The sequence below is a fragment of the Dipodomys spectabilis genome, unplaced genomic scaffold (genome assembly GCF_019054845.1).
Source record: "Dipodomys spectabilis isolate Male_0828 unplaced genomic scaffold, ASM1905484v1 ptg000002l, whole genome shotgun sequence".
In the NCBI taxonomy this organism is placed as follows: Eukaryota; Metazoa; Chordata; class Mammalia; order Rodentia; family Heteromyidae; genus Dipodomys; species Dipodomys spectabilis.
In genome coordinates, this window is record NW_024870679.1 from 20,767,147 (window position 1) to 20,885,579 (window position 118,433).

General features: G+C 38.9%; 2 protein-coding genes and 1 pseudogene across 2 annotated transcripts; 1 reads left to right on the forward strand and 2 right to left on the reverse strand.

The window, feature by feature from the left end:
* The first annotated feature begins 587 nt into the window (after nt 1–587).
* Syde2 (synapse defective Rho GTPase homolog 2) lies at nt 588–33,223 on the forward strand. Its single transcript, XM_042681719.1, has 7 exons — nt 588–1,433; nt 12,247–12,927; nt 18,197–19,299; nt 21,762–21,888; nt 22,949–23,130; nt 24,249–24,480; nt 31,131–33,223. Exons 1-7 carry the CDS (start codon nt 701–703, stop codon nt 31,616–31,618), a joined length of 3,546 nt encoding a protein of 1,181 aa, XP_042537653.1. The 5' UTR covers nt 588–700; the 3' UTR covers nt 31,619–33,223.
* Nucleotides 33,224–34,874: 1,651 nt separating this feature from the next.
* Nucleotides 34,875–41,130, reverse strand: LOC122112460 (annotated as a pseudogene).
* Nucleotides 41,131–49,473: 8,343 nt separating this feature from the next.
* Nucleotides 49,474–98,699, reverse strand: Dnai3 (dynein axonemal intermediate chain 3). Its single transcript, XM_042681335.1, has 21 exons — nt 98,682–98,699; nt 98,295–98,333; nt 95,853–96,034; nt 95,163–95,267; nt 91,747–91,896; nt 90,606–90,805; nt 82,708–82,824; nt 80,951–81,141; nt 79,763–79,887; nt 78,707–78,796; nt 74,675–74,803; nt 73,301–73,374; nt 69,125–69,272; nt 67,798–67,885; nt 63,850–63,980; nt 60,986–61,049; nt 58,769–58,899; nt 55,877–56,081; nt 53,847–53,938; nt 53,104–53,226; nt 49,474–49,739 (listed from the first exon to the last, which is right to left on the reverse strand). The coding sequence occupies exons 2-21, from the start codon at nt 98,305–98,307 to the stop codon at nt 49,599–49,601; spliced, it is 2,499 nt and encodes an 832-aa protein (XP_042537269.1). The 5' UTR covers nt 98,308–98,333; nt 98,682–98,699; the 3' UTR covers nt 49,474–49,598.
* Nucleotides 98,700–118,433: the final 19,734 nt, after the last annotated feature.

Here is a 118,433-nt window from a genome sequence, read left to right on the forward strand (position 1 = left end):
AGTATGTGAGGAGCCGGCGAGGGCCAGCACCGGTCATGGGGAGCCGCCGCCGCCGCCGCCGCCGCCGTCGCCGCCGCCGCCGCCGCCGCCAGCGCCGCTCTTTCCGCGGCGGGGCTCCGATCTCTCCCTGCGTCGGGGCCCAGCTTAGGTGCTGAGGGCGATGGCGGACCCTCTGAGGAGGACGCTGTCCAAACTCCGGGAGAAGCGGGGTCTCCGCGGCGCTGGGGAGCTCGGGCTCCCGGCAGCCGCTGCAACCACGGCGGCGGCAGCCTCCTGCGGGGCCGAGGGAGACCCTCGGGGCGCCCCGCACTCGCCGCCGCGTGAGGTCGCGGGCGGAGCGACGCCGAGCCGGCCGCGGGCGACGCCGTCACCTGGGGCGCCGGGCCGCGGAGGGCGCGCCGCCCGGCCGGGGGCGCTGGGGCCTGCGCCGCGCGGCGGCGGGACGGAGGCCGCCCCGCCGGGCTCCGAGGGCAGCGGGGAGGAGGACGACGACGACCGCGACGACGCGGACTACTACGAGAACCTGCCCGGCGGCGGCGGCGGCTCCCGGCGGGCGGCCGAGGCTGAGGGGGCGGAGGCGGGGCGGCGGCCCCCGCCCTCCCCGGACGCGGGCTCCTCCCCGGGGGCGGAGGGCGGCCGCCGCGAGACCGGCAGGCTGCAGACCCAGTTGCGGGAGGCCTATTATCTGCTGATCCAGGCCATGCAGGACCTGCCCCCGGACGCGGGCGCGCGGCGGGGTGGCGGGGGCTCGGCGCTGCGCAGCTGCCCCGCGGGGGCCCCGGCGCGCGGCCAGGCCCCGTCACCCCGCCGCGCGGCCGCCCGCCGAGCCTGCCCGGGAGGCTGGGAGCGAGGCGGCAGCGACCGCCCTTCGCAGCAGGTGTCCCCGCCCTGGACCCCTCCTCGGGAGTCCGGGAGAGGCGGTCAGCGGACTTCTCGGAGGCAGCTACCCTGCAGCCGAAGCCTCGAGAGTCTTCAGGGGGGCGTCCAGCGGCCTCCGCTCCAGCGGTGGCCGAGCGACAGCTGGATCAGCAGCGCGCGCGGGGACCCGGACGAGCCCCCGCCACGTGGAGGCGGGATGGACGGCTGCGGCCGCGCCGCCGCGGCCCCCGGCCGCCTGCCTGGCGACCCCAAGGACCCCGTCCGCTCCTCGGGGAGCCGCTTCGGGAATCCGGCGGGGCCGTCCTCGGCACGGCTCGGCGGCAGAGATGGCCCGGAGGACCCCCGCTTCCTCAAACCCCCGGCGGTGACCGTGAAGAAGCTGCAGAAGTGGATGTACAAAGGGCGACTGCTGTCCCTCGGAACGAAGGGTCGCGCCCGTGGGGCAGCCCCCGAAGTCCCGGGAGCGCAGGCAACCCCGCCAAACGTGGGCGCTTGGAAAATGCGCGAAAGCCACGTCCTGTCGGTGCCTCCGGACCAGAGGATCACACTGACAGGTAGGTGGGTTTGGGGGGCAACGTGCTCTCCCGCCATCCCCGGGGTTTACCAGCCGTTTCTGCGGATAATGCGACGGGACCAAAGGGTCAGGTCCCTGGCAGTTGAAAACGATTTCTTGGTACCGTACACTCGCATTCAGTCGTTTTCCTTTTTCTTTGTTAGGATCATGGCTTGAAGAATTGTTTTGTTCTCTGTTTTTATGTTTATTTTTCACTTAGCACGGACGTGCCAGCCACCCTCGCACAGACGTGGGTAAAGGTTAAGTTCACGGCGATGTTTTGGTGAGGTTTGAGATGGGCGGTGCCACCCTTGATGAGTTTTTGTAGCTTTAGGCAAATCCGGAGACTTTTTGTGGAGTTTGTGAATTTGAATTTGATCCAAGATAGATTTTTACAGGCTTCATAAACTGTCATTTACTCATTATACCTCTTTTTCTTCTCTTTCCCGGGCGCTCACACACACAGATGCTCACTCACATAGGCACACAACAAAAACAAATCAAAGTTGTAATTTTTTTTTTCTTGTGGAAAATCAAAGGTTAGTGGGGTTATAATCAAAAGAAACGTCCCTCGTGTGCTTCCTTAAAAAGTACAGCTCCCTAAAGTCATTTGTAAACTTGAAATTATTTTAGTAGAACTAAATTAAATTAGATTTTTTAAAAGTTTATTTACAATGATTCTTAATCATTGGAGGTTTAGGTTCTCGATTTTAGAAATCTCTTGATTGTGTTTCTTTGTCAAAGAAACTGAGCCGAAACAATGCTTAAATATAAAATCTTTTGGTGAATATAAAGACTTCCATGTTAGTAGTTTAAAAAATATTAAATGATAAAATGTAAAAAGCATTTGCTGGCATCTCTGGCCAGAATTACAAATCTCACTGGACCTGGTTAATACTAACTTCACTTAGCTAATAGATACACAACAGTTTGGAGAAACAAAGTTCACAAAACTTCTGATCAAATGATGAAGATAAATCAATGATTCATATAAAGCATATGCAAAGTATTTTGAAAAGTTTCAAAGCATAGGAAAAGTTTTTTTTTGGATCTGTAAATCTCTAATATATACTTGCCAAATTTTGTCCTCACGTTCATTCTGTTTCTCTTGAGAAGAAGAAAGTAAAATGTCTATATGAAGAGGATTGTATCTTAAGATGATCTTAAAGATAGGTGTTTTTAAGAATAAAGTGTTTGTAATCCTTTACTGTATTTATTGTTACAATATTTTATTTTGAGCTAGGTAAATTTAACTCTTTGAAGATAGCTGAATTTCAGCCATAATAAACTACTGTATACAACTTTCCCATTTACCATCTAATGGCTTTTAATGACCTCGGTAATGGTGTAAATGTTCAAGGATTTAACATGTAATAATATTTCTCTAAGGGTGAAATGATTAATTTTCCATTAAGACATCAACTATGAAACTTCTAACATCTTTAAAAGAAATTAAAATTAGGCATTACAGTTACTATGTGGTAGTTTATTTTATAAGACATTTAGGCAAAAGCTATCATATCTTTGATCTAAACAACATTTCCCCATATTACTTCCTTTTATATCATGAATTCATCTTTCCAAAAAGAATTTGTGGAGTGTTTATATATTTCGTGTGTAAACTTGGAGAATATGTTAAAATATGTTAACATATAGTTGGTCTGAAAAGACCATTCTGAAATTTTATGTGTTTCTTAAGGGGTAATTATCCTCCCCTATGTGACAACTGTAATTTAACAACAAAAGGACATAGGTCTTAAATACTTTGTGTGGATTCACACTACTGTATAGATTTAACCTTAGGTCTCATGATTCCCAAATCCCTACTCATGTAAGTAAGAGAGACTCCAAAGTTCTTTAGAGGTTTGATCCAAGTACCTTTATTTAAATGGTTAGACTGAGATAGAGTTTCAACAAGATTGTGTGTGTGTGTGTGTGTGTGTGTGTGTATGTGTATGTGTGCGCTGGTCCTGGGGCTTGAACTCGGGTTCAAGGTCCTGTCCCTGAGCTTTATGCTGAAATCTAGCACTCTACTACTTGAGCCACAGCTATATTTCTGGCTTTTTAGGTAGTTAATTGGAGATAAGGTCTCATGAACTTTCCTACCCAGGCAATCTTCAAATCTTCAGATCTCGGCCTCCTGAGTAGCTATGATTACAGGTATGTGCCACTGGTGCCCAGCTCAACCAAGTTTTGAGAGGTAAAAAACTTCCTTAAAGCTAAAAGACAAAGAAAGGGCAAATCCTGGGTTAGGGTTGAACATTTAATAAAATTAATTGCTGTGCTTATTTATTTATTTATTTTGGGTCCGGTCGTGGGGCCTGAACTCGGGGCCTGGGCACTGTCCCTCTTGCTGTGCTTATTTTAGATTTAAGTGTTTAGTTCTAATTATTACTTTATGTGAGGAGAGGCAGTACTGGGTTTGAACTCAGGATCTTACATTTGCTGGAATACACTTTACTATTTGAGCCACATCACTAGTCCTCTCCTTTTGATTTTTGCTCTGGGTTGCTCGTGTAGTACGGTGATAGAGTGTATAATAGCATACTCAAGGCTCTGAGTTTATCCTAGTATTGAAAAAAAATTATTGGAAAGAATGAAACAGTTCATTCTTGGTTGTGAAAAAGTTTAATATTCTAAAAAAGATTTATATCACACTTTGTGAATTACATTATTCTCTCAAAGTAAAAATTTTATTTGGAATTTATTGTATAAAATACCTATAGAATGATGAGATAGAGATACCTACTAAAGTAGGAATTAAAAAAGAATTTGAGACCATATGACAAAAGAAATCCAAAATGATTTTCTATTTTGATTTCTGGCTCCCATTAAGAACAATTAAAACTCTTGATGGCAGTGATTTGATGTATTTAAGTACTTCATGTTCACAGATTGGCCAATTTGTTCTTAATTGAGATGGTTATTTAAGAAATCTAAAGTCATTACCATAGTAAATATTATCAAGTTTCTGCAAGCCTTAAGATTATGAAGGAATCATAATTTATTTGCCAACTATACTTCATTATAAATCTTTATAAATAAGTTTTAATTAGCATATAATTATCAAAAATATATTTAATACTTCAGGTTGAGCCATTTAAGCGTTTTTTATTGCTTTAAAACATAACCTTCTTTGACCTAATATTTTCTTGTATGTGACCTATGTAAGAAAAAATTAGGTTGTGTAATGTTTTTATCTAAAATTTAGACAATTTTATCTAAAATTTAGACAATTCTTTTAAGGTAGTACTAATTAGATAGTATGATCTTTAACCTTCTTAAATGAAGAGGACAGTCATGGAGATTGGCCCTCTACTTTTCTAAGTATTTGAAGCTTGGATTTCTTTAAGAGGTGCATTATCTTTTCTGGATTGGCCCCCTTCAAGAGTAAAAGCAATAGGCAAACTCTCAGAGAGTTTGAGTTTGCTATTCTAGAAGCAAACAGCTACTTTTATTTTTGAAAAGTGCTATGGAAAATTGCAGTGGTTGGTAGCTGGAAAAACTTTGAAAATTTTAAGTTCAGCAGAAAGTTGTCTGTTGATTTAGAAGTGCTGTTCTAGATCAGTGATTCCCAAAAGATGTCTATTTTTTTTTGGGGGGGGACCCGGGCGTCCACTGTGGGGCCTGAACTCTGGGCCTGGGCACTGCCCCTCAGCTTACGTGGTGCTCAGGAATCAAATGCAGGGCCTCATGCATGCAAGGCAAGCACTCTACCACTGAGCCACCTTCCCAGCTTCTCCTTCAGTCTTCAATGTATGGATTATTTGATGAGTTTGAGCAGTTCCCATCATATTTGTTTTAACTTGTACCAACAAATATTAGTGAAATTTTAGAATCTGCAAGAGAGGAGGCTATGTAGTTTCTGGTGGTGAATAGAATAGAGATTCTGGGTTTCTGGTCAGACTACCACTTATCTGTGACCCATTCTGGACAAGTTACTCAACCTTATGTGCCTCAAGCCTCAGGTTATTGTAGGGATAAAAAAAAAAAAGATAATCAGTTTGCTTCCCAGCCTGGTGTTTAGCTGAATACTGCCTTACCCAGGCTATTAGAATTCGGTATGGGAATGAGAAGACCTGGAAGTTGAGGAGTGCTGCTTTGTGGAGCCTTGGGGGTTGAGCTAGAGAACCCTGCTTTAGGGTACTTATGTATTCTGCTCATCTTTTGTGCTTCTTTCGCTTCTCCTTCCAGTCACTTTTGTGGAATTGAAAACAGACTCAAAGTTTTCTTTCTACATTCCTGTCTCAAAAGCAAGCACAGAGCTTGCTTAAGAGTTTTTATTGATAGTCACAATGGAAGAAAAAGAAAAGAGAAAAAAAGTGCTTCTTTTCATTCTATTGTACCACATCCTTTTAGATTTATCTGGGAGATAAATATATATGTGTGTGTATATATATGTAATACATGTATAATTGTTATATAATTTAATTATATGCAATATGAAACTAAAAATTAAAACAAAATATCTAATATTCATTAGAATATTGAGACTTCAAAAGAGAGATAGGAAAAGCAACAGCTTATTTCTGCAATAGCAGGGTTTTTTTGTTTTTTTGTTCTTGTTTTTTTGTTTTATTTTGGTCAGTCATGGGGCTTGAACTCTGGGCTTAGGCACTGTCCCTGTGCTCTTCAGCTCAAGGCGAGTGCTCTACTTGAGCCACAGCGCCACTTCTGGTTTTCTTGTGGTTTATTGGAGATAAGAGTCTCCCGGACTGCCCAGGCTGGCTTTGAACCTCGATCCTCAGATCTTAGCCTCCTGAGTAGCTAGGATTACAGGCGTGAGCCACCGGCAGCTGGCTGCAATAGCAGTGTTTAAATCATGAAAAGTGTGGATGATGTATACGTTCAATAAATTTGCTAATGTTTTTTAGCTGAAGGCAGTAGTTAAGTGTTCAGTAATAGGTAAGTCATCTAGACCTATGATAAAATAGTGGTGGAAAAAACAAAATTGGCTATGTAGAATATTTTGTTCAGTGAAAATTCTTGCAGAAATGGCTGCTTCTGCCTTTTTTTTTTTTTTGTGAAAATACTGTACAGAGGGGTTACAATTACTTGGGCAAGATAATGAGTACATTTCTTATCAAGCATTGTAGCCTCCTCCTTTGTTTCCCCTTCCCATCCCATCCTCCCCCCAGTTCTGCCATTTTTATAGATTTTCAAAATATATGACTGATTAGAATCCAAAAATTATAACATGTATAACTACAGGAGAATAAGGACTTTCTTGCCTTGCAGCTTTGCGTATTTATTTTTTTGCATTATGGTACTGGTGTTTGTACGTAGGGAACTTATAAGGCAAGTGTTCTATTTCAGCCATGTATTCATTCTTTTTTTTTTTTTTGGTGCTGGTCCTGGGGCTTGAATTCAGGGCCTAGTATACTGTCCATGAGTTTTTGTATTAAATCCTAGTACTCTGCCACGTGAGCCACATCTCTATTTTCAGCTTTTTGGTGCTTAATTGGAGATAAGAGTCTCATAGGCTTTCTTGCCTGGGCTGGCTTGGAACCTAAGTCCTTGGATCTCAGCTGCCTGAGTAGCTAGGATTACAGGTGTGAGCCAGTACCTGGCTTGCTTGATTTTTTTTTTTTTTTTGGGGGGGGGGGGGAGAGGGTAGAGTTTCACTTTTTTGCCTATGCCAGTCCAGACCACAATCTTGGTTTTTGTGTTTCTTGCCTTAGCTAGGATGACAGAGTAGTGCCACTTTGCTCAACCTTTTCTTTATAAACATGGAACCTTGTGACTTTTTTCCTAGGATTTGGCTTTCAACAGATTTTCCTGATCACAACCTCCTGAGTAGCTAGGATTACAGATATGAGCCACTACGCTTGCCTTATTTTTGTATTACTTGTGTCTTCAAAAAGAAATACACACACAGAGGAAAGGTTACTCCTAAGTTTATGTAAAATGATATAAGTAAGATGAGTATTAATTTCAGCATAAAAAGAAAAGATTTGAAGATAGTTGTCCATTTATGTGACTTTATAGAATTTACATTTGTATCTATCAGGTTAGCTGAGATAAAAATGCAACAATTTATAAGTAATTATTTCCAGTAAAGTTTACTGCATTGAATAATGTTTTGTTTAATTATATTTCAGTAATAATTTGGCCTTTATACTATCAGAAATGATAGTATAGCAATTTATAAGTTTAAACTTCAACATCATATATCTTGAAATACGGCAGTAGTAATCAGAATATATGGTTTGAAGCTTTTACAGTTTTATTAAACCACTTCCTTGAAATGTAAAATAGTAGAAACATGTTTCAAGAGTCATTCATATATTGTGCAGTATGTCAGAAATACTGATAGGACCCCAAAAAAGATGATTACCTAGGTACATAAAATTTGAGTTCTGTGGTTCAAAGTGGTAGAGCACTAGCCTTGAGCAAAGAGCTCAGGAATAGTACCTAGGCTCCAGAGTTCAAGCACCATGACTGACCAGTCGCCCACACACACACAAAAAAAAGCTCATGTTTTAAGAGCTGGATGTTAGTGGTCATGACTTAATCCTAGCAACTCAGGAGGCTGAGAGCTTGTGAAACCTGAGGGGCATGAAGGCGCCACACTGATGTCATCACCACTCATGCCAGGCCACTGGGGGGCGGGGTGTCAAAGGGCGTCTTGGGAGGGGTGTGGACCACCGGATGTAGAGAAGAGGGAGTTCAGGGGAGGAGATAGAGAAGGGGACATGCTGCAAGAGACACACAGGAAGAGCATCCTGGAGCAGAGCAGTTCTCTGGTTCTCCTCAGGCTTGAAGAGAGCCTGGGCCGGCCTGAAGGACGACCTTTGGTTTTTGTGTTTTTTGCCCTAGCTAGGATGACAGAGTAGTACCACTACTCTTTGCTCAAGGCTAGTGCTCTCTGCCACTTTGAGCCACAGAACCCAAATATTATGTACCTAGGTAATCATCTTTTTTGGGGTCCTATCAGTATTTCTGACGTACTACACTATATATAAATGACTCTTGAAACATGTTTCTACTATTTTACATTTCAAGGAAGTGGTTTAATAAAACTGCAAAAGCTTCAAACCATATATTCTGATTACTACTAACAGGCCTGAGGAGGCCCTGACTGGTGGAGAGGCCTGCGCAGAGCTGAGAGGGCTGTGGAAAGGCCTGTGAAGAGCCAAGAGGCCTGCTGAGATGGGAGAGGCCCCTGGAGAGGTACAGAAGCCTGTGGAGAGGCTTGTGGAGAGCAGAGAGGCCCTCAGACAGCCCAGGTGCCTGTATAGAGTAGAGAGGCCTGCAGAGAGCAGATAAGCCTGTGGGAAGGAGGAAAAAGGAAAAAAAAAAAAACCAAACTTCCCCCACTTGGAGATGGCAGCTGTTCCTAGTTCTGAGGTAACCCAGGACAGGATTGCAGACCAACTAATAAAACTCCTTTGTCACCTTTAACTGTGCCTCCGGTTTTTCTTGCTTGCAGGTTATTACAATCTGGGCATCATGTTTTGAAGCCAGCCGGGCAAGAAAGTTCCTGAGACCCATGTCTAGTTAACCACCAGAAAACTGGAAGTGGCACTGTGGCTCAAAGTGGTAGAGTGCTAGCCTTGAGTAAAAGACTCAGGGCCAGCACCCAGGCCATGAGTTGAAGCTCTCACAACCTGCAAAAACATCAATAAATTTTGGGTGTTCTGAGAGATATAAGAATAAGATACAACATGGCTCAGATAGCCATCATGAATTACATAATTTTATACTTTGCTTCACACTTATAATTGTCTTAATTCTATGTGTGTCTGAAATGCTGTTAAATAATATGAGAGTTGGAATCAAATGTGAAATGGGAGTTTCAGTTTGCTTAGCAAAAGCTTGTCACAGAGTCCAGAAGTCCTAGTGATTGCTGAGCATGTGGTTGATGATTTTCAGTTGTTAACTTTAAATGTAGAAGAGATACTCTTGAATCTTTAGGTTTTCTTTAGTTAAATGAAATAAATGCAAGATATTTATAAAGTATTTATTACGTGCTTGCATGGTAAATCCTGGAGGGAAGTTTGGAGTTGGAAGAGTTTGAGTCCTGCCTCTCCCAGTTACCAATAAGGTGTCTTAGGTAAATTATTTTACTTTTCTGTGTACAACTTCACAGTTTCCAATGTATCAGCAGTTTCCTTATAGGATAAAATGGGATGATCTTATTCTAAATTCAGAGGGGGTTGCCTATTCCCTGCTCTTAATGGTAGCATCGTCTGGGATAGTGCTAAGTGTGTATTTTATGATCAGACAAGCTTAATTTTGAATACTAAAGCCTTGACCACATTTCCCATACTCTGTGCCTCATGATAATAATCATAAAGAGTTAAAGAGTTGAAATGAAATTAGGGCTTCCTTACTGCTTTGTCTCTCCTGATTGAAGTTTGTTAAGAAAATAAATAGCTGACATACTGGGAGTTCATGAATGTTTCATTCTCTCTTGAACTAATTAAACACGAACTCTAATCTATGTTTAAGATATATGCTTTTCTCAATACTGTGGTTAAAAGTCAGGGCCTCATGCTTGCTCTGAGCCATGCCTTCAGCCTGGCTTTTTGCTGTTATTTTGGGAATAAAGTCTTAATGAATGTGTCTGCTGGGTTTGAATTGGTATCCTCTAGATCTCAGTCTCCAGAGTAGTTACAGTTGCAAGGCATGATCCATATGCTTCAGCTGATTGTTTTGTTTTTACTAATTTGCTTGGTGTAGGGTACATGTTTTATTTTTATTTTATTTTTTATTTTTTGTCGGTAGTGGGGCTTGAACTCAGGGCCTGTGTACTGTCCCTGAGCTCTGTCTTTCAGGGCTAGCACTCTAAACACTTTGAGCCACACCACTACTTCCAGTTTTCTGGTGGTTAATTGAAGATAAGAATATCATAGGATTTCCTACCTGCGCTGACTTTGAACCATGATCCTCAGATCGCAGCCCCCTGAGTAGCTAGGATTACAGGTGTGAGCCACTGCTGCCCAGTTTTTAAAAAAGGATTTAAAAACCCCAAATTTACATGTGTCAAAGTGTTTTGTTTTTTAGTACAAGGGAGGTTATGGAAAAGCTTAATTATATATGAACCTAATGGTTTGTTTGACATTAAACTTCACATAGCTTAATATGTTCTATCATTCCATATTATATCGCTTTTTATTTGCTGTAACATTAAGATGAATCAACCCCCCCCCACTCAAAGTGGTATCTTAATTTATAGACATGACATGATTTCTATAAATGTGGTTTAATTATGTATGATAGTGAGTTATTATTATAATAGATACACGTGTAGCTTATTCACTGCCATTGAAGCCTGCTTAATTCACCTCTTTGGAAGCATAAAACTTTCCTATTTAGATGAAGTAATGTTATATGTACATTCTTAAGAATTTTATCACATTAACAAATACATTTATGGTCTTCCATTGGACTTTGAATTTATGATAGTTATTTTATACTTAACTGTGAAATAGAATGTTGTTATAATGTGGGACCTGCTTAGGAGATTTTTTTTTTTTTTTTTTTTTTTTTTTTTGGGTCCGGTTGTGGGGCCTGAACTCTGGGCCTGAGCGCTGTCCCTCAGCTCTTCAGCTCAAGGCTAGCGCTCTACCACTTGAGCCACAGCGCCACTTCCGGCTTTTTTCTTATGTGGTGCTGAGGAATCGAACCCAGGGCCTCAGGCATGCAAAGCAAGCGCTCTACCACTGAGCCAACTTCCCAGCCCTGCTTAGGAGATTTTTTACATTTGTGTATGTCTTAGATATTTAGAGCTCAAATTCTGTATAAGTTACTATACTGTATGATTAGAAAACCAATGTTATCATGAAATTTTATTAATCACTAGGAAGTGATATTTTTGTTACATTGTTAAAAATATATTTGAAAAGACTGGAATATTTATGTTTTCTAATGACTTCTGGTCCTTTTTTTGCAAGAGGGAGCTGTGTCTGGGCTTCAGCTTTTTTTGCTCAAGTCTAGCTCTCTTGCCACTTGAGCCTTAACTCCACTTCTGGCTTTTGGGTGCTTAATTGGAGATAAGAGTCTTGCAGATTTGATTTTCTCACTTGGACTAGCTTTGAACCACAGTTCTCAGATCTCAACCACCTGAGTAATTAGGGTTACAGATGGGAGCCACCAGCATATGGCATGGTCCCTTTCAATAGTGAATTGAAAACAAAATTAAGGGCAGACTATATACAAAGCATTCTTTTGGCTTTTTGTAAGGCCTGTTTTGCTTACAGTTTTTTTCTTCCTTTTTTTGTTGGTTGTAGGGCTTGAACTCTGAGCCTGAGCACTATCTCTTAGCTCTTCAGCTCAAGGGGAGCAGCGCTCTACCATTTGAGACACAGCGCCACTTCCAGTTTTCTGAGTGGTTTATTGGAGATAGTCTTACAGACTTTCCTTGCATGGGCTGGCTTTGAACTGTGATCCTCAGATCTCAGCCTCCTGAGTAGCTAGAATTACAGGTGTGAGCCATGGATGCCCGGCTGTTTTTTCTTTTTTAAAACAGTGTTTATATATTCTTTTTAGAATTCTGTGACAAATTAGCAGTCTGATTGCTTACTAATGAGAATCATAATCACATGGAAACTCCAGAATTTTTTCTGGTTAGAGTTTGGTCTCCAAATATGATGAATATTATTTTTATTTTTAGACATAATAACTGGTGTAAAGTGACAGGATTTTTCTGTTATGTTAGGCATTATATTCCATGTTCTTTTGGTCTCGAAATGTGATGAATATTACTTTCCTTTTTCTTTTTTTTTTAGGCATTTTAATAACTGGTGTGAAGTGACATGGTTTTCCTGTTATATCAGACATTATATCTTTTCTTTTCTTCTTTGAAGCAGATTTATTTGAAAATGTCTATGGGTCATCAATGAAGAGAAGAGAACTTGAAGACCTGAAGGATAATATTGAGTTCAGGGATCCTAGGCCACTTAACAGCATCACTGTTTCAAAGAAACGCAATTGGCTGTATCAGAGTACTCTGAGGACTCTTAATCTAGAAGAAAATAAGAAATTCCAAGATAGAAGTCCTTTTTCCATCCCTCCTGTGTCACTTTCTAAACCTCAGCTATCGCAGCCTTCCTTCAAGTCATCTGAGGAGTACTATTCATACCTGGTTTGTGATACTACAAACTCTTCATTATCAAGAAACTGTTCTTTTGACTCTAATGAGGAAAATGATGCAGATGATGAAGGAGAAATCTGGTACAACCCCATTCCTGAGGATGATGATGCCAGTGCCTTGAGTTTCCATGAGGCAAATCCTCCTGTCCTGAAGCTTCCTGCTCTCAGTTTGAGTATATTGTCTGACAGTGAATCAGTGAAAGCAGAACAGCATACTGAAGACTTGGTATGCGCTGCGGAACACACAGGTGATATTCAGAGCTTGCAGTCAAATGGAATGAGTTCCAGAAATTCCACCCATTCTACAGAATTTATGCAGCAGTACAAGCAAAGGCTAGGATACAAAACCCAAGAAAGTATAATGGAGAACAGTCTCATGTTGAAATCTGCTTTTTCAGGTAAAAGAATTCTAGGCCTGATTTTTCCCCTTCCTTCTCTATCTTCTTCCCTCCTCTCTTTCCTCCCTTCCCCTTTTGTGCTCCTATAGATTGAACCCAGTGCTTTGTACATGTTAGGCAAGCACTTAAGTTTCCTTTTTTTTTTTTTTTTTCTGTCGGTCGTGGGGCTTGAACTCTGGGCTTGGGTGCTGTCTGTGTACTCTTCAGCTCAAGGTGAGCGCTCTACTGCTTGAGCCACAGCACCACTTCTGGTTTTCTAGTGGTTTACTGGAGATAAGAATCTCACGGAGTTTCCTGCCCAGGCTGGCTTTGAACTGAGATCCTCAGATCTCAGCCTCCTGAGTAGCTAGGATTACAGGCGTGAGCCACCAGTGCTTGGCTTAAGTTTCCTTTTGAGCAAAGTAAAGGGAGAAAAAGAAATATGTAGTAGAAGTAAAAAAAAAAAAACCCAAAACTTTGCTAATGGTAAATACTACATTAGTTACAAAACCATAAAGGAAATATCTGAAGTTTGATCATTTAGGTTGAACCATGTGAAACTGCTGATAGTGAAGATTTTTTTTTTTTCCTCCTCCTCTTTTATTTTTCTTTGTTGAAGCAGGGTTTTGCTATGTAGCCTAACAAGCTAACCTGAAACTTTTCTTCCTCCTACCTCAGCCCTCTGAGTATTTGGATTGCAGATACGCTCTAGGCCTGGGTGCTGTCCCTCAGCTCTTCAGCTCAAGGCTAATGCTCTACCACTTGAGCCACAGCACCATCTGTGGCTTTTTCTGTTTATGTGGTGCTGAGGAATCAAAACCAGGGCCTCATGCATCTGAGGCAAGCACTCTATTACTGAGCCACCTTCCCAGCCCTTGTTGTTATTTTTAATTTTTAGTTTTTAGACTCAGAGTCTAGGCACTGTCCCTTAGCTTTTTTGCTCAAGGCTGGTGTTCTGCTGTAACTTGAGCTACAGCTCCATTCCTGGCTTTTTGGTAGTTAATTGGAGATAAAAAGTCTTATGGACTTTCCTGCTCTGGCTGGCTTTGTACCATTATCCTTATATGTCCATCTTCTGAGTAGCTAGGATTACAGACATTGGCCAGCAACAGTTTTGTTTTTTTTTTTTCTGTTAAGGTAAAAACAACAACAACAGAAAAAACCTCCAAAAAGAACAATTTGTATGCTTTTATTTTTCCTTGTTTTCAGTTTTCTGATACGCTTCTGTTAGACCCAGGAAACAGAAAAAGGCGCGTCTGATAGTACAAATCACATGTAGAATAGGAATCAGTTCTGTTTTATAGCATTTTAATTTATAGAACTTTGAATGATGTGGAATATTCAAAGATGTGAGGTGTAGCAGATGCTGTCAATGTCTTCACCCTCTGTCTCGGTTTTATTACTTACTGCTTAAATGTAGGAGGGAGGAAGTCCATTTCTACACTTTAGTATCAGCATCTCTGCTGAAGACTGTCTCTGAAGTCAGGGAATCTCTGCAAGGCAGCCTAGGTATTCCCCTTAATCAGTTACTTGCAGGAGCTGGTAGTGTATGACTATCTTTTGCATTGTTTTTGAGAATTTTCTCTTGAGTTAAGCTACAGTTTTTCATAATTGGGAGCAGGTTTTATAGTCACCTTGAATTTTCTCCTGAAGTTTTGTAATTTGTTGTTGATATTTCTATACTTTGCAAATAAATAATGTGAATTTAAATCTATTTATTAGAGATATTGGCAAATAGAGTAAGTATTAGATGAAGAGAAATAGTATCAGGCTTAGTGATGTACAGGCATGTATGCCTATAGTCCCAGAACTGAGGAAACTGAGGCAGTAGGATTTCAAGTTTGAGGGCAGCTTGTGTTACCTAACCTGAATTAAGGAAAAAAAAAAAACAAAAACCAAACAAGTGCTGGGGCTCACTGGTAGGACACTTGTCTGGTATGTTTAAGGCCTTAGATTCAGTACCATCACCTGAAAGTTTGTACTATATGATGCCAATTTTGAAAGAAATGCTGATAACTGTGTTTTTATTTTCTTGGGACTGAAAGTAATCAAAATACTTTTCTTTGTGCAGTTTAATTGTAGACATATATTTCTCTTATAATCTGGATAGGGAGAAGCATACTGTATAAAATGGTGGTTTGGCTGGGCACCTGTGGCTCATGCCTTGTAATCCTAGTTACTCAAGATGCTGAGATCTGAGGATGATGGTTCAAAGCCAGCCTGAGGAGGAAAATCTGTGAGACTGTTATCTCTAATTAACCACCAGAAAACCAGAAGTGGCATTGTAGCTCGAAGTGGTAGAGAGCTAGCCTTGAGCGGAAAAAGCTCAGGGTCAGCCAGCAGGCCCTGAGTTCAAGTCCCACAATTGACAAAAAACAAAACAACTCCCCAGACTCCCATAGTTTATAGGTGGTAATCAGGAGAAGAAGCCATCACAAATAGGGATGAATATGGAATGGAACAGAGAAAGTAGGAATATAAAGATGAGCTAAGTTAGTAAAACAAGCATCTCCAAGTAACACTTGGATTTAAGTTATTTTAATTAAACTTAATGTTTTTTATTTGTGGTCACTCAGTAGTGAATCTAATAAGACTGACAAACATTTTTTTTTTTCAAAGTATAGAATAACTGCTATATCTCTGACCCTCCCCTCTCTCATTTGGAGACAGGATTTGTTATGTAGCTCAAGCTGGCCTCAAACTCAGGATACTCCTGCTTTAACCTGCCTAGGTTTAACCTCCCAGGATTACTGCAGTGTACCACCAGGCCCTCCTTTTGTCTTCTTTCTCATTCTCTTAATAAGTATAATCCTAAGTATAATCCTGAATTGCCCAAAGGAAATACACAGTTAATTTATATGTCCTTTTGTGTTATTTATTGCTTTTCATTTCTTTGTTTCAGTAGTTTTTTTGGTAGAAAGTAATTGGTAATTCCTATACTATATTTTCTAAAAGGCCTACCAATTTATAGAGCAACTAACAATTGTTTGTTAGTTTGCTCATTTGTGTGATAAATGTCAGGGTCCTGTAAATGTGGTATTTACTATTCCACATGTTACAGGGATATACTAGTTTTATTTGACTCTAACCTAGTGCATTCATAAATTCATATTTATAAAGATTTTTGTTTTGTACTTGGCTTCTTACAGTTACATAATTTGATTAGTGTATTATAGTTACTTTTAAGTGATTGTGGAATTTGGTAATATTTCAGTTATTGCATCTGATAGAAACAAACATTTTTATTTGAATAAATTCACTCTTGTCTGCATTAGCATTTTAAACATACAATATTTAATTTTAACAGTTGAAGACTTCAGTGGGGATTATTTACTTATAGCGTATAAAAATTAGTCATCATGTGAAACTTGTTAATGATTTAATGAAACTAAGAACAGTTTAATATATTGGGTAGCTTTTTCTAGGCTGTGGCAAAATAGATCATTTGTAGACTAAAGCAGTCCGTGGTATAAAATGCTTTTGACTAGTAAGCTAGTAGAATTGTACTGTGATTTGCAAGACAAGGCGATGCTTTGTCCACTTTATCCAACATTCCATTACTCATTAGTTGTTTCCAAGAAAAGCCTAGTATACATACTCCCTCTATAAAATAAATACTTCTTTGTCATTAGGACACACAGAAATGGGTAGAGGGAGAATAGTGTAGTAATACTTTAAAGAAAAGTCATTTAATCTACTGATTTCAGAATGAATACAAACGTTTTTTCATTTAAATTATGAGATGTAGTTTTACATAGACTGGTTTCTGTATTTTTTCCTTTCTTTAAACTATTTATATTCTTGTGAGAACTGTTCAGTTCACTCACCCTTTTATTGATTGGATTATTTGTTCTCTTGCTGTTTATTTATTTATTTATTTATTTTTATTTTTTTGGGTCCGGTCGTGGGGCCTGAACTCGGCCTGGGCACTGTCCTTCAGCTCTTCAGCTCAAGGCAAGCGCTCTACCACTGAGCCACCTTCCCAGCCTGCTGTTTAATATTTTGAGCTCTTTCTAAATATTAATCCTTCATCTGTTGAATAGTTAGCTAAGATTTTCTCTCTTTCTACGAGTTGTTTCTTTGTTCTGGTGATTGTTTTGGTGTGTAGAAACTCTTTACTTTGATAGAATTCTAGTTGTCACTTCTTGCTCCCAGTCTTCTGGGTAGCTGGGGTCCTAATAAAAAAAATTTACCTTTGTGGTAACTTCCAGGGTTTTTCCTACATTTTCCTATTGTAAATTATACATTTCAGGTCTTACTTTGGGCTCTTTGATTCAGCTTTTGTTGATTTTTGTTGAGGGTCAGATTTCAGTCTCTTGTAGGTAGATTCCCAGTTTTTCTGTACTATTTGTTCAAGAGGCTGTCTTTTGTCTAGTACATGTGCTTGGCTCCTTTGTCAAAAATTAGCTTAATTAACATTTGAAGTTCTGTATAACTGTTCTATACAAATTATAAAGGAAAGAAAATATGTTAACACCTTTGAACATTATCAGTTTGACTTACAATATTCACTTATTCTTTGTTTTTTTTTTTTTTTGCTGGTCATGGGACCTGAACTCTGGGCCTGGGCGCTGTCCCTCAGCTCTTCAGCTCAAGGCTAGCGCTCTACCACTTGAGCCGCAGCACCACTTTCAGCTTTTTCTGCTTATGTGGTGCTGAGGAATTGAACCCAGGCCTCATGCATGCGAGGCAAGCGCTCTACCACTGAGCCACCTTCCCAGCCCCAATATTCACTTATTCTTGATTGACTAGAATTCAGCCTGCTTTTGGAGATATTACAATAGAATTTTAGGGCAATGAGGAGCTCTTGGCTGCCCAAATATAAACAAGTTTGCTTTAAAACCAGCAGTTCTATACAATAAGAGGATGATAAGCATGGAAGAAACAGTCTTATAATTCGTGTTTTTAATTAGAATAAATATTAAGATGAAAGGCTTTCCTAGTTTTCTGGAGAGTAAACCACTGTTTGAAGGTTATAATATACTCACTGGAGTATATTGCTTTGATAAATGTTAAAGTGGAACCTTCATTACCCTGTTTCTTAGAATAGCACATAGAGATCTTTCTTATTATTATAAGTCTGCTGGAGATTTTTGATACTTTGTTTGAACATAGAAAGAGATTGGCCTTAACTTCTAGTTAAATCCCCCCACTTAAATGAAACAAGGAAACAATTTCTGCCTATTTAAGAAATGGATAGTTTATAAAATAGAAGTAAAAGAAGAAATCAATATGTATATATCATTTTATAATATCTTTCTTTCTCTTTTTTTCTTTTTTTTTTTTTAAGGTCCAGGGATGTTAGCTACTACAAATAGAACTGAACTTGGGATTGTAGAACCTTCCTCTCCAAGCCCTAGTCCTGTGAAAAAAGGCAGTTCAATTAATTGGTCTTTGCCAGATAAAATAAAATCTCCACGAACTGTGAGAAAACTCTCCATGAAAATGAAAAGGTTGCCAGAATTTAGCCGAAAGCTGGGTGTTAAAGGAACCTTCAATTATATAAATAGTCCAGATAATACCCCTTCCTTGTCTAAATGTAACTGTCGAGAAATTCATCACACTGTTATTCTACCTTCTGGGAGCACAACCACAGCTGCTAAGAGGAATGTTATAAGTCGATACCATCTTGATACCACAGTATCTTCTCAGCACAGCTACCGGAAGAAAGCCTCAGTGAGTCCAAAGTATTCCTGCAAAGGTGGTTACCTCAGTGATGGAGACTCACCTGAACTTGTAACTAAATCTACCAAACATGGATCTGAAAACAAATTTGGAAAAGCAAAAGAAATAATTCCCAACAGTTGTAGCAAAAATGAAATAGATATCGATGCTTTTAGACACTATAGCTTTTCTGATCAACCCAAATGTTCACAGTACATATCAGGGCTCATGAGTGTGCATTTCTATGGTGCAGAGGATTTAAAGCCACCCCGGATAGATTCAAAAGATGTTTTCTGTGCAATTCAGGTAGATTCAGTAAACAAAGCAAGAACAGCATTGCTTACATGTCGGACAACATTTTTAGATATGGATCATACTTTCAATATAGAAATTGAAAATGCACAACATCTGAAACTCGTAGTGTTCAGTTGGGAGCCCACTCCAAGAAAAAATCGAGTATGTTGTCATGGAACTGTTGTTCTCCCCACCTTATTCAGAGTGACGAAGACACACCAGTTGGCTGTCAAACTTGAACCTAGAGGTCTTATTTATGTAAAAGTGACTCTTATGGAACAGTGGGAGAATTCTCTCCATGGACTAGATAAGAATGAAGAACCAGTGATATTTGGTGTTGACATTCAAAAAGTTGTAGAAAAAGAAAATGTAGGCTTGATGGTGCCACTCCTGATACAGAAATGTATTATGGAAATTGAAAAGAGAGGCTGTCAGGTATTATTTCACTGTGTTTCTCTACTACCTCCTTTATTCATTGATTAATTGATTGATTGTAAGTCTTGGGAGAAAGAATTCAAGGTAAGGTAAAAATAACTTAGATATTTTTCCATTCCTACTGTTTTTAATGTATCCCTATTTAGGGTATGATTCATATATTAACCTATGTTGCTCAAGATTTGATCACATACTTGATAGTTTTACCATGTATGGGTTTTATAACTAGAGATCAAGCTTGCTTTACAATGTCATTCTTTAGAAAAACTGATCGAATAGGCAAAAGCTAATTAAGAAATGTTTCTGCATGGTTTGAAGTTCTAGGAAGTTCTAGTAGTGACTCCCATAGCTCTGCCTCACTTGCATAATAAATGCTCTCCTGTAATTTCCTACTCTTTCTCTGTCTCTCTGTCATGACCTTATCTGGCTCTACTCTGGGATAGCATGTTGAATGAGGAGAGGTCAAATAACAAATATAATAGTAACGCATCTCATTCCCTTTTAAATTAGAAGGTAAAGGCAACCCATTATAACAAACAAAAATCCTGGTGTTATTTGTAATAAGATGTGCTTGTTGACCAATCTTTAGACCTTATCTTTTTCATTATAATTAATACATGTGGATTATGATAGTGAGACACAACATATCACTGAGGAAAATACTGTATTCTGAGACATTTCTGTTTTATTGCTATTATATTTGCAACATTGATTAAAAAGACAAAAGAAAGAGTAACTATCACAACATGAAATAGTTGCTAATTTACAGTATCTCCCTTTGAATTTAATGCAGAAACAATAGAAAGCATAGGTTAATGGAATTTTACATTAAGATATGAAGCCTGGGCACTGATGTCTCCTCTTTTATTATCTGTGTGATGTTGGACAAATCTCTATGGGTCTTGACTGCTTACTCTATAAATATGTATAGTAGCTTCTTAAAGCTACAAGATAACATATCTAAACCACCAGCTCAGATATATGATTTGGTGCCTATGTTGCTTGTGTTGAGTGAGGCCTTTACTTCTAGTCCAACTTATTTGGCCAGTTATTTTTCTTTATTAAGTTTCTTCTTTTTTTGTGTGTGCTGGTTCTGGGGCTTAGACTGTGGCACTGTCCCATGGCTTTTATGCTCAAAGCTAGTACTCTACCACTTGAGCCATAGCTCCACTTATGGCATTTTGGGTAGTTGAAAATGAGAGTCTCACAGACTTTCCTGCTTATGCTGGCTTTGAATTAAAGTGAACTTATTAAGACATAATAATTTAGAACCTGTATGTACTAGTAATACTTAATCATTGTAGGTAGTTGGATACTTAATTTTGTTGTAGTAGCAGTGCATATGAACTTATTTAATTTTCAAATAGTCTTTATTTTACCTTTGATATAGTGTTTTAGTTTAAACTTTTATATAACTTTATAACTATTTGCTTTTATTTCTTCCTCAAAATATTTTTTCCCCTAAAGGACTTTATGTAAATCATATGCAGGACCCTTGTTTCCACTCTGCTTATTTAGTGGATAAAGTAATTGAGGGTTTTTTGTTGTTATTGTTGCTGCTGTTAGTCATGGGGCTTGAACTCAGGGCCTAGGAGTTGTCCCTGAGCTATTTTTGCTCAAACCTAGTGCTCTGCCACTTTGAGCCACAGCTACACTTCCACTTTTCTGGTGGTTAATGAAGATAAGAATCTCATGGATAGGATGGGAAAGTGGCTCAGTGGTAGAGTGCTTGCCTTGCATGCATGAGGCCCTGGGTTTGATTCCTCAGCACCACATAAGCAGAAAAAGCTGGAAGTGGCGCTGTGGCTCAAGTGGTAGAGCACTGTCCTTGAGCTGAAGAGCTGAGGGATAGCACCCAGGCCCAGAGTTCAGGCCCCACGACCGGCCAAAAAAAAAAAAAAAAAAGAATCTCATGGACTTTCCTGCCCTGACTAGCTTTGAGCCACCATCTTCAGATCTCAGTCTCTGGAATAGCTAGGATTACAGGTGTGAGCCACCAGTGCCTGGCAGTAATTGAGTTTTTTTAAAGAGATTAAAAAACTTGCTCAAATTTACCAAGTTTACCAAATTTACTCTCATAGACTGAGAGTTTATGACTCATGCTTGTTTAGTACTGTGACATACTACCTCTGAGAAATGTTAGGTTCAGTTTAAGAGAAAAGATGTAAAGGGTACAATCTTGGGGTATGGAGATACGAGTTAAGCATATAAAACTAAGGAGAAGGGATTCTATATTTTTCTTATGAGACTATAGAAATTGTATTGTTTGAACTGAAATGAAATATTAGGATGTTTCATTGAACTAATCAATTTAGTCTATAGTGAGACTTCAAAAGCTATGTTTGAAGTGTTATCATTAAATGCCATCAGAACATATTTGCCACGTTCATGTAATTTATATTGTATTCTTATGTTTTGTATTTGTCAAATTTATCATAATGTTCCCATAATTTTATTTTTAGGTAGTAGGCCTATATCGATTATGTGGTTCGGCTGCAGTAAAAAAAGAACTTCGAGAAGCTTTTGAAAAGGATAGCAAGACTGTTGGTCTGTGTGAAAACCAGTACCCAGATGTAAATGTAATAACAGGTGATAAATAGATATTATTTTATATATTTGTTTTGGAAAGGTTACATCTACAGACAGGAGAATTGAAACACTATTTTGTAACCAAGATTTAATGTGACTTGATTCTTGTCTAACTTTCCTTCCTTCAAAAAACTCCTTCGTTATTTTCTGTAGGAAAATGATTAGATATGGTTCCTGCCCTTAAACAGCTAACAAATGATGAGAGAAGTAAGACTTATACTAAATTAGCTATAGTAGCTAGCAGAGAGAGGGATTACTAAAATGCTATGAGAGTTCAATTTGTGTCTTAGGTTATGAAAAGGGCATTGACTGTTTGACTAGAGAATTTAGACTATTTACTAGGCAGAAGGACTCCATTAAAGATTTTTGATTAAGGAAGTAAAGCTATTAAAGATTGTTTTTAGGAATATTAATCTGGCAACTCTATGTGATGGACTTGAATAGAAGAGACCAGAGAAAGGAAATATATACATACATGTATATATATATATATATATATATATATGTAAATGTGTGTATGGATGTACATATATGTACACACACACACACACACACACACACACACACACACACACACACACACACACACACACACACACACACACACACACACACACACACACACACACACACACCATGCCTGGCCTGCTTTTTTGTTTTGTTGTTTCTTGAGCTATGGGCCTCTTACTCAGCTTTTTCACTCCCAGCTAGTATTCTATTTGAGCCACATCTTCAATTCTGGCTTTTTGCTGGTTAAGTGGAGATAAAGAATCTGTTGGACTTGTCTGTCCAGAGTGGTTTCAAACCTGTACACTCAGTTGTCCAGCCTCCTGAATAGCTTGAATTATAGGCTTGAGCCATCAGAGAATTTTTTACTTTTGCCAAAATGGTTTCAAACTGTGATCCCTTGTCTTTGCCTCCCTGTGATGATGCTTTTTAGGTTGTTGCTTTGTTGTTTTCAGATTACTGAAAATTGACTGTAATACTTACATTAAAAACATTTACTTTAGTTTATTTCACATTGAAGTGTGATCAACTTGTTTTGATTTGTTTTCTAAAGGTGTTCTTAAGGATTTTTTAAGAGAACTTCCTTCTCCTCTGATATCAAAACAGCTCTATAAGGCTGTGTTAGATACAATGATAAAAAGTCCTTTGAAAATGTCAGCAAGTGGTTGTGAGAATGACCCAAGTGATTCTAAGTACACTGTTGACCTGTTGAATTGTCTTCCAGATGTGGAGAAGGTAAGCACAATTGCTATACATTTCTGAAAGCCAATAAATGAAGTATATGCTTAGCTCCAGAGCTACAAACGATTCTTAGGTCTTTGTCATTTGTGGCACTAATGAGTTTAACTTCTGTCTTTATCACTTAAAAAATTATTATCTTCAAATAGGATTTTAACTGAGTATGTCCATTTATGTGTGCAATGTAGCTTGATCAGAGTCAGACAACTCATCAGTCTGGATCACTTCTTAAATAGCATAAATCTAGAAATCACCTGGCTGGTTTTAGTATGCAACTTTAACCTAGGTATAATTACCAATATCTAAAGGCAACTATAATGAACCCTTTGGTGTGGTTTCTTTTAATATATTGACAATTTTAAGATGTGTTTAATTTAAAATATGCTTAATATGTTTCAACTATGTCATAGTGTGTATGGCTTATTGAGCATTAAGATTTAAGCTCCAATTCTTAAATTGGTCCTCCTTGCCTCTTCCTCCTTGACTCCTCTCCCAAATTTAAGCTTGGCACCAGCATTCTTAGATATTCCTATGAGAGAAAAAAGCATGGCTGGCCTGTATAATCAGCCTTAGCTCTATTCTTAAAATTGAGGGGAAGGGGTTGGAGGCAGGGTTCACATGGCATTGCACCAGCCAGTGAGCCAAAGTATGGAGTTGAAGTTTCAGCCTCAAAGCCAAAAAAAAGAAGGTAAAATTAGAGAAAGAGTTGGTTAGGCTTGTCTTAAAGAAGCTAACTTTGCTAGCATTTATCATGATGTGGGGAACAAAGTGCAAGGATGAGTAGGAAGAAACTTTTGAGTTCAATAACATTAAGTAGTTAATGGCGGTCCCTACATGTCCTATGCCCTCTCCAATGAGATTTTCCTTTGGGTGGGGGAGGGGAATAGCAAAGGAGCAAAGAAGCACCTGATAGGTTGAGGTAGGGGAGGGGGACTGAGTAAGGAGATGAAAATGCCAACAATAGATAAAAGAAAATCTTTTGAAAAGTGATATCATGCCACTTATTTTTATTATTATGTGTGTATACACATATGTTCACATACATTTTTGCTGCAAATTGGGCCATTGTATTTGCCTTAGTATAAATGTACTAAGTAAGATTTCATTTTATGTAGGCAACTCTAAAGATGTTGTTGGATCATTTAAAATTGGTGGCTTCTTACCATGAAGTGAACAAGATGACCTGCCAGAATTTGGCAGTGTGTTTCGGACCAGTATTATTAAGTCAAAGGCAAGAGACTTCTACCCATAACAACAGAGTCTTCACTGATTCTGAAGAACTTGCAAATGCTTTGGATTTTAAAAAACATATTGAAGTTCTTCATTACTTGCTCCAGCTTTGGCCAGGTAAGTGATTCTATAGAAATAGTTTTCAATGATGAGGTGTCTGAATTAGCTTAATCACTAAATATGCCCATATATGATTGAAGAAAATCTTTTCTAGATTTTTGCCTTTTCAAATAGTTTTGAAATTGATACCTTCCCTTTGGATTTTTCCATTTGCATTTTCTGCCTTTGCTGGTGTGTGTGTCTGTGTGTGTGTGTGTGTGTGTGTGTGTGTGTGTGTGTGTGTGTGTGTGTGTGTGTGTGTGTGTGTGTGTGTGTGTGTGTGTGTGTGTGTACATACTTGAATTGAATCAGATCTGGGTCTCAATCCCAGTTATGCCACATATCAGCAATATGACCTTGGGTGAATTTCTTAACATTGTAGACAGGATTTTCTTTTGTCATATGAATTTAATAATGACCTTGTAGATGTTATATAAGGACTAAATACAAAATATGTAAACTTTCCTAGGTTAGGTGCTCAGGAGAGCTTTTTATTTTTTGGTGCCTGTATTGGAGCTTGAATTCAGGGCCTGGACACTGCTACCACTGGTACCACACAAGGCTACCACTCTACCACCTAAACCACAGCTCTGCTTCTGGCTTTTTGGTGGTTAATTGGAGATAAGAGTCTCATAGACTTGTCTGCCTTGGCTGGCTTTGAACCATGATCCTCAGATCTCAGCCTCCTGAGTAGCTTGGATTACAGGCGTGAGCCACTGGTGCCTGGCTCAGCACAGCTTTTAATTCTCAGTTAATATCAATTTCTTTACTCTTTGTGATTTAACTGCTATGAAATAATTCATTTTTCCCTTATATCCATTGTTCCTGATATACTGTGTTCATGGTTATTCAAATTACCCCAGTTTAAACATTTTTGAGTTTATGCTCTTTCTTTTCCATTCATTATTACAGTAAATGACCAAAGGTTGGCAGTTAGTTTCCCATTATATTTCTTACATATTTCAGAGCCCAAAGAAATGTATATTTAGTTAGGTGTTTTTTTAAAAAAAAATGGATCCTGTTTTTAAGTTCCAAATTGAAAAATAATTTCATCCCATACTGCACAGGCATTCATGGACAGTTCTTAGATGCTTAGAGTTGAGCACAGGGGTAAAAATTCTTTGACCCACAGTTAAATCAGATTTACATCTGGTCTATGGCACTTGCTAGCAGGGTGGTCTCAGGCAACTACTGTAATTTCTTTAAGCCTCCTTTTGCTTCTCTATAAATAGTAGTACTGACTTTGCATTTGTTAATTGTGAAGGTTGAGATAAAATGCCTAAGGCAGTAAGCAAAATGGATGGTAGTGTAAACTTAGCCCTCAGTAAATGTTCTTTAATTCTTTGTTACTCTTAATAAAATATTTATGTAGGAAAGATCAAAGTACAAAGGAGTGTTGGTCTAGTCTTTTTTGATAAATCTAATTTTGAAAATGAATTTAAAAATTAATAAAAATTTCAGTTTTTAAATTTGCAAAGTTAAAACTTTATACAGACTTAAAATTCTTTATAATTTATTTTTTTACTTACTATTGTATTGTTTTTAATTTGTATTTATAGTTTTTTTACTGTAAATTTGTATTTTAATAAATTGACTCAATTCTTTGATAAATGACCTAATTTCTGCAATTTGGAGCCCAAATTCATGTCAAAATTTTAAATGTGTTTCTTCATTTTTTTCTAGAACTTATTTAATTCTAATAAACACCAGTAATTAGAAGAGGAGCTTTCTTATCGTAATCACAAATGAAAATTTGCCTCCCTTGAAGCAATTTTAGTTCCTGAGTTTTTTGTTACTAAATATGTATCAGAAGTTAGTGTCATTTCATTATCTGAATATGAAAAGCAGATTCAAATTTCATATTGACTGTTTTAGTAATGACCTTAAATAACTTACTCATGTATAGCATCTAATTGCAAAGATTTCTGTTGTTGATTTAGAAAACAATTACATCTTCTGTAATCTGTTACTATTTTTTTTTTAAGTATCTCAGGTAAAGAACAGAAAAGGGCAAAAGATGAAAGGAAGCAATAGCTGTACCCTCTAACTTACCTACTGTTGGATTTAAGAAAAGGCAAATTCCAAATGTTCACAAACAAGCACCGCTATGTTTATTGCAGCATTATTTACCATAGCTAAGATATGGAACCAACCCAGATGCCCCTCAGTAGATGAATGGATCAAGAAAATGTGGTATATATACACAATGGAATTCTATACCTCCATCAGAAAGAATGACATTGCCCCATTTGTTAGGAAATGGAAAGACTTGGAAAAAATTATATTAAGTGAAGTAAACCAGGCCCAAAGAAACATAGGTCCCATGGTTTCCCTTATTTGCAATATCTAGTATATGTCTGAGTCAAGCAGAAAAGGTCAAATAAGTTGATGTTAGGGAAATGAACACTAAGATATGTATTCAAATGTTTTTTCTTTCATGCGATTGTTTTTAACACATTTATAAGATGATTTCTTTGATGCTTTGTATGTCCCTCCCCCACGGTATAACCCCTGCTTTCACTGTATTTGATGTCGGTATAATTTGTGGAGGGGAAGGGAAAAAACAAATAGTTTAAATAGGGATATAGGTGAACACATTGCAACAATGAGATGTACAAGTCGTTATGTCGAAAAATGAACTTTACAACTTTATTGGGGGGGGGGCGAAAGGGGGAGGATAGGAATGGATGGGAAGGGGAAACAAAGGAGGAGGCAACAATGCTTGATAAGAAATATACTCATTATCTTGCCCATGTAGTTGTAACCCCTCTGTATAGTATTTTCACAATAAAAAGAAAAAGAAAAGAAAAGGCAGAAATTGCCAGGTGCTGGTACATCAAATCTGTAATCCTAGCTACTCAAGAGAGCAAGATCTGAGGATCCAGGTTCAAAGCCTGTGAGACTGTTATCTACAATTAAGTACCAAAAAACCTGGAAGTGGAGCTGTAGCTCAAGTGGAAAAGTGCTAGCCTCCAGCAAAACACCTCAGGTCCTGAATGCAAGCCCCAGACTGGCACAAGAAAGAAAGAAAAGAAAAGGAAGAGGGAGAAAGAGCAAGGAAGAAGGAGGGAAAGAGGGAGGGAAAAAGGAAGGAAGGATGGAAGGAAGGAAGAAAATAAAGCAGTTACTAGATGAAAAAATTGATGGTGACTTGGAGAGAATATGGGAGAGGGCCATGTTGTGTTAGTGAATGCACATCCCATGTAGTCACAGGTTTCCTTTCTTACACATCTTTTTGTTTTTTTTTTTTTTTTGGTGTTTTTTTTTTTTTTTTTCCTCCAGAGTTGTAAAGAGGCATAATTTTCCCTCTTCCTTTCTACTGTCTAAATTTTCGTGTATTTTTTAAATTTTGGGCAAGAAGATATATCTGTTTTAAGATTTGTATTTGAAATATCATGCTGCTTTCAAAGTCAGAATCCTAGCATACCACCATTAGCAGGTCCTGCCAGCAGTTACTCAGATCACCAACCATCAAACAGTAAGGTGTCTGCAAGTAGCTTTGAGGATGATAGATTGAGGAACAATGTAAACACACTTCCCTTTTCATAAGAATAGTCTTCTGTATATATGTTTTATGTCTTGAGATTTCACAGAATTTTTCCGTTAAAAAGAGTTTGCTGTGTAAAGTAAAGTTACTTTATAGATGGGGAAGTAAGTGTAGAGAGAGTACAACTCCTAGTTTTTTGTTAAATAATGAGTGGATTTGAGGCGGGTTTGATTTTTTTATTCTCTACTTACCCCCCATACTTAGGATTGAACTCAGGACCCCCTAGTTTGCTAGGCAAGTGCTCTACACTTGAGCCATACCCTCAGCCCTTATGTCTTTTTTTTTTTTTTTTTTTTTTTTGTGGTGCTGGTACTGGTGCTTGAACTCAGCCTGGGCATTGTCCAGTGCTCAAGACTAGCACTCTAGCCTCCATCAGAAGGAATGACACCACCCAATTTGTTAGGAAATGGAAAGACTTGGAAAAAATTATATTAAGTGAAGTAAGCCAGGCCCAAAGAAACATAGGTCCTATGGTTTCTCTTATTTGCAATAACTAGTATATGTATAGGACAAGCTGAAAAAGTCAAAATCTATGTGTATATGAGCCTATAAACTGATGCTAAGCGAAATGAGCCACATGATAGGGACACAAGAGGTTTTATCTTTGTTGCTGTTGTTTTTAGTGTATTTATAATGTATTATGTAATTTTTTGTTTCTTTTGTATGTTCTTCCCCCATGGTATAACCTGTTTTCACTGTATTTGATTCGGATGCCATTTATCTTGTATATACATTTTTCTAATTTGGGGAGAGGAAGGGATGTAACAAAATGCTTAAATAAGGATACAGATTGACCCATTGTAACAATGAGATGAACAAGACACTATGTTGAAAAAGAACTTGACAACTTTTTTTAGGGGGGTAGGGGGAGGAAGAGTCCAGGAAGTGGGGAAGGAAGGAATGGTAGGGGAAAAACAAAGTGAAGAGGTAACAATGCTGGATAGGAAATGTACTAATTACCATACTCATGTAACTGTAACCCCTCTGTACAGTATCTTTACAATAAAAAAGATATACAAAAAAAGAAGCTCAAAAAAAGAAGAAAAAAAAAAGACTAGCACTCTACCAATTGAGCCACAGCTCCACTAATGGCTTTTTTGGTGCTTTTTTAGTTCAGTAAGTTGGGATCAAGACAAGGATAAGAATAAACTATTCGAACTATCAGATATTAATTAATACAGATTATAATAGAGACAACATTATGATCTTGTAAGCTATGTTCCTCAAATAGAAGGATCTCCTCTCCCCTATCTCTTTAGTTCTGGTACTAGGACTTGAACTCAAGTCCTGGGCACTGTCCCTTAGCTTTGTCACTGAAGGCTAGAACTCTACCACTTGAGCTACAGCTCCACTTCCAGCTTTTTTTGGTGCTTAAATAGTAATAAGAATCTCATGAACTTTGCTGCCTGGTGCTGGCTTTAAACCATGATCCTTAGATCTCAGCCTCCTAAGTGGAGCATTACAGATGTGAGCCTTTGGTACCTGGCAGCAACAGGATTTTATCTTCTGGTACTCTACCACTTGAGCCACAGCCCCACTTTTGACCTTTTGGTGGGAATTGGAGGTAAAAGTCTCACTGACTTTCCTTCTTGGTGCTGACTTCAAACCATGATCCTCAGATCTTAACCTTGCTGAGTAGCTTGGATTATAGGTGTGAGCTACTAATACCAGCTTCTAGTTTGTTTTTGAGAAAAGGCTTCACATTAACTTTACCCAGGCTGGCCGCAGACCTGATCCTCCTTTGGTCCCTTCCTGGGTAGCTGGAACTTCAGTGTGTGAAATATCTCTATGCAATAACTAAAACATGAAAATTAAGTTGAAAACATAAAATATATTGATGAATATAATGAATGTTGTTATTCACTGAATATCACTTTGATTATCTTCTTTTGTGAGAAAAACAGCATTCATTTTGTATTATAAAGTTTGCATGTTGTTACTGACTTTTTTATCTTAGTGAAGGAAGTATAAAAGGAGAGACATTAACAAAATAAACAATAGAGAAAGGAATTATGGATAATCTTTAATACCTCTGTCTCAGCATTTTAAACGAAGCCTATTTTATATACAGAAGGACCTTAGACAATATTTTTTTCGGAGTAAGCAGTAAAGCCTTGATCTGCTATGAATTTCTTTGGTAATTTTCTACATGATCTACCATAAGACATGGTATGTTTTATCTGAGAAGAATATAGCTGTCAGGCACTGGTGGCTCATACCTGTAATCCTAGCTACTTAGGAAGCTGAGATTTGAGGATTATGGTTCAAAGCCTGCCAGGGCAAGAAAGTCCATGTGACTCTAATTAACCACAGGAAAACCAGAAGTGGTACTCTGGCTCAAAGTGGTAGAGTGCTAGCCTTGAGTGCAAAAGCTCAGAAACAGCACCCAGGCCCTGAGTTCAAGCCCAATGACTGACCAAAAAAAGAATGTATGTAATATAAGGAATGTTACTGGGATTGGTAAATATCTAACCAGAATGGGAAAATAAAATGTCTGTACTATTTTCAGGCAAAAAATGAAGACTTAGTAGCTAATGCTGTATAATCAATCTCAGGTAACAACAAATGGTCAACTAGTATTTACGCATTTTATCAAAGTGAAATTTGGGCTGCTTAGTAAATTATGACACTGCTGCTAATTGCAAAAGCCCACTGAGATCAGAACTTTTAGAGTAATCCTTTTAGTTGTATTTGCTTCATTTAGATGTTTGCAGACAAATGAAACTTTTTGTTTTCTTTTGTTTGTATACAAACATGCCTTGCCTGCTTTTTGCTGTAGCCTTTAATTTAGGAGAAGCTACTAGCTTAGCTACTATTGAATTATAGCTAGGTAATAATTAACTTGCACAGAAAGTTAATCAACATTGAAATTTCTTTTTATTTGGGGATGTTATGATGCAGCATGAATTAGCACCACTGAACGTTCTTCTAGCTTCTATTCCTAATCTTAATTATGTCTGATGATAGAAAAAATAATTATGGAATGCTGACCTTTGATAGTGTGCATGTTCTTTTTAAATGCATGTTTGTAGTTGATTATTAAATGGCTTATCTTGAACTCTGTTTTCTTAAAGACCAGTTAGATCACTATCACTAAAGCCAATTTATTATTCATTTCTAGTGCAACGTTTAACTGTCCAAGAATCAACAGACAATTTTTTCACAGAGCACTTGTCCTCTCTGACTTATCTGAGGCGGAAGAAAGAACGACCTTACATGTTAAATTTTCATACTACTGATTCTCCAGGAATACTTAGACCAAAGCAGACCAAATTAGATAGTCCACTTAGCAATCGGTATGCAGGAGATTGGAGCAGCTGTGGAGAAAACTACTTTGTAACTACAAAAGAAAATTTAAATGATGATGTACCTTCAGAAGATACAGAAGATGGAGAAGATTATAACAAAATGGAGGCAGCAGAAATGATAATTGAACAGCCAGTTCCCATGTCCAAAGAGTGCACATTTCAGACGTATTTGACAGTGCAGACCATTGATTCTACAGTCAATCAAAAAGTTAATCTCAAAGATCTACAAGAAAGCATTGATACTTTGATTGGTAACCTGGAGCGGGAGCTCAACAAAAACAAGCTTAATATGACTGTTTGAGACTGAGTTTTCTTTGGTTTTTAATAATGTCAAAGTTTCAAATTAGTCATTTTCTTTCTCATACCTCTTAAAGTTGTTTTTTTCTTGAAGCCTTCATTTACTGTCTAATAAGTTCATATGATTCAATTTAAAATATTATTCATTAATATAATTTTGACTAATTTTGTTACCAGACTTCTAAGAGTGAAGGTAACTTGGACATTTGGGGAAGTTTTAAGGAACCTTGCCAGTTTTATGGTGGTGACTTTCACATGCACTTAGAAGGTTCAGGTAAGTAGGTCACTGGCTCCTCCAGGTTTTATACTCTATGAGTGCTCCTGTGTAGCTGGGGAAAGCTGTCCCTTTCAGAGGAACATTGAGCTGCTCAGATTGATTTGCAGTAGCAATCTTGTACACTACAACATTATTTGGTCATATTTCATTTGCAACGCAAATGCTGCTATAAGAGAACCTTTTTTATAAATAAAAAGTAAAATTATACAAATCTTAATCTATTCTGTATTAACATTCAGTAATTATTTAAACTTAAAAGTTAAATATTTTTATAATCCTGAAAATCTGTATATATTTATAAGTGCACATATGTATATGTATTAGAGTTGTGGGGAGGGTGATTGGATACAGAATCACACACATTTTCTAAGGTATATATGTCACCAGGCCAAAATGATTAGCTTGCAGATATCTTTTTCAGGGAAAGAACATTTGGGTTAAAGGAGAAGTTAAACAAAAACACTTGAATAGAAACACTGTAGAAATATCTGAGTAGAAATAATAGATTTTTCTTTTTGATTCATAGTCATGATATCCCCTGGGAAAATTTGCCAGTTAAATTGAAATCTTCTAACTCCATAAGGGATCAAGTGCCTTTTTCTGCACTAATGACTTGGATGTTTAAAATTTGGTCTATGCATCTTTTGTGTTTTGTGATGTATTTATTTGTAGTAGCACACTTAGTATATTGACCTTATAATGACTCCTACTTATTTTGAAAGACAGTATCTTGCCAGCATACTACATTGTTGATTTTTAAATATTAACTTATTTTGGCTAAGTATATCTATAATCTAGCTATTATAGCAATCATAGCGGTGTTTGAAAATGTAAATTTAGAAAGTTTTAAAAAATTAAATTGAATGTATTTTTTAAAAGTTTTATACCTGCAGAATGTATACTTTAAAAATTATATGAAAATTGATGTACCAACTTTTAGGTATGGCAGCCATTAAAAACTGGCTTAATACTTTTCTAATAAAATATTTCTATGCAATTATACATTGGTATACAGAACATTTAGTTATTTAATTTGAGAGCCCTCATAAAAAGGTAAGTGTTTTTATGTGAAACTTTTTTTAAGGCATTGTGTAATAATTTAGAATATCAAAAGAATGTGACAGGTGGTGTCTGTCACGGGTAAACAATGAGAACAAAAGTACTTTTAGGTGTTTTATAAGGAGGCTGTCTATTGTCTTCCTGTGGCTTTGTATGTCTTGCATACTGTATGTATTGAATGAACTGTTCCAGAAATGTAAAAATTGTATTAAAAATGATAACTTTTAGTGTCATGCTATTATAATGATTTTAGTTAGAGATCACTTATTTTAATATTCTTAATGTATTACCCATAAATATATGTAATAACATTTATCCCAAATTGAATTTTCTAGCATCCGAATTAAGGACCGTACGTATTTTATTTTGGATGAAAATTGTTTTAAAGTTCATCTGTGCTACCTTAAGCAGAGAATTCTATAATCCTATGTTGTCTAACGTACTGAATCATACCTACAAACTTTTTTGAGAGTGTTGAGGATGGAACTCGGGGCCTGGTCTTGTGCATGCTAGACAAATGCTCTACCACTAAGCTACATTTCCAGCCACTACACTTTTTATTGACTCATCTGCTTCCAGAAGTGCAGAATAAATTCAAATGCCTTTACTTTTAGTGGCCTGCTACTTCAAACCAATAATTAGAAGTGGTACTAGACAATTTAAAAGTATTCACAAGTAAGCCTAGGAGACTTGCTGCCTCTGCTTATCCACGTTACATCTTTAAAGGAAATATTCTAAGCAACAAAGAATGGATTCTATTTTTTCTCAAAGCTGTAATTTTCCAAATCATATAATATGCTATTTGCTTTGAAATTGGGTCCTAGCTTTTGCAGATTTTTATTTTGATTTTTCTTGTAATATGTAATTGCCTTAATATTTGACAGAAGATAATTTCTTACTATGGCTATTAAAAATCATACTTTTGAAATGTCACATTTATTTAGGGTACTTCGAGTTCTCATCCAAGGATTCTTAACATATATTCTTTGTTTTTCTTTGACAATAAAATATCTTCTTTATTATAACTCATCATTTTATATGTTTCTTTCTTTTTTTTTTTTTTGGTCAGTCGTGGGGCCCAAACTCTGGACTTGGGTGCTGTCCCTCAGCTCTTCAGCTCAAGGCTAGTGCTCTACCACTTGAGCCATAGAGTCACTTCCGGCTTTTTCTGTGTATGTGGTGCTGAGGAATTGAACCCAGGGCCTCATGCATGCAAGGCAAGCACTCTTTCACTGAGCCACTTTCCCAGCCCCTTTATATGTTTCTTAATCAGTTTTATCAAATTAGACAAAGAGTTTTAGCACTCATCTTGGGATGATAAGCCTGTCTTGTTTATGGATTTATTGTGTACAGTTTTGACTAAGGATAGTCCAAAGTAAATTAATAAATCAATTTTTCAAAAAGAAAAACATTTACATTCCTGCATCCACATCATGCAATTCCGTAGATACTAAGGTCTATTGTATATTTTTTTAAATAAAAAATTGTTATTGGAAGCATTCAAAATGTCAACGATTTTTGCAATTACAGTGTATTCTGATTTTTGCAATTACAGTGTATTCTGTTAACAGGACAATTATTTCATATAAGCTGTATCAGATGATGAAAAAACTACCATCCCCATATATAACTAATTTGTGCTGTGCACCAACCAGAACCTGCTTTACTTTCCATGCCAATTTATAATCCCCATACTGTACCAGGCAAGATTTATGGTTATTTGAAAATACTACCAGGACAGGGCTATCTAAAGACACATTCGGTAGTGTGTTAATTATACAAAAAAAAAACAAAAAACACTGTACAGCTTAAAAACAAATCCTACACAGCGTTACTTTTCAATTTTTTTTTCTCTAGAAGGAGTGAGTTATGTACAGAGGAGTTAAACGCTCTATAGACAAGGAAAAAAGCTGCTAGAACCAATTTATTCATCCTCCTCCTCTTCATCCTCATCCTCTTCTTCCTTGTCCTTTTCATCTTCCTCCTCTTCCTTCTTGCTCTTTTCAGCCTTCACAACTCCCTTTGTGGCCGTATCAGGTTTTCTTTTAGCTTGATAGGCAGCAATATCCTTTTCCTATTTTTCCTTCAGCTGAGCAGCCCTCTTTTCATAAGGCTTCTTGACTTCTTCAGCATCGTTGTTCCACATCTCTCCCAGTTGTTGTTGTTTGCAACATCACCAATAGACAGGCCAGGATGTTCCCTTTTGATTTTAGGGTGATATTTAGGTGCTTCTTGGATGCATTAGAATCCTTGAACTTTCTTGTTTCATCTTTAGGAGGGATGTAGGTTTTCATTTTTCATAATAAGCCTTGTCTGCCTTGGCCATGTCTTCAAATTTCCCTTCCTCTTTAGCATATATAGTCTTCCACATCTCTGCACTTCTTAGAAAACTCTGAGAAATTTACGGAAGCATCTGGGTGCAGCTTCTTGTGCTCTTCCTGGCAAGTTTGCATAAAGAATGCATATGACGACATTTTGCCTCTTGGCTTCTTAGGATTCCTTTGCCCATGTTTAGTTTTTCCTCTGGGAGGCACAGAGTCGCTCAGTGCCTGTCCGGCTCTCACTTGTCCCTGAGCTGTCTCTATGGATCTGAATGTACTCTATGGTATTTTTTTTAATATATCTATGTTCTAAATTTTTTGATCCTATTCTTTAATTTTGATAGTTGTCTCTTTGCTGAGGTTTATTTGCAAATGCTCCCCATTTACACTTTCTTCCTCAAAATAGTACATGTAGATAAACTTCAAGACCTTGGCAGGTCTGACCAGTTCTTCATTTTTTTCTTTAGTTGTATTGGGCCTGCAGTCCTATGTTAAAATCCATTATCCTTTAAAATTTGAAGACATTTCACTATTAGATAATAATGTTTATAGAAAGGTTTTCATTCAAATCAGAGAAGCAGTAAGAGGTGTGCAAACTAGTTGGATCCTGAAGTTGGAGTCAAAAGATTCCCAGTGGATTGAAAGGAGTTAGGCCTGATTAGTGCAAGGGAGTGACCATCAAATGAGACTGAAACGACTTCATGTTTTTAAAATGAATTCCTTGTATTTACTGCTGTTATTAACACAGCAGTTATCAATATGCTTTATGGTATTCTGTTCACTAGTAGTAGAAGTGCTCTGTAACAGGTGATGATATTTGTAGCATCACTGCTAAAGTCAGAAAGCAGAAAGACTTCATTACATTATCTGTCAAAGTAATACTACATACCAGATTACAACTCTGGGAAATTTCAGATGGCATGACTGAATTATGAACTCTAAAGAAACAATACAATGGTTCCAAAAAAGAATTTAATCTTGAGACCATAGGGTGACTTTGAAGGTTTAGAACTTTAGAACTTAAAATCCTTTTTAGGTACTTTGAAGTGATAGAGTTGTATTATGTTTCAGAATGCTTACCTGGTTACTCGGGTGTAAGGAGAAATGCTCCTTTATCCTTTTTCCTGTCCAATTTTGATTCCATTAAGGTTCATATTTGTGGAAAAATGAAGTAGTACAGTCAAGAGTTCTTGACCACATTCTGACAGTGAAACACTGGCTAACTTGGGCCGAAAATGATATCAGAGAGAAGACTATTTTAGGGTGCTTGCTTTTACATCTTGATCAGGGGGTGATTTCACATGCGATTATGTATCATGCTACATAGTTAAGATCTGTGACTTTTAAAAATAATGCCTCAGGGTTTTTGTTGTTGTTGTTTGTTTGTTTGTGTGTGTGTGTGTGTATTTTATATATTTTGAAAGTTGGCAAGCTGAAGAAGTAGACTTGGAAAACAGGTTAGGTGATCAGAATGGTAGCCAAAGTGACCTACAAAGACAGACCACATTATTTTTTAGGGTGTTTTTCTGTCCTCTGTTTTCTAGCAACCCTGGGATCTCCCATCTCAGGATCTTTGCCCTTAACCACCTGTTTGGAAAGCTCTTTATCCACATCTTACTGAAAGTATTGTTTTGTTTTTGTTTTTGTTTTGGTCCTTCACTTTTCTGCTTAAACATGACTTCTAAGAGGCTGCCATTAAAAAGCCAATTAGGAGCTTGCCCTGAGAATTGGAGAAAGGAGATGATTACTTTGTTGTTGTTTCTTATGTCAAGAACTAAATAGCTATAATACTATTTGACTAAGCTGCAGCCATAATTTTGGTAAATGTTTACATTTAAACTAGAATTAAGAACCTTAAAAACCATCTCCATACCCATTGTCACTATTTGTCAGCTTGCCTTGGCATATTTTCGCTGAGGTGTTTATATGATGTTACCTTGATTTTTGTTTATTACTTGAGTTTACGTATTTAGAATGTAAGCTCCAGGAGCTTTGTATATTTGGTTTGTTATATCTAGGTAACTATAACATAAAAGATATTCAATTAATTGCTTAAAAAAGTGACTGTTTTCCTTGGAAAATAGGAAGACTGAAGGCAATAAGATACAATATTTATGTAGTTTGCAAATAATCTTCCCTAAATAATAAATTATTTGTGGTTAAGAAAGTAATCTTTTAATTTTTTTGGGGGGGGGGTCCGGTCATGGGGCTTGAACTCTGGGTCTGGGCGCTGTACCTCAGCTCTTCAGCTCAAGGCTACCACTTGAGCCACAGCGCCACTTCCAGCCTTTTTTTTCTTTGCTTATGTAGTGCTGAGGAATTGAACCCAGGGCCTCATGCATGCAAGGCAAGTGCTCTACCACTGAGCCACCTTCCCAGCCTGAAAGTAATCTTTTTTTTTTTTGTTGGTCATGGGGCTTGAACTCTGGGCTTGGGCGCTGCCCTTGTGCTCTTCAGCTCAAGGCAAGTGCTGTACTGCTTGAGCCATAGCACCACTTCTGGTTTTTCTATCGGTTTATTGGAGATAAGAGTCTCATGAACTTTCCTGCCCGGGCTGGCTTTGAACCACGATCCTCAGATCTCAGCCTCCTGAGTAGCTAGGATTATAGGCATGAGCCACTGGCGCTCAGCTGAAAGTAATCTTAATGGTTTATCTTTCTTTTGGCACTAGAGTGGTCTTGTGGAAATTATTAACTTAAAGAGTTGGTGAGTTGGTAAGTTTGAGGTCAATTTTTTAGTAATTTTTTACTTTAGAAGTAATTATACAAATGATAATCAGGATGAGAAGTTATACTTTGCCATAAAAATGGAAGGTCTCAAGAAAGATTTTACTAAGATGCATTCTTTCTTTTTTTTATTATTGTGAAAATACTGTACAAAGGGGTTACAATTACATGGGCAAGATAATGAGTACATTTCTTATCAAGCATTGTTGCCTCCTCCTTTGTTTCCCCTTCAAATCCCTTCTCATCTCACCCCCCCCCTCCCACCAACTCCCCCATCCCCATGCTGGAGGGGATGTGGACAGAAGGGAACCTTAGTGCGTTGTTGGTGGGAGTGTAAACTTGTTCAACCACTTTGCAAAGTAGTATGGAGGTTCCTCAAAAGACTCCACATAGAGCTCCCCTATGACCCAGCAATTCCACTTTTGGGCATTTACCCAAATGATCACAAGACCACACTAAAGCTACCAACACAACTATGTTTATTGCAGCATTATTTACCGTAGCTAAGATATGGAACCAACCCAGATGCCCCTCAGTAGATGATGAATGTATCAAGAAAATGTAGTATATATACACAATGGAATTCTGTGCCTCCATCAGAAAGAATGACATTGCCCCATTTGTTAAGATGCATTATTTATTTCTTTACAGAAATTGTGAACAAAATATACCCTCTTAATTTAAACTTGATTCATTTCATTATCCATTTTTTCTAGGACTAGAACACTATTTTTCATTTTATTGAAAGAAATTAATTTCAAACACCTGAAAATGAACCCTAAAGTTTTCTTTGTTAGTTTCAGACAAGTGACATTGGGATAGGCACTGCATTTAAGTGTCTGCATTTTATCTCATTAAGTATTTGTTTTAAGCAAATGAGAAAAGAATGCTGAGATTGCTCCTGGGTTGGATTAAATTCATCCTTATTTGTTTGGTAAGGCTACTTGACATACTTTTAAGAAATTTGTGTTCATCTTCAAAGGTTTTGTTTTGTTTTCCTTGGCTGGGAAGGTGGCTCAGTGGTAGAGCGCTTGCCTTGCATGCCTGAGGCCCTGGGTTTGATTCCTCAGCACCACATAAGCAAAAGGAAAAAAGCCAGAAGTGGCACTGTGGCTCAAGTGGTAGAGCGCTAGCCTTGAGCTGAAGAGCTGAGGGACAGTGCCCAGGCCCAGAGTTCAGGCCCCATGACTGAACCCCCCCTCCAAAAAAAAAATGTGTGTGTGTGTGTTGTACCTATGAGGTTTCTGTAGGAGCATAATGTGGTAGATGGGAACATGTACTTGTGACACACAGCTTTCTTTGGCTTAGGTTCTGCTCTATCATTTAAAAGCACTACAGGGGGATGGGGGTTTAGCCCAGCGGAAGGGCGCCCGCCCGGCACACGCAAGGCCCTGGGTTCGGTCCTCAGCCCTGGGATAAATAAATAAATAAATAAATAAAAGCACTGCAGCCGGGTGCTGGAGGCTCATGCCTGTCATCCTAGCTACTCAGGAGGCTTAGATTGGAGGATCACGGTTCAAAGCCAATCAAGGCAGGAAAGTTTGTGAGACTCTTTTTATTTTTTTTTTTGGGTCCGGTGGTGGGGCCTGAACTCTGGATGTGGGCGCTATCCCTCAGCTCTTCAGCTCAAGGCTAGCGCTCTACCAGTTGAGCCACAGCGCCACTCCCGGCTTTTTCCTTTTTTTGCTTATGTGGTGCTGAGGAATTGAACCCAGGGTCATGCATGCAAGGCAAGCGCTCTACCACTGAGCCACCTTCCCAGCCCAAGAGACTCTTATCTCTGATAAACCACCAGAAAACCAGAAGTGGTGCTGTGGCTCAAGTGGTAGAGAACTCACCTTGAGCTGAAGAGCTGAGGGACAGCGCCCAAGCCCAGAGTTCAAGACCCATGACCGACAAAAAAAAAAAAAAAAGCATTGCAACTTGGGCATGTAACTTAATTTTTTTCTGTGCCTGAGTTTTCTTAAAGTAAGCTAGGGTTAATCACAGTACTTCAAAGAATTGTTAAGTTGGTTAATATATTTGAGATAGTGCCCAGTAAGTGCATATGAAATGTTAACTAATGCCATCTACTAATATCCAGCATGGAGCCCAGCATGGTGGTTCCAGCCTTTTATCCTAGCTTCTAGGGAGCTGAAGATCAGAGAATTTTTTTTTTTTAATCTGAGGCCAGCACTTTCTTCATTTTGGTTTCTCAGAAGAAACATAATTCACATGTTGATGGCTTCGCTACATATACAGAGAAATAAGAGTAGACATGAGTGAGCACACAATTTTATACAATTGAGGTCACAGCACACATACAGAAAAAGTGCATGATTTCTTTCCTGAATACATTATGGACTTGTCAGAATATACATTGCTTACCACAGTTCAAGAGTAGTTCCCTTTCAGAATGAACATAATATATTTTTCCCTTTCCTGTTAATGACCACACATTATGATTTTGTTCTGGATAATATTTCCTCTCTAGTACCAGAAGTCAGCCTTTCCCTCATACTCTACTCATTCCTTCCTTTGACACTCTGAAGACCAATGTGTCCTTTAAATCTGAGAATGACATGAGTGAAATAAAAGTTTCTCCTAGTATTATGTTTAACTTACTGTGCAAGCAGCTTTTACTTTCTTGAGCATAGATAGGTCAAGGAATACATTTACAAGTATGAAGTATGAACTTCAACACATAGATTCAATTTCCTCCCACTCTGTGTGCCTCCCCCCCCCCCCCCCCCCCAGCTTTCTAAGTCACTCTTCTTATTTCTTTAGAGGAAGACTTCTGACCTTTTACTTCTGGTTTAGCCTTTCTTTCAGATAGAGGATGTAGCAAATTAATACTTAAATTCTCTGTTGGAATTTCCCGCCAACTTTATAATCTCTTTATGAGTTTGAGTTAGGCCTAGTGATGGTTCTAAAGCTATCAAAACCCTAATCCCTGTTGCCTATGACTATTACTTTATTTGCCAAATAAAAATATTTAATAGATTTAATTAGGGACTTAGTGATGGAGAACTTTTCCTTATTTATCTGAACAGGCCTTACTTATAATTACAAGTGTCCATGTAAAAAGAGGCAGAGGAGGCTTGACGATGGAAGGCAAATATGGCATGGAGTTGGCAACAGAAGTCAGAGCCATGTTGCTTGAGCCAAGGAGCAGCAGCTGCCACTGCCCAGAATGGACTCTTTACTGGGGTAAAAAATTTAAAATGGCCTTTTGTGATATAAATAGGGACTTGGTTATCCCCTAAACTTACCCCCATGCTAGCTGTACCCTACTCCTAGGTCTTTGCTTGGCCATGGTTCTAGGTCTTTGCAGTGTGGCTCTCCCTCCCAGGGGACTCTATTCCAGCCCAATGGTTCTTGGAGGTGAGGGGATTAAATTTTGTCCCAATGATATCTGAAGGCTTTGCTGTAATAACTGAAGAAGTGCTTCTAGCCTGCAGCAAAGAGGCCACGGCAAAGAATTAGGCAGCTTCAAAGATCAAAAGTACAGAGGTTAAGGAACCATGGTTAGTCTTTATATCCAGCCCTGCTTCATCAGTCTGACTCCAGTCTCTAGCCTGAAGATTCCCTAAGAAAGCAGGTTAATAGCCACTTTGTAATTGCTTGTTCTCTCTGTCTCCCCCTTCAGACCAGTGATTCTTGACATGGGCTCTGCTATTTATTTCTAGGTCCCATTCTCACATGCACCAAAATCAAGGATTCTGCTCCAAGTGAAGCTTCTTTGAGGGTTGTTAATGGCCTAAATAAAGGAAACTAGGTGTTTTCAAGTTTAAGACACTGTTTTGCAAATGCTTTTTCATTTTCAGTCCTTGCCAGGAGACCTATACTTTAAAAAGAGTTTTGATATCACAAGATCAAATGTTTTTCTATTATCATTTAATTTTTGTTTGCATTATCTTAGCTGTCTCTAATGGTTTATTAGTAGTACAGAGTTTTAAACTCAGGACCTTATACCTGGTAGGCTGGTCTTCACCTCTTGAGCAACTCCCCCGCCTTGCCACTCCCCTCATTTTCTGCTTACTGTATGCTGTAGCTTTGACTACAGCATATGCAAGCATACCAGTCTTGTTTGTTGAGACAGTGTCATTAACTTGATGTGCAGGGTGGCTTTAGTCCCCAATCCCTCCCCTCTTTTTTATTTTTTTGATTTTGGTCTTGGAGCTTGAATACAGGGCCTGGGCACATTGAGCTTTTGTGCTCAAGGCTAGAGCTCTATCTAGCACTTTGAGCCACTTCCAGTTTTCTGGGGGTTAATTGGAAATAAGAGTCTCATGGACTTTCCTGCCCTGGCTGGCTTGGAACTATGATCCTCAGATCTCAGCCTCCTGAATAGCTAGGATTACAGGCATGAACCTTTAACACCCATCTACAGTCCCTGTTTTTTAACTAAGAGTTCTTCATATGTATTCCAATGAGGTAGGATTTTGTTTACTCTAGCTGAGATCATTAGGGTGGGATCAGCTATGATGTAACAAATAATAGATGGCTTAATATGATAAAGAGTACTTTCTACTTATGAAAAGTCTGATACAAGCTGAGAAACTTTTGTTTCTCTGTATTCTGTGGAGCACACAGTAGGGACATTAAAGTTTGAGGATTTCATGAAGTGTGGAGTGGCTTATGTCATTTCTACACTATCTAGGTGGCTAGAATCCATGACGAGGTTCTAGTGTAATTGCTGAAGAGGGCAAGAAAATGCAGAACCACAAAGGAATGGTTAATTTCTGCCACCTCTTTTTAAAAATGTTTTTTATTGTAAAAATAGGGTTACAGTGACATGCGTAAAGTAATGAGTACATCTCCTATCGAGTATTGTTACCTCCTCCTTTATCGCCTACCATCCCTTCCCTCCCTACCTCCCCAATTCCTCCCTCTCCCCTCAAGTTGTAAAGTTCATTTTCAACATAGTTTCTTGTACATCTCATTGTTACAATGAGTCAACCTGTATCCTTATTTCAGTATTTTGTTATTTCCCTTCCCCTCCCCAAATTAGAAAAATGTATATACAAGATGCAGGGCACTGACATCAAATTCAGTGCCACCTCACTTTTTACCCAATAAAACCAGGATTCTCATAATGAATGACCCTATGCAGAGATGAGGCTACTCACCAGTTTTTCCCCATTAAGTCTGGGTGTGGCTTTGCTTTTCCCTAGTCTATGCTAAGATGACTTCTTGGAGAAACACAAAATTTCAGTAGTTTCAGAAAATCAAATACAATCAAGTGACAGTTACATAGTTCCTTGTGGACAGCAAAATGTCTTCATACCTTTTAAATGAATGATTCTTTTTGTTGTTTAAATAAGATAATGTTTTCAGTTTATTCCCCTTTCTCTAAATTTCAGGCACTAGAATCTGAAATCCTTAGTAATCATTAGACTACTAACAGATGTTATGTATTTATTTGCCCAGTGGGATAAAAGATGGGAACATTTTGATAAATTCTCTATCAGGAATTTCACTATTGCATACTACAGCTAGATGTCAGTGGCTCATGCCTATAATTCTAACTACTCAAGAGGCTGACATCTGAGGATTTCAGCTCAAAGCCAGCCCAAGCAGACAAATCCATGCAATTGTTATTTCCAATTAACCACCAAAAAGCTGAAGCAGTAGAGTGCTAGAGCCTTGAGTAAAAATATAGCTCAGGGATAATGCCCAAGTCCTGAGTTCAAGCCCCAAAGGATTTTGTTGTTGTTGTTCACACACAATATATATAAAAGTCAACTTACTTTGATGATCTAAGTCCACTCAGAGTCCATAGTAGTTCAGTGTTTATTGTTATTATCCATGAATATATATTCTATGATTTGCTAGACTCACTGTGTATATTTTTCAAGTTGTGTTTGTCAACAACAACGACAAAAAAATCCTTTGAAAGCATTTTTTTTAAGAAACATCTTTTCCTCAAAACCTTCCATGATTGGTTGGTGTGTGGAATTTTTTTTTTCAGTTTCTTTATTACAAAGGTGATGTACAGAGGAGTTACAGTTAGGAATGGTACTTTGATGGTGTGCAATTGTTTTACACAAGCCTGTGACCCTCAAACAACTCATCAGCCAAGCAAGGAGTGAGTTCATCAGACAGGCTTTAATCTGCCTTTCACTGAGAGATTTAATTTCCTGGTGGGGACCTAGCTGTTACATAGTGTCTGGCCTGCCAATGGCAGCCTAGCAACGAGGCAGATCTGCTTGCCCTGGGCAGTGCTCTGGGGTACAAGGGCACTGGGAGATGTTAATTATTTATAGTGTTGGGGAAGAGCCCATGGGCCCCAGTCCTAGGGAGTGAATTGCTTCCCTGCTCAAGTGCCCACAGAGGATGTGTTTATCTGATGACTTGAAAATATGCTGGTTTAATTATGCATTTCTTGGTGAGTCAAAAGCAATTTGTAGAGCTGGATGAGTGATCATTAAATTTATCCAAATAGGCAAACATTACTAGAACTTTTTGAGTTCTGCAAACAAGAGAGCACCAATTCAAATTTTAAATACTACATCCGACATTTGTAGATTAAAACAAAGCCTTAATACTAAGCCAGGTAGGGGCTGGGAAGGAGGCTCAGTTGGTAGAGTCCTTGCCTTGCATGCATGAGGCCCTGGGTTCGATTCCTCAGCACCACATAAGCAGAAAAAGCTGGAAGTGGTGCTGTGGCTCAAGTGGTAGAGCACTAGCCTTGAGCTGAAGAGCTGAGGGACAGTGCCCAGGCCCAGGGTTCAGGCACCGTGACTGGCAAAAAAAAAAATACTAAGCCAGGTATGCAAAGTCTTTTTGTTAATGGCTAAAAAAAAAGTTAAAAATCACTGATGACTACCATAGGACAGAGGAAATGCTGTGGATTCTCTGGTTGAGTGTATATGTATCTGAAAAAGAAATGGAGGCAGCATTTAATAAGTGCCAACTTTGCCAGGTATTCACACTGTATTGGTATGAGTTTGGATAGATGTAATTGGCCCCATTTTCCAGACCAAGTAACAGAGAGGACAGTGCAGCTTGCCCAAAGTGATGAACTTTGAACTTTGGACTCAGGTCTACTAGGATCTATAATAGCTCCTTTACTTTTCACTAGTCTGGTTGTAGGCCAGACTAAAGAACTGACAGTAACAGCTGGAATTGACTCACCGTACAGCTGGAAAGGAATGGGCAGTAGGGAGAAGGGGCAGAGCTTTGGGGATCAGGAGGCGGCATACTAGCTAATTCCATTTTTCTTCTTGTTCGGTGCCTATATTTTAGTAGTAGTGGTTCACTTTCTAGCTTAGTAAACTCCTTGTACATCCAGTCTTGCTTGGTAATTGCTTCTTATTAGACTTGAACCCAGAGCATCAAGCCAGCACCATTCTCCTATGATAAGCAGCTCTAGCACTTGGGTGCTTGGTAGTCATCAGCTTGCTTTTGAGCATAGCCAACTACTTTTATCCCAGGTAGTCCTGGACTACCTAAAGGCACTTTGACAAGTCTGAAATACCTAATAAGCAAGTGAGGCTAGATCTCAACATAACAGGCTCTGGGGACGCCAGCAGTGGCTGGCCACAGGCTGGTGAGATGATGAGATCTGGTAAGATTAAGGTTATAAGGACGCAAGGAAAAATGTATTATCCCTTGACAATTAGTACATCAGAAACAGGACAGGCCCTGTGTTTAATTTCTACAGCAAGGATGTTATAATCATTTTGTATTTGTAAATTAGGTAAGATAATAATACGTATTTACTGCTTGCTCTATGGCAGTCACTATACTAAGCTCTTTTCTTAGTAACACCAAGCCAGACACTTAGCCAGTACCCATTGTTGTTAACAAAATCTTGCTATGGTTGAGGCGACAATGTGTTCAGCTGCAGGTAGTGTTCATGGTTCACAGTCACAACACACCTGTTCTCTTGTACTCCCCACCGCTGCACGAAAGGGTATGGGACTGGATAATGGAACACACTTCTAGAAAACTAGGAGGAATCCCTCACTCCCTTCAGCTCTTCACCCCAGTGTCACCTTCCCTGACCACCCCTAACACATAGCAGGTACAAAATATATTTCTGTGAGAAGACATACAATGGGAAAGCCCTACAGAATGTGCAGCACAGCAAGCACCAGTGCCCTTGACTGGGAGGCTGGCTGGCATGTTTGGTGAATAGGAAGCCAGCATGAATGGGCCAGCATGACAGGGAGAATGGATAACAAGACCAGGTGACGAGGGGGCCTGGGTACATGAGGATTTGCAGGGCACAGCAAAGCCTTAGGCTCAGACTGAGTGATCCTGGAAGGACTCTATGCAGAAGAATAGCAGCCTCTGATTCTGGTTAAAACAACTAGGTGGGAGGCCAGGCATCAAGTGGCTCACATCCTAGCTACTCAGGAGGCTAAGGTCTGAGGATTGTGGTTCAAAAGAGCCTGGACTGGAAAGTCTGTGAGACTTTTACCTCTCCAATCACCAAAAACTTGGAAAGTAGAACTGTGGATCAATTGATAGTGTGCTATTCTTGAGCACAAAAGCTCAGGGACAGTTCCTAGGCCCTGAGTTCAGGCCCCAGCATTGGCATCAAATAACCAAAAAACCCAAACAAACTACTAGATGGATGCTGTTGAGAGACATTGAAGAGAGAAACATAAAAGCACAGAGAACAGGAGGTGACTGCAGAACTCCAAGCTATTGATGGTGGTGCCTTGGTCCACAGCCTAGACTGGCAATGAGGGAGGAGAAAGGTGATCAGGTTCTGAATGCCTTACATGGTATAGCCGGGAGGATTTTCTGACAAATGATATTGATTGTGAGATAAAGAATGAGTGAAGGATGGATTTAAGATCTTTGCCTCTAGCAGATGGGAGCAGGATGGCTGGTAGGAGTGTGAAGGAATACATGCTGGGGATCAAGGCAGATATTCCATGTTGGACATGTTGGAAATGCCTGTTAAACATTCAAGTGAAAGGTCTGGTCAAATGGACACACACACACACACACACACACATCTATATTTTGAAATTATGGGAGAAGTCCAGGTTCGAGATATAGGTAGAACTTAAAGCCATAAGATATGAGTGTAGAAAATAGTAACAAAGAAAAAGATTCAATTACAGGGATAACAACAATAATATATCTGGGTATCAAATCTTATATGTAGGTGTTCATTTATCCCTTATATAAATACTGCATGGTCAGGTATAGTGATGTCTGCCTATAATCCCATACCACAAGCAGAAGTATGGGGATCAAGAGTTCAAGGCAAGCCCAGACAACATTAGCAATACCATGTCTCAAAACAAAAACAAAACCAACAACACAAGTGTTTCCATCCTGCTTCGATGCAGAAGAATCTGAAGTTGTTCTCTGGCCTACTGTACAGGTGTCTGACTGCAAGCATTTATTTCTTCCACAAACCTAATTTGCCTTCATCCCTTTTGTCTTCCCTTTTCATTTCTTTTTTTTCCACATAAAGTTTAATGTACACAACATTCTACTCTTTTCATCTCGAACTATTATCGCGGCCTCCTGATAAGATTTCTTTCCAGGGGACTCTTTGAACTAAAATCCATTTCTTTTTTGCTGGTCCTGGAGCTTGAACTCTGGGCCTGGGTACTATCTCTGAGCTTCTTTGGCTCAAAGCTAGGGCTCTATTACTTGGCCACAGCCCCATTTTCAGCCTTTTCTGAGTAGTTGCTTGGCGATAAGAGTCTTATGGCCTTTCCTACTGGAGCTGGCTTTGAACTGTGATCCTGAGATCTCAGCCTCCTGAGTAGCCAGGATTACAGGCATGAGCCACCCAGCTTGTACTCCATTTTTTAAAATCTTCCTACAAATAAAGCTGATTGGGTCACTTTCCTGCTTAGCTTTTCTAGGAATTCTCCATCCACTATAATCCAGCTTCTTTAGTGGGGTTTATGGAAGCTTTCACAATGTATCTCTGTTCTGCAACTCGGTTTCCTGTGTTGTTGCTTCATTTTTGTGCCTAAGTTGCTGGCACCTCCCATACTAATATATATATATATGTATATATATATACATATGCATATATACTATATATACTATAAATATATATTTTTAATTAATTCTTTCCTAGTATTGAGTTTGAACTCAAGGACTTAGAATTGCTGGGCTTGCTTGCTCATTTGGTGCTTTACCACTGGGGAACACATCCAGCCCCACTTTTTGTTTGTTATTTTGGAAATGGAGTTTCATGGACTTTATCTACTTGGGCTGACCCTGAACCTTGATCCTCTGGATCTCAGCTTCCTGAGCAGCTAGGATTACAGGTGTGAGCCACTGACACCCATTTGACTGACTTCAAGCAATATTGATTAGAAGATGTGATGGTGGGCACCAGATTCTCTGGCACATCTCAGAGGAAAGTTTTCTAAATATATATTTTTATTGTAAAGATACTGTACAGAGGGGTTACAGTTACATAAGTAAGGTAATAAGTACATTTTATATTGAACATTGTTACCCCTCCTTTGTTTTCCCCCTACCATCTCTTCCCTCCTTCCCTCCCCAACTCCTTCCTTCCCCCACCCCAAAGTTGTAAAGTTTGTTTTCAGCAAAGTGTCTTGTACATCTCAGTGTTACAATGGGTCAACCTGCATCCTTGTTTCAGCATTTTCTTGTTTATAAGTCAAGTCAGATAAAACAATTTCTCTTCTTTATGTAGTTGCTATGAATTTACTATTATATTAATGAATTTACTATTATATTGATTTACTATTATATTAATGAATTACTGTTATATTAATTAATATATATATTATCAAACATTTTCTGCATCTATCTGGAATCATAATTTCTCTTTTTAGCCAATCACTGGTTTATTTTCTTTATTTTAATTGTGACTGTTTTTAAATTTTTATTGCTTTTATAAAGGTGATATACAACTGGTTCATTTTTATTGCTAAATTAACTTTATATTTGTTAGTCTTTATGTTTTATTCTTTTACAAAATGTTTCTATCTGGCTGGTCACCTGTGATTAAAACAATAATCCTAGCAATTCCAGGAGGCTGAGATCTGAGGGTCACAGATCAAAACCCAGCCCTGGCAGACAACTCTGCTAGATTCTAATATCCAATTAACTACCAAGAAGCCAGAGTGGAACTGTGGCTCAAGTAGTAGAATGTTAGCCCTGAGCAAAAATGCTCAGTGACAGTGCCTAGGTCCAGAGTTCAAGCCCCAGGACTAACACCAAAGGGAAAAAAAAAGGCATCTATCTGGATTTGGCTCATTAATACTGTGTTTAGAACAAGGCTCTACAATTTTTGCAGCAGCTCTGGGAAGCACACTTTTTGATAGTTGGCTAAAAGCAACATGATGGTCAGAGTAAAGTTAGATTTCCACTTTGGTCTGGGATTAGGGTTTCTGCATGAATGACAAGGACCAGGGTGGAAGAGATGTCAAAATTTCTGTAGTACTGTAGGAAAATGAAATATTTTTATTAAAACTTTCATATTTGACACAAAATCCAGTACATATTCAGTATAAAACTGAAATATTAGTAGTGAAATAAACAACTACACTTACAAATAAACCTATATATGTTGTTTGATAGTTCACCTTACATGAAAAATAATGAATGAAAAGAGAGAAGACCTATGTAGTCCCCCAAATACCCCATTCAGAAACTTTGTTACACATCCATGTATGACACCTTTTCTGTGACTTTGATTAGGCCGAGATTGATGAGGACTGCCTTTTCCAATTCCAAATAATTCTCATAATCCAATTTCAATTCAGCTTCCATTTGTTCTTTTGACTTCTGATATATTTTCTATGAATAAATAAAGCAAGACATCCTTATAAATCACTGAAATCACTGATAACTGAGATGTGTGTGTGTGTGTGTGTGTGTATGTGTAGAGAGAAGGGGGGGCCAGAGAGACAGACAGAGAGAGAGAGGGAGAGGTTTGTGAGAGGCCAGGAATGTTAGGAGAGTAGTCTGTTGTACCTGGGAATGGCTATCTCTGATACTTCTCCCCAAGAGAAAGGAAAGAAAAAAGGGAAGGAGGGACGGAAAGAGGGATGGAAGATCCATTCTCTTTCAGTCTTCTTCCCCATAGCTTTGCCTTCCTTCTGTGGCCTGAAGGGTAAGTAACTGACTTGAGGCTGTAGAACTGTTTTGAAGCCCCTCTTTCCTTAGTCCATATAGAAGGGGAACTTGTGGGTTCATAAAGCAATGACTAGTTTCCCTAGCTTTAGTTTTCAGCTGTAATTCTAATTAGAAGGCTTTCTATCTTCTGTGCTGTTTAAGCTGTAATTACTGTTATCCTCTTATTAAGAGATGGAATGCATCTGGATTGGTTCCATATCTTGGCTATGATAAACAATTCTGCAGTGAACATGGTTGTGCTGGTGGCTTTAGTGTGGCCTTGTTTGTAGTCATTTGGGTAAAGGCCAATGGGATTGCTGGGTCCTAGGGGAGCTCTATGTTTAGTCTTTTGAGGAACCTCCATACTACTTTCCAGAGTGGCTGAACAAGTTTGCACTCCCACTAACAGTATAGTATCATTCTCTTTTGACCACATCCTTGCCATCATCTGTTGTTATTAGATTTCTCGATAATGGTCATTCTTACTGATCAACATGAACTCCAAGAACAGGAAACAAGAGGTTCTTATTATGTCCTGTATGTAGTTTGTTCTTTCTTTCTTTTTCTCTTTTAGTTCTTTGTACTCTTTGTCTTGTATATAAGTTTATCTGATCCCTAGAAGGGAAAGGGAACCACAGAAAAAGCAGGACAAAGGATGAACTCATGCAACAGTAATACTCATATGCCTCTATGTTGGAAATGAACTTTACAACTTGGGAGGAGGGGAGTAGGGAGGGGGTAAACCAGAGAAGATGAGGGATGGGGTAACAGTGTTTAAAAAGAAATGTACTCTTTACCTTACTTATGTAACTATAATCTCCCTGCTCATCACCTTTTCAATAAAGATTAAAGAGAGATGAGCTGCATCCAGTTGTGATGTTTGTGAGGGGCTGGGTTATGATTTCCCTGGGGTCTGTAGGTGAACGCCTCATCCCCCGCACCTGGAGGGCACTCATAAAGACCAACCTTGATGGAGGGCTGCGTAATCCTCACAGCCTCTACAATCACTCTAACAATGAAACCTTGATAGCACTTTCCATGTGCCAGTTACTGGCAAAGTGCTGTAAATATTTCAACTCACTTAATCCCTACCACAATCCTCTGAGGTTCTAAAAGTGATTGTTCTCCTTTCCCCCTTTATATGGAAACATTTTTTATTAATGTTAATTGTTTTTCCTCAGTGACCTTTCTCATGTTCCAAATGCAACAGAGGAGCCCTTTTCAATCCAGTTGTTTATCCATGGTTTGGTTCCAGGGGAAATTATGTAAGTAGCAGCTGTACTTAGAAGAAGGTATTCTGTTCAATGGAAATGATGTGAGGACAAGGAGGCAGAAACGCTTTGGAAAGTAAAAAGCATGACATAGTTTTAAGATAGGACTACTATAATTCTCAGTTGTCTGAAAAAAAATTCATATACAAATTCTATGTTGGGTTATTCACAATTCTACATGCACCCACTGACATGGACAGCTAGGAGCTGTTGCTATGTATGGAATTTAACATCAGTAACAATTGTGGATAAACTCAGGAGTTTCAGCCATAGTTTGTAAGTGTGGAAAACAAAGACTCCTCCCCCGCAAACCCAAAAATCAAGACCAATTGTTTGTAGCAGTGTGACACAATGAAAAGCTAATTGAACAATGCTTTTGAAAAGAATCTTCTTGCTTTTACTGCAAGAAATTAGTATTTATCAACAAGTTATAATGTTAATCTACTTGTGAACATCACGTGTTACAATATTTCCACACATTGATGCTTTTAATGGAGACCTAGTATCATTGGGGGTGTATTTGTAGACCAGAAGGGTTCCATGATGGAACAATGAAGACAAGAGGGTGAAGGAGGGGTGAACAGATGAGAAACAGAAACTTAACTAACATGACCTTAAGTGAGAATGAGAGAACTGAACTCACAGAATATTTAAAGCCGATCTGTAATGGGTAAGAAAACACAACAACATTTTAGGACATACATATATATATATATATATATATATATATATACACACACACATGTATGTATATGTATACATACATATATATGTGTCCTAAAATGTTGTGTATGTATATGTATACATACATATATATGTATGTATACATATACACACACACACACACACACACACACACATATATATATATAGCAACTGGGCAGAGAGAATGGGAAGGTTGTGGGCTTCAGAGGTTTAGGTTTCTTTTTAGTTGAGTTAAAAGCTCATGCATCCTATCCCCAATTCTCTCAACCTCCACAGTGCCAGTACGTTACCTCCTAGTAAGACTCCTCTCTCTGACCCATTGAACATTACACTTACGGTAGCTTCCATCAGATGATAGTTGACTGTCAGGTTTTCTAACTTTGAAATTGGCATGGATGGTAGCTCCTAAAGCTTGGCCAAGATTGGAGCATTATTATGTGTCTCATAGCCTCTAGGTGGCAGAGTAGGGCTCTGACCCACAGAGTATTAGTCTATTAGTATTGCCTGCATGAATGCATTATTCACTAGCTATAAAAATTCTATAGAATGACACGTTGAACTTTTGAATTACTGTAGGCACATTAAAGAACTTTGAAATGACAGCAAATCATTGAAACTTGAGCAGGATTGAATCTCAGTGAACGGGTAGTTCTCACAGTTGGTGAGCTAGGAAATCAGATAAATACTCTCTGCACTCTCATAAAAATAGGAGAAAAGCTTAGCATCTGTGGCTCATGCCTGTAATCCTAGCTACTCAGGAGCCTGAGGTCTGACCATCGAAGTTCACAGTCAGCCAGGGGAAGGAAAGTACATGAGATTTTTTTATCTCCAGTTAACACCAGATAGCTAGAAATGGAGCAGTGGCTCAAAAGTGACAGAGCACTAGTCTTGAGCACAAAAGCTCAGGGATAGTGCTTAGGCCTTATATAAAGCCCCAGGATCAGCAATAAAACAACCAAACCAAAAAAACCCAGGGGAAGAATGTGTATAGAACCCATAGAATAAGACAGACAGGCCCATTGCCATTGAAGAAGGGGATTGCAAGGTGCTCTGTTGAACTTTTAACTTACAATTTTTTTCTTCTCCATTTCTAGCTCCATTTCTCTCTTCTCTGCCTCACGAATACTTTTGCGTTGCTGCACATATTCCAGCTGCTTCAGTTCTCTTTCAAAGTAGTAGTTAACACTTGATAACTGTTAGAAATAGAGGCAGGATGACCCACAGGGATGCCTTCCCATCCATACCCCCCACCTCCCCCAACCCCTATGGGCTTCACAAGGCTCTGTTCCAATCCCTGCTGCTTGTACCTGCAGGTCACCATCTTCCCAATCCACTGATTGTTAACTACTGAGCCTCTTTCTAATCATGAGATAGCTTTACCTACTTGAAGTAATTTTTTTTCCTTTTGCTGGTCCTGGGGTTTGAACTCAGGGCCTGGACAGTCTCTGAGCTTTTGTTCTCAAGTCTAGTGCTCTACCACTTTGAGCCACAGCTCCACATCCAGTTTCTGGTGGTTAATGGAAGATAAAAGTCTTATGGCCTTTCCTGCCTGGGCTGGCTTCAAACTACAATCTTCAGATCTCAGCCTCCTGAGTAGCTAACTTTACAGGCATGAGCTACTGGCACCTGGCTTACTTGAATTGTGTGTGTGTGTGTGTGTGTGTGTGTGTGTGTGTGTGTGTGTGTGTTCAAGTCTCAGATCTGCCTCCTGAATAGCTAGAATTACAGGTTTTAGCCTCTGGTACCCAGCTTAAACACACTTCTAAAGGTATTATCTAGATCGTATAAATCCTCAAAGCCAAAAATTACTGACCTCATTGGTAGATGGGTGACTTAATGTCCAAGGAATTTCTAATATATGCAGCGTTCCATAATAATCAGCTATGGCTATAAACTGTTGCTTAGCTGAAAGGTTTTAAAAAATGAGGAGAAACAGAAAGTCACTTAATAAGTTCAATATGAAATGTGCTTTCTTCTGTCATTTCCCAAAGGACTTGCTGTGATTACAATGCTTTTGGAGTTAGTCCCCAACACATAACTGGCTCATGGAAACATTTAAGTAGTCATTTTTTCCAGAGGATGAGATGATGGCTAGGATTCTGAACCTTTAGTGTCCCTGCCATTCAAACCAGGCCCTGCTGGTGTCTGTATGGAAAGTGGCAGGGAGCTCAGCCTCTCTGTGGCTGGGCTTACAGGCTGACCTAGAGGAGAAGCCAGGAGAACACATGGAAAAATTTCCTAAGACACGCCATGAGGCACCGTTCTCCAGAGCAGCCAGAGCTATCGAATACCATGATGTACATACGGCTGAAACCCACAGCCAGGACCACAGGGTTCTTGAAGCATTTCAAAAGGGAAAATATGCAAAGTGCTTCAGAATTGTAATTTTCTCTCGTCCTAGAAGATGATGGATGTTTCCCTATTCTCATTTTCAGAGGGTTCAAACTGCTGGGATCTGGGTTCATAATCCTTATAGGTACAAACAGTGTTTTGTAGCACAGATGGAAAAGAGACATTTTGGTGACACAGATAACTGGGTAGTCACTAGAATGTGACACTCCAGGAACTCTGAAGACAGAACTTCCACATCTAATATTCCTTTTCTTTTCCTTTTCTTTTTCTTTTTTTCTTCTCAGTTGTGGGGCTTGAACTGAGGGCCAGGATTTGGTCTCTGTGCTCTTCTGCTCAAGGCTAGTGTTCTACCACTTTGAGCCACAGCTCCATTTCCAGTTTTTGAGAGGTTAATTGGAGACAAGACTCTCCTGGGGACTTTTCTGCCTGGGTTCACTTTGAAGTGTGATCCTGAGATCTCAGCCTCCTGAAGTAGCTAGGATTACAAGTTTGAGCCACCAGTGCCTAGCCATATCTAATGTTTCTGAGAGAGAAATGAATAGAATGACAGTTTCAGGTCTAGAAACAAAGAAAAATCTCTTTAATAAAAAGCAGCCCAGAGCCGGTGGCTCACACCTATAATCCTAGCTACAAAGGAGGCTGAGATCTGAGGATCGTGGTTCAAAGCAAGCCCTGGCAGGAAAGTCAGTGAGACTCTCATCTCAATAAACCACTAGTAAACCGGAAGTGGTGTTGTGGCTCAAGCGGTAGAGCGCTCGCCTTGAGCTGAAGAGCACAGGGACAGCGCCCAAGCCAGAGTTCAAGCCCCATGACCGAAAGAAAAAGCAGAAAAGTTTGGGTTGACAATGGAGGTACAATTTGGTAAAATACAAAAATTGAGACAAAGGAAATGAATGCCTTTTCCATCACATCTGTGAATGAATGCTTGTATTGTCAAGCATTGCTTGCTCTCCTCCTTAATCTAGATTAAAATTTAGAGAGCTATAGAATTCCAGAGAACCGTTTGATCTCATGGGAAGAATTGCTTGATATGCCCCTGAGGGAACTACAAAATGATAGTATATTGGAAAAAAGCTCACTTACAATGAAAAGTTAAAAAAATAAAAACGATTCTCTATGGAAAAGAAACAGCGAAAATTTTGGTGTCATTCTATGTGACTTGGAGATGATAAAAAGGATGTTTCCAGTGTGTGATTCAAGATCATGCCCCCGAAATAATTGTCGACAAGTCAAAAAGGAGAGAAGCTCAGGGCATAGCCAAGATTTGAAAGTAAGGGCAAAGAGGAAAGCAGAAGAATAGAAAGGGAAGAAAGAAAGACAAGGAAGGGGAAGGGAAAGGGGAAAGGAAAAAAAGAAAAAGGAAAAGAAGGGAAAGTAAAGAAAAGGGTGGGGGCAAACACAAACCTCTCAGCAAAAACATTGCAGCCAAGATGTCAAGATGTTCCCAAGTTACCCAAAATGATATAGTTCATTTGATTAGAATGAACATACCAGAATAGGTCCAGGGTTTGATGTAGGTGATCATCGTTAAGCAAATACTTTGTGTCTGGGCTGGTTCATGGGTTTTCTCAAGTAGGTCCCAGATATCAATATTTCCATCTTCTCGGCCAATATAGAAAACTCCGGGCCTTGTCAGAGACCAGTGTCCTGAGGTGTACCTTTTTGGTGCACAGCATGACCGAAGGAGGGGTCCAGTCTTTAAACAGAAATATAAAAAAGAGAAAAACTGAAAGCTTTTTGTTATTACCTGAAACTCTTGATGATTTTCTGTAAGTATAACTCAGATGGCCATGATTATTTAACAAATTTATCCCTCTAGAAAATCTTATTTCCTTCTGTTGTGGGTATAAATCTCTATCTATCTATCTATCTATCTATCTATCTATCTATCTATCTATCTATCTATCTATCTATCTATCTATCTATCTATCTATCTATCTATCTATCTATCTATCTATCTATCTATCTATCTATCTATCTATCTATCTATCTATCTATCTATCTATCTATCTATCTATCTATCTATCTATCTATCTATCTATCCTATCTAATCATGCCAGTAGTGGAATTTGAATTTAGGGCTTTTGTACTTTTGCTTGACTTCTCTCAAAGTTGACACTACCACTTAAGCTACACTTACACTTCTGTGTTCCAGGAGTTTTTTTTTTGTTGTTTTTTGGTTAGTCATGGGGCTTGAACTCTGGGCCTGGGCACTGTCCCTCCGCTCTTCAGCTCAAGGCTTTAGCGCTCTACCACTTGAGCCACTGCATCACTTCTGGCTGTGGTGCTAAGGAATCGAACCCAGGGCCTCATGCATGTGAGGCAAGCACTCTACCACTGAGCCACCTTCCCAGCCCCTGTTACAGAGTTTTTATATAAGGAAAATTCTTTTACATACAAGATTATAAGGCAATTTCACTTATACTTTTCCTTTGCTTTCGGATATTGGTTTCCCATGGAAATATCTATGGTTACCAATAAAGCTAAAGAAGTTTGTCAATTCCATCTATGAGCTATGTGTTACAAATCAACAGCAATTCTCAATACATAACTTCAAATGGGTGTATCTGATGGTTTATAAATGTATCTACCATGGGACAGTTTGTTAATTTGGGGAAGTTGGAGTTCGCTTTCTACGCAGTGTGGTTTCATCTACCTCCCCCCCCCCCCCCCGGGGGGGGGAGGGTGGTCAAGTGTCTGCTTACATCTGTAGCAACTTATCTAAACCATGGAACTGGGTCTCCCCTCCTCACCCCCCCACCCCTGACCCACAGCCCATCAGAAAGATGGAAACTTCCATGTGGTAGGGAAGAGTTGTAGACTCCTGAGAGGTGCCAGTTAGACTTTCTGGCCACTTCCCCTAGCTCCTACAGTTTCTACCAGGAACCAGGTTCTTGTCTACCACATAGCCTTTGGACACATTTGCCTGAGTTTATTTTTTGTTTGCCTAACTACAAAGCTTGCTCCTCACAAAAAAAGAAAGAAACAGACAAAAAAAAAAAGAACATAGAGAAGTACATTGATAGTCTATTTCTTGATGGGTATGTAGTTTCCCAATTTTATATGACAAATTTGTTCTAATATTCACATACATAATTCTTTTTTTTTTTTTTGCCAGTCTTGGGGCTTAAACTCAGGGTCTGGGTGCTGTCCCTGAGCATTTGTGTTCAAGGCTAATAATTCTCAGCTGCTTTGAGCCACAGTGCCATATCCAGTGTTTTGGTAGTTAATTGGAGATGAGTCTCAAAGATTTTCCTGCTGGGGCTAGCATTGAACCACATTCCTCAGTTCTCAGCCTCCTGAGTAGCTAAGATTACAAGTGTGAGCCATCAACACCTGGCCAATTCTTTCTTGTTTAAAAAAAAATCAGAGGGACACCAGTGGCTCATGCCTGTAATCCTAGCTACTTAGGAGTCTCAGGTCTGAGGATCCCAGTTCAAAGCCAGCCTGGGCAGAAAAGTCCATGAGAGTCTCATCTCCAATAAACTACTCAAAAAAGCTGGAAGAGATGCTGTGGCTCGAGTGGTAGAGTGCTAGTGTTCAGCACAGAGAGGCTCAGGGACAGACCCCAGGCCCTGAGTTCAAGCCACAGTACCAGAAAAAAAAATTCAGAATAAGAGCTGTAGAGAGGCATATTTAAGGCAATAATTATGTATATTCCACACACATGTGCACACTTTAGCTTTTGACAATCTTAAATTTCTCACCAAAAGGACATAGCAATTTATGCAGCTACCAAAAGCACTGTTATTCCCACATCTTTGCTTCACTGGGATTTTATCATTCTTTCTGTTTTTGTTTTTTTTTTTTTTTGGCAGTTTGGCTTCTATCTGCCTGGACTTAGGCCCTCTCCTAACCCTAACTGTCTCATAGTCCTAAACAAACTCTTCCTCCTGTCTCCCTTTTCCCATGTACACCTCCTCCCAGCTATGATCTGCCTTGTGAGGAGGCCTCTCATTTCTTCTTTTTAGGTCTGTCAAAATGTTCCCAGTACCAAAGAAAAGATGACAGACCCAGTGTTTCCCCTTGGGATTGCATCTAGTAGTCAGAATCCCATCTTGTATTTTAAAGGGAGCAGAAAAAAAACACCCCACAAGTCAAGTCAACTGCCCACAGTATTTATAAGAAAAGACTATGGTTTTTTAGAAAACAAGGGACTTGTTATATTATTTACTTCCCGTAGGAAAGAAAAGCAAGTGATTGCATTTTCAAAAGGCTTACACAGTAGTTCTGCTGACAAGCTGGAGCCTAGACCATCTGTTCTAATTTCTCTTAATAAAAAAATACCTGATGGTACTGTTACATTGTACAGCTATTGTTCTTATAGTCTTTCTCAATAACAAAGGACCACACACCCACTCCTTTAACTTGCAGTAAACTTACCATAATATCTTCTTTCCAGATGGCCAAATTCCACCCTCCGATTGTGAGGATAATATCGTTGTAGAAAGGCGATCTTTGAACAGTATGGACAGCTCCATCATGAATGGCATACAGGTTCGCTGGCTTCTTTGCTGTTGGAAGGGCCACACTGGGGTGAATCAATCTGTCAAGGGATGGCTCTCTTTCTTTATATGGGAAATCCCAGGTCACTTTTCAGGATTGGGATTGGAGGCCAGCTCACTTAAAGAAAAAAAAGCTTGTGCAACCCTTTCTCAACTAATACCTGTTTTTACCTACAGTCCTAGCTCCATAGGAAGCACAGGTAAGAGGGCTATAGTCTGGGATGGCTGAGACATAAATGTGAAAAATAGCGAAAGCAAAAAGGTCTGGGAACATGGCTCAAGCATTAGTATGCCTGCCTACCAAATACAAGGCCCTGAGTTTGAACTCCAGTATTGAAATAAGAAAAAAAAAAGGTTAAGATTGTTAAGTTTCATGTGCCTCTATGTAGCACAGTTAAGAGTTTTGTTTTTAAAGCCTCTAAGGTAAAGAAAAATACATTTTAAAAGTTTAGCTCTTCTGGATTAATAAAAGGTTAATTTTCCTTCAATCAGTTCCTTGCCTGGAAGAGAGCATAGAAATATATACTTTTAAGACTTTCTTCAGTGATCTTGAAGATTCCTGGTAAGGCACAAGGTTGCCCAGAAACCGGCAGCTCTCTCCTTGCTGCTGCTCTTGTCACTAGTTATCAGATAAATAGGAAAAAAATTCATCTTGTTTGTGATTCCCTCCCCCCCCCCCCAGCCGCATGAAAGCAGTTTAAGAAGCTGTCTGTAGGAGGAGATGGAGCTTCATGAAAATTTCAAGAGACCAAGAGGACTTAAAAGTCTGCCTGAGGTACAACCAAACCATGTTATCAAGTGCTCAGCTCATGTCCCAAAGGTGTTAGAAAGACAAATACCATGTAATATAGTGTCTAGCATAAAATAACCATAGAGTATGGAATAAATGGCTACTTAAGCAAGCATAAAAGAAGTTAACTGTAATTTATTATACCCAGTATCTAATTGTGAGTTCAACTTTAAGTCATAGAAATGGAAAATGGAAAATGAGTCTCAATTCTGTGCATCCAGGACCCTCGTTGGGGTCATAGTTCTCTTTTGATGTTGCCTTTGAGTTTGTAGCCAGGGGATGCAATAGAAAAAAAAAAAACAGAAGTGTGTTTGCTTCCAGATTAAAATGGCTATCCTGCAGGTATGACTGACAAACTGTCTCACATTAAGGGCAAATTTTAGTCTCTGAAGCCAGCTCAGTCAAGTGAAGAAGCCACAGCTGTCTTTGTAAGGCTGTGGCTCTGGCCAAAGATTCCTGCAGGCCACTCATTCTCCATTCATCCAATAACTTCCAGCCTGACCAGGTCCCTTCTGCAAACCAAGTAGTGCATGCTACCACGTAGTAGTGTTCTGCTTCGGGGCATGCCTTGTCTGGCTGGTAGTTCATGAAGCTACTGCTTCCTTTGCATAATGTTACTCTGAACTTCAAACTGTAGTTAAATGTTTTTTATACCATGGTAAAAATTGAAGCTTTAAAGTAAGTAGTTTCAACTGTTATGAACCACTAGGCTCTGAGCCTATTAAAGACAGGGAGCTTTGTTTATGGGGTCCTGTGTTCCTGGGTGTGACCCTATACCTATGCTTAAGTGCCCAGAGTCCAGATCCAGGGAGCAAACTTGTCAGTTATTTTATATAGAAATTAAAAGTGTCTCATTAATTTAAACATCAGAAAAGTTAGTACTCATCAAATTTTGGTGTGAAATTATATTAGCAGACTAATAACCTTTGTGGGTTTTTATTTGTGAGATTTTTATATGTATTTATAGTAAGCTCAAGGTGACAACCATGCTGCTTAGTAAAAGACTTCACTTTTTTTTTTTTTTTTTCAGTCGTGTGGCTTGAACTCGGGGCCTGGGCACTGTCTCAGAGCTTTTATTTTTCTCTCAAGGCTAGTGTTCTACCACTTTGATCCACAGCACCACTTCCAGTTTACTGGTGGTTAATTGGAGATAAGAATCTAACCAGACTCTCCTTCATGGGCTGGCTTTGAACCCCAATCCCCAGATCTCTGCCTCATGAGTAGCTAGGATTTTAGGCATGAGCCACCAGCACCTGGCAGAACATTTTATTAACAGTACTTACATACTTAATTCACAAGACTTACATATCAATCGACCAGTATCAGGATCTCTTTCCAGTCTCCAGTCTGTATACATAACTTCGCCTTCCTGGAAATATTAGTTTTCAAGTGAATACAATGACAACTTCAGAGATGAAAGCTCTCATGTCTTTTCTCTGAGACTTATTGCAACAAAACAATATAAAGCAACAGGTCAATTTAATCACATGACAATCTAATATAACAGGAGGAGGAAAGTCTCAGAAACATTACTTGATTTTATAATGGCTGGCTGGGGAGATAGGCCACGGTTCGGCAAAGGCCCCAGTTATGGCTTTTCCAAGTGCTGATGTACCAGAGGGAACTGCTTCATCTCATTCAGAGGTGTGTTTGCACCATGGAACGAAAGTCAGGACTTTATCAATAAAGACTTGTAGGATCAGAGGAAGCCTGAGAACGCTTGTGTACTGTGATAGTAATTACCTTTTAAAGCTGAGAACAGGAAAGATGAAACTTAATCTCAAGTAAACATGTGCTATATAGTCTATTTCTGCCTTATGATCATTTCAAGGCAAGAGGAAGCAGAAAGACCTGGTGTAAAGCAACAGAAGAAAGCCAGGCAAAAGGGTTAGAGACGGAACTGTTAGCCGGGAAGGATCCTAACAGGGACCACTGAACCACAGAGGCGGGAGAGGAAGCAGCCCCACACCCTCATCGTAATAAAGAGAACACGGACGGTTAAAGGGCTGACTCAAAGTCACTCAGCAGCAGAGTCCAATTCTCTCTACTGCCTCCCATCCCCCTCCTCACCCCCACTGGTCGATAAGAGAAAAACATGATTCTGCCTGATCCATCTGATGGTCTCCTTTCGGTGAACCTTAGAGAGGGAGATAAGAAAACACTGATTCATGAACAGTGAAGGATGAGCTCAGTGGTGGTGCCACCAGCTAGGGAAGAGAGAGAATAAAGGAGTGGTTCCAGTCAAGATAATAAAAAGTTCTGGTGCCGGATGATGAGAATACCTGCATAACAATAAGCATGTACTTTATTCCCCAGAGTGGTGTACTTATACATAATACTTTTATGACTGGGCATTGGTGGTTCATACCTGCAACCCTACTACTCAGGAGGCTGAGATATGAAGACTGTATGTAGTTTGAAGCCCATCCAGGCAGAAAACACTGTCAGTCTCTTATCTCCAATTAACCAGAAAAAAGCTGGAAACAGAAGTATGGCTCAAGTACCAGCCTTGAGCAAAAAAGCCAAGCAAGGATGAGGCCCTGAGTTCAAGCTCCAGTACTGGCACCAAAAAAGAAAAAAGGAGGGAAAGGAGAAGAAAAAGGTAGAAGAAGAAAGAAGAAAGAGGAGGAAGAGGAGGAGGAGAAGGAAGAGAAGGAGGAGGAGGAGGAGGAAGAGGAGGAGGAGGAGGAAGAGGAGGAGGAGGAGGAGGAGGAGGAGGAGGAGGAGGAGGAGGAGGAGGAGGAGGAGGAGGAGGAGGAGGACATAGTATTTTATGTGCATTGAAAAATATTCAAAAAAACCTCATTGTGAAATGCAAGTTGGTAGTGTCCCATTGTTTACTACATGAAATTCTAATTACCTAGTAGCAAAGGGTCTTCTGTATGGGCCTGTAACTCAGTAATCTAGGCATATCTTGTGCTTTGCACTGGGCTCTTCCATTATCTTTAGACAGATACTTGGACTTTCATAATTCCAAACTGTTGTTGAAGCTATTAGTTCTGCTTGGAACTCTTCTCTCCCTCTGACTTTTCTAGTCTCAGTTCAACTTTGAGTGTCCAGTCAGCATAAGGGTCAATTTTCCCAGCCTCCCACTTCCTGTCCTACCATGCCAGTGTTGCCATTTATCATGCTGTTAAATGTTTTGTTCCTTTACTTGGGAAAAATGTGCCTTGAGGATGGAGGGATTGGGCTGTGTGTCTCTGGTACCAGGGCTGAGCCTTGTGCCTGGGAGGTCTTATGCTCTCCAGAGCAGTGGCATTGATCAAGCTCAGAATAGCAAAGGGAATAAAAATTGCATTTTATGAGATTGAGCTAGGACATCTTTCCTGGTGTCTTGGCTAGGAGAAAACCCCTTTCCCTATGACTGTGGATGAAGTTCTAATTCTTATTTTCTTCATCTGTAAAATGGAACAATAATAATATCAACCTCACAGGATTACTTGAGGTTAAATGTGATATGATTGATTTGGGAGGTAAAGTGGCATAGACCCTGATACAGAGCAATGTCCAATCAGATAAGATGAAAAATGGCCATCATTATCATTATATCTAATTGATATTTGTCTTTCAAATTGAATGAGATTTTACTGTCTTTCTACTAGTTGATACTAGATTAAGGTTGATACTTGCCTTAGGTGTTAGTTGATTAACCTAAAGTTGGTATTCATCTTAGGTATTAGCCTAACCAAACAAAATATCTTTAATATTTAGGATTTTTTCACAGTTAATTTATTTGATAAATAGTTTCAGGTTGGCCTATAGATTATTAATACAAAGCATCACTAAGTTTATAGCTTTTCCCATATTTGTTAAAGAACCATGTGCGCACTATGTTGAAAACGAACTTTACAACTTCGGCGGGATGGGGGGGGAGTGTAGTTGTGGAGGTGGGAGGGAAAGGATGGTAGGGGAAACAAAGGAGGAGGCAACAGTACTCAATAGGAAATGTTTTCATTACCTTGCTCTTGTAACTGTAACCCCTCGGTACAGCATTTTTACAATAAAAACATACAAAAAAAGAGAACTGTGAATCTATGAAATATTGTGGTTAAAACTCTTAAGTGCAAATTTTGTAAAACTTTCAAGGAACAAACGTGAACAACAGATGTTTTAACTATATATTTTCATGTAAGGAAGTATTGACTTTAGAAGCAGATAATTCTGTTTACCTCTGTTCCCACAAAGAATTTTGTGCAGAATTCGTCTATTGGCTTGAGAATATTGGCCAATCCTGCTTCTAGATTTTGGTATGGCTTTGTTTCTTCTATCTTCATTATTTTAGGCTGGACTAATCCTTTGTCTTTCAGAAGGGTTTAGATAAAAGAAGCATAATATTTGTGGTAAAATATAAATTATAGATTATATATGATATACTTTCTGTCCCTTCACTACACACACACACACACACACACACACACACACACACACATCTATCCCAATCTTTTCCTTCCCAGTGTGGCTGGCTTAGAGCCAAGCATTTTTAGGCTCCAACCTAGCAGGAGAACCCTTCTTTTTAAATCTAATGTAAAACATATTTTAGCTAACCACGCAAACAGCACAGGAGCATAGTTAATCTGGGTGTAGGAATGCAAGCACCATCAGGAATTTGTTGATTTAAAAATATTTAATGTCACATTATTATTATTATTATTGAATTGTTCCTAGGGCTTGAACTCAGAGCCTGGGCACTGTCCCTGAGAATTTTGCTCAAGGATAGCACTCTACCACTTGAGCCACAGCTCTGGCTTTTCTGGTGCTTAATTGGAGATAAGGGTCTCACCAACTTTCCTATCCAGGCTGGCTTAGAACTATGATCCTGAGATCTCAGCCTCCTAAATACCTAGGATTACAGGTGTGAGCCACTGGTGCCTGGCTTGGTGTCACCTAATTTCAAAATGAAAGGTTTTATGACCTAAAGTTAATAAACATTACTTATTTAAGCTTTGGAAAACAGAAAAAAGCATGGCTAAATGGATTGTGTGTATGTGTTTGTGTTTTGATGTTGGGGCTTGAACTCAGGGCTTGGATGCTGTCTCTTTGCTTTTTCATAATATTCAATGAACATATGTAAAAATGGAACTAGGTAAATTGAGGAAATGGGTGGGGTTGGGAGAGATGGGGAGAGCAAGGAAATGGGTGACATTGATCAAGATGAATTGTTCTTAGAGACTGGCATATTGAAAGGAAACCCTTTTCTACAGCTACTTATACATAATAAAAATTAAAGAAAAGCATGAATAAAAAAGCACAAATGACCAGGCAGTGGTGGTTCACTCCTGTAGTCTAAGCTATTCCAGAGGCTAAGATTGGGATAATCACCATTTGAAACCAACTCAGACAAAAAAGTCCTCTAGACTCCTTCTACAATAAACTAGCAAAAAGCCAGGTTTGGAGGTGTGGCTCAACTGGTAGCGCACCAGTCATGCAAGCAAGTTGAATGAAAGCTCTAGGCTCTCAGTGCAAGCTTTGGTGCAAGCAATAAAATAAAAAGAAATAAAATGTTATAGCTCCCAGGATAACCACTACTAAAACATTGGTATTTTCCCTCTATTGACTTATGTATGAATATACATGAACATATTTTTATAAAACTTGGATCAAATTCTATTACTTTGTGTCTAAGCTTTGTGTCTTGCTCTTCTGTTCTTTTAAAGGTATGTCTCAAACATTTTTTCCAGGTCACTTTACTAGTTTTCAAAAATACAAAAAATACAAAATTTCTAAGAACAATAACAGCCTTTTGGTACATTACCTATGGAAAAATGCCAGAATAGTACACATCTGCCCAAAACAGACAAACAAAAACTCAAACAAGATAAAAACACTTTTACAATATTAATATATGTTTCACTAAAAAAAACCCTTTTAACATGATCCTGGAAAAAAGCAAAAATGATTGTTATAATTTATTTGGTTTTGTCAACTAGTGCTACTCAGGAGGCTGAGATCTGAGGATGAGTGTTCAAAGCCAGCCTGGGCAGAAAAGGCCTGTGAGATTCTTATCTCAATTTAACCACCAGAAAACTGGAAGTGGACCTGTGGCTCAGAATGATAGAGTACTAGCCTAGAGTGAGAAAGCTCAGGGACAGTGCCCAGGAAAAGACATTAAAAACAAGTAGCAAAACCAGCCAAACATGTAGCTTTTTAAAGGAACAAGATCTATAAATAACAGTCTTATAAGGTGTAAGTTAAGATTTCAGTGAATACCTAAACACATTTAATCATATTATTCTTATGAAAAGATGTTATTTACAATACATCTAGGAAAAGCAAACGAAATTCATGTATTTAGTATATAAAGCTAAAATCATTAATAAAATCAGAATTTGTGTTCGTTTCAATGTTTGATTTTCTATTTTTAGAATAATGTAAGTATAAGTAAATATAGTAGTGGAATAGAGCACATAAATAAGCTATAAATATATGGACATTAGAAATTTATACTAAAAATATCTACTCAAGAGGTTCAAGAACAGAAACTTTGGTGAACTCTGGTTTAACAAGGGAAGACAAGAACCTAATCTATACACTTAGCACAGATAATGAAAAATTACAAATGTAAGATATGTTGTAAAGGAAGACATAATTAGTCAGAGTGAGAAACTGCAAGTGTCTTTGAGACTTCAAACCAGATCATCAACTTCAGAATATACATACTCACCCACGGTTCTGCATTGCTAAAAAAAGAATATATAACTGGCCCTGAAGGCCATTCCAAAAGGAAAATTCTGAAATGACTTAGAGCAAAGACCTCCTCCTTAAAACAAATGTTTCTTAAAGTTCTGGAGTACTTCATGAGGACACTAAATTCATGGTCCTAAAATGGCAGAAAAGGAATGAGTAGCCCTCTGACACTAGATGGCGACAAAGCAATTGTTTGCAGTATGAACGAAACTCCTTGCTGGTGTCTTTAGAACCCCAAGGTAGGGGCACAAGTGGTTTTTTTCTTTCTTGCTATTGTTTCTAACATATTTATAAGGTACCAGGTGATTTTTTGGTTGTTACTTTGTATGTTTCTCCCCCACGGTATAATCCCTGTTTTCACTGCATTTGATATAGGTATAATTCAGGGAGGAGGAGGGAAAAAACAAAATGTTAAATAGGGATACAGGTTGACCCATTGTAACAATGAGATGTACAAGACTCTATGTTGAAAAACGAGCTTTATAGGCAGGGGGTGGGGGGAGGCGGGGGTGGGAGTGGGGTCTGGGTGAGGAAGTGTAGTTGTGGAGGTGGGAGGGAAGGGATGGTAGGGGAAAAACAAAGGGATGGTAGGCAACAATGCTTGATAAGAAAAGTACTCATTACCTTGCTCATGTAACTGTGACCCCTCCGTACAGTATTTTCACAATAAAAAACTTATTAAAAAAAGTTTTAGTGTTTGTGGAAATCTAAAAGCATGTCTACTCATCTTATGAACTGACTGAGACAAAGTGACATTCTTTAGTAAACATTCAGAAAGTCATGCTGTCCAACAAGATTAGCATTCATTTGATGGAGTGTATTCCTACTAGATGACATGCTGCCAGCTGCTTATTTTTTGTTGGTACCTCTTGAATGTATGTAAATATATACTTTACATAGCTTAGTGTCTATGGTACCAAAATATTAGCTCCTTGAAAGTAGGGACTTTGCTTCTCCACAGCTGTATCCTTCAGAGCGTAGGATTTGCAGGAATTCAATAAATACATGTTGAATGAACTCAGGCACTCTAATTAACTAGAAAAGAGCTGGAAGTAGAAGTGTGGCTCAAGTGGTAGAGTGCCAGCCTTGGGTGCAAAAGCCAAGCAAGAGCTTGATGCCCTGAGTTCAAGCCTGAGTACTGGCACACAAAAAGTAGGGATATGTTATATGATATGCATATGTTATATACATGTATATATCACATACATATGTGCTCAATAAATGTAAAATTGAATTCTGTTACATCTTTTGAATATATAAGCAGTTTTAATGTATTGGCTATAGTTATTATAACCATTATAAAGTTCCATCTTAGAGATACTGATTTTCTGTATTCCTTTTATGAATTAGACTCTTTCAGCAAGTGACTCACCTTAAGATATAGACACAGTACTTAAACTATTAGGTGCCTTTTACAACAGGCAGGTGGTTACCTTGTGTTCTGAAAAGAATATGGTCTTCGTTCATGCTGACCTTGGTTGGGCAGTGGTCTAAATTTGTTTCACCCTTAGATAATTTTATCTTTTGGAAGAACAGAAAAGATATATCTGTAACTTTGCCTTTTAACACTTATTATTGCCTGTCTTTTCTGCTCCCGGATTGTAGGAAGCCCATGGGCCTCTCCATCCTTCCCCCACTTCCCTGTTAGTTTCCCAGGGAAGCACTAACTCATATTTCTAAAACCCTGTCGCCACAGGAAATGTTCTGGGGCATATTCATAAATCCCAAAGTCTCATGTGATGTTTTCTTTCTGCAATAGTCTTATATTCAATTAGATTCCATAAGATATCCTAATAGGTTCTTTTGGTTTGTTTTGTTTTGCTGGCCTTGGGCTTGAACTCAAGTCTTGGGCACTGTCCTCCAGCTTCTTTGGCTCAAGGCTAGTACTCTATCATTTGAGCCACAGCACCATTTCCAGGTTTTTGTGGTTAATTGGAGATGAGAGGCTCATGGACTTTCCTGCCCAGGCTGGCTTAGAACCACAATCCTTAGATCTCACTTTCTCAGCTAGGATTACAGACATGAGCTACTGGCACCAGGCCTATGCAATAATTCTTAAATGTTTTTGTTTATTTATTTTACTTATTCATAACTCAGTAAATATTACCCCAGAAAAATTTTAATATCCCTTTTTAAAATTCTTTCCCAGCTACTTTAGAAATATTCTTAGTGCTTTTTCTGCAAATAATTATTTTGATGAGCAACTATGTAATTTATCCTAGTATGATACTATAAATTCACAGGAAAGAAAAGTGTTACATTTGGAATTAAAGTTCAACATTCAAAAGAAAAAAACCTATTCACATTTTACATACATTCTATTCTTAACCAAATGGTTCTCTAGGTAAGTTGCTTTTCTTCAAGTTCTATGATTCAAGATAAAGACAAATTCTCAGTTCTCACATTTTCAGTTCTATTTGGTCAGACGTAATTTTTACTCTTGATAAGTAAAATGTACAGAAAAAAGAAAGACCAATTTTTCTGGGCTAACCTGAGCACAAATCAATTTTCAAATAACCAAAGTGTAATTGAATAATTATACAAACCAATTGTAAAATTTGGCTTGCTTATATGTACAAGATCAATCTCAAGTTCACAATGATTTTGATTTCTGGTTTGGTCTGGGCAGTATCAAAATAAATCCTCCACTAAGAAATTTATTCATTGATTAAACTGTAAGGTGGTATATATGTGTGGCTATTTATGTTCGATGCATAGTGCACGTCAGCAAGAAGGCTGGAATGGATTCATTTTACTTACCCTAGCGAGGGGTTTCCAGGAAAGATCAAGATGCAAAAAAGTAGGTGGCACATCAAATGGAATTTCTATACTTTCTTCTTTCTTTTTCTCTGTTGGCTGGGTGGTCGTGGCAGGTTTCATTGGTCTAATGTCCCAGAAACATATTGTGCTTAAAGAAAGTTTTGATTGTTTTCTTCAGTACAAGTAAGTACAAGTACATTTATGCTACTACACATTGACAAAGCTATGTTACAATGTCTTTGAAAATAAGATTTTTATAAAAGAGCATCTTTTTGCATGTATTTTAGAGAATTAGAACATTTAATACCATCTATGTGCATTGAACTTGCAGACTGACACAATCTTTTTTAAGTGCAAGAGATTTATTATAACATAATTATATACTACAAAACCTACCCATTTAAAGTATATAGTTTAATGTATTAATTAGGTCTCTCTGGCTTATGTCTATGCTGGTCATGTAGGGCCTCTCCTGTAATTCCATGCTGCTCATGCTGCTGTCTGTCTCTTAGGCTTAAGCTGTGATTATTTCTTTTTATTTTATTTTTATTTTTTTTGGTCGGTCATGGGGCTTGAACTCTGGGCCTGAGCGTTGTCCCTCAGCTCTTCAGCTCAAGGCGAGCGCTCTACCACTTGAGCTACAGCGCCACTTCCGTTAAGCTGTGATTATTTCTATTAGGGTCAAAGCTGTTTAATAAAAAAAAAATTCAAAAGTTTTTTTTAATTGCACAAAACGTGTTCTATATGACATTTTCACACTTGTACGCTCTTTCCTTTGATTATACTCAACTCCATATTTCCCTCTGCTGTTTTCCTTTCCCCTCCCGCTGTGTGAGTCCCCTTCATCTTCTCAAGTAGTCTTTTATTACTTTCATGTCTTTTAATTTCAAAAAAAAATCTACCACTTTGGAAAGCAGTATGGAGGTTCCTCAAAAGACTCCACATAGAGCTCCCCTATGACCCAGCAATCCCACTTTCGGGCATTTACCCAAATGACCACAAACAAGACCACACTAAAGCTACCAGCACAACTATGTTTATTGCAGCATTATTTACTATAGCTAAGATATGGAACCAACCCAGATGCCCCTCAGTAGATGAATGGATCAAGAATATGTGGTATATATACACAATGGAATTCCATGCCTCCATCAGAAAGAATGACATTGCCCCATTTGTTAGGAAATGGAAAGGCTTGGAAAAAATTATATTAAGTGAAGTAAGCCAGGTCCAAAAAAACATAGGTCCCATGGTTTCCCTTATGTGCAATATCTAGCATATGTCTGAGTCCAGCAGAAAAGGTCAGATAAGGTGATGTTAGGAAAATGAACCCTAAGATATGTATTCAAATGTTTTTTTTCTTTCTTGTGATTGTTTCTAACACATTTATAAGATTATTTCTTTGTTGCTTTGTATGTCCCTCCCCCACAGTATAACCCCTGCTTTTCACTGTATTTGATGTCGATATAATTTGTGGAGGGGAAGGGGAAAAACAAATCGTTTAAATAGGGATACAGGTGGATTTATTGCAACAATGAGATGTACAAGTCATTATGTCATTGGTGGGGGGGGCGAGGAGGATTGGGTGGAGAGGCGGGAGGAGGATGGGAAGGGGTGGGAAGGGGAAACAAAGGAGGAGGCAACAATGCTTGATAAGAAATGTACTCATTATCTTGCCCATGTAATTGTAACCCCTCTGTACAGTATTTTCACAATAAAATAAAAAATATAGATTCTGCATATGAGAGAAAACATACAATATTTGTCTTTCTGAATGTGGCTTATCTCACTTACATAATGATCCAGTTCCACCTATGATGCAAGTGACACACTTTGTTCTTTATGGCTCAATAATAATTGTATAGATAGATATACCACACCTCCTTTACCCATTGAACTGTTAATAGGCACCTTGGCTGACTCCTTGGCTATTATGAATAGTACCAAAACTGTGTGTGTGTGTGTAAATTTATTTCTTGTTTATTTAACAAATAAATTAGGTACCTATTCTGTTATAGGTGGTAAGAATCAATCAGCAAATAACACAGCAAAGGAAAAAAAAACACAGAAAACTAACAATTTATTAGAAAGATACAGAAAATAAAATAAGTAAGTAAAGCAATTTAGTAAAGTGCTGGTGCTTATGTAATTAAATCTACTCAGAAGGCTTAGATCTACAGGCTCATGACTCAAAACTAGCCTGGCCAGAAAAGTCCACGAGACTCCGTCTCCAAAATAATCATCAAAAATCCAGAATGGAGGCATGGCACAAGTAGCAGAGCACTAGCTTAGCAAGTGTGAAGCTCTGAGTTCAAACCCTATACTGAAAAAAATTAAAATTTATTGTTTGATAACTGTAAGATATAAAGCCAGGAGTGGGCTGGGGAGCTTCCTCCTGGGGAGAAACAGCACCTTTGAAGAGTGTAGTAAGTAGAAAAGCTAATGGACAGAAGCACCGCCTACTCCCAGGACTTAAGCAACAACTTCCTGGTTGTTGTCTGCTTTCCATTCTTCCCCTGGATGTTCAGCCTTCCACAAGGGTTCAAGAAGAAACTTACAGCTCGTAAATTGTTTAGCATTTCTCCTCAGCTAAAGCACTAAAGCACTGCTGCAGCTCCCAGTCTTTCAGAATAATCTTGAAGTCCTTACCTGGTGTGGTCTTTGCTCATATTGAGCCCAACCTCTTGCTCTACTGGCCATCTCATCACCTAGCCACAACTTGTCAGAGCCCCACATGTTCTAGAATGTTCCCTTGCCGCTTTGTATGACAGAAAGATGATCTGCAAACACCACCTTCTCAACCACCAACTGATCTTCATATGTCAGCCTCGGTGTTTTCTGCGGACCTTTTTATTTATTATTATTATTATTATTATTATTAGTCGGTGGTGGGGCCTGAACTCTGGGCCTGGGCGCTGTCCCTCAGCTCTTCAGCTCAAAGCTAGCATTCTACCACTTGAGTCACAGCACCACTTCCGGCTTTTTCTACATATGTGGTGCTGAGGAATCGAACCCAGGGCCTCATGCATGCAAGGCCTAACTAACAGTCTAACTACTAAGCCACCTTCCCAGCCCTTCTGTGGACCCTTTTTTTTTTTTTTTTTTTGTCAGTCGTGAGGGTTGAACTTTGGACCTAAATGCTGTCCCTCAGCATTTCAGCTCAAGGCTAGTGCTCTACTACTTGAGCCACAGCACCACTTCCGGTTTTCTGAGTGGTTTATTGGTTTATAAGAGTCTCACGGACTTTCCTGCGTGGGCTGGCTTTGAACCCTGATCCTCAGATCTCAGCCTCCTGAGTAGCTAGGATTACAGGGGTGAGCCACCAGTGCCCAGTTTATAGACCTTTTTAAATATCATTTCCCACCCCTGTAGCAAACCACATTCAGTTTCCTTACACTTCCTGTTTTCCCTCTTAGGGCCTGAAATTTTATTATTCAAAACTGTTTTTATTAGTATTTTCTCTAATATTTTAGAGTTTAGATAAATATATTAGTGTCCATATTTCCTACATCATTACTAATTCATAGTTCTATGAAACTTCAGTTTCATCTAAATGAAAACTCTTCAACATGTTATAAAATGGTATAAACCATTTTATAATGTGCAATAAAAATGTAAAAACCTAAATGTGAAAAATCTTCATAATTATGAGATAAAGTTGAATGTAAACAACACATACAGTGAATTTATAGTGCCCAATATATGAAACAGAAAATAACTATGGCTAACACTGTATCCTTTATCAACTCAGTTAGTACAAAAATTGTCCTTATCAAAAGCTTTTTTTGTGTGTGTGTGGGTGCTAATGGCTTATGCCTGTAATCCTAGCTACAGATGGTTGAGATCTGAGGGTTATAGTTCAAAGCCAGCCCAGGCAAGAAAGCCTGTGAGACTCTTTATCTTCAATTAACCATCAAAAATCTGGAAGTGAACCTGTGTCTTAACTGGTAGAGTGCTAGCCTTGGGCCCAAAAGTTCAGGGGTAGAAATCAGGCTTAAGCCCCAAGACTAGCACAATATAAAATAAGATAATTTTTTTTATACATGAACTAATCTATAACATTCTGTCCTGTTATGTTAGGTCTAATTCATGTAATAAATATTATTTTTAGTAGCCTCTAAGAAAAAGGAACACATTGTATTAAAGCATTTCAGGAAATGTTTGAATATCACATACCAATCTGCTGAGCAGGTGATAAGCTGACAACAGATTCCACTTCGATTCTCAAAGACAGACCCCATTCTGTTAACCTATTAGGAAAAATGAGTACAGGTGTTAGCCACCAGGCACCTGGCCCCATTATGACTTTTAACATATTGTCGCTCCATATCCATTTTAATAATATTAAATTATTAAAGAGCTATAATAACCCTCATAACTATTTTCTCCTAATGTTCTTTGATCCTTTCATCTCTCTCTCTCTCTCTCTCTCTCTCTCTCTCTCTCTGTTGGTCATGGGGCTTGAACTCTGGGCCTGGGCTCTGTCCCTTGATGCTTTCATCTCTCAAACCCTTTGTGTCCTGGAGAGAAAATACTTGGAGAGCGTACTGACTTTGTGAACTTAGAAGCAAGTGCAAATAGTCTAGGGTATCTGAGGGATGCCTTACTCCGTAGCTAGTTTTCACTCAGTAGTTTCTTGGCATGTTCAGTTCAAAACTATCTTGGCAAAACTGCATATGACTGTGGATCATCGATCCTAGGGATGCCTGCCCCTACTGGCTAAGATCACAAATTTAAAAGCTGAAATGTAAAGGAATACAATAACTGCACTTTATGTCTACATATTCAACACTCACCTTCTCCTTTGTTGTATTGCACCAATGTTAAAACCATCTATGGCTTTAGTGACTGTAAACCTTACTACTTGAATGATTAGCTTCCTTACTTTTTTCTAGTGGGGGTTTGAGGGGGGAGTCTTGCTATATAGCCGAGGCTGGCCTTGAACATGCAATCTTCCAATTACAGGCTTGTAACTGGGTTTACAGGTATGTATCACCCTGTTCGGCTTAACTGTTCCTTTTCATTACATTCTCACTGATCCCTTAAAGCCAATTTGAACCCAGGGTCTCAACATGCTCTAGGCAAGTGCTATAATACTGCACCCCCAACCCTGGTTTCATTTGTTATCCCCAGGCCTGATATTGATCTGCCAGCATTTTTTTTTAAATTTTATTTTATTTTATTTGAGAACATACTGTACAGAGGGGTTACAATTGCATGGGCAGGATAATGCATACATTTCTTACCAAGCATTGCAGCCTCCTCCTTTGTTTACCCTTCACCTCCCTTCCCAGCCTCCCTCCCCCCCCCACCCAATCATACCCCCCCCCCACCGACATTGTAAAGCTGGTTTTGACATGACATTTTGTACTTCTCATTGTTGCAACAGGTCCACCTGATCTGCCAGCATTATTTAATCCTTAGTTTCTGGTTATTTTGCAATTTATATGAAAATGAATTACTGACTGGAAGCACATTTATTGGTTGAGATCTGAGATTTTACAGTACTGTAGGTGAAAAGTATAAAACACAAAGCACATTAAAACTCACCTCAAATGTGTCAGGCAGCCAGTGTATATCTGTAATTACCTTCCTATGTCCATGTTCGATGGAAGAGACTGCGCAGTGTCTGACATACATTGCTTCTTTATTACTCTCTGGTTCAAGGAGAAACATAGGCTGCAGAAATGTTAACGCATGGTTATGGTTCAGAGATTTGATGAGTGAGCTCACCATACTGCATTCCTCATTCTAATTAAAATTTGGAGTTATACCAGTTCAAGGAAAAAACATATGTGAGTGCTTTTATATTGCATATATTTAGATAATAGGATTATCCGTTTTTCCTTTCAGTTGAGTCTACGATTTTTATCTCTGAAGTTCACAATATATGGACGATATACCATAACTTCATTCTCCATTATTATTAAAAACTGCAAGCTCTTTCAGGCTTTTACTATTAATAGATGAGACAAATATAGGAATTTTTATGGAGTTGTTAGCATATAAAGCTAGCAAATATATCCATTCCTCAAAAATCATTGACCACAATGCATTGTAAACTGACATGTTGAACTGAAAGAAAATAATAATAACAACAACAATAATAATAATTATATAAAAGGACCTATGGGATATCACATTCTTGCAGGAGTTTTTCCATATCATATTCTTTGGGAAGAGACTTATCATTATTAAGGCTGAGGACTTAGAGCTGGAAAGAACATCCCATAGGATGAATAAATATAGAATGTGGAGCTAAGAAACATCTCAAAGTACTCTGACAGTATCCACAGGCTCACACTTCACATGCTCAAGTGATAGTACATTGTAGTCAGGAAGGATAACTCCTGTATTTTCTACATGAGAACCAATTCCTGATGTACTGGTGGTGGCATGTCCAGACTCACTGATGGTGATGCAGAGCCTGGACACAAGGTCTTTCTATCCTCCAACAACATGGCTTTAGACAAGTCACTTGGCTCCTTCATTTAACTTAATAAGAATGCAACTTGTAAGTGAAGCACTGGTGGCTCACACCTGTAATCTTAGCTACTCAGGAGACTGAGATCTGAGGATCACAGTTCAAAGCCAACCCAGGAAGGAAAGTCTGTGAGACTCATATCTATAATTAATCACCAGAAGATGTTAAGTGGCACTGTGGCTTAAGTGGTAGAGCACTCGATTTGAGATGAAGAGCTCAGGGACATTGCTCAGGTTCAGAGTTCAAGCCCCATGGCTGACCAAAAAAAATGATTTAGACCATGTTCACAAGCAGATGGGAAGGCCTGGGAAATAATTTTGGTTTTTCTTCTTTTTCTTTTCTGTGTGTGTGTGTGTGTGTGTGTGTGTGTGTGTGTGTGTGTGTGTTGGTTGTGGAGCTTGAACTCTGGGCCTGGGTGCTATCCCTGAACTCATAAGTTCAAGGTGAGTGCTTTACCACTTGAGCTACAGTGCCACTTCCGGTTTTCTGGTGGTTAAATGGAGATAAGAGTCTCATGGACTTTCCTGCCTGGGCTGGCTTTGAACCGCCATCCTCAGATCTCAGCCTCCTGAGTAGCTAGGATTACAGGCTTGAGCCATCAGTGCCTGGCTTTTCTTCTTTTTCTTTTTGTACTGAGTCTGTCTTCTTTTTTGTTTTTGCTTTTTTCTTTTGTGTTGTATTGGGACTTAAACTCTGGGCCTCTTAGCTTCCCTCCTCTCCTCCCCACCCCCCTCCCAGGGCTGGCATTCTACCATGTGAGCCACAGCTCTTCTTTTTTTTTTTTTTTTGCTGGTTAATTGGAGGTAAGAGTCTCATGGACTTTCTTCCTCCAGGCTGTTCTTAAACTGTGATCCTTAGAGGTCAGCCTCTTGAGTAGCTAGGATTACAGACTTGATCCACTAGCACTTGGCTTACACTGAATGTTAAACTTGACAACTCTATTATGTACTTTTCAATAAATACCTGAATAGAAAACAAAAACAAAAACAACCCCAAACTTGCAAGTGAAAAGTTACAGGAAGCCAACCTTGAGTGAGACTTTTTTACTTCTGCTGCTGCCCGACTTGATGTTTTCTATGCGCTCTGCATGTGCCGTGATATCCCACATGATGATCTAAAACAGAAATGAGCTTTATTGCCACATTTTCCAGGACATGGCTAAATCAGCTCTTGAATAATTTTTTAGGAGATTATTGGTATGTAGGATAAGCAAACCTAGTTTATATCTTAAGTAATTCAGCAACTTTTTTTTTTTTTTTTTGGTCGGTCATGGGGCTTGAACTCTGGGCTTGGGTGCTGTCCTTAAGCTCTTCACCTCAAGGCGAGTGCTCTACCACTTGAGCCACAGCGCCACTTTTAAAGCAAATATATATTAAAAAACAACAACAACAACAACCCTACCTGCAGCACTTGGGCTTTTGGCTTTTGTTGATGAATGCTAGTATATTTAAAAATCCAAGAGAAATTTCATGTACTGTCCTTTCCATTGAGAGGAGTTCCTCCTCTGACCATGGGTATGATTGCAGGTGCAGCTGCTTTCGACCCAGGGGAAATCAGAATTTCCAAGAACTCTCTGGAATTAAGTTCTCCAGAGTTAAGTACAAATACGCAATTTGAAAAGAAATGACAGGAGTGTTGATAAGTGATGATATGAACTGAATGTAATAGTCAGCCTATATTTTTGTATACTATTAAAAAAATAAGTGGGGAGCTGGACACTGGTAGTTCATGCTGCTTGTAATCTTCGCTACTCAGGAGACTGATATCTGATGATTTGGGTTCAAGCAGCTTGAGCAAGAAAGGCTTTGACACTCTTATTTCCATTTAACCACCAGGTAATGCTGTGGCTCAAAGTGGTAGAGCACTAGCCTTGAGCAATAAAGCTCAAGGACAGCTCCCAGGTCCTGAGTTCAAGCCGCATGACTGAGCAGAAAAGAAAGGTGGGGGGGGGGGGAAGCGGATAAAGTAGAATCTGAAGCTCTGAAGATTAGCTTTTAATGACAGTCTTTCAAATTATCAAAAACTTAATATAAAATATCAAGTTCATTAGTTCATCAAGTTCATTTTCATCATATGATTTTCAAAAGTATTCTGAAATAAGAATAATTTTTGTCATGCATAACAAAAGCATTTCAGAATTTTCAGGGCTTGGAGGATAGGGTGGCTCATCATTGTGACCCTCAGTTAATGTTGAACAAGATGGTGAGAAAATTTGTTTTTCTGCTTTTTGGGGGTTAGTTCTGGGTAAATGGGCAAGGGAGATACACATATTTAAATGTTAACCACATAGATGTTTTTATACACACACACACAGAATCATATGCCCTTTTGATCATCAAACCCACTGGATAGTAAGGAATTTAAAATTATATTATATGGTAGCATTACCATTTTTTATTCTGCTTCCTTAGTAAACAGAATATTGGAGGCTAGGAACTGAATTTCGTATAAATTAGATTACTTAAAAATGCAAGACAGCCAAGTGCTCATGGCTCTTGCCTACAATCCTAGCTACTTAGCAGACTGGGATCTGAGGATCATGGTTTGAAGCCAACCCAATAGGAAAGTCTATGAGACTTAGCTCTAAAAAACCAGTAAAAAGCAGTGGTTCAAATGGTAGAGCACCATCTTGAGCAGAAAAAAAACTAAGGAACAGAGCTCAGGATCTGAATTTAAGCCCCAGTTTTTTTTAATGGTAAGACAAAAAAGGCAGATGTGATATCATATATACATGAGGTCAAGGCTGCATGTGTGTTTTCTTGTGAATTTCATTATTTTCTGACCTCTGACCTCAAGGACATCTCAGAAGGGGTCTCCTCACAAAGTAGTAATGTGGGTAGACTGTCTTCTTCCATGAAAGCTGATACAAAATGGGATTCTACTGTGGAAACTCCATCACTTTGTTACCCTAGGAATACCTGGGGTATTGGGATCATGCCTAACACATTTTTACAACCTTGTTTCTGCAGGGCGACTACCATAAAGTTGGCATGCCTTTTCTTTGCTAAAATGAATCCTATGTCCAAGACACTACTAAATCAAAACTTCTTACAGAACATAATTCGCATTAATAAATGGTGAAAAAAATGGATAAGTACCTGCCCATTTATACAGCCTCCAGCAATGATATTAGGGTCACTTGGACAGAACTTGAAGCAGAAGATGTCATCTGGGCTTTCCAGCATTAACTATAGTAATCCCACAAATTCAAGAGAGAGTGAGAAAACATGAAAATGATGGTTAGAAAATAGAATGAAGATACTGAAACTCTAATTGTATAACCATCTTTAAGTAACATGCACCTGAGGCCATCCTAAGAGTTCTGCCTCTGAGTTAAAGGCACTTTTGAGAATAGGTGTGCTTGCAATGGAGCCCAGCTTTCCTGCCACCTACCTCAGAGAGTATGTCATTATTGGGCATGTTATAATTGTGTGTGTGTGTGTGTGTGTGTGTGTGTGTTTTGGTAATGGGGTTTGAACTCAGGGCCTAGGCACTTACTACTGCTTTAGCTTTTTAGCTCAAGGATGGTATTGTACTACTTGGGACACAGTCCCACTTAAGGCTTTTTGGTGGTTAATTGGAAACAAGTCTCATGGACTTTCCTACCTGGGCTGGCTTTGAACCACAATCCACAGACTTCAGCTTTCCGAATAGCTAGGATTATAGGCATGAACCACTGGTGCCCACCTTTTTTTTTTTTTTTGTAAAAGGGCTGCCACTAGCAATTCTGCAAATTGTGGAGTTACTGCTGACTGTAACATTCCACAAGTATAAACTCTGTTTTGCTCAAAATGAATGAAATTCTGCAATCCAGAAATCCTAACTTTATAAGTGCTTAAAATATTATGGGATTATAAAATATTTTGTGGTTTATAATCCTAGCCACTCAGGAGGCTAAAATCTATGAATCATAGTTCTAAACCAGCAAGAAAGTCTGCAAGATTCATCTCCAGAAATGTAGCTGTAATTCAAGTGGCAGAGAGCTAGCCTTGAATAGGAAAGCTAAGGGGCAGCATCCAGACCCGGAATTGAAGCCTCAGGACTGGCACAAAAATAAATAAACAAATGAACAAAGTGGTTTTCAATAAAAACTGCTTAAGACCTCTGAGAAAGTAATAAATGAAAAGACTGCAGGAATAGTTGTCATTAATTACCTGAGGATGTATGGGATCAGAGAAACTCCAGAAAAGAATCAATGATGGTTGCAACAATAGTTTACCAGAGAAGTGCACTCGGTCTTCATAGGAGAGTCGCACGGCTACTGACACAACTATTAGCCCTGAATGAAGCACAAGCAGAAGAGAAATTTAAACCAGTAACAAATGAACATGAAAGAGAGCTGTGCTGCCAGCATTTGCTGTGATCTAGTTGCTTTGGTTGTTGTTTATTTATTTTTGTTTTGTTTTGTTTGGCAATAAGGCAGTAATGGGGTTTGAACTCTGAACCTTGAACTTGCCAGGCTTTCCACTACTTGAATCACATACCCAGGCCTTTTTGCTTTAGTTTTCAAATAGGGTTTCACATTTATGCCTGGACTGTGATCTTCCTATGTACATTTTCCCTGCAGTTAGGATGATAACCATATACCACCACGCCCAGCTTTTTATTTGTTAACATGGGGTTTCTTAAACTTTTTGCCTCCAACTACAGTCCTCCTAATCTCCATTTCCCAAGGAGCTAGAATCATGAACATCAGCCACTGGGCCTAGCTATAGCTTCTGCTCTTCTATGAAATATATTTAGTAACCACCAGCGACATGTTACTTATGTAGCACTTACAACTAGATGGTCTGAATTAAGATAAGCTGTTAGTATGAAAGTTAAAACAATGGACCTGGAAGGTTTTAGTAACAACAAGAATGTTATATTTCTTTTCTTTATGAGGAAAGGCCCGGGGGGCGGGGAACAGGGCAGGGACCTCTCTTTTCTTCCTTACACCTGCACACACTCCTGCTCTTAGATACTTGGCTCTTTGAAAGGAGTGTGTTTACCATCTTGTCCAGTAATCAAACAGAAAGAAGGCTAGGAGAAGTTAATTCAGCCTGGGGAGTCCAATAACCCCCAGTTGCATCCAGTTTCTGCATTCGTTGAGCTATCTGGGTGACCTGCAAGTCACTTCCCAGAAAAGAACTTTGTAGAGATAATAATACGTATATTCAGCACCATTCTGGGAGGATACAAGACAAGGGGAGGTGTGGGAGGTGCTTGCTCTAAAGATGTCTGGCATTCAGCAAATGAAAGTTGTTTTTTTTTTTATAGCAATGGATCTAGTCATTTTTGCAAGGAAGAGCAAGACTATCTTGATCTCAGCACAGAAAGGCATGCTGGCATTCTCTTCTCACCGTAGATGGTTGGATGCCAGCAGACACAGGTAACTGTTTTCTCGATGAGGCTATGAAGGTCCGTAAAGGACTGGTACTCTTTCAGGTGGGTATCAGTCTTGTCCCCAAAGGTGCCTTCTTCTTCTGCCAGGAACTTCCAGTCATCGACAAACGTGTTCAGGAGTTCATTTTGTTGCAAGGCTATTTCAACGCTGTTTCATTAAAAAAGGAAAGTAATTAAGATGTTGGATTTTTAGTATTCAATGATATGGAGATTTTTTTTAACAGTTCTTCCATGTATATACAACAAAAATAATCATAATAATTACTATTTTAATAAATTTAATAAGTGTACTTATTACCTTATTTAGGTAACTGTAACCCCTCTGTATAGCACCTTGACAATAAAAATATAAAAAGTGAAAAATTAAATGAAACAACACCATCAACAATAATGATAATTCTCAATTATATTTGGCCATCATGATGAACCCTATGTGAAATAAAGGATTTAGGAGAAATAAGTTGTGGCAGTGTTCTACTGGCTGGTATAAGACACCGTCAGAATCTGTAAATCCCAGTATCTTCCAGACATGTCTCGGTGAGTCCGCTCTGAACACTGGCCACAGAGATTGTGCCTGGGGTCACAGTGCTTTCTGTATCCCATTCTGAACCTACTCAAGTGTCACCTTGAAGGACTTTGGTCTCCTGGACTATTTGCATATGTTTGGTGTTTTGCATGCTGTTTAGTTTGTAATTAGTATTCTGTACTCAAGTAATTTTCTTTTACTATATTTTTTTCTTTTTAGCATTGTCTGTATTTTAATATTGTTTATTTTGCTTTTGGATGCCCTCCAATAAATGAATTAATTCTGGAATCATTTTTCACTTGACACTGGATTTCGTTTTGTCATTTGATGAAGAATGAAGAGCCTATCCATCCTGGTGGAATTATATTTCTTGAAGCTAACATTGTTACTTATGAACTTGACCACAGATTTTTCATTTGTGGAAGAAATAGAAACCAAGTTATTGAGCAAAACCAGCAGACTTGCCCACTATTGTTTCTGTGAGCTCTGATACTGGCTCTCTGAGACCGGAACTCTGCCCAGGGTCATTTTTATCAGCATAGAAGTTTTTATTTAAAAGACATCTCTTTTTCACAGTCACTAAGAATGGCAACAACCCAAAAATTAGTGATGGTATTTGCTTATCCAAAAAGTGCCTCTGACTTGAATCAGGTTCTGTATTCATGAAGATACTTTTACAAATACTTCCATCATGATAATTATTATTAATAGCCACAGGCATTTGCATTATACTATAAAAGTCAATGCAGTGGGGCTGGGAAGGTGGCTCAGTGGTAGAATGTTTGCCTCACATGCATGAGGCCTTGGGTTTGATTCCTCAGCACCACATAAGCAGAAAAAGCCGTAAGTGGCTCTGTGGTTCAACTGGTAGAGCACTAGCCTTAAGCTGAAGAGCTGAAGGACAGACTCAGGCCCAGAGTTCAGGTCTCATGACTGAGAAACAAACAAACAAACAAACAGGTCAATGAAGCTAAGAAGGAGACTAAAGAAGGAAGAAAAAATTAAAAGTAAATACAGAGACTGAGTATCCCTAATCCAAAAGTTGTATTGAAACCTGAGATGCTCCAAAATTTGAAAGTTTTTGAAAATAGAAACGACACTATGAGTGGAAAATTCCATATTATGAAATTGTGTTTCATACATAAAGTTATTTAAAATAATTGCATAAAATGTTGTGGTTTCTTTTACCTTGTGCACACACTGTTGAGGAAATCAGCCACAGACTTGGACTGTCCCAGTATTTCTTTTTCCTCTTCTGAGAATTCTCTTGGATAATATTGCGTAGTAGCATTTTTAGGATATGTCCTATATATTAGAGGAAATTTGAATACCAAAATTTAGATTAAAAAAAGCAAGTGTAGGGCACAACAGATTAAATTTGACTGTGGCAATAGTATCATGGTATTTACATTTAAATTATATGCCCTAATTATTATTATTATTTTTGTTGGTTGTGGGGCTTGGCCTGGGCGCTGTCCCTTAGCTCTTCAGCTCAGGCTAGGGCTCTACCACTTGGGCCACAGTACCACTTCAGTTTTCTGGTAGTCTATTGGAGATAAGAGTCATTACAGGATGGAATAGGAGAAACCCTAGGTCTCCTTGGCTCAGGCCGAAATTTTCTTAATAGAGACCCAGAAACACAACAAATCAAAGAAAGGTTGGACAAATGGGATTGCATGAAGTTGCAGAGTTTCTGCATGGCAAAGGACATAGCTAGCAAGATCAACAGAAAGCCCACGGATTGGGAGAAGATCTTCACTAGCTATACAACAGACAAGGGTCTCATATCTAAAATATACTTGGAACTCAAAAAAATTAAATCCCCCAACAACAAATCCTCAAAGAAACAACTGCCCAATAAATAAGTAGGCTAAAGACTTAAAGAGAAACTTCTCTGAAGAAGAAAGAAGGATGGCCAATAGACACATGAAGAAATGCTCAACCTCCCTAGCCATAAAAGAAATGCAAATCAAAACAACATTGAGATACCACCTCACTCCAGTTAGAATGGCAAAAATCAAGAACTCTAACAACAACAGATGCTGGAGGGGATGTGGACAGAAGGGAACCTTACTTCATTGTTGGTGGGAGTGTAAACTTGTTCAACCACTTTGGAAAGCAATATGGAGGTTCCTGAAAAGATTTCACATAGAGCTCCCCTATGACCCAGCAATCCCACTTTTGGGCATTTACCCAAATGATCACAAACAAGACCACACTAAAGCTACCAGCACAACTATGTTTATTGCAGCATTATTTACCATAGCTAAGATATGGAACCAACCCAGATGCCCCTCAGTAGATGAATGGATCAAGAAAATGTGGTATATATACACAATGGAATTCTATGCCTCCATCAGAAAGAATGACATTGCCCCATTTGTTAGGAAATGGAAAGACTTGGAAAAAATTATATTAAGTGAAGTAAGCCAAGCCCAAAGAAACATAGGTCCCATGGTTTCCCTTATTTGCAATATCTAGTATATGTATGAGTCAAGCGGAAAAGGTCAGATAATGTGATGTCAGGAAAATGAACCCTTAGATATGTATTTTAATGTTTTTGTCTTTCATGCATTTGTTTCTAACGCATTTATAAGATTATTTCTTTGTTGCTTTGTATGTCCCTCCCCCACAATATAAGCCCTGCTTTCACTATATTTGATGTTGGTATAATTTGTGGAGGAGATGGGGAAAAACAAGTCATTTAAGGATACAGGTGGACCTGTTGCAACAATGAGACTACAAGTTGTCATGTCGAAAATGAGCTTTACAACGTTGGTGCAGGGGGAGGGGAGGGAGGATTGGGTGGGGGGCCGGGGAGGGGGGGAGGCTGGGAAGGGATGTGAAGGGTAAACAAAGGAGGAGGCTGCAATGCTTGATAAGAAAAGTACGCATTATCTTGCCCCTCTGTACAGTATGTTCACAAAAAATAAAAATAAAAATTAAAAAAAAAAAGAGTCTCATAGACTTTCCTGCCTGGGCTGGCTTTGAACTACAATCCTCAGATCTCAGTCTCCTGAGTAGCTAGGATTACAGCTGTGAGCCACCAGCACCTGGCTCCTAATTTTTTTTATTTATTTATATTTTTTATTGTCCTAATTTTTTTTATCATGGACAATTGATATCGATTACCAAAGTTGACATGTATTTCTTCCCAATCCAATCAAAAAGATCTTATTTCACACAAGTTTCATTTAGAAATCATTTAAAGAATACAGAAAAGCTGTAAAAAAAACTTATGTATATGCTTCACTCAGCTTAATCTATTATTGACATTTACCACATGTACATTTTTGGCCTTTTTGTTTTCATTTTGTTAAATTAGTGTTACTTCACCAGCAACATCCATCCCGGGGAATAATTGGCAATGTCTGGAAAGAGTTTGGGTTCTTACAACTGGAAAATACCACTGGAAGCTAGTGGGCAGAGCCAAAGATGTTAAACAGCCTACAAAACTCAAGAAAGCCTTCCCACAGCAGAGAATTACCCAGTGTCATTTGTGCTGAGGTGAAGACATCTTGCTTTAAGAATACAAAGCTTCGGGCTGGGAAGGTGGCTCAGTGGTAGAGCGCTTGCTTTGTGCACATGAGGCCCTGGGTTCGATTCCTCAGCACCACAGAAGCAGAAAAAGCCAAAAGTAGCACTGTGGCTCAAGTGGCAGAGCACTAGCCTTAAGCTGAAGAGCTGAGGGACAGTGTCCAGGCTCAGATTCAGGCCCCAGGACTAGCAAAAAAAAAAAAAAAAAAAAAGAAAAAAGGAAAAGAATACAAAGGTAGGAGCAGCTACCAGCAGCAATGATGGTATTAAGTCTGAGATCAACAGTTCCTGCCAGTCTGCCTCCAGCACTGGCCTGTGCTGTGACCTTGACCCATAGTATGACATATCTGGGGTCACAATCAGTCTCACTAAACTTTGATCCTAGGCTGGGGTTGTGAAAGGGCAAATGGCAAAATTATTACCTACGTAGGGTGTGATAACAGGTAGCCTGGCACGGATACCTGGTTCTTACCAGCCATGTGACCCTGTGCTAATTATTTGACTTCTCTATTTCACTAAATGAAATTCTTAAAGCACCTAGCTCATAGGGCTATTGTAAGGCTAGGCTATGTTATTACATACATAGCTTTAAAAATATTTGACACAGCCGGGCGCTGGTGGCTCACGCCTGTAATCTTAGCTACTCAGGAGGCTGAGATCTGAGGATCTTGGTTCAAAGCCAGCCCGGGCAGGAGAGACTGTGAGACTCTTATCTCCAATAAACCACCAGAAAACCGGAAGTGGTGCTGTAGCTCAAGTGGTAGAGCGCTCGCCTTGAGCTGAAGAGCTGAGGGACAGCGCCCAGGCCCAGAGTTCAGGCCCCATGACCAACAAAAACAACAACAAAAAAAACTTGACACATTTGAAGTGCTCAATAAAATATTAGGTATTTAATCCGTGTTTGTTGAATAGATGTCAGTAAATTGTCTTTGTGAGTGGCAAACCTGTTAAATAGAAAGTAATCACACCGATGGGTAAAGAGACTTTTGATTATATTTAATAGAACAACTCTTTTCTTGTTTGCCTAGATTGGTATCCATGGCAAAAAGCAGAATGCTGATAAGAAGGAATATTTGTATTAGAACCAAAGAGACAAATCTGAATCAAATGTTAATTTCCCTTTTATCGCCTATGTTCCAGGAAGGAGGGGGTAGGTAAGAAATACATGGTACTTGTGATCGTTAAAGTAGCCATATAACCAAGAGTTGTTCTTTTATAAAACCTAACTGCTAACTGCTTCTTAGCAAAACTATTCATCAATTGAAATTATGTTTCTATATAAATTGTGTTCTAAACACTGAGCTTTTGTTTTTAATTTCTCTTTGTCTTCATTTCTTTATCTGGGAAATGGAGATAGCGCCTCCTTCAGGGAGAAGATGGAAGAATTAGCTGGTTATATAGTTATGTAAGTGTTGAGAATAACTCCTGGTGCAAAGGGAACCTGAAAGCAGCTTCTGTTACTGTAATTACTCTTTGAGGCCTGTCGTTGTGGTTCAGGATGTCATCCATCACCGTTATGAACTCTGTCTTCCTTCTCTTGTCCCAACTACCTTTCTTTACTCTCTCATCTTAGGAAGGCGATACCAGCATTCTCCCATTCATCTAGGTTTGGGCCATTCAAATTGGTTTTGGTTTCCATTTGGTGGGTAAAATCTGTGCTTCTCATCTGATCGATCCCTCTCTCTACAGAAACAGCTGTGACTAGTATGATTAGACAACATTTATTGACAGCCCACTCTATCTAAAGTCCTATGATTGTATCAGAGTCTGAGGGCTCCTTCTGAGTTTGTCAACTGATTCTACCCTGACTGATGCACTGTTGTGACTTGTATATTCCTTGGTAGAAATATAGATGGAACCTTCACTAAGAAATCCAAAATTCGCAGGTCCATTAACACTAACATAATACTTTTCTCCTTCTTACCTTGCTCATACCTTTTAGGGTTTATGGATCTCTGGTGTCACTACCTCCAGGGTTTTACTAGAAATCCCTTCTTTTCTCTTTGCTTTCTCTGGTTCTAATCTGTCAGCTAGATATATTCCTTGCCTAAACATTAGTGTCTATATGTACCTTGAATTTAACAGTTAACATCATATGTCATGGTATCTGGTTTGTTGGTTTCCATATGCTTGAAGAGTGTTTTACTGCACTGCACCACATGCTACTGACCCCAATTTTCCTGGGTGTGAGATCCCTAGCTGTGTATGTCATGGCTCTTCTCCTAAAACATTGCACAATCTTCCTTAACTTATTCCTTCTCCTACTGCCTTCCTTGCTTTATTTTATTTTCTTCTCCATTTAACAAGGACATGCCAGGAATGGTCCTAGGATTTAGAGATACAATAGTTTTAAAAAGAAGGGATAAAGGGGCTGGGAAGGTGGCTCAGTGGTAGAGCGCTTGCCTTGCATGCATGAGGCTCTGGGTTCAATTCCTCAGCACCCCATAAGCAAAAAGAAAAAAGCCAGAAGTGGCTCTGTGGCTCAAGTGGTAGAGCGCTAGCCTTGAGCTGAAGAGCTGAGGGACAGCGCCCAGGCCCAGAGTTCAGGCCCCATGACCGGACCCCCCCCCAAAAAAAAAAGGGATAAAATTCTTACGTTACTGACTTTAAATTCTAAGCAGAGAAGGGAGATGAGAGAATGAAAAGTATATACCACATGAAGAAAAACAGAGAGAAAGAACATGGCTAGTAATGGAGGCTGTTGCTTTCATGAACTGGCAGAGGATGCCTCATTTGTTCAGAAAGTGGAATGAAGGAGGCCAGGAGCCTAATAGTATTTGGGGAAAGAGAAGTCTGTGTAAAGAAGCTGTATATTAACATACCAGTCATTTATATGTATGGAGAACTCAAGAAACAAGGATGACATAGCTGAACTGGGGAAGTATGAGAAATGAGGGCAGAGACTCAAACAGGATACAGAGCATATAAAGCCCGTATCTTCTTTCAGGATGGGAACCACTAGAGGGCGTTGATAAGACATGTTCTGACATACATTTTACAGCAGGATTACTCTGGCTAGGTTACGAAGAACTCAAAGGATGGACAGTGGAAGCTCACTAGGAGTTCCAGTAATCTAAGCAAGAGGTGTTGGTCTAGGCTAACCGTAGTGGATATATTTTGAAGACAGATCCAACAACAAAATCCAAGGTTTTAAGTGTGGGTAGTTAGGAGAATTTCATTACAATTTACAGAGATGTGGAATATGTAGGTAGGAAGTTTCACATTTGGAGATAGAAAATCAAGTGTGCTGCTGGACACTGGCAGCCCACACCTGTAATTCTAACTTCTTTGGAGGCTGAGATCTGAGGATTGCCATTCAAAGCCAGCCAGAGAAAGGAAGTCCATTAGGCTTTTGTGTCCAATTAGCCACCAATAAACTGGATGTGGGGCTGTGGCTTGAAGTGGTAGAGTGCTAGTCTTGAGGGGAAAAGCTCAGGGATAGTGTCTAAGACTGACACAAATGTTATTTTACTTCAGGGTGTTGCAAGTTTTGGGTATCACAAGCACATTATATGGAAATCCACATAGTGTTCAAGCCCCTATGAGCAACAAAAAATTAAGTTTGTTGTTGAGCATTTAAAGTTAAGATACTTATTAGTCATCCAAACAAGCAGATGATGAACGAGTGAGAGAAAGGTATGAGGGAGGAGACACTGAGGCTGGGTGTGTACACTTGGGAATCAGAAGCATAATACAGTGTTGGATAAAGTTACTCTGGGATTAAATCTAGTTAGAGAAAAGATGGAAAAGAGTTGGAATTGGAGTCCTAAAATATTTAAAACCCAAGAAGAAGAAAGTCCAGTAAAAGGGCCCACTAAGGAGCTACTGTGGGGATCAGAAAGTGAACACTACATGCAATCAGCAAAATGGCAAAAGTGTTTCAAGAACGAATCAATCCTGTTTTATCTTACTAAGGAGCTGAAGCAAGAGTAGTTCTGGAAATGGACTGGCTAGGAGGTGTTTAAGACTGAGTTGAGCAAGCTCAAGAAGAGAAAGTAGAACTAGACCATGTTTGTGGTAAAGAAAAGCAGAGATGTTAGGTAACAACTGGAGCAGCAGAACTTCAGCGAAGTTCACAGCATTTTGTATGTACATGTCACCTTTCCACCTCTATTTACTGCTACCACCTAAATTTAGACACCCATCACATCTCGCCTGGTTTAATTACAACAGGCTCCTACTTGATCAGTCTCAACTCCAGGCATTCTTTTCCCTGCCCTCACTCCATACTGCATGGGTTGTTGTATCTTTATAATCTTACCATCATGTCTCTCCTTTGCTCTAGAACTTGCCAGTGTTTCCTACCATCTGCCACTTCTGTTTACCTCCTCAGTGGGGAAAGAGGACTTTCCATGCCATCACAAGGACTCTGTATGGACATGTGTTAGTAAGTAATAGAGAGCCAGATAAGAAAGCTAGCCAAGGAAGAAAGACAATCAAACCTGGGTCTAAAAGTGGTCAGTTGAAAACCGGGCACTGGTGGCTAAGATCTGTAATCCTAGCATCTCAGGAGGCTGAAATCTGAGTATTGAAGTTTAAAGACAGTCCAGGCAGTAAAGTCTGTGAGACTCTTATCTCCAATAAACTACTTAAAAAAGAAATCTAGAAGTATAAGCTGGGTGCCGGTGGCTTACGCCTGCAATCCTAGCTACTCAGGAGGCTGAGATCTGAGGGTCACAGTTCAAAGCCAGCCCAGGCAGGAACATCCATGAGCCTCTTATCTCTAATTAACCACCAGAAAACCAGAAGTAGCACTGTGGCTCAAGTGACACAGTGCTAGCCTTGAGCTGAAGAGTGCAGGGACAGTGCCCAGGCCCAGAGTTCAAGACCCACAACTGGACAAAAAAGCCAGAAGTGGAGCTGTGGCTCAAGTGGTACAGTGCTATTCTTGGGCATTGAAGGTTAGGGACAGTGCCCATGTCCTGAGGTAAAGCCCCAGGACCAGGACCAAAAAAAAAAAAGTGGTCAGTTGGTTAGGAGTGATGGTATTATTCCAGGTGAGAGATTACCAGACCCCATTTTTCCCTATTCATATTCTTTGTATAAAATTTTTTTTTACAATTAAAAATCATAATGAATAAGATCATATCTTCCTAAATTCCTTTATGGATGTCATTGTCAATGAATTAGTTTTCTCTTTTTTATTTTGTAACTGGGGCTTGAATTCAGGTCTTGGTCTCTTGCTCATCTTTTTGGCTCATAGCAGGTGCATGACCACTTGATCTATGCCTCATTTCTGCTGGTTAAGTGAAGATAAAGAATATTGTAGATTTGTTTGCTAGACTGGCTTCAAATCCCTTTTTACTGAGCAGTAGGATTATAAGTTTAAGCCATAAGAACTAAGCTCCATTTTTCTTTCTTTCCTGCTCGAGTTGGCTTCAAACCGTGATCCTCAGATCTCAGCCGGTTGAGTAGCTAGGATTGTACAGATGTGAGCCAACAGTCTCTGACTTCCATTTAATTTATTATAACCATCCCTCAAAATTATCATGGAAGTTGCTAGATTTTGATGGCATTGTCTGCAAAATGCATACACCATTCATACTCACCATTTTGTCTGAGTACTCATGTCCTTGACTTGGGGTATTACTTGCATAGCAACATCTTTCTCAAGTTGTTTCAGGGTAAAATTTTTATCTGGGTAAGCTGTGCATTCAATGTAGGCATCTTTGACACTGGAAGCATTCTGGTCACTGAACGTAACTGGTGCACCAAATTCACTTCGCTTTCGAGATATCATATATGTAATCTGCAAACACATGTCAACGTATTACACAGGTAAAGGAACCTCATGATGTCACTGGGAAGAAGGTGGATATATGGTAGACAATGTATATATTATATACCCAGATCCTTTCAGATCCTGTTATATATTCTGTGGGCCACTTCAGCTCTGTGTGCTTTCTGTTCCCACAGACTACACCTGCCACTTCTCTTCGAAGAATGCTCCTGAGATTAGTTGCCTGTGGGTACTATGGAAAGGTCGAGGAAGGGACTGGAAGCTTACATCTTGACTGCTGGTGGGCTGATAGGAAGCATACAGGCCTATATTTTTGGACAACTCTGAGGCATAGTTAATACTCCACAGTTTCTCCATGAGTTCACATTGAAGCCTTTTTCTCTAGAGGGTTTACCCAAGTGCTGTCATAACCAAGTACCAACATGTAGGAATTTATTCTTAGTTGTGTAGGTAAGAAGTCTAGAGTCAAGGTACAGGAGCATCGGTTCCTGTTAGCGCTGGAGGCAGAACCTGTCCTTGTTTCTCTCCTAGCTTCCAGTGTCAACCAGCAATTCTTGGTGTTCCGTGTAGTGAGGCTACACCCTACAGTCTCACCCTCCTTTTTCACATGATATTCTCCTCATGTGTCTATGTCTACTTAAGAGCATCTTCATATAAAGACACTAGTGTAATTGGATTAGGGGCCTAACTTGTTCCTTATCTCTAATTAATTATATAAGCAATGACCCTATTTCCAAATAGCATCACATTCTAAGGTACTAGGGTTATGACTTCAACATCTTCCTTCTTTTTTGGAGGGGGAAAGCAATTAAATCCATATCCCACTTAAGAAAAATGACTATTATTCTAAAAAACAAGCAAAAAGGCCATACACCCACATCTCAGGCAGCAAATTTTATAGCTTCCTTGGGAATAAAGCTCTAGTGGTTTAATAACTAGAGGGTTCTCACCTGCCTTCCAGAGTCCTTAACTGACTCTTCTTCAATTTCTTTTTCACTGCCCAAAGAAATCCATGGTTTAGAGATAGGGGGTTGGTAAACATATAGATCTTCAGGGGAAAGTTCTTTATATTCATCTAGTTCTTCTGTTATGTCTGGAGGCTACAGTAAAATAAATGGCATCCTTAAATATATGCCTAAATTTAAGTATATAACCACATGTATACATCTTCCAATAAATTTTACTTCTTATAAGTTCATGAAATAGTTCCTACTTGTTTTGTTGGTTTATGCTTTTGAATTATGGAAAGTAATAAAAAGAGATGAAATAATGAATATAAAAGGCACATCAAGAATATAGAAAGAAGAGAAAAAGAAAACAATGCATAATGAGAAAAAAGCATTGACTACATATCTTTATGCATATAGACTGCTAAATTTGATGAGAAAATACCATTTTCTTTTATTTAATTCATGGTTCTTTGATAGGCATAAATATGAATAAATATGATGTCTCTTAAATACTAGGTATAGTTTTTTTTTAAAAACTAAGATGTTCACTGCTGCTTTATTAGGAACACTGAAAAAATGAACAACTGAGTGCATAGCATTAGGAAAATGGACAGGTGACAGTGTAATATAGTTATAAAACAAAATCCCATTAAGCAACTATAACGAACAAACTCAATCTATGATATCTAATATATCTATAGTTATAGATCTTAGAATTTTATAATTTAAGAAAAAAAGTTGTGGAATTAATTAATTAATTACATAATTAATTTTTGTTGGTTGTGGGGCTTGCACTCTGGGCCTGGGCACTATCCCTCAGCTCTTCAGCTCAAGGTGAGTGCTCTACTACTTGAGCCACAGCGCCACTTCCAGTTTTCTGAGTGGTTTTTATTGGAGATAAGATTCTCACAGAGTTTCTGCCCAGGCTGGCTTTGAACCATGATCCTCAGATCTCAGCCTCCTGAGTAGTTAGGATTACAGGTGTGAGCCACTGACGGCCAGCTTTGGAATGACTTATAAGCGATGTAATTATTTAAATTTTAAATGAATAAAATAACATTGTGAAGCATATATGTATAAAATATAAAATCACAAACAGGAAAATTATATAAAACCATACAATTATAGTTCCTTATAGAAAAGAGTGAAGAAAATCAAATTAGGGAGGACATTAAAAATGAGTTTTTCATAACTGATTACTTTTTTCTTGGTGCTGTTCCTGGAACTTGAACTCAGTGCCTGGGCACTGTCCCTGAGCTTCTGTGCTCAAGGCTAGGGCTCTACTATTTGAAACACAGCACCATTTGTGGCCTTTTGGTAACTGTAGATGGACTTTTCCTGCGCAGGCTGGCTTTGAACTGCAAGCCTCAGATCTCAGTCTTCTGAGTAGCTAGGGATTACAGGCGCAAAACATTGACACCAGCTTATATTTTATTTTATTTTTAAAAAATGTTTAGAAGTTCTCAGTTTTGTCGTATGTGTCTGCAACCTAGGACTTGGGAGGTTGAGGCAGATGCTCATGAGCTCAAGGACAACTTAAACTGAAAGGTTAAAGCTTGAGGCAGTGATCACCATGTGTTGCCTGTTTCTGTCTAGCAAAGCAACACGTGGTGGTAATCAAAACATCTGGTTAATTGTGTGCCTATATAAGACCTGCAAATCCTTAGCTTGGGGCTCTCCTCCTGGGCTCCGCTGTGTCGGAGTATAGGATGAGGCCCGAGCTGCAGCCCGTTTAAATAAAACAGCTGTAGAGTCTGACTCTTGGTGGTCTTCTTGTGGGGGTTCCTGCGACCTTGGCATTACAGAACCACACAGAGAAACTGTCAAAAATGCTTTAAATATGATAAATTATTCATTTTGGGTGGTGATTGTGTACATATTTGTTATACAACTCTGTACTTTTCTATGCATTTAAAATATTTTACAATAATAAAAACCAAAAGAGACTGAAACTGAAATAAAAACTGAAAGACACTGTTCACAAAGAAATGTACTTACCCCTCTGCATATCACCTTTACAATAAAAATAAGTAAAAACTGAAAACAGAAAGGAGGTTATTTTTATTATAAATAAAATTGTCTGGGTGCTGTTGGCTCACACCTGTAATCCTTGCTATTCAGGAGTTTGAGATCTGAGTATTGCGGTTTGAAGCCAACCAAGGCAAGAAAGTCCATGAGATTCTTATTTCCAATAAATTACTCAGAAAAAACTGGAAGTGGTGCTGTAGCTCAAGTGGCAGAGCACTAACCTTGAGCACAGAGTCTCAGAGACAGCACCCAAGTTCTGAGTTCAAGCTCCAGAACTGGCAAAAAACAAAAATCAAACCAAAACAAAACAAAAAACACAAATAAAGCTGAAGCCAGGTGCTGGTGGTTCACACATGCAATTGAAATTGTATCCACTTGAAATAACTAAAACATAAATAGAGCTAAGGACATGGCTCAATTGATAAAACTGTATCTCCCTAGCAAGCACAAGACTCTAAGAGCCAGGTTGAAAATATTCAGGTAAAATGAAAGGTTATTTCTGATTAGAAATTGTTAAGAGGGAGGAGGGTATTGAGATGAGAGCAAAATAAACAGTAATAGTGTGAACATGATAAAAGTATGCATATATGCATATGTGGAATTTCACAATAAAACCTCTCACTTTGTAAAGTTAATAGACAATAATAAAAATAAAAATTGAAAACTGTTAACTATTTTAAAATTCTATGGTTTTCTTTTTTTTTCTTTTGAATTTTATCGTACAGAGGGGTTGCGGTTACATAAGTCAGGTAATGAGTACATTTTTTTCTGAACAGTGTTACCCTCTCCTTTTGTGTTTTTCTTGCTTATTGGAGAAATATTGCATCCTTCAAATGACGTGGCCATAACTCTCAAGAAATCATTTTCCTCGGTTAACCAATGAGGTTGCAAGAGAGGTAAATCTTGGTCATAAACCAGTTACCTTTCTCATTCAACCTTAAACAAAGAGCTTTACCTGAATTAGCCCATTTCATCCTCACAATGGCCCTGGAAATAGGCACTATTCCATTTCATCCTCACAATGGCCCTGGAAATAGGCACTATTGGTACCACCATTCAACTTAACCCAAAGTCAGTGAGCTGGCTAGAAGAGTAAAGGAAGGTATGCCTTTTGCAGGGGAGGTGGGGAGGGAGTACTCCTGGAGAACAGAGGTGGTTCTTATTTGTTGTTTCCGCACTTACTGGGTCAATGAGGGGCAAATGATTAGAATATTTGCCACTCTGTGCTTGATTTAGTTCACTGCTCACCTATTCTTAGGTGCCTGAATATGACCCAGGCCCCAGGGAGTCAGAGTTGGACAGGAATTATCATGCTATGTATAAGAATTGCCCAGAGTTATCATTTCCTTCCAACAACCAACACTTACGATGGCTTGGGATTTGCTTACATTTAAATAGTTTTCCTTGCCCTCTTCAGTCCCAATAATATAAAAGTTAAGTCCATACTTGAAGTCCTTGTCATAAACAAGTACAATTTCATCTCCAGGATATTCCTGTGGGAATACAATTAGAAGAGAAGGTTACTGCTCAATGGTCATTCAGTTTATTCAGCTGCTACCAAAAAATTGGGTATTTCATCCGATCATAAAAGATCACTATGGTGCTATTTTATGGTTGCTAATTCCAAACTGCAAAAGCATTTGATTAACTAAAAAACTCTTTATAAACACAATGGATTCAAGGAAATTCATCATGCAATTTTATTTCTAACAGGAAGAGGGAAACTACTTTTTATTTGGTGTTGTGCTCTGTGCTATGTTTGGAGACAAATAAGGACCAAAGTTAGGGACTAAACAAAGCAGTATGTGAAAATTAGGTAGATCCTTGTTTTAGTGAAAAGTGGACAAGGATGAGATTTTCTGAGCGTAGGGTAAGGCTAGTCAGTGTTGAAACTTTGCTTTTCACAGAAAATCATCAACTATGATTCTAGAGAGGGCTAGGCTATTTGCTTTAAGTATGAGGAATGCTAGCTTGGAACAAACAGCAACAACAACAACAAAACACAACTTTGCAACTTGAGTAGTACATTCCAGGACCTTCTTGAGCAAAACTATGAAGAGAGAACGTATTGTACTGACCCTGATAATTTTTTTGACTGGGTAAAAATCTGATACAGCTGCTCTGTTGCGCAAGTCCTCCAGAATAGTTTCCTTTTTGATAAGCTTATAGGGTTCCTCATCTGTGACATCTTCATCTATTCGGCAGTTGAATATTTCCTGGGTCTTGGTAGTTAATACTAGTGGATAAATTTCTGGGTGGCCTAAGAAAGTCAAAGCAGCACTTGGACATTAAATATAAGCACTTAAATATTAACACTAGGAAATAACAATTGTTGCCTTATGATAGTTCTCTTGGTTTTAAACCAAGAGACTAAACACTTTAAATTTATTTTTCTTATATTTGAAGCAAATATAACTACTACAACAGAAAAACCTGGAACAAAATGAAAAAGGAGAAAAACCACAATTGCCCACAGGGCCCTTTCAAAGAGAACTTACATTAGTATTTATTTTCTTTTAGCCACTCCATGTACATGTTATAAGAAATTCTAAATCTTGCATTTAGGATTTACTGTTATATCCCAAATACTTCATTATAACATTAACAGACTTACCAGAATATCATTATACATTAATATATATGATGTGTGTGTGTGTATGTGTGTGTTTTGTGTGTATGCATGCTAGTACTAGGGCTTGATCAAAGGGACTGGGTATTGTCCCTGAGCTTATTCACTCAAGACTGGCAGTCTATTTACAGTTTCTTTCTCCCTTTTCCCCAGGGCCTGGACACTGTCCTTGAGCCTCTTTGTGCTCAAGGCTAGCAACTCTACCACTTGAGTCACAGCACCACTTCTGGCTTTTTTCTTTGTAAGAGTCTCATGGACTTTTCTGCTTGGGCTGGCTTTGAATTGTGATCCTCAGATCTCAGCCTCCCAAGTAGCTAGGATTACAGGCATGAACCACTAGTGCCCAGCTTATTGCTAGCCTTTTAATGGTTAATTCGGGATAAGAGTCTCATGGACTTTCCTGCTCAGACTGGTTTCCAGCCATGATCTTCATATCTCAGCCTCCTGAGTAACGGAGGCTTACAAGTGTGAGCCATCAGCACCTTGCTTAGTAATAAGTAATATATCATCATATGATCAAATTATAATGGGATTAATAAACCTCATTACTAGTTTAACTGTAGCATAATTTTAAACCATTCTTATGTTGGCACTCATTCTAATTTAAAAATTATTTCTGGGGCTGGGAAGGTGGCTCAGTGGTAGAGTGCTTGCCTCATGTGCATGAGGCCCTGGGTTCGATTCCTCAGCACCACATAAGCAGAAAAAGCCGGAAGTGCTGACAGGCTAGAGTAATGAAGCTGTGGTGATTTGAAATGAGATGGGTTCGTTGGAACCTGGAACAGAGAGAGATGTTAGTTGCTCCAAGAGAGTGAGAAAGAGATTGGATCAAAATGGGCATGGCTTCAGGCCCTCCTGAAGCTATCCTAGGTCAGGAGTATCTGTCAGATATGTCACATATCTGCTAGATATATGTTCAAATAAACCTTTATCTCCATTAATTGACTATCGCTAGTATTTGTTATAATGACAGATATGTAACCAACACAACTGCACTTTAACTTCAGAATTATCAATATTATGAAAGAAGAAAATTTCCTGGGGTGGGATTGGAGTCTAGCTCTCAAGGACAGGAAAGGAGTTCCACAAAGACCAGAGAGATCTGAGATTTGAATAAAGATCAGAGATCTATTTCCTTATTCTATATGAACAGAAGACAAAATTCTAGCCCAGCACCTCTGGCTCATGCCTGTAATCTTAGCTACTCAGGAGGCTGATATCTGGGGATTATGATTCAAAGCCAGCCTGGGCAGGAAAGTCCATGAGACACTTATTTCCAGTTAATCACAAAAAACTGGAAATAGTGCTGTGGTTAAGGTGGCAGAGTGTTAGCTTTGAGGAAAAAAACTCTAAGGAACAGCTCCCAGACCCTGATTTCAAGCCCCAAGACCAATACAAAGAGACAGACAGACAGACAGACACACACACACACTAAAATCTTCATGTAAGTGAACTAGGAGAAAGATTTTCTCCCCATTCCTAAGAAATGACTTGTTGGAATAAGATTGTTTAACGTTTAAAAGAAAGAACAGCATTGCTTTGGTTGTCTATGTTCTATTTATTTTCTTGAAAATGAATCCCTTTCCATGAAAAAGTAGAATCTGAACATGAAGCACAGGCTAAATATTGCTAGTGAGCCAGAGTTTGAAAAGTACTATTCTGATAAAAGTAATAATTTTCCAGTTACAAAAGACCTTTCAATAAACACACCAGTTGTTTAGGGTACTGCTTGAGTCAAGTCTGTTTCTCAGTTTGAAATTCTCTTTTCCATTCTTATTTTATATTCACTACTTAAAATTTTTCATTCCATATTCTAAATCATGTGGTATAATTTTACACCTTGTAAATGTTGATACGTATCGTAGACAAAGTCTGTGATATTTCTACTTACCCATGCTCTCCATATTTACTGGTTCCTCTTCTTCCACAACTAGAATGTAATAAAATGATATCAAATTTACATTTTTGAGTCAAATAATCTCAATTGACTAATCTTTTACCAGACCTCTTGAGACAATTTATAAATACAAATACACAATGAGGACTTAAGCTAGCCTTGAGTAATTAAAAAGTGAAAAATCTGAAATATTGTCTTTCTCACAGTCCTTTCTGGTATAGTTGTTACAGCATTCATTACATGGCATTTGATACTGTAATCAGGCAAGTAAAAAAGTGAATTCCCACATATTTAATTTTGAATGGGCTGGACCTTATGACAGCAAAACTATTATGTTCAAGAAATAAATCCAAGCTTCATTTTCAATGAAAATAATCATACCAGGAAATCCTTTTTTGCCATGAGCTCCCTTTTTTGCTTCACCTTTGACCTTTTTTGGTGATTTTGGTTGCTTTGATGGTTTTGGTGATGGTTTTGGACCCATGGTTCTGACGTAGGCTGCAGAAAGAAAAATCATTGATTAGTAAATCCTGGTTTGCATTTGCAAATGTATCAGGCATTATCATTTATTGAACATAGCAATATGTTTCTAGATTTTGCCCTGGATTCAATCAACATGCGATTTGAGTACAAATGAGGATTGTGTGACCAAAAGTTTATGGCAACAACTGATAAAATCTTGTTCCAGTGGAACCATTCAGCTGCAGCACAGGATAGTAACCTGCCAGAACTTCAAGGTTTCCGTACAGGCCCTATTATGGAAGTGCGGCAGAGAAGCTGCTCTCCTGACGCGCCAGAGTGGCCTTATGCAGGTCTCCCTAACAGGTGCTCCAACAACATGCGTATATGTACATAGTTTTAAATAGACATAATAATAATTTAGATCCTAAATTCTGTTTTAGCATGTGAGCATGTAGTCGCTAAATTGTCAGATGAATCTCCAATAGAGTTGCTTTATTTTGGCAGGATGTAACATTGGCCATGTCACCATAACAGTGTGACCATGACAGCAAATCTTTATTTCGCCACAATATTTACCTCTGTCCCATTCTATCAAGAGAGTAAAAATACAATTTGAGAAATCAAGGCAGCAAGGTTTAAAAACAGTTTGTGTGTGTGTGTGTGTGTGTGTGTGTGTGTGTGCAAGGGATAGGTATGGGCTTGAACCCAGGACCTGGGCATTTTCCTTTTTCATTCAAGGCTGGTGCTCTACCACTTGAGCCACAGCTACACTTAGGGCTTTTTGGTGGCTAATTGGAGGTAAGTGTCTCAGGAACCTTTCTGCCCCAGCTGGCTTTAAACTGTTATCCTTAGATCTCAATCTCCTGAGTAGCTGCCATTACAGGCTCAACCCACTGGCAGTAGGCCACTGGGTTTTTTGTTTGTTTGTTTTTGTTTTTTTGGGGGGGTCCAGTCGTGGGGCCTGAACTCTGGGCCTGGGCGCTGTTCCTCAGCTCTTCAGCTCAAGGCTAGCGCTCTACCACTTGAGCCACAGCACCACTTCTGGCTTTTTTCTTTTTGCTTATGTGGTGCTGAGGAATCGAACCCAGAGCCTCATGCATGCAAGGCAAGCACTCTACCATTGAGTCACCTTCCCAGCCCTTTTGTTTTTGTTTTTTAATCAGTGAGTGACTTTACCTTCTCAGTCCCAGAAAGGGGTTTCGTGGAGTTAATAATAAAGTCTATTCCACAAGGTGACCATGAAGTCTTAATAAGATTAATAAATATTAAAAAAAATTTTAATTGAGATTGATTACATACATTTCACAAAATTTACAGTATTGGGGGATAGTGATACTTAGTGAAAGTCACACACACTTTTTAACCTTCACGAGGTGCATTGTCATTATCATGGTCTATAAGGCTTATGGTCTTTACAAACTTTGACATTACAATTATTTCTTCCAAATCTGGTGAATGTATATTTCTTTCCTTTTGCTTAGTGTCAGCTGTTCTTCCTTTCTCTCTCATTCCTCCTTCCCATTGCTGCCCTTGAGTTGCTTAGTTCACTTTCATCAATGTCCACTGTGGCTGATGGGCCCCTCTGCTGTATTTTTTCCCCGTTTCCCTCTGATTCTGTGCCATTTTCCTATCTTCCCTCATGTACACATGTACATAACATATATGAGGTCAAGGACATGGGTCATCTAGAAATTATATGAAAAATTAAGAAGAGATCCTTTTTTTGAGTTCTGTTTACTTTGTCCTATCTCCTTGAATTTAGAGTTGAACATCCACATATCAGAGAGACCATGTGCTCTTTGTTGCTCTGATCTTGGTTTACCTCACTCAACATGATTTGCTCTAGTTCCATCCATTTCCTTTCCCCATGAATGCCATTATTTTGTCCTTTCTAATGGCTCTGTAGTATTCTATTGTATATCGGTACCACAATGTTTGGATCCATTCATCTGTAATGGGGCATCTGGGTTGTTTCCATATTTTGGCTATTGTGAACAGTGCAGCAATGAACACGGAGGTGCAAGTGTCTTTATATCCTGGCTCCTGTTGCTCAGGGTAGATGTCTAGGAGTGGTATGGCTGGGTCATAAGGAAGGTTTATGTTTAGCTTTCTGAGGATGGACTGCTTTCCAGAGTGGTTGTACGAGTGTACATTCCCATCAGTAGTGCAATAGGGTTCCTTTTTCTCCGCATCCCTGCCAACATTTGTCATTGGCTGAGTTTAGGATGTGGGGGATTCTGACTGGGGTAAGGTAGTATCTTAGTGTTTTTTCTTTCTTTCTTTTCTTTTTTCTTTTTTGCTGGTTGTGGGGCTTGAACTCTGGACCTGGGTTCTGTCCCTGAACTCTAGCTCAAGGCGAGTGCTCTACCACTTAAGCCACAGCGCCACTTCTGGTTTTCTGGTGGTTAATTGGTGGTAAGAGTCTCATGGATTTTCCTGCCTGGGCTGGCTTTGAGCCGTGATCCTCAGATCTCAGACGTCTGAGTACTAGGATTACAGGCATGAGCCACTGGTGCCAGCTATCAGTTTTTATTTACATTTTCCTTATGGCCAGGGATGATGAACATTTCCTCCTGTGTTCTTTGCCATTTTTATCTCTTCTTCTGAGAAGCCTCTCTTCAGTCCTCTTGTCCATTTAATGATTGTTTTATTAGATTTGGGAGGGATTATTTTCTTAAGTTCCCTGTATATACTGGATATTAGGCCTTTGTCTGATATATTGTTGGTAAATATCTTTTCCCAATTGGTTGGCTGTCTGTCTAGTTTGGAAGCTATGTCTTCAGCTGTGCAGAAACTTTTTATTTTAAGGTAGTCCCATTGATCAAGTCTCTCTCCAATTTGTTATGACCCTGGGTCTCTGTTCAGGAAGTTCCTGCCTGAGCCTCTAAGTTGTCATGTCTCTCCTACTCTGTCCAGCAGTAGTTTCAGAGTTTCTGGTTTAATGTTAAGGTCTTTAATCCATTTTGAGTTGATGTTGGTGCATGGTGACAGGCTGGGGTCCACTTTTAGTTTTCTGCATGTGGCTGCCCTGTTTTCCCAGCACCAATAGTCGAAGAGGCTGTGTTTCTTCCACTGTATGTCTTTTATTCCATTGTCAAATATCAGCTGACTATAAGTATGTGATTTTCTTTCTGGATCTTCTAATCTATTCCACTGGTCTTTGGGTCTATTTTTATGCTAAGTGCAAGCTGTTTTTGTTATTATGGCTCTATAGAAGAGCTTGAAATCTGGTATCATGATCCCTCCTGCATTGTTTCTTTTGCCTAGAATTTCTTTGGCTATTTTAGGTCTTTTGTTGTTCCATAAGAATGTTTGGATTGTTTTCTGTATTTCAGTAAAGAACGTCATTGGGATTTTGATGAGAATCTGTATATCATTTTTTATATATAAATTTGTATCTCGTTTTGTAAGGCCATTTTTACAATATTGATTCTGCCTATCCAAGAACATGGAAGGTCTTTCCATTTCCTGGTGTCCTCTGATCTCTTTCTTTAGGCTTTTATAGTTTTCACTAAATAGTTCCTTTACATCTTTGGTTAGGTTAATTCTTAGATATTTTATTTTATTTTATTTTTTTTAATTTTTTTATTTTTCAGACTATGAAAATTTATTACTATTGTGTTTTTATCAGATATTTTATTTTTTTGAGGTTACTGTGATGGGTTTGGTTCCCTGATTTCCCTTTCTGCTTGTACATTGTTGGTATACAGAAAGGCAACTGATTTTTGTGGGTTAATTTTGTATCCCACTACTTTGCTGAAGTGGTATATAAGTTCTAGGAGTTTGGGAATGGAGTTTTGGGGGTCATTTAAGTATAATATCATGTCATCTGCAAATAGGGGTAGTTTAATTTCTTCCTACCCTATGTGTATTCCTTTAATGTCCTTTTTTTTGCCTTATTGGTCTGGCTAAGGATTCCAGAATTATATTGAAGAGGAGTGGAGAAAGTGGGCATCCTTGTCTTATTCCTGATTTTAGAATTGGTTATAGTTTTTCCCCATTTAGTATAATATTGGCTATTAGTCTGTCATATATGGCTTTTATTGTTTTAAAGAATTCCTTCTATTCCTATTTTCTCCAGAGCTTTTAACATGAATGGGTGTTGTATTTTATCAAAAGCCTTTTCTGCATCAATGGAAATAATCATGTGGTTCTTGACCTTGGATCTCTTGATGCATTATATTAATTGATTTGTGTATATTAACCCAGCCCTCTATCTCTGGGATGAAGCCTACTTGATCATAATATATGATTAATGAGACTAATAAACATTTTATTAACATCAGTTCTGACATCTCATGCTGATGTCTCTTATTTTAATAAAATCAACCCAAACTGAATACTATTTCATACCATCATGAGTTTTAGTTTTTCCTGAGTCCCTTGATTGCAGAATCTTGACTAAAAAGTACGTGGAGGTCTGTGTGTTTGCCTAGAAATATTTTCCTCTTCAGATTTTTAAACTTTTTTTTTGTTTTTCAAATGGTAATGATAGCTCACTGTTGTGAAGTGCTTACTATATGCTGGACATAGTTCATAGAACCTTAACCACACTTTATTGTCACTGTTTTCATCATCCCTCACTTTATGAGTAGATAAGAGAGGCCCTGAGAGATCAGGTGACTTTGCATAGTGCAGTGGGCAGCGGGCCAGGCTGTGAACTCTCAGTGAACAATCAGCCTCTGTGGACTGTCCCTCGGATTCAACGGCAGCTGCTGCATGTCACTGGGAGTGAAGTGACTTTAATTGTCTGGAAAGGCATGCATCATTTTTTTACTCAAAGTTTTGTGATTCTGATGCTATAAAAATCTCTACTTTCTTCAATAACTTAGTCACAATTTTTGAGACTAAGTTGTCTCTAACCCACTTCCTAGACTTAGTATAATTTCAAATCTTGTGCTTAGTCATTTTTTTAAGAAAAATTCCTTATCAGTGTATCCTTCTTTACTTTTGGATCCCTCTGCATCTGGCTTAAAAACACTGACACAACCCAGTCTTCACACACACACACACACCACTGCTTATTGCACATATACTTACTGAGTGAAGGATGGACCAGATGCTATCCTGGATGTTAGCAATAGAGCAAAAAAAAACCAAAATATGAATTTTTAAAAAGTTGCTCTGAGATGGGCTGGGAAGGTGGCTCAGTGGTAGAGTGTTTGCCTTGCATGCCTGGGGCCCTGGGTTCGATTCCTCAGCACCACATAAGCAAAAAAGAAAAAACCCAGAAGTGGCGCTGTGGCTCAAGTGGTAGAGCTCTAGCCTTGAGCTGAATTGCTGAGGGACAGCGCCCAGGCCCAGAGTTCAGGCCCCACGACCGGACCCCCCCCCAAAAAAAAAGTTGCTCTGAGAAAGCTTATATTGTAGGCGTGGGAAACGATGAACAAAATAAAAAGAAGTAGCTAGTACTAGATAATGGTAACTGCTTAGAAAAATAAAGTAGGAACGAAAGAGAATTTGTAAGAGTGGGGAGTTGCAATGTTATACCCAATGGTCACAAAACGCATTGGAACAAAGGCAAGAGAATAGAGGAAGCCAGAAATGCAGACACCTGCAGGAGTTGAGCACTTCTAGGAAGAGGGAATGGGTAAGTGGAAAGTTTCAAGGATATGAGTATGTCTGGCTTATTTAATAAAAACAAAGTTATGAAACAGAATGAAGAGAGGTAGAGCAAAGTTAGTCACAATAGTGGTGCAGGTGTATAAGTCGGCTTTGCTGCAATAACCAATGACTTTCAAATTGCAATGACATAATAAGATCTAAAAAGAAATTCTCAGTACTGGAATTTGAATTTAGAACTTATGCTTCCTAGTCAAGCACTCTACTGCTTGCCCAACAATAACCATTTATTTCTTCTCATTCTTCTCCTTACTCTGGGATTCAGGTTGAAGAAGTAATTACTGATTAACACATGCTACTTTCAGAGCAGAGAAAAAACAAGAGTTAAAGGAATAGTTTTTTTTTTTGAGATGTGTAAATGATCAATTTTATTTGGTAGCTTTTTTTTCTCCAGATACAAATGACACAAATTCAAAACAAAAAAGCATACATGATCACATCATTCAAAAGTCTCGGGGTGGTGACTCAACTTCAGGCACAGTTTGATCTAGTAGCTGAATCCAAACTCAAACTTTCACATCTATCTCAGGTCTTGATTCTCATATAGTCCTTAGCTCATATCTACCCAAGAAAGTAAGGGTTCTTTCTTGTTACAACCTGAGCACTTCTTGTCCAAAATGGGGCCAGAAGTGTCTCAGCTCCCCAATTTTTTTCCTGCATTTTGAAATGTTTGCACATACATGAGATATGTTAGAGATGAAACCCAGGTCTAAATGTGAAATTGACTTACACTTCATATACCTTAAACAGCCTGAAGGTATTTACTAGTTTTGTGCATGCAACACAGTTCTATGGAATGTCCCACACAGCATCATGTCACTGTTTTGGGTTTGGGAACATTTTGGATTTGGGAACATACTGGATTTTTTAGATTAAGGATTTTTACCCTGAAATTTTAGCCTGAGTCCAAGTTGATTTTTACTGGTCACACTTGAGTTAATACTCTTGCCTGAGCCAGATTGGCTAAGCCTGGCCATATAAGAAGGGGTTGGGTCATCCTGTCCAGAAGGACATGGATGAGGAGGATGTGGACGGCTGCCCAGGTGCAGCCATAAAGGAATAGTTTTGAAGCCTCCTAAGTATTTCTCTATGACAGAGGCACAGTGTCCCTTCTACTCACATTCTATTGGACAGACAAGTTATATGGTCAGTTTATAATGGAGGAGGAGTATTCTGCCAGCATGGCAGTGGGTAGGACTGTATGAACCTCTTGCAAAAGATGGGAATAATATACAATATTATAACATCATTTTATAATCCACTATAGTAGACTTAAGGTCTGTTATAATAGGTCATGAACAAGGACTTTGGCTTTCCTGCTGAATGAGGTAGGAAGCTATTAGATGGTTTGATCTGAGGAATTCGTTTTTCCAACCCAAGTTCCATCTCAATATGGCTGCTGTGTTGGAAAAGACTGCTTCAAGGTAAGGACTGGAAGAGAATCCATTTTGGAGACACCCACTCATCTATAGGAGAGATGATGAAGGCCTAGATCAGGGAGGTGACAATGAGAAAGAAAAACTTTGGATTCTGGGCATACTTTAAGTAGAGACAATAGATTTGCCAATGATGTGCAGATATGGTTTGAAAGAAAGGAAGAAATCAAGGATGACTTCAATGATTTTTTTTTTGCCCGACTTCGAGGGACTGAAAATACTCGCCATTTGTTGACATGATAACCCCAAGGGAAGAGCGTGTAAAAGGGAACATCAGGAGTGGCTCACACCTGTAATCCTAGCTGCACTTGTGACCCTAGCTACACAGGATATTGATACCTGATTCACTGTTTGAATCCAGCCTGGGCAGAAAAGTCTGCAAGAGTCTATCTCCGTTTAACCAGCAAAATACTTGACTAGAGGTATGGCGCAAATGGTAGAGCATCAGCTACTAGCAAGAAAGTGGAGAGGGCAAGGCCATGAGTTCAAGCTCCACAACTGGCATACACAAAAAAGATGAATTACTGTTGCCTCTAAAGTATTGAATATTTTTCATGATCTTTTGATAACCAAATAGGAAAAATAAAATTAGGAAAGCATAATGTGGCACATTCACTGAATAAAACAGAAAATTTAAAAACAAACTATCTTTTGAGAATTATGTGTGTATGTACATACGTGTATGCCAATTCTGGACTTAAAATCAGGGCCTGGGCATTATCCCTAAGCTTTTTTGCTCAAGGCTAGTGCTCTACCACTTGAGCCACAGCCCTACTTTTGTTTTTTTGTTTTTCATTTTTTTGGTGATTAATTGTAGGTAAGACTCTCCTACTTTTCTGCCATAGCTGGCTTTGAACCTTGATCCCCAAATCTCAGCCTCCTGAATAGCTAGAATTTCAGGTGTGGACCACCAACACCCAGCTACATCCCTTATCATACCTGAAGTCATCTCTCTAATATTTTAGCCCACATTAATCTTTCTTTGACTCCTCTACACTGGTGAATAACCAGGATCATGTCATTTTTTAATATTCATTTATTCACAAGCCCTCTTATGTGCCAGGGAATATCAGAATAATTGAAGATGTACAACCTGTGAACAAGACACCATCTAGTTTTAAAGTTCTTCGAGTGTCGTTAACTGATCAAATTGCATTTTTTTTTGCAGTTGTTATTTTTGTCTTCCTGGATAGGCTGCAATAGTTCACAACACTGTGAAAAGTCTATTTGCTTTATTATTTTTTTTTATTTTGAGTCCCGTCATGGGCCTGAACTCTGAGCCTGGGTGCTGTCCCTCAGCTCTTCAGCTCAAAGCTAGCGCTCTACCACTTGAGCCACAGTGCCACTTCCGGCTTTTTTTTTTTTTTTGCTATGGGTGCTGAGGAATCGAACCCAGGGCCTCAAGCATGCAAGGCAAGCGCTTTACCACTGAGCCACCTTCACAGCACCTGCTTTATCAATTTTAATTATTTTTGCAGACCTCACTGCAACTAGCACATCTATTGAGGTTCCCCAATGCCTTGGAATAAGTGAATAATGCGCTGAAAGTGTAGCTAGATGGCAGAGAGCTTTCCCAGCACTGGCAAAGGCCCTGGGTTTGATTCCCAAAACCCAGAGGGGAAAAATAGTATTTGATTCCCCCGGCCTCCTCCCCCCCCCCCCCCCCCCCCACGCCTCCTTTCCCATTCAGATCTGCCCTCACCTGATTTGCTACACTGAAGGGAAAGAAGCTTCTTTGCAGTACCCTGGAGGAATGCTCCTTCGAGAGCTGGAGATTTGAGTTTTGAGACTTCTCTCTCAACAAATCCCTTGAGCAAAAGATCTGCAGACCTTGTCGGGTGTTGCTAGGACACAGCCGTTGCTAGGAGAAAAGAGGCCAGGCCCCTGCCGAGATTGACAAAGGAATACTACCAATGCGGTGTCCCCTCCCTAACAGACTCTTTCAAAGCAGGCTTTCCATTGGTTGCCATGATGTGACGCCATCAACGTAAACTCCAGAAAGTGTGCTGGTTCCTGCTCAAGGAAAAGGCTTAGCCAACGTCCCTGCCCAACTCCCAGTCTGACAGGCAGGCTGAGCCTTGCGTCCACCGCTGGCTTACCAGATGGAGAACCTTGTTGGATGCTGTCTCCAGCTCGGTGGGGGCCGAGGGGAAGGGTGCTTGTGCCAAAGGGAGATCTAGGGCACCAGTTGATCAGCTGGGCGAGCTGGGAACTTACCTTAAATTCATGTATGAAGAAATTGTGTTCAGTTGCGTTCCAGAACTGCTCATGTGTTACATTTTCCTCCTACAAAAATAACTTTTGTACAGAATGACCCCAAACCGGCAGTGAAAGTCTCAGGAGAAAAAAATTTGAATCCCTGAGTAATCTAGAGACTGTCCCTATGGGATTGATAAAATGCAGGGCATATCTCTGAATGGTTTTCTTCCTTTAAAACTGTGGCTCAGTGGTAGAGTGCTTGCCTTGCATAAGGCCCTGGGTTCGATTCCTCAGCACCACGCAAGCAGAAAAAGCCAGACGTGGCGCTGTGGCTCAAGTGGTAGAGCGCTAGCCTTGAGCTGAAGAGTTGAGGGACAGTGCCCAGGCCCAGATAATAATAACTACCTAATTCATAAGCAGGCAAAGTGTAATAAAGCAATGTAATTGTTCTGTTATTTCCAAATTAATGTTTACATTCAAATGAAATACTTGAAAAGAGACAAAGATTTTTAATATATATGACTTAATCCTAAGGGGAGATAAGATAACAAATATATAGAAAGATCATGCTGATTTCAGATTTCTGAACTCTGTTTGGCCAAATAAACTTTACCACAGAATATGGGGCAACGTTGTAACAACGAGATGTACAAGACTCTATCTTGAAAATGAACTTTACAACTTCGGCGTGGGAGTTAGGGGGAGAGTAGTTGTGGAGACGGGAGGGAAGGGATGGTAGGGGAAAAACAAAGGAGGAGGCAACAATGCTGGATATGAAATGTACTCATTACCCCTCTGTACAGTATTTTTACAATAAAGTACAAAAAATATGGAACAAGGACAGACCTAGAAGTCAGGTCTAGAATAGGCACAACTTTCTCCTAATTTGTTCTATTCTCCGACTTTGGAAGATTAGCTTTTTCCTAGTTTCAGTCATGAGTCTTCTTTTCTCATTATGTTCAGCTGCAAACACCCCCTGTAAGGACATCAGTGACTTTTATTTCTATATTCCAAACCTAACACATCCCTTAAATCCCAGATGTGCATTTCCATTAGCTACTAGGCTTTCCTAACTACCTGTACTTTCATCATTCCTGGTGTTTAATAGTTACTAAATGATGATGAATGAATACAACACCACAGCAGAGAGAAAGTCAACTATCATATCTTTCAGATATCTTGGAGGAATCTTCCAGAACCCTTTTTCTCCTTTATTTTCCACTATTTTCCATCAGTTGCAAAGCTAGAAAATTGAGTCATCTTATATATACACAATGGAATTTTATGCTTCTATCAGAAAGAATGAAATAGGCTCTTTCATAAGGAAATGGAAAGACTTGGGAAAAAAAATCATATTAAGTGAAACAAGCCAGACCCAAAGAAACATAGGCTCTATAGTTTCCCTCATTTGCAATAATTAGTAGATGCCTAGACTAGTTTTGGCAGAGAATCATAATGGCTTAATAGTTATGTACACATGACCATACAAAATGATGCTAATTGAACTCCAAGACATGGAAACAACAGGTCTATTTTTCAGTTGTTGACCTTGTCGCCAATGTACATATCTAATTCTTTCTTCTTATTTTATTTCATTTTCTTTTTCCATTGGTTTATCCCTGACAATCACTGTCTTTGATTTGGTACCCTGTGTCTTGTATGTACATTTATTTGATTTGGGGAGGAGAAGAGAAATAACAAAATGCTGAAACAAGGACAAAGGATGACTCATTGCAACAATGATACTCACAAGACACTATGTCGTAAATGAATTGTACAACTTTGGGGGAGGAGGGGAAACAGGGAAGGGAAGGGATAGTGGGAGAAAAAACAGGAGTGGGCAACAATGTTTGAAAGAAACTTATTCATTACCTTACTCATGTAACTGTAACTCCTCTGAACAGCATCTTTACAATAAAATAAAAGAAAAAAATGAGTCATCTGACTCTAATATTGTAACATACTACTGTAATATAATTTTATTTATTTTGTCAGTTGTGGGCTTGAACTCTGGGCCTGAGCACTGTCCCTGAATTTTATGAGCTTTTTCACTCGAGACTAATGCTCTACCACTTTGAGCCACAGTGCCACTTCCAGCATTCTTGTAGTTATTTGAGGATAAGAGTCTCATGGACTTTTCTGCCTGTTGGCTGGCTTTGAACCGCTATCCTCAGATCTCAGCCTTCTGAGTTGCTAGGATTACAGGCATGAGCCACCAGCACTTGGCTAATTTTGTCTATCTCCATAATATCTATCTCCTCCTTTATCTATCCCTGCATCTCTTTCATTTAATTCTGGCCTCTCTACCTTCTGCTTTTTCTTTCACCTAGATACTAGCAATAGTCTCTTGACTTCCTCTGTCATCTGCCTTATAAAAAAAACTTCCCCCAACTTTCCATGAGTCTTCTGAATCAAGAATTTAACCCTGACATCATCCTGCTTAAATATCCTCAATGTGGCACATAAAACCCTGTGTAGAGCTTTAGAAAAACACCAGGAAGTTAAGGCATAATTTTTCTAATCTCATTTCCTGCCTCTTCCCAGTTCAACCCAGATTTCAGTGTTCCTCAACTGAAGATTCCCAGGAACCAATGGGCACAAAACCTTGGGGACATGTGCTGGTATAAGATTGGTAATAAGAGGGCTGGGAAGGTGGCTCAGTGGTAGAGTGCTTGCCTTGCATGCATGAGGCCCTGGGTTCAATTCCTCAGCACCACATAAGCAGAAAAAAAAAGCCGGAAGTGGTGCTGTGGCTCAAGTGATAGAGCGCTAGCCTTGAGCTGAAGTGCTGAGGGACAGCGCCCAGGCCCAGAGTTCAGGCCCACGACTGGACCCGCTCCCCCCTCCCCCCAAAAAAAAAGGACTGGTAATAAGGACTTGTAGACTGAAATGAACATCTACAACCAAAAATTATTTGTTTCATATGAAGAGCTCATGAGCTTTTTGCATTCTTTTCCACAATACATTTGTGTTTATTTTAATTTAAAAATGCATAAACTCATTGACTAAAATTAACAGAAATTGAATAAAGGCAAAGAAGATCAGACAACTATGGCATGTTTATCTCACGGTTTCTCACAGCCCCTGGCCTGCTGTAGCATAGCCTGGGAGTTTGTGTGTCCCCAGTGGAGGGTCAGAGCTTTGGTTAATCATGTTTCTAATGGTTCCTTGATTATGCCTTTCCCTTTAACAATTGTACATCTGCTTTTACTTCTTACTCTATCCCAACCTGTGAGGTTTTTCTTCATCCTCATTACTTAATAAACCCTATTATTTTTCCACAATTCAACTCAAATATGACCTCTATAAATCTATACAAACACTATTCAAACACCTGGTAGAATTAGTCACCTTCCTCTGTTTTTTTTTTTTTTTCTATTAGAGCATTACATTGTGTAATGATTACTCCTTTATATCAATCTCTTCCCCTAGATTCAGGGCTAGGATAGTGTTTTATTCTTTTACATCTACACTGTCTAGAATAGCACCTGATATATTTGGTTAGCTATTAGTTTGTCAAATTGACTATTCCTGAAAACAAACCTACAGAAGCTAACAAAAGCTTCTTTATATTCTTTAAAAGGATCTATCTTTTAAAAAAATCAGTCAGATTTAGTGAAGTATGGGTTGTAATCTTGTGATTTAGAGGAAACACAAGTCCTTCTGTCATCTTTTTTTTTGAGATACCCCAAGAGAATGAGTCACACTACCAAGAAAGCTAGAAATGAAGTGGGTAATGATAGTAATTTCTTCATGCTACAGATTCATGGTTGACCATCTGCTCTTTGGTGGGAGTGAAATGGAACTTCCAGGGTATGCTTTATTAAATGAGCCTAAAACTTGAGGATATTAAAACAGTTTATTAGTTGAATGAACATGTAATGAGTCAAGAAGGTGAAACTGAAAGTGCTCTTCATTATGTAAGGACATCTAGAGAAATTTCAGACTGGCTTTACAGAAGATAATCTTAGAAATTGGATATAAGGTGGATTTCTACTAATTATTACTTCTTAGGGAGTTATCTCAACATAGAAGATCCTGCATAAAACCGTTTAATCTTTTGTTTGTCTTTATAACTATGCATATGAAGGAGAAAAAGAGGGGAAGAAAGAGGTATCCTTGTTTGTACCCTAAACTTCTGATATTGCTTCATGATTATTGGAGTACTTTAAAAAGCCATCACAATATATTGGATGAGGAACTAATGATCATTGCAGAATTTTCAACGTTAGAATTGAGAAAAACAGACAGGCTCAATCTGCAAACAAAGCTTTAGCAATATTAGAAAAAGACCAATTAGGATAATTCTTTTAAAAAATACATATAACACTGGAATACGTATAACACTGAAATGAAAAGAAAGGTGCTCTCACTACTTACGCAGATAATGCTTTGAATCTGTTGAGGATCAAGAAGGATGGAGGCCCTACTTGGCTCCAGACTTGCTTTGCCTTTCCACAGCGAAAGGCAGGTTCCTACAAATGTAGGTCGAAGATGTCTCTGAGATTCCAATGCAGGAGCAGAGGAGGAAACTAAGAGTCTCCTTTCCCTTCAATCGGAAGAGCTGATGGTAAGAGAATCACCATGTGGCAGTGGTAGCACTACAGTATCAGAGGCATCAAGAACCATTCCATGTGTCTAATGGTATAATTTATTTATCACTCATTCATTCATTCATTCAGTTATTCATATTATGATGGTTCCAGGGCTTGAACTTGGGGTCTGGGTGCTGTCCCTGAGCTTTTATACTCAAGGCTCGTGCCTTACCACTTGAACCACAGCTCCACTTCTGGTGTTCAGATGTTTAATTGAAAAATAAGCATTTCACAGACTTTGCTGCCCAGACTGGTTTTGTACAATGAAGCTCAGGTCTCAGCCTCTTGCGTAGCTAGGATGACAGTCACGCTCCACCAGTGCCTGCCCTTCTCGATGCTTTTAAAGTAAAAATCTATTCAAAGCAAGAACACTATGTTGCAGCCTAAATGTGTCCATTTTTGGATAGTTGACATCAAACTATTAAACTCTGAATCTCTGTTGGGAGTGACAATGTTTTCTTCAGAGTAAGCCAGATTAATAGTGGGAGCAAGCATGTTGGTACAGTATGGGTATTACTCACCAGGTGCTAAATATCCCTGCAGTGGATTGTAGATAAGAATCAGTATAGGGTTCACAGAAAGCTCTGTTATTACCAGAACACACACACACACACACACACACACACAGTGTGACAGAGAAACAGAAAGAGAGAGAGAGAGAGAGAGGGAAGATGGAAGAGGATGGAATATACTTTGCATATTCCCAGTGACTTCCTTCCTTATACTAATTCCCCTGCTCCTAAAGTTTGTGCTACCTCTCAGTAGCCTATTGAGATATTGCATAGCTCATTATGTTACTGTGCTGACTGCTGCAGGCCAAGTGTGACACATCATAAATACCTCTATACCTAAACATGTCTAAATATAGAAAAATGCAATAAAATTATATTATAAAAGATAAAATACAGCACACCATACAGAGTGCTTACCATTAAGCACTTGCAAGCCTAGAAATTTCTTTAGTGAGTCAGTGAGAGGTGAGCAAATGTGAAGGCTGAAGGCAGGACTGTACCTTCTGTAGATTGTATGAGCACTGTACACTTAGGCTACATGAAATGAATTATGATATTACTTAGCAAATACAGAAAACTGGACTTATCAATGCTGCACAGTGCCTATTAGTTCAAGATTTGTTCAGTCAAGGAAATTCAAGTGGTCAGACCTGCCCATTTTCCATGGTAAATAAATCTACTATCACCAAAATCTCTTTGGAGAAAAACAGAGGCTTGTCTTATATTTAAGAAAAGTAATAGAGATGTTTGCATTCTTGTGGGATGGGCAGGAATATTTCTAAAGGGTTTAGCTAGATTTTTGGTCTTTGAAAGAGTTACAGGGTTATGGAGTTACAGAGTTACAATTACAGTTACTAGCTAAAGTAATGAGTTACCAGGGAAGTCTTATCCACAGCACACGTGCATTTATATCTTAAAATCATTCATTATCCATTTTACACAATCCAAGTCAAATATCATATTCCATCTTTACACTCTCCACCATATCATTATCAAATGGTTCAAAGAATTTTTCTTTAATAATAAATTAGCCTAGCCGGGCGCTGGTGGCTCATGCCTGTAATCCTAGCTACTCAGGAGGCTGAGATCTGAGGATCACGGTTCAAAGCCAGCCCAGGCAGGAAAGACTGTGAGACTCCTATCTCCAATAAACCACCAGAAAAAACCGGAAGTGGCGCTGTAGCTCAAGTGGCAGAGTGCTCACCTTGAGCTGAAGAGCTGAAGGACAGCGCCCAGGCCCAGAGTTCAAGCCCCACGACCGACAAAAAAAAAAAAAAAAATAAATAAATAAATTAGCCTGTAACATTTTTACTTAATAAACTTTAATTTTTTATACTTTTTGACATAATAAGTTTTAAAAATAAACACATTATACAAATGTATTAATCTTTATATTTTATTTCATAAGGATTGAGTGATTGAAGTTTTATTTATTATTATTATTATTATTTTGCTCATGACTATAATCCTAGTTAGTCAAGAGGCTGGGATCTGAGGATTACAGTTCAAAGTCAGAATGGGCAGAGAAGCCTGTGAGAATCTATCACCAATTAACTGACATAAAGCAAGGCTAGAAGCACGGCTCCAGTGTGACATGCCACAGAGTAAACAAGGTCAGGAAGCAGAAGTCCCCTGCTTTGGGGGGGGGTATAGCTCAACAAAACAAAACAAATCCCCACTCCCTGCAAACACACACACACACACACACACACACACACCAGAAATAACAAGTAGGAAGGAGTACTGGTAGGTACTGGTGGCTCATGCCAAGCAAGAGGCTGAGATTGGCCTATTGTAGGCCAGCTGGGAAAGGAAAGTCCTTGAGACCCCATCTCAATGGAAGAAGCTGGGTTTGGTGATGAGTTACTGCATCCCAGCTATGACATCAAATGTAAAATAGAAAAGTTGTGGTCCAGTATGTACCCAGAATCATATTGCTTCCAAACTCATAGAACTACCAAGATATATTTCATGTATGTAAATTAATTAATGTTTATTCTGTTTGCAAGAATGATGTATTAGGTTCAGGAACACACACACACAACCTGGCAATGTTAAAAGCAAAACTGATTAGATCTTGACTGCTTTTCTTTTATGTGCTTCTGTATTGTTTTCCAGAAATGTTTACCTAAACCTGTAGCTCTAATGGCAATGTTTCCTGTCTTTGTTGTGACTTGATGTCAATAGATTTACTTAAAAAATATTTGTTTTTATCACAAAGGTCATGTACAGAGTGGTTATAATTACATAAGGCAGGTAATAACATTTCTTTTTAAACAATGTCATCTCTTCCTTCATTTTCTCCCAGCTTTTCCCTCCTGACTCCCTTCCCCATCAAGTTGTATAGTTTATTTTAAACAGGGTGTCTAGTGAGCATCACTGCTGCATTTGTTCACTCTGAGCCACCATTTCTGTGCTTCCCTTTCCCCTCCCCGAAGCTGATAAAATCACATACCAGACAAAATGTACAGAAATCAAAAACACTGACAAAAAAGGGGAAAAAGTAAAATAATAAAACCTCTTGTTTCAATTTCTTGGAGTTCATTTTGATAAACACTGTTTTATATGATCGTATGCACATAGCTATTGAGCCTTTGTGATCCTCTCCTAAGAATATCCTTCTTTGGTCTCACTGTGTGAATTTAGAGTTCCTGTTTAACTTATCATATCCAACTGTATTTTTTTTTGTCTTTTACCATTCATTGTATTTGTTGTAGATTTATGGGCACATTCTAATTACCACAAATGCAACCCATGTTTCTTTGGGTCTGGCTTACTTTGCTTAATCTAATTTTTTCCAAGTCTTTACATTTCCTTATGAATGGTACAATATTCTTTCTGAGGAAAGCATAGAATTCCATTGTTTATATATATTACATTTTCTTGTTTCAATCATCCACCAAGGGCCATCTGGGTTGATTCCGTATCTTAGCTATGGCTAAAAAACAACAACAAACAAACAAAAATTGCTTCAGTGAACATGGTTATGCTGGTGGCTTTAGTATGGCCTGATTTGTGGTCATTTGGGTAAATGCCCAGGAGTGGGAGTGCTGGGTCATAGGGAAGCTCTATGTTTAGTCTTTTGATGAACTTCCATACTGCTTTCCAGAGTGATTGAACAAGTTTACATTCCCTTTTAGCCACATCCCTGCCAGCATCTGTTATTGTTAGCTTTCTTGATAATGGCCATTCGAATTGGGGTGAGGTGAAGCCTCAATATTGTTTTGAGGTGCATTTCTTTCATGGCCAGAGTTGTTGAACATTTCTTCCTGTGTCTATTGGTTATTCTTACTTCTTCTTCTGAAAAGTCTCTCTTTAAATCTTTAGACCATTTATTAATTGGGTTGGTGTTTCTTTGAGGGTTTATTTGGGTGTGTGTGTAACTTTTTTGAGTTCTAAGCATATTGTAGATATGAGCCTCTTGTCTGATGCATAACTGGCAAACATCTTCTCCCAGTCTGTGTGCTTTCTATTTCTCTTGCTAGCTATTTCCTTTGCCGTGCAATAACTATTTAGTTTGATGCAATACCATTCATCCCACCTCTCTTTGATTTGTTGTGATACTGGATCTTTATTGAGGAAGTTTCAACCCATGCCTAGGAGAATCTAAGAATCAATAGATTTATTTTAGCCATTTACCTCATTATATTCAATGTTAAGATTAATTTTCTCCTTCAACATTATCTTTACATCTTTGTCAAAAATTAATACCCCCAGATACACAGGTAGGAGTCTATTTCTGGACTTTATCTAATTCATTGTTCATATAGATTTGACTGGTCTGTTCACTAGCACAGAATTGCTTTGTTTGAATGGCTTTATAAGAAATTGATATCAGGTAGGGACAATTCTCCAGTCTTGTCCTTTTTACAAAAAAGTGCTCTGGGCTGAAGGTGTGGCTCAAGTGGGAAAGCACCATTATTAGCAAGCTAATCATTTAAAAGGTCCCTGAGTTCTAGTTCTAGTATTTGAAGAAAACAATTATATGCATTTCCATATGAATTTTAGAGTCAGTTTGTTAATTTCTATGAAACAGTGGGGTGGAATTTTTACTGAGCTTGGAGTCAGTCTATAAATGAACTGGGCAAACACTGATAACAATATGGAACCTTGCTATGCATGAGCATGGCTGATCTTGTTATTAATTTATGTCTTCTTCAAAAAAAAACCCCAAAAACCACCAGTGCATAAAATATGCCACACACATTCCAGGTGCCGGACTCACGTGTGTAATCATAGCTATTCAGGAGGTTAACATTTGAGGATTGCAGGAAATTCTGACTCCTATCCTCAATTAACCACAAAAAAAGCCAAAAGTGGTACTATAGCTCAAATGGTAGAGTATCATCTTTGAGCAAAATAGCTCAAGGACAGTGCCCAGCCCCAAGACTGAAAAAAAAAAAAAAAAAGGAAATAGAGCTGTGGAGAAAGTAAGTAATTTTCTATAGACCAGTTAGTAGGGGAATAGGAGGTCATTCAGAGCTGACTGAAAGCCTGGCCTTTCCCATTCACCAATCTACATCACTTTACCTATAGCTAGGATTAGAAGTGACCATAATTTATACCTGCAAATCTCTCCAAAATTCATTCTTTCTAAACACAAGTATTTCAAATGGACAACATAATGATTAAAGGAAGAAAACAGTATTCAATTGTTTGGAGCATATGAACACTTGCAATTCAATTATATTTTTCAAATTGCACTTGAGAATAGAGTGTGCCAATTATATCCTTGGGGTCTTGCCCATAACACTTGGGATTCAGGTTAATGAACACCATAGAATGTTTGTACCCATTGCAAGAAAAGATGATTGTATTTATAAATTAATCATACAAATGGATGTAGGAACTGAAAAAAGTATTGAAAAAGACCCAACAGTTCTGGATAATTTATAGAGTGAAGTAAATTCGTAGACATTAACATTTACAAATTTACCTATGGGCCCCAAAGAAAAAACAAGCAAAACCTACCAAATTAAAACAAATTCAGGTTGAAGAAGCTGGGCACTGGTGGCTCAAACATGTAATCCTAGCTATTTAAGAGGCTGAGATCTGAGGATCCAGCTTTGAAGCCAGCCTGTGCATAAAAAGTCCTAAGACTGTTATCTCTAATTAATCAGCAAAAAATCTGGAAGTGGAAGGTGGCAAGGGGGTAGAAACCCAACCTTGACTGGAAAAAAATCTCAGGGGCAGCTTAAGGCCCTGAGTCCCAGAAATCAGTATGGGGCCACACACACACACACACACACACACACACACACACAGATTGATATTAATTAAAATTAACCAAAGTACGGATCCATTACT

Excerpts from the sequence above, each read along its gene's own strand:
- Syde2 (XM_042681719.1), top strand. The coding sequence starts at position 701 with ATGCAGGACCTGCCCCCGGACGCGGGCGCGCGGCGGGGTGGCGGGGGC. Across the intron at positions 1,434-12,246 it reads CCAGAGGATCACACTGACAG|ATTTATTTGAAAATGTCTAT; the intron begins GTAGGTGGGTTT and ends TCTTTGAAGCAG. Across the intron at positions 19,300-21,761 it reads TTGAAAAGAGAGGCTGTCAG|GTAGTAGGCCTATATCGATT; the intron begins GTATTATTTCAC and ends TTTTATTTTTAG.
- Dnai3 (XM_042681335.1), bottom strand. Across the intron at positions 67,886-69,124 it reads CCTGGAAACCCCTCGCTAGG|ATAAAATTATCTAAGGGTGA; the intron begins GTAAGTAAAATG and ends TTCTTCCAAAAG. Across the intron at positions 53,939-55,876 it reads CAAACCCTGGACCTATTCTG|CTAAGCAACAGTTTATAGCC; the intron begins GTATGTTCATTC and ends AAAACCTTTCAG.